The 143,470-nt window shown below is 46.1% G+C and overlaps 7 protein-coding genes and 1 long non-coding RNA gene across 13 annotated transcripts in view; 5 read left to right on the top strand and 3 right to left on the bottom strand.

Moving 5' to 3' along the window:
* Nucleotides 1–12,128, bottom strand: part of LOC134022628 (ubiquitin thioesterase ZRANB1-like) — a 15,239-nt gene extending 3,111 nt beyond the window's left edge. The window contains exons 1-8 of one of the 5 annotated variants that reach the window (XM_062464310.1): nt 11,642–12,128; nt 8,931–9,956; nt 6,054–6,241; nt 4,815–4,968; nt 3,614–3,685; nt 2,772–2,970; nt 1,882–2,002; nt 628–757 (exon numbers count right to left, since the gene is read on the bottom strand). In XM_062464310.1, the coding sequence (XP_062320294.1) occupies nt 628–757; nt 1,882–2,002; nt 2,772–2,970; nt 3,614–3,685; nt 4,815–4,968; nt 6,054–6,241; nt 8,931–9,864 (1,798 nt within the window). In that variant the 5' untranslated portion in view covers nt 9,865–9,956; nt 11,642–12,128. Of the gene's footprint in view, nt 1–627; nt 758–1,881; nt 2,003–2,771; nt 2,971–3,613; nt 3,686–4,814; nt 4,969–6,053; nt 6,242–8,930; nt 9,957–10,177; nt 10,311–10,784; nt 10,965–11,641 lie in introns of those variants that run through there. The other 4 variants (XM_062464314.1, XM_062464311.1, XM_062464313.1 and 1 more) reach the window with 4 other exon arrangements.
* A 581-nt stretch (nt 12,129–12,709) lies between these two features.
* Nucleotides 12,710–20,010, bottom strand: abraxas2 (abraxas 2, BRISC complex subunit). Of its 2 annotated transcripts, none has more exons than XM_062464325.1 (9): nt 19,864–20,010; nt 18,892–18,982; nt 18,689–18,725; nt 18,306–18,372; nt 18,020–18,210; nt 17,664–17,786; nt 16,663–16,747; nt 16,383–16,500; nt 12,710–16,097 (listed from the first exon to the last, which is right to left on the bottom strand). In XM_062464325.1, the coding sequence occupies exons 1-9, from the start codon at nt 19,933–19,935 to the stop codon at nt 15,571–15,573; spliced, it is 1,311 nt and encodes a 436-aa protein (XP_062320309.1). In that variant the 5' UTR covers nt 19,936–20,010; the 3' UTR covers nt 12,710–15,570. The 2 variants fall into 2 exon arrangements, with proteins under 2 accessions (XP_062320309.1, XP_062320310.1); XM_062464326.1 differs by having other exon boundaries at nt 17,664–17,783.
* eef1akmt2 (EEF1A lysine methyltransferase 2) lies at nt 19,847–24,043 on the top strand. Its single transcript, XM_062464334.1, has 6 exons — nt 19,847–20,150; nt 20,320–20,385; nt 20,824–20,938; nt 21,136–21,243; nt 23,042–23,258; nt 23,811–24,043. The coding sequence occupies exons 1-6, from the start codon at nt 20,104–20,106 to the stop codon at nt 23,906–23,908; spliced, it is 651 nt and encodes a 216-aa protein (XP_062320318.1). The 5' UTR covers nt 19,847–20,103; the 3' UTR covers nt 23,909–24,043.
* A 1,780-nt stretch (nt 24,044–25,823) lies between these two features.
* LOC134022627 (protein FAM53B-like) lies at nt 25,824–46,434 on the top strand. Its single transcript, XM_062464309.1, has 5 exons — nt 25,824–25,971; nt 33,749–33,986; nt 34,993–35,047; nt 36,592–37,427; nt 44,977–46,434. The coding sequence occupies exons 2-5, from the start codon at nt 33,906–33,908 to the stop codon at nt 45,334–45,336; spliced, it is 1,332 nt and encodes a 443-aa protein (XP_062320293.1). The 5' UTR covers nt 25,824–25,971; nt 33,749–33,905; the 3' UTR covers nt 45,337–46,434.
* Nucleotides 46,435–73,714: 27,280 nt separating this feature from the next.
* Nucleotides 73,715–75,776, top strand: nkx1.2la (NK1 transcription factor related 2-like,a). Its single transcript, XM_062464333.1, has 2 exons — nt 73,715–74,089; nt 75,118–75,776. Exons 1-2 carry the CDS (start codon nt 73,831–73,833, stop codon nt 75,738–75,740), a joined length of 882 nt encoding a protein of 293 aa, XP_062320317.1. The 5' UTR covers nt 73,715–73,830; the 3' UTR covers nt 75,741–75,776.
* Nucleotides 75,777–80,669: 4,893 nt separating this feature from the next.
* Nucleotides 80,670–88,544, top strand: chst15 (carbohydrate (N-acetylgalactosamine 4-sulfate 6-O) sulfotransferase 15). The gene is made up of 8 exons (XM_062464670.1): nt 80,670–80,805; nt 84,099–84,737; nt 84,881–85,220; nt 85,419–85,562; nt 86,192–86,348; nt 86,817–86,973; nt 87,188–87,335; nt 87,722–88,544. The coding sequence occupies exons 2-8, from the start codon at nt 84,183–84,185 to the stop codon at nt 87,910–87,912; spliced, it is 1,692 nt and encodes a 563-aa protein (XP_062320654.1). The 5' UTR covers nt 80,670–80,805; nt 84,099–84,182; the 3' UTR covers nt 87,913–88,544.
* Nucleotides 88,545–94,521: 5,977 nt separating this feature from the next.
* On the top strand, nt 94,522–111,214 carry LOC134022626 (uncharacterized). Its single transcript, XR_009930664.1, has 4 exons — nt 94,522–94,902; nt 104,851–104,925; nt 110,552–110,900; nt 110,984–111,214. It is a non-coding gene; the product is annotated as an uncharacterized LOC134022626 (long non-coding RNA).
* Nucleotides 103,808–109,393, bottom strand: gpr26 (G protein-coupled receptor 26). Its single transcript, XM_062464307.1, has 3 exons — nt 108,203–109,393; nt 107,450–107,563; nt 103,808–105,099 (listed from the first exon to the last, which is right to left on the bottom strand). The coding sequence occupies exons 1-3, from the start codon at nt 108,871–108,873 to the stop codon at nt 104,868–104,870; spliced, it is 1,017 nt and encodes a 338-aa protein (XP_062320291.1). The 5' UTR covers nt 108,874–109,393; the 3' UTR covers nt 103,808–104,867.
* Nucleotides 111,215–143,470: the final 32,256 nt, after the last annotated feature.

The following is a 143,470-nucleotide window of genomic DNA, read 5'->3' as shown; positions in this document are numbered from 1 at the left end:
CCGCACGCAAACATCTCTCTCACACACACAGGCAAATTAAAGCCAGACTGCTTCTATTACAGACCACAGTGGCCTGCCCTCCACCCTCATTGGATACATGCAGGCTTTATTTTCTCTCTACCCCACCCCCTACTACACCCCGTTCCTCCTTCCCTCCTCCCCCATAGCTGACGTGAGTTCCTGGAGAACAGGCCGTCCCGTTCTCCTTCACTCAGGCACGCCTCAGCCCTGGGGGGGGGGGGGGGGGGGGGGGGGGGGGGGTAGGTTTACAGGATTACCAGGTCAGCACGCCGGTTCCTCTTCAACCGCTACCGCGCTGCGGAGCCTTCTGGAACAGGGCTGGGACTACCCTCCGACCCCTCCCCTGCCTCCAAGACATCGATCCCCAGATGGGAGCTCACTGCGGGGTGTTTACACGGGGACGCTGGCCTGATGGGCTCTGAGGGGGGTCGGGGGTGTGAGAGCTATGCGCGGCATGCCGACACGCATGCGCTTCTCTCCTCACAGCAGCAAGCTGTCGCTAGACCCAGACAGCAGTCACTTCACATAGCAGCCCGGCGCTAACACTCTCATGCACACGATCCAAACAAACGTGTCGTAAAAGACGAAGAGCGAGGCGAGGCTCACCTTGGAAGCGGGTGTAGCCCAGGGTCTCTCCCCGGAAGCTTTTGTAGTACTTGACTCCGTAGACGATGATGGGCCTGCGGAGGATGTGAGCCAGCACGAAGATGTGAGTCTGCTCCAGGCTGGCTCCAGGCTGGCAACAGAGGAGCACAGAGAGAGGACGTGACCATCACGGAGACATGACAGAGGTGTCAGCTCTCACAGGGGGAGCTGTGTGTGTGTGAGGTGCACATGGTGGAGCTGTGTGTGGAACTGTGAGAGTCACAGGGTGGAGCTGTGTGAGGTGCACAGGGTGGAGCTGTGTGTGGAGCTGTGTGAGGTGCACAGGGTGGAGCTGTGTGTGGAGCTGTGTGAGGTGCACAGGGTGGAGCTGTGTGTGGAGCTGTGTGAGGTGCACAGGGTGGAGCTGTGTGTGGAGCTGTGTGAGGTGCACAGGATACTTATTTGTTGTGGTGTAAAAGAACATGAATGTGTCTTGCAGCAGAGAAATTAGCTAGTTGCACACATCTGACTGATAAGTGTCCCTCAGGAAGCTCTGCTGTACTTGCTGTCTGTGCCGGATACACGCCGGATCAGAGCAGAGGCGCTGCATAATTCATGTAGCGTTACTGCATGACTGCTGATATAGGAAAATACTACTTCCTGCTGGAGGAGACAGTGTCTTAATGAATCAAAATGTAAGTGTGTGTGTGTGTACCTGGCTGGCCAGGGACAGGATGTGTGCGTGTGCGTGTGTGTACCTGGCTGGCCAGGGACAGGATGTGTGTGTGTGTGTGTACCTGGCTGGCCAGGGACAGGATGTGTGTGTGTGTGTGTGTACCTGGCTGGCCAGGGACAGGATGTGTGCGTGTGTACCTGGCTGGCCAGGGACAGGATGTGTGTGTGTGTACCTGGCTGGCCAGGGACAGGATGTGTGCGTGTGTACCTGGCTGGCCAGGGACAGGATGTGTGCGTGTGTGTGTGTACCTGGCTGGCCAGGGACAGGATGTGTGTGTGTGTGTGTGTGTGTGTGTACCTGGCTGGCCAGGGACAGGATGTGTGCGTGTGTACCTGGCTGGCCAGGGACAGGATGTGTGTGTGTGTACCTGGCTGGCCAGGGACAGGATGTGTGCGTGTGTGTGTGTGTACCTGGCTGGCCAGGGACAGGATGTGTGCGTGTGTGTGTGTGTGTGTACCTGGCTGGCCAGGGACAGGATGTGTGCGTGTGTGTGTGTGTGTACCTGGCTGGCCAGGGACAGGATGTGTGTGTGTGTGTACCTGGCTGGCCAGGGACAGGATGAAGGCCCAGTCCTCCTGCCACTGCTCCTCCCTCAGGGAGAAGTGGAGCCCGAAGCTCTGGGAGTACCACGACTCCCACTCCTTCCAGCGGGTGTAGAACCTGGAGCACACACACACAGAGTTATTTCAGATGTTGCCTTTAAGATAAAATGGGTTGTAAATTGCCTTCAGCCACAAGACCTGCAGCGACGCGATGCGAGCGACAAGTTTTCCATTCATTTTCAATGGAGCCAGGCGAATCGCTTACGTGGTGCATTGTGGGTAGCGACACGACGCAATCGAGTTTAGATTTTCTCAACTTTATGCAAATGAGGAGCGATTTTCGCTAGCTATGGCCAATCGCAGTGTGTTTTTTGTACTTTCAAATTCAGTCTCTCGTCACATTAGTTACGTAACTTTGTTCTGGTAATTAGCTACTTACAGCAGTAGCCCGGCTGGAACTCCCTGGTTGTATCGACAGATTAGCAGAGACTTTGAGTAATATAATAAAACGTTTTTACACATGTCAACGTGTATTGTCTATTAAACAGTTTTGTATTTTGTATACAAGTTGTATTTTGATCGATGTTGCGAGTACGTAAACCCAAGTCTGCACACTTGGCCATGACAACTACAACAGTGACTTTAGAGAACTACAATTCTACATGAATCTGTTTGATACGCCCCCGCGCGTGGTGAACTGTGGGAAGGCGAGCGATGGCAAGCGATTCGCATCGCTGCAGTGTAAACGCACTGTGAGAGCTGCTAGCTGACAAGTCATTAACTATGGCTGAACTTCATTCCCAGCCTCCAGCCTCCAGCCCCCAGCCTCCAGCCCCCAGCCTCCAGCCCCAAGCCTCCAGCCCCCAGCCTCCAGCCCCCAGCCTCACCAGTGGGAGCAGTCGTGCAGGCTGTCATGGAGGGTCTTTCGGAGGACCGAGTCCTTGTCGTAGATGCCCCAGGTGGCCTGCAGGACCGAGTCCAGCAGACAGTCCCCGGCCGTGCGGTTCCACAGCGCGTACAGCCGGCTGTCCAGCCGAGTGCCCAGCTCCAGGGACCAGTTGATGATGGGAGACTCCTCCTCCAGCTCTGGGGACAGAGGAACCAGGGACACCAGGGTCACACACACCACAAGACACAGCCCTGTACCTGACCTGCACACACACAACCATGACCAGGCTCCCACGCACAGCACACACACTCGCCGAGATGCAGACTATGTGGTGTGGATAAAATAATATTGTGTGTGTGTGTGTGTGGTGGGGGGAGGAAGTAGTCCTTCCGTGAGGGATCAGAGAAATCCTAAAACTCAATTAGCCTGATTAGCACACTCACACACACACACACTCTCCCTTCCTCATACACACTAGAACAAACACTCCCTTTCTCACACACACTAGAACACACACACTCCCGTTCTCAAACACAAGTCTGCAGTTGGCCAAGAAAGCTGGTAGTAATACAACTACAGAGTCAGGCATCTTGTATAGTATATGAGGGGAAAACAACCAAAGGTCTGCCAACTGCAGTGGGATGAGCTCCACCTGCTCCACCCTGCGTTGTGTCTGCAGGGACCTGCCACCTGCTCCACCCTGCGTTGTGTCTGCAGGGACCTGCCACCTGCTCCACCCTGCGTTGTGTCTGCAGGGACCTGCCACCTGCTCCACCCTGCGTTGTGTCTGCAGGGACCTGCCACCTGCTCCACAGCCCGCTGTGACACAGCCGTGTTTACCTTTCTGGACGTCCCTGTCGAGAACTTCGTCAAACAGTTTCTCCTGAACCGGCGGGGGAAGGTCCTCGATGTCTGCAGACAGAAACACAACAACCGTGGTTCAGAAACACAACAACCGGGATTCAGAAACACAACAACCGGGATTCAGAAACACAACAACCGTGGTTCATAAACAAGTTCAAGGGACCCTTGAGGGATTGCTCGTCATGCTGCTGTGAAAAAGGTCATGTTTTTTTAATAACTACTGAGACGAAGTTCATAGCTAACGGCAGGGGAGGGGGGTCACGGTGTCTCGCCCATGATGTGAACACAGTGGAAAGAACAGTTAGTTGGTGAGATTAGGTTTAATTACAGCAGGGCTGCAGGTCTCAATCCTGTCTACTCAAACTGCATACCAACACAACCAGCTAGACAAGACTGTTCAGACATGTTCTTTGTCGAGGTTTGTTTTTTTTCTTTTGTATTTTTTATTCCTCCACACAATGACTAGAACTCCTTGGTGTTCTCGGAGCAACTGACAACAGTAGCGGCCATTCTTCTGGCTCCACAAGCGACTGCATTGACTTTGTGTTCCGGAACAGAATGGCTTCTATGCTGGCCAGGAGCCAAGGTCCGCACGGTTTCAAAATACTCCACATTCTGGACCTTAAGGATTACCAGGCCAGCAGCCCAAGACCGCGCCACAACGGTCTTGGGCTGGAATGCAGCTCAAACAGCGCTCTTTACCAAGACCTTGGCAGACACGACTACTATTCTTGCTTTGGACAAGAAGCCCAGTTGGCAAGGTGGTTTAGATGGAGTGAAATCACCCCCAAACATGGAGCCAGAGAGCGTTGAGCTGAGAGCTGGCGGGAAACAACCACACCATTATGCTGTTTCCCTCCCAACATGTCTGCCACATGCAATTTCATTGTAAAACAAACAAGGGTTCTATTCGTAAACTATGCAAGTTAACTACTCAAAAAGGTTCCCTTCTACAACTCAGGAGGAGATAGGATACAGCTGTTATGGTTTTAGGCTTAGCAAACTAGAACATCTGTACTAGACTAGACTACAATACTTGAAGGGGGTCTAGATAACTGCCAACAGTAGATTGTAAGTATCTAAAAACAGCCAGCAACCTCCTACTCCTCCTCCTCCACCCATTCCTCCTCCTCCTCCTTATGCTCCCCCTCCACCTCCCCCTCTTCCTCCCCCTCACCTGCGGGCAGGGTGAAGGTAACCAGATCAGTGAGGAAGAAGCAGGTGAAGTCTCCCTTGCGCTGGTGCAGCGATGCGGCTACTTCCCTGCGGATCTGCTCCGTGAGCTCTGGACACACCATGGCAGGGATGCACTTAGCAGCCTGCTGTGACACCTGCAAACACACACCAGCATTGTCACTTCCTGCAAACAAACACCAGCCTTCTCACTTCCTGCAAACACACACCAGCCTTCTCACTTCCTGCAAACACACACCAGCCTTCTCACTTCCTGCAAACACACACCAGCCTTCTCACTTCCTGCAAACACACACCAGCCTTCTCACTTACATTTACATTACATTTAGTCATTTAGCAGACGCTCTTATCCAGAGCGACTTACAGTAAGTACAGGGACATTTCCCCTGAAGCAAGTAGGGTGAAGTGCCTTGCCCAAGGACACAACGTCATTTGGCACGGCTGGGAATCGAACTGGCAACCTTCAGATTACTAGCCCGACTCCCTCACCGCTCAGCCATCTGACTCCACTTCCTGCACGGCCTTGTCACCCCGGCTGCATCATCGGTTACGTTTGACATCGAATCAGGGCTTTCGTGATGCTGGGAGGGTGGGTGGGGGATTGGAGATGTAGCCCTGAGGGGAAATGGCCTGTTTATTCAGAGGACAGACAGGTTACTCTCTGTCTGTTTATTCAGAGGACAGACAGGTTACTCTCTGTCTTTATCTCTCTGATCAGGGGATAAGAGAGCAGGAAGCATCCAGATAATCTGGGATCACACGGGCACAGTCGACACAAGCTCCAGACCTCCTGCACGCTCCCACTAGGTGCATGCACCCAGCCCCGTCCACCTCCAGCACTCCCCTTCCCAGAGGGCCATGCTGGTGGACGACAGTCTGGGTCAGGGAGTTTGCTAATCTGTCAGGGAGCGTAGGAGCACTCTGCAGTCACAGGAAGGCCCTGACGTACAGGGCTAGCATGCTAACCTGCTGCAGAAAGGAAACCTATAACCACAACTCTGATGTGAAACATGGTTTGTGGTTGACACGCGTCTAGGGCAACCCTGAGGGGAAATTAGAGTTTTGGGCCCGCTTCCAAACGCCTTCCCTCTCTTCTATTCCCATGACCCTTAATAACCACCAAGCACTGGCATCTTGGCAACGGTCTTCCGACCTGGAAGAGGTTATGAAAGGGGAGAGGGGTTCCCTGGATGGCCCAGCAGGACTGGGAGTGGGCCCTGACCTCTGTGAGCAGCACAGCCAGCATGTCTTGTCTCTGGAAGCGGATGGCCAGGTGCACCAGGGTGAAGCCGTCGTCAAACGCAGACGACCGGTTCAGCAGACGCACCTCGTCTGACTTGAGCTGCCGGGCGATGTCGCCTCCGGACGACTTGTACGCCTCCACCGCTGCCAGGTCTCCCTCCACCACACCTGAGAGAGGAGAGATAGTGAGATAGAAAAGAGACAGAGAGAAGAGATAATGAAACACGTAAGAAAACACTACACCAGAGTTGATCCATTACAGAATTCACCCCTACTCAGACTCACATACGTTTTCACTACATCTAGGCCAAGGTCAATGACAAGGGCACATGTAATTTACTATACTGTTGGCCGTTTGCTAGAATCAAACATCAGTCTGACTTTTGCCAAAGCTCTTCGTGTTTGGGAAAAGAAACAAGTGAAACACTGCAGGGTGATGAACGGGGTGCGGAGAGCTACGGTGGACAGCACAGCAAGAAAACTACTACGGGCTTCACAACATTCTGTTGATCTTTCTGGAATTTCCCACGCAGGCGTTACACAACATTGCGCCCTGCTGAGATACTGTTCTATTAAGGACCGCACACAACGCCCAGTAACAGCCTCTGATCCAGGCACAGGGGGGTTCAGACGCAGGGACACGGAGGAGGGAACACCAGGAGAGGGAGGACTGGACTGGACCGTGCCATGCAGAGCTGTCCACTGATTGGTGAGGAGAGGAAGGAGGGAGGAGCTACATGGCGGGATCTCCACCATTTTACACAACAGCCAATCAGAGTGGGCGTGCCTGTTACTCTCACTCTGTCCTCACGGTATCCTCCAGAAACGAACGCTCTCTAAACACCGGAAGATTTGAATATGAGTCACAGTGCTTTTTTCCCCCCCAACAGAAATCATTCCCTACATACATCTGCAGGCAATGATTAACCATTAGTTATTAAGAGGGACACCAAAGGTCAAGTTAACTGGTCCCCTGCCGTTCTCGATGGACAACATTCACCCAATGGAGAGAGGAAAAGAGCACCATTTTGTGAGGAAGCCAGGTTTTGTTTCCCCCGAGTCTCTGCTCTTTGCGAGGAAACAATTTGCTAGGCTGAGGAACTGGGTGGGGGGGGGGGGGGGGGGGTGGGCGGGCCTGTTCACAACAGCCAATGACTGATCGTCAGCAGGGGGAAGCAGGAAGCCACACCCTCCTATCGTCTGTCAGGGATGAACCTGCTGCCGGGCCACATATGGAGGCAGCAACACCAGCGCCTCGGCGAGGGAGCAGCGCTCTGGAGCAGCGCTCTGGAGCAGCGCTCTGGAGCAGCGCTCTGGAGCAGCGCTCTGGAGCAGCGCTCTGGAGCAGCGCTCTGGAGCAGCGCTCTGGAGCAGGCGCTGCGTCACAGGAGATCCCAGTGTTTTGACACATTTCCAGCTGGCGTTGCCGACTGCACAGGCTGCAGCCACACCAGCCCCAATCTGGGACAACAACACAAGCATAAGGAGGACACGACTCCAGAAACGAGAGGGCAAAACGCCAGTCGTCAAGTGAACTTGATAACCAACCTGAGATGGCCTCTAAAATATTAATTGGATCTGGAATGAGGCATGCGTTGGAGAACAGAATAACGCAGGGGAGATCAATCGTAGAGGGATGTTAGATAACACTAACACACTGTTCAATGACAAAGTCATTCCAAGGCTTGAGAGATCCCCATTGTGTTGCAAAGCCTACTCTCTCAGGTTTAACATGTGACTGAAAGGGTAGCCAGGTTCAAAAGAAGTGTTTTTGTTAGTAAACATGCACAGGAAGCGCATGTAACCTGACAACAGCTGAGCGTACATAACAGGACCTGCAGACCGCACTGTGAAGGTCAGATACTCCAGATTCAATGCAAGAACTTGTTTATTTTTGACTTGTGCGGAGCCAGTAGGTTATTTTTAGTGCTTGTGGTCCTCCATGCAGCTGGGGCAGACTGAGTCCTGCAGGCCTACTGTTCACTAGCTCAGGGTCTGTCCTGGCTGTGCTAGCCTGTGAGGGAAAACCCAACTGAAAACAAGACAGCCAAACCAACCACGACTTCACAGAGGAGGAGGAGGTCTTAACCGGTCTAAAACAAGATAAGATAATCCAAGTGTGTGTCCTTTGCATTGGAGCTGCAGGAAATAGGTCGAATCAAGTCGCGAGAGGAGGGAGGCAGAGCTAAAGGGAACCCTAGAGGGATGGAATCCTACAGGGAATCCTGAATGTCGCCCAGACTATCTCCATCCACAGAGACGGTCGCTCTAACCACAGAGAAAGCACGTTCTCTGCTGCTGACGAATCACTTGGAGAGGCACGCACACACACACTTGAGCAGGGGAGAGCCGGCTCTATCGCTCAGCCTGCTAGACCGTCTGTGACAGGGCTGGTGGGGATGCTGCTCAGCCCAGCACACCAGACTGATCTGTCAGGGGAGGAAGAGCCTGCGGGAGGAGGGGGGAGGGACCAGAGGAGGGAGTCCGTAGGAGGGAGAGTGGCGTAGGAGAAAAAGTGTTGAGAGAGAGAGGAGGTGGACAGCAGGGGAGGAAGGCAGGGAGGCAGGGGAAGAAAACAGACAGATGTATAAAGAGACCAGAAGCATGAAGCTAGGCACAAGCTCCCCACTGTTCAACCCACTCCTCCTCCTCTTCCTCCTCCTCTTCCTCCTCCTCCTCTTCCTCCTCCTCTTCCTCCTCCTCTTCCAACCCTGCTGAACTACATAACGCAGTAGGCGGCTGTACCAGCAAACTACTTGATGTATTAGGAGGATGTTTAATGTTTGTCTTGGCCACATGCAGGTGTACTACGACATCCATCTCCACAACAAGCAACCAATCAGGGGAGCATCCTCACCTGCACAGGCATTGAGAAACAGCCAGTCGGTCCTCCTCATCCTGTTCTTGATCTGCTTCAGCTTTTTAAAGTCCACCTCCAGCTCCTCCTGGCTCCCCCCCGCCCCCTGCGCCAGCTCGATCCTCTGGAAGTCCATCTTGACCTCTGCGTCCCTCCTCAACGTCGGAGGAGACCTTCTCTGGCTGCCGCTGCAGCCCACCACCCCCCCTCCGAGCCCCCCGCCTCCCACCCCCCTGCGGTTGTCCCTGTCCTGCTCGTTGAGTATGGAGGGGGGCTGGCTCTCGGGCTCCGTGGCCAGTTCGATTGGCTCCGCCAGGCCGTTGGGCGGCCTGGGGTGGTCACACACCACGCACTTTCGTGTTTTGGGCCAGTTCTCATACGTACAGGCAGCACAGGTCCAGTGCTGGGCGTGAGTGTTGAGCCGGTTGCGGTCGTTGTACTCCTCGCAGGGGTCCGTGGGCGAGGAGGGGGGGGCGGGCCGGCACCCTGTGCCTGAGGTCTGGGGTGACTCTGTGGGGCTGCGGGGTTGCAGGGGGTGGCCCTGGTGGAGGTGGTGCTGCTGCCCCGGCTGACGCTGACACGAGCATTGGGTGCAGCGGATGGCTCGGGGCCAGTTCAGGTAGGTGCACATGTGGCAAGACCACTTGCTGGGCGTCTCCGGGGCGTCTGAGATGCGGACCCGGGGACGGGCGCTGGAGTCTGGGCAGATGAGGAGGCTGGAGACCCCCTGGGGAGGACTGTCGCTCTGGCTCAGACTTGCAGGGTCCCACTGCTGGAGCCCGGCGTCCAGGCTGGGGCTGTTTTTAAAGGACTCCTCCGTGATGATGGTGCCCCCGCTGGGCCTCTGGGCACGGCACATGGTACACTTGATAGCTGAGGGCCAGTTCTCAAACGTGCAGTAGTCACAGGCCCACTTGGCACCCAGCTCAGTCATGGTCGCTCTGCTCCACCGCTGGGGGAGGCAGCTGCTCGGAGGCACTCAGGTCGACAGGCAGGCTCTGGGAGATCACACAGGCAAGCAGGATGCTGGAGGGACACACAGGTCGACACGGTCAGGTGGTGTCTCTCAAACTGCCCACACACACGCATATATATATAGGCCTACATGCAAACATTATTTATAGAACACTGACATGTACAGGAGTGAATCGTATTTTGTCATGAAAATGGGGTGACCAAGGCAGGGGAGCGTATTTTTTTCTTCTTCTAACAGTTCGCATTTTAATTCTAAAAGCAAAAAGACATACCAGGCTGAAGTGTAGGGGGGAAACGCGGCTTTCACATGATTACAACTTCAGAGGATCCACATAGCGCTCTAGCATTACACAGCTGGGCAAGGTAGGGCGAGCAGGCCAGAACAAGGCAAATTTGCAAATGCGGGTTGAACTTGATATGGTAAATTTGAGGATCTCCTCTGCTTCAGAGTGAAACCCAAAGAGCAAGGTGCTAAGCGCTGCCAGCACATCCGACTTTTATTTTTTTCATGTCTACGTACATGCATGAAGTGTAAACAGTTCCGGAGATGTCCTTCAAAAGTGCCCACACTACAAATCTGACCTGAAGTTCAAGTAGCCAGACACAAAGGTGGACCAAAACAACCATGCCTCGCACAAACTTGACGAAAGAACAAACAGTTCCTGTAAAGTTGCACGTCATTGCAGACTGCAATTAGATACGCCAACCGAAACAGTGTATGGGCGTAATTATTAACAACAACAACAAAATGCCTGAAAAATGATTTCTAAAACCAAACCTGTATGTCAGAGGATTAGCTGCAACTTCATATATGATCACAAGAAAAAGTCATGACTGCTACATTTTACATCAGCAAAACGCATAGCAGTTCTATTTTACCTGCCATCTTGATCCAGATAAAATGTCTAAACGTCTGTTTTTCAAAATGTGTTAAACAAAAGTTAAACAGTCAGTCGGTTAAGGTCTTGGACAGTCGGTCGAAAAGCCCAACTAGAAAGCTATCTTGCTATCTGACTTTCTTTGACGACCCAGGACAATGCGTATACTGTAAACAACAGCTTCCTTGCAACGTCGTTTTAATTTAGGTGGAGATTTTGGTTGTGTTGCTTGCTTTCAATCAGAAAGCTGGATAAGGGCTACGGAATACATACGTATTTCAGCACTTTCAGGTAGTGTGCTAACTCTAGTAAACTATTACCAACTACCACATGCAGGCTGAGAGCTAGTTAGTGCCGTGGTTGTCTAACTACCAACTGGGCAAAGGCGTCGCTAGCCTTGTAGGTAGCTAGGGTGCAACTAGCCTAACCTCCAAGTGTGGAAACCATAGATGTGCTGGAAACTAGTGGTGCAGGATAGTCTCTATTAATTTCCCAACCGACTACGCTAACAAATAATAAAGTTTGTCGACAGAGTAATCTTGCAAAATTCAAACATTCCCGTAATACCTGATTTGCGTGACGGCTATTAACAGCTAGCTAGCTAAACAGTTTTATCAAGCCAGGCAACATTGTCAATGAATGCTAGCTAACTACAGTACCCTCCGCCAGCTTGTACGTTTGCTACTGTTACGTTAGCAAGCTAATGCACATCAATTAAATCTAAATAACACACAAGTCTCACTACAAGAAAACTTCCCCCCCCCCCCCCCCCGTTTCAATCTGTAACGTTTGTAGTTTATGTATGTTTGAGACAATGGAAACCATTTGCAGGGTGGCCTAAGTACAAAAGTGCTGTACCTTTTCCTGTGTTTACACTCCTCTTCAAGGCGATACCACAACAAACCGAGCTTCACAGTCCTAACAAGACTCCGGCTTCCCCAGTCTAATCCCCCACCGTGTGTCCCGCGGCCAACAAGTTTATTTACCCAGAAGCCGCATATTTAGGTTTTTGCGCCCCGTTCGTTCGGAGCGTCGATATCCACATACTAAAAAAATCGACTCCCGTCCCTCTGCTGTCTGTTTGGGGCTTTAAATCATTTTAATCCCCATTTCCAACCGCCGATGAGACGGTCTTTAATGGCGACGTTGAGAAAAAAATACAGGGGCAGGAGGATTTACCACCTGGATATGCCGAACAGGCTGATTGGTCTAGCTCCTCTGTATTCCTCAAACTGACCTATAAGATTGTACTTCTTTATTTTGCGAATCTTTATAAAGTACTTTGTCAAATGTCTGTCTCAAATGTCTAAATGCTACAATATCCTAATTCATTTAATCGTCTTTATTAAATTGCAGCCACGCTATAATTATTTGTATTATATGATCGTATTTCGCTCATCTTTCTCGCTCGCTAGTAATGGGAGCTAAAATGGTGATGTCATCGTTTGAGAAATACTGCAGCATACTGTACTGATAGAAATGAATTGTTTTCATGGACACCTTCATACACTTATGGCAGTTAAGATAAGATGCCCCCTAAACTAGTGAAGTTAATAACCTGAACCGTGGTATAATAATTTGACCCTCATATTTTAAAGTAAATAGATGTGGATGTTACTGCTGCATATTATGAGAGGCTGGACTGTTTATTTGTTTACATCGCAGCCCCTCCTACCGCCAAATGACGTATTACTGCACAACCATACTAGGTTACCTCGTTTTATCGCCTTTGAAACTAATCCTTTGAGGTTGTGGGTAGTGATTTCAAGCACAGATTGCACATATCGGTATGATATCGTACTATTGTGCACGTGGAACGGTGTCCTAACATTTACAAATTTAATTTTCTCCCAGTTAGATTGGATTCCTGGGCATGCGTACAGCAAGGTGTGTGAGACACTCAAATGCATCATGTTCAGTCATAAGTATTTTGACTTCTTTATTTGTTCATTACTTAAATAACGGTTTCCCACTAAAATCAGCTATTTAAACATAAGGTTCTTGGTTTACATTGAGTACAAATTACACAGCACCACCACCAAAGAGCAGGTCTCTTTTTTATCATCCCCCAGTTTATAGGATCATAAATCGTAAATTGTCGCCCAACAAGATTGGTTATCTATCATGTCCAACCCATTAGACATATCTAGTAAACTGAGGTGGGAAGTGTGATTAGACTGTGCTTCAGGGAGGCAGGACAGGAAGGCAGGTTGCAGGTGTCGCCTGCAAGCTTTCTACTTGTGTCGAGAGGCAGATTAATATTACCAGATGAAAGTTCTCTCAAGTTACTTCATCCAATATTCACTGTATCCTCTCTTCTAAAAAACACCCCACAGGGGGACCCAGTCCACCCCTCCTTACCAGCCACATCCTCCCTAACTGAGATGCTCATAAATAAGTGCTGTTTGCAATCCCCCCACCCTCTACTGTACATTCAATATTGATTAAGTAACCCTAACACTTTATTTCAGTGCTCCAAAAGAAGAGCCTATTGATTTCACACATGACTTTGTCATTATTAACATTTTGTGATGAATAATTTGAATAACATTTTAAGTACCAGTCCTTAAATGATTATGCGACATGATGCGACCATATAAGACAATGAAAGCTTGATGATCGCAGGGCAGAAAGTGTGATGGGCTGTGGGGAAAGGAAGTCCTTAAGAGCTTCCTTCCACGCCGATAGTCAAATCCAAACAGTAAAATTATCGGACTTCCAAACGAACTGATGAGAATGAAATGCTGTAAGTCTTCTAGTTGTAGTATGCACATCTATCCACATAGATGCAACTGTCTCCTCCTGTCTGCACCCAGTCACTCTCACAAAGCCTGCGTCACGGGATCACTTCTTAAATTTCACTGGCCAGTATCTACACGAATGGTCGCACATCTCCTTCTAAGATAGCGTAGCGGCCAGGCCTACCATGCAAGAGGCTCCTTCAATAACAACTGCAAATGATGACAGGGTTTAACGTTTACAACTGTAGACGAGAGCGAGCCAAGCCGCTTGAACTCTAGAGATGTGTGGAGGTGTAGAGGGAGGGTGAGCGATCTAGGAACAACTAGAGAAGTAGATACAAGGAGCTGGTTCATATTGTAGGATGAACATAGATGGTGACTAATCCCTGTCAGCAGCCTAATTACAACCCTAGCAGTCTGTTGTGTTTTGTTTGCAGTCATGGTGGGGCACCACTGTGGCTATCTGAATGGAAGGCACTGGGTACTGAACAGAAGAGCTGTTATCACAACATTTAGGTCCTTGCACAAACATACTAATCAGCACTGAGTACATTTAGTTTGTAATAGGGTTTGACCACAAAGGAAGGCAGATGGCTCTTTGCAATGTTCCCAGCAACACACACACACACAGCCTAGACATCACAGGGCCGTGAAAAAAAACTCTACCATCACAATCTGATACCCCCCGTCTGCCTTACGATTCTTACCCTCAAGTGTGCCATTTGCGGTTTCCCCTTAAAGCATTGCATTTGCAAAGAAACGTGATGTTTATACGTGGAGGAACACACAAACACACACCTCAGGAAGAGAGAGTAGCACGTAACGCAGAACCCAGTCACCTTAAGACGCTATGACCCTGTTATCCTCTGGTAGTTATCAGTCAGTAGTCATGGAGACAACGTTTACATGCTAAGAAGTGGGTGGAAGAAGCAGACAAGTGTGCAGATGGATGTACAGTTTCTTATTTAGTGGTAGCTCTTAGTGAGGCAGCAGCAGTTCAGGAATCTTAAGCATCTGGTTAGTAAAACTCCAGTAAGGTTTGTTTGCCCTGTGAACCCTGTTACAACGCAAAACAAGCTGATTAAGCTCTGTTCGGGTGGTCAAGGTAGCACAACATGACAGCATTGGTTAAGCACAACAAAGAAATCTGCTAAAGTTGTTAAGTGCAGCAAAGCGCATACAATTTCAGTGTTATTCAAGAACAATGAGGCATTGACATCTATGTCAATGAAGTGACATTAATAATTGTTACTTTAACAAAAGAGGATTATAGTAAGCACCCATTATAGTGGCAACGTAAAATTTTCGTTTGGAATCTATATTTTTTTGTGATTTAAATAGGCAACCGCTCAAGTCATAAAAGACAAACTATTGATTGTTTAAGGAAAGGAAAACCTAACATTTGAAAGGCCAAACAGCGAGTCAGAACCTTGCAGACTGAATAAACAATTTTACACATAAATCTCTTTTCTTTGTAATAATCAAATTGCAAAACAAAACAAATGATTACCATCTCTCACTAAAATGAATAGTTTGAAGGCCGCAGAGCATTTTTCCCTTTGCTTTTCTTAAATAAATTGTTTAAAAGAAGGCAAAAATAGTGCAAGAGGTAATGGTATAACTGGATGCGCAGAGTTGGAGATGCAGTGAGTGTGCAGCATGATTCAGAGAGGTCTGTCTGCAGGGACAAGGGTGGCCCGCTAGTCAGTATAAATTCGGTGACGTCCTCCCTTGCTTGCTGAAACATTCACATCCACTAGGGCAACCCCCCTGTTCCTGGACAAAAAGGTCCCAACTCCCCCCCCCCCCCCCATCAGACAGACAGTTAGGACTGCACAGGCAGGAAACTTCCCCCTCAAGGTGGCGATCAAACTGGGACAAACAGAAATGAACCAAGCGGAACCCCACCTGCGCATGCCTTTTGTTTTCAGGGCTGGCACTTCCTTTCTTATATATATATATATATATAAAGATGTCTATCGTTGATACCCAGCTCTCCTGTTGAGTCCTGTGTGTCACCCACAGCACCATCCTGTGGCTTTGCATCTACGAGGTCTGTGAGCCGGGGGCGTCTCCGTCCAGGCTGAGGGCAGCGGGGCGACCCTGCGCCAACACTCCGGCAGGAACTGGCGCCTCGCTCACCAGGTTCTCGTACTCGCTACTGTCCTCATCCTCTTCGTCCTCATCCTCCTGCCCTGCAGCTTGTCTGTCCAGAGAGTCGGAGCTGGAACCGTCTCCGTTGCCCAGGTAAGGGGTGCTGGGGCTGGGACCAGCGCCCACGCTCAGGCCCATGCCCATGCCCAGACCCAGGGGTCCGGGGGTGGGGTGGCCAGGGGAGCCCACAGCCTGGGGCCTGGGCAGCAGCGCAGCACTGGTGGGAGAGGAAGAAGGCAGCAGCAGCGAGTTGACCTGTGAGGAGAGGTCTGTGTAGGCAGGGGGGTTGGTGGAGGTACCAGGTCTCTCTGGGGCAGAGGGGGTGTGGAAGGCTACCCGGGAGAGGAGGGGTGTGTCTGGGGGCTCCATGTTCTCCTCCGGGCCGGGACGGGCCTCTGCGTTCTGGGCCTCCTGGATTCCTAAAGGGCAAACGGGGAACATTTTAAAACTGGACTGCATTTATAAAGCGCATTTTAACAGCACCTAATGGCACACCCAAAGCATTTGCCTCTCATTCACACATTCACACACACAGTCACACACCAGCAGGGCGGGCACTGGCCTGCCCACCAGGAGCACCTTGGGGCTCAGTGTCTTGCCCAGGTACACTTCGACACATGCCACAGCCGCCCCACGAAACACAAAGAGCTGAGTTCAAAACAGATGAGGTGAGACTGAACACGGTGTTTGTTACGCTCACTTACTTCTCTCTTCCTCTGCTGTTTTTCTTTTCCTGAGAGCGATTTGTTGTTTGAGTTTGTTCACTTCCTCCTGGCATTTCTCCTTCACACGTTCACTCTGTTCAACCTCTGCACACACAGCCTAGAAACATGAGAAAATTACATTTAAAAAAAGATGTATTTTGGGGTGTGGGGAGCAGACATCTTTTCCACAAAAACAACACTACATTTTGTAGAACTATATCTATACTTCCATTATTTTACCTTATGTAAAAAACACAATGTGGAACACATAGGATCTCACCTGTACTTTATCTTGTAGTGCACTGTAGACCTGGAATATTGTTCTGATATCCTTCATCACACCGTCCTTGTCAAAGAATTCGGCTCTGCAAATCAGATAAAAGGTGTGAAGTAAGTTTCAGAGCACATGAACAAAGACAACCACAAGCTGTGACTCACTCATGCTCTTAACCTGCACCATGGCAACAGAGTGGCGGAGAGAGCTGAACTGTTGTCAAGGCAGCATATTCGGTTTCCCCAGCGGGCCTCTGACCACACAGAACTATCTGTCAGTGTCTACTGTATCAGCTGGAGTTTAAACAGAGAGCAGTGATCTCATCAGGACTTACTAGAGAGGATGAATCCCTCAGTCTGAGGACTATCCCACAGCACACAGCGCTAAGCCCCAGTGAGAGTGACACTGAATACCTTCAGATACATTCATTCACTTACTTAACTATTATAAGTCCATCTAATGGCAATTCAGTATGCATAAGCCACTTTATCTCAGTATCCGATTGCACAATGTTGACCATTCACGATGCTCATTATTCTTATTTTTATATATATTTTTTTTATATTTAAATTGTTGTATTCTTAGATTGTTTAGTTCTTAGAAATAGTTAAACTTTTGTACTTTTGCTTAATTTAAGATCTGTATATGTTTAGTGTTTTGCACCTCCCTGCCACAGTAAATTCCGTGTTTGTATAACATACATGGCGAATAAACCGAATTCTGATTCTGATACACACTTAGAAAGAGACTTACATGCACATGCATAGAGATAGGCTTCTGACCTATCACAGGGAGGGAGTGACTGTGTGGGATAATTAACAGTATTCATCGATCTCTGAGTATTTGGGGGAGCCCTAAAATGTATATTTATGAGAAATCCCCCCACACACAACATTTCACCTGAAAACTTTTTTTTTTGTATGTAAAGGAGCGGGATGATGCTAAAATTGGGGGGACATTTCCTAAAGAAAGGCTCCACCCCTCCCTCTCCTGAAAGAGCCCCTTACCCGTGCTCTTTGATGACCTTGGCATAGTTGAGTGAGGTGTTGGGCACAGAGGAGACTTTGTACTCCTGCTGGCTGGTGTTGCCCAGGTTGGGGATGCTGAGGGTCACCTTTTGGTTGTACCTGCTGGATGGGAACTCAAGGTTAGCCTAGCTTAGCATCTCATAGACTTATCACTGGAAGTGCACATTTAGCATTTACTTAGCATTGCCTGTATCCTCTCCTGGGGAAAATCAGCTTAAGATATTTGTGTTACTGCATGAGGTGCCCTCTGTGTGTGAGGCAGGGGTGTGTCCTACTCACTTTTGGAAAACAGCAGATTCTACACGTTTATTTATGAAGAAAAAACACAAATGTACCTGCTGTTGGGTCTGTACAGGACGTACTCCAGGGCGTGCGTGGAGCAGTTGGCTGTGGAGATGAAGCTGAAGAGGAGGAAGACGAGGTCAGGCATGCCGAGGAGCCGCGTCAGCTGCTTGTGGAGGATCTGTTCCCTGAACGACATCTGCTGCTGTGTGTTCTTCCTGAACCGGTACCAGCCGATGACATTCTGTCCCAGAACAGGAAGTTGTGGTTAAAAGGTTACCGGCAAAGCGTGTCGTTAAGGAATGAATACCCCGTTGTACTTTGGAAGAGAACACTTACTCTTCGTCTACCTTTGAGTATTCTATTAAGGCTTTCCTCGTTGACTTTGCCCGCGAAGTCATAAAAGCTGGAGAGAAATGCAATCAAGTATGTGTGAGAACAAAGTAACATGGCACTAGTGATTGTGATCTTAACTAGCCTGAGCTAGAGAGATTTAGACCTTATACTTAGTGGTAGGAGAGAGCCATCTACTGTTCAATGACAATACAAACACTCATTTGTTTTAGATGAAAGGCATCTGGTAACAAACCACATATCAATCTCATTTTAAGGATGGGTATGTCAATGGACGAATAATTAATGAGTATTTTTACAATATTAAGCCTGTTAGCACTGACTAATGTCTGGGCTGTGTCAAAAAAGTGAAAAGAACCAAAACCAACCTAAATAGTTGTGCACAAGGTTCATGATTATGGATTTCTGTGAAGGAAAGAGAACAAGCATTGGTATCAATATCACAGCTTTCCCTGTGGATCAACTATAGCTGCTGTGAGATAACGACACCTGTTCGTCTAGTTTGACAGAATTACAAAGACATTTAGTAAGCGAAAATCTACCACAAAAGGCTGGTTGACAGAGGTCTTACCTACGACTTGGAGCAGCTCTGCACTGCTGATCTGTGTGTCACTAATACTAACAGTCTCCTCTTGTCTGACTTCACCTAAAAGGAAGCCCTCCTGCAAAAAAAGAAAAGAAACATATTCAAATTAATTTAACTAAACAGGCTTGAGTAATATTGACATGAAACCAACACGTTAAATCAATAGCACATAATGTTTGTCGTCAGATCAAGTAACACGTTTCAGGATATAGTAAGTCTTGAACTTCTCGAAAATGTACAAGAAAGACATCGGGTCATATGACCAATGTACAAGGAAAAAGGTGCCTGCTTTGGTATGCAAATAATGCGGAAAGCCAGCCAACGTTATCAAACACTTTCAAATAAATCCGGACACAACTACTGTACTGTATACCTAACAGTTACAGTAGCTCTAGTTAGCTAATAATACACTGGCACCACCATTCGACTCACCTTTCTGAAAATAATTCACTAATTGACAAAACTATGTGCTTGTCTACCTAAACAGCTAGGTAGAAAATGCTAACTAGTTTGCTAACAGAGCCCCAGTTTGACAGGTTTTAAATCCCTGTTGAGGATAGCTTGCTAGCAGTACTGTACAGTAGTAGCACTGGCAGGCTAATCGAAAGCCGAGACACCAGCCAACTTGGTAGTTAGAACCAACTGACCTCGATGACACAGCGCCAACACTACCTACAAAACAAACAGCTCAGTATTCATACGAACTATGGGGTAGCTAGCTAGCAAATAGTTTTGTTAAAAGATCATACAACAGCGAGCTAGCTTTACCAAAATGTTAGCTATATTATCACGGAAGTCAGTTGACAGCTATTTGAGCTAACTTGGCGCTAGGCTACTGTAGCTAATAGCAACAGGAAGACAGTGGGATCACCCAACTGAATATCTCCCAAATACACCACTGTATTCACAAGTGTGCTCACTATCTGGTTACTAAGTAAACGCATTTTTGGTACTTACGTGATCTGAGTTGCTGTTAGCGCTGTGATAACACACAGAGCTAAAAGTATAACCCGAAATGGATGCCGCCATGATGGAAACATCCCCATCTACAGTCTCCCAGTACCCCCTGCGGTCGTCAACGTCAAACTACTGAGCGTCATCCACACGCTGAAGTTCCGGTAGGAACAAGATGAACAGAAACGCATTTTGAAGTGTACAACATTGACTGCATGCGGTTACTCTATATTTACCAGAAGTATGGAGTCCGAAGATTTTAAACCCTCAAAGCTGGGAACGAAGGAATAGTGAGTGTGCTAGCCAAATTCTACTTTTATAACAAGTTCTATCTGGACTACTCAAGCAGAATAGCTTGCTGGTTGTGTAGCCTACTGAAAATAATGCTGTGCTAGAAGAAAACAGATGGAAAAAAACATGTATCCAATGTGGTCATTGTCGCGTACCGTTTTATTCCAGCTGGGATGATGCATATCAAAGAGAGTTGCAGACGTTCAAAGACATTGGAGACGTGGGTGAGATATGGTAAAGATCATAAGGGATTTTATATTGAAGCCAATCAGTGACATAATAAGTGACATTTAATGTTAAGACGTTGAATACTTAATATTGAAATTTAAACACCACCGAATTTGTTGGTTTTGAATGCAGCTCTTTAAAACTGAAATCTTAATTTAATTAAATGTAAAACAAAAATTATACATATATCATCCAAAAATGTAAGGATCGGAAATTGAAATCGGAAATATTGAACAGTAAAATTGGGTTGGAACATTCAAATATATTCAAATTTCACTTTTAAAGAGATGAATTCAAAGCCAACACATTCGGTGGTGTTTGAATTTCAATATTAAGTATTCAATGCCTTTTTTAAATTCAAAACATGATATCACTGATTTGCTTCCATAATTGTACTGCACCACTCTTTGCTTGCCATGATTGACACATTTTATCTTCTGTCAGGTTTGGTGAAGAAAGCATGACCCGTGTTCTTCGGTGGATAGACAGGGAAAATATACCAGAAAATGCGGCCATACTTGATATTGGCACAGGGAATGGTATCCTTTTAGTTGAGTTGGTAGGAATAATAAATGAAACACTTCATGTAATTTTGTTGTGTAACTAGGCTAAATTTGCTATTAAAATGTACTTTAGTTATAGGATATAAACTATTACACTTGGTAACACTGAAACTGTAGTGATGGGACTTTTACTGAATGTTGCTTCTACAAGTCGCCACCAACATGATAATACATTTGTTTTGCTTTTTTCTAGGCAAAACAGGGATTCACGAATCTCACAGGAATCGATTATTCCACAGCTTCAGTAGAACTTGCCAAGAGAGTACTGCAGACTGAAGATATCAATAATGTGTCAATTAAGGTTGGTCTTTGTCACTTGTTATGGGTTTTTGGTTAGGATGTAGTTTACTAGTATTATAGTAATACAAATACTATACAGTACAACACTTACATCTACATAAGTGCACTGATCAATTATAGTAAAACTGTAAAACCTGTAACGTGGTGATTTGAAAGCTAGGCCTGCCAATGTCGTTTTTGAATCGGGGCAGTCTGAGACTGTAGAGGAAGATAACAGGTGGTGGCACTATTGGGCTGTGCAATGTTGAATGGTCTTCCAAAGAATTACATTTAAAAGACCATGTTTTACGCATGCTTCATAAAAACTTTAGTCACGTCCACCAAATATTTATTCTGAAGTTATGATTGGAATCATGTATGGTATGACACAATACAAACTTTTTTCATTATAACGTTACGTAACTTAACATTGCGTAAAATAGTGTACTGTAACGCTGAACGAATAAATGTAGGCTACATGTGCACAGCTTTAATCAAAACATTTCCACAGTAGTTATATGCATCCACATCAACGCTACCCTGCTCCATCCCAGTGTATATGCTAGTGCTTTCAATTGCTTGGAACCCAAGACCACAGACAAACACTGCCATTCATGGTGAGGTCTACATGAAGTCCCTCAGACAAACTAGCTTTCAGCTAACAAGCAGGTATCGTGTGTAGCTCGGGGCTCTAGCCAGGAGAGGAAACTCCATGTATAGCCGGCAAGGTAGAGGGAAAGCACAGGGGTGTTAAAGGGAATGGAAGTCTGCCTGCCATGTGGATATGACCACCTTATGCCCAAGCGAGCTGACAGGATTTAACACATCTGCTGAAAAGTAGAATATTATTCTATTTCTGTGGATGAATTCAAGGCTTTTCTCCCCCGTGCGCACGAATATTCACACATCCATCAGCACATGTAAACATGCTACCTGTAAAACGTCTTCATAGAGGTGCGTGCTGTTCTCTGGCAGGGTGCTTGCTGTTGAAGTAAATATTGACCCGAGTGTAGATTCAGGGATGTGTGTGTGTGTGTGTGTGTATCAGATGTTAAACTGGCATCATGGTTCATACCACCAGAGTGGCAGGACACAAGAAAACTGTGTTTAAAGAAGGGAGAGAGAGACAGAGAGAGAGAGACACACAGAGAGAGAGAGACACACAGAGAGAGAGACACACACACAGAGAGAGAGAGAGAGAGAGAGAGAGAGAGAGAGAGAGAGGCTTTTGGTGTGAGAGAGGAGCCTTGGCCACATTCGAATGGTTTCCTACTAACATTCAGTCTGAGGATTCATCTCTGTTCAGAGGGAGCCAATCCCACACTTTGTCATCATTTCAGCAAACTGTTTTCCACTTTCTGACAGCTCACCCTCGAACTGGAGAATGTGACACAGAGTTCAGTGTTATTGCATGGGAAAACTCAATCAAAATCCTGGATCATTACACCATATGCATATACTGTACATTTTCAGCAGTTTTCTTAGCTGATCCCTCATGTCACTCCCCACGACGATCTTACGTTTCTTTGGTGGCTGTTTGTTTTGCTCTTCTAGTCAGAAGTGGATATAGGAGAGTTTTGAATCGCTGCTCCACCAGCCTCCTTACAGATCAGTCTGACTCTAGGTGTGACCCTCGTTCTGTTTGTGATGTGGAATTGAAACCTTAGTTTGACCTTGCTGTAGATCACGTGATCAGCTGTGAGTGAGAGTGTGGGCATCCTTCATTAGTCGAAGAACAGATGACTAAGTGGGAGGGAAACCCTAAACCCCCAAGATGAACACTAATAAACTCTTTAATTGTCTGCTCTGTCGATATCCAGGAGGTGGATTTCTTAAGCTGCTCAGGGGAGCTGAGTGGTTTCGACCTGTGCATCGATAAAGGCACCTTTGATGCTGTCAGTCTGAACCCACAGAACACAGAGGAGGGCAAAGCGGGCTACCTCCAGGCCCTGAGAGGAGCCCTGAAGAACCAGGGGCTTTTCTCCATCACTTCCTGTAACTGGACAAAGGTGCAGCTTCTACAAATGTTCAGTGAAGGTAAAGGAAGTTCATATTTACATTTAGTCATTTAGCAGACGCACTTAATCAGAGCGACTTACAGTAAGTACAGGGACATTCCCCCGAGGCAAGTAGGGTGAAGTGTCTTGCCCAAGGACACAACGTCATTTGGCACAGCCGGGAATCAAACCGGCGACCTTCTGATTACTAGCCCGATTCTCTAACCGCTCAGCCAACTTTGTATTCTTTCAGTCAAACATAATGGGATGAATGGTGTCAGCCAGGGTTCTCGAAACAGTATTTTTATAGTAAAAAAACATTTAGTCTAGAAGACATTGTACTGAGATATGACCAGTTGTGCAGAGAGATAACTAAACACTTGGGCTTTGCACTCTGTGTGTAGAATTTGTGTTTTTGTCTTTCATTCTCATTGGCTTGTTCTGCCACTTTCTGTATTCAACTTTCTTATATTTCGTGTGCCTTTTCAATAAAGGTGAGAATTCTAGTGTTTACTTCTGTTTCGTTGGAGCACTATTACGACGTATTACAGGGAGAGCTTGTTTTAACCTCTTCCCTTTCTGTCTTTTGTAGGGTTTGAGTTTGTTCAGGAACTACCCACACCTAGCTACCAGTTTGGTGGTAGAACAGGCAACAGTGTGACAGCGCTCATCTTCAAACGACTACACTGACGCAAACCTACAGATACTTTTGTATTATATGAATTTTCCATTGTTTCTACGGTAGAGTCATGATTGTTTTTGAAATATTCTGAGGACTGTCAAAATAATAGTAATAATTATTTTAAAATTTTCCAGAATTTTCCATTGACTGTGTTTTTATTATGAGATCCTTGAATTCCTCATTATGCTAATAAATTTCGCTGGACTTGCCAACACACAACTTAAAGGGTTTTAAAGAACGAGAAGTAGCCTGCCATTTCCTGTCTCGGCATTCTACCATTTATGTCAAAATCTGCCTTTAATTGGAATCTGGGCCAGTGGCCCAATGGGAGCAGTCCCTGCAGAGGCAGTCATGCTGTTGAGTAAACACATGCAATGTGTTAGGAGAATTACTGCCTGGAAATTTACAAGGCGCTAGATATCCTGCCTGGACGCACAGCAGAGGCAGAGCCTCCATGAAAACAAGAGGTTTCTCCACTTCATTACCCTCCTCAGTTATAATGTAGACTCTCACAACTTCCAGTCTTAGACCTCATGCTTGAAACATCAACTGCTTAATTTAAATCACTTTTAATTAAATTATTTCAATTCAAAGGCTTTATATAAGATGACTAAGAATCTTTTTGCATCAAAATGTTGATCTCACTTCCTTTATTGCCTGAATCAGAATGGATTTACAACAAACCTGAAAGATAGGCAACCAATTTTTTTTGCTTTGTCTTGATATAATCACATTGTTCTGCATCACACACACAGTACAGCTTTGGGCTGAATGTATCGAAGGCCCTTGCTTCCTTGGAAGGATCACTCCCTTCCTTTCCACAGGTGCTGTTGCTTAGAGACACCGCCACAAATATGGAGGCTTGGGAGGCACCACAATCCTGTCAGCCTAAGTCATGTCAGGAGTTGTTCAGTCAACTTTTCCGTTAAAAATTATTTTCAGTGTCAGGATCCAAAACACAAAACCATACTGTGAAATACTGAAAACATTGAGCAGTGATGTACAACATGACACAAATATGGCAACATAGTTTTCGGTGAGTCGCTGATTACATTACTCTTATAGCTTACTAGTTTTCCAGGTCCACGGAGGAATGTGGAAGTGGGGAAGATTCTTTCAAGCCATATTGCTGCCCACTGACAAGATCCCAGGCAACCTTCCACAGGCCACTCATTCAAAGTACTGTAGTCTTATAGAAACTGCCAGTAATGTACACGTCTCCATCTCTCATTTATCTGTTCTTCGTTCAACAATTCTCTATGGTTTCCCTGTCTACTCCAGTTAAAAGGATAATTCGACCGCACGAATGTAATCTGATCTGCAGTGGGCTGTGATTATCAGTGCTGTCCAATGTCTTTGGGAAAGTCATGGTCCACTAGGACATAGTAATGATGCCACTGTAAACAGAATTAACCCGACAGGAAGAGGAATATTCATGAGTACATTATTTTAAATGAACAAAAATATTCCAAAGGCATGCATTTTAATTACTCAATAATACCCGGACGTTTAGTATATTATAAGTTATTCAAACTAAGGTCTGAAGAGATGTGAGACGTTAGGAATATAAAATGTGTAGGGAATTTACACAACCGTACATTTAGCTTTTACTACATCATCCACTGAGGTTGAAAGCTTCTGCAATGTTGGTGTGAACGCTGTTAAGTTGTTTTATTTAGGAAAATGACATGGGCGATACCACTTTGAGAATTGGGGAGTTAAGTGAGTTTTCGATACTTAAGGAGTAACTATATTCCAAGTAAATCATTTTAGATACCGAACTTAACCATGGTAAGAATGGTAAAGTACTGTATGATTGTAAGTTTGTCTTAGTTCCAGAGGGGAAAATAAAAACATTTTTGGACGCACCACCCCCATGAGTGAGTAACCTATGGTTTGGCTGAACGCGGATAATGTTACAATGTTGAAGCTGAATTGCACAGGGAGCGGTAGTTTAGAGCATTGCCCAGAGTTACACTTTCAGAGTCGCATGTGTGGACGTGGTCTGTATTTGTCATCCTTTGTTGGTGAAGTTGAAGATGACTTAACTTCAGAAGACTCTGCTGGCCAGGTAACACTCTTATCAATATAAGTTTGTCAATGTCGATGTTTAAGCGACACTTATATAGCCTAGATAAGGGACACTTATATAGTCCTTATCTTGGGCAGCTTTGATGGAAATTGAACAAACGAAGCTGAACTGAAGGGTCTTTATATTGCTGATTTGTAATTGATATTGATACTCACCCAGTACCCTGTAAAAGCTTTAAAGGAATAGGCTCATGCGTTTTTAAACTGAAGATACGCTAAGTTTATAACTCCATGTGGATTGCTACAAGTTGCTTGGCACGCTCACATCATCTACATCAGATCACTACAATGTTCTGTTGGGCAGTGCTGTTACGCAAACCTTCCATTCAAGATTGCACATTAGCTTACTCTACAATAGCAGCTAATGATATTTAGTACAGCCTTAAGGAATATTTAGTTGAACTGAGATATGATTTGCTTTGTCTGCCGCGGTGTGTTTGGCCACTGGGACAAGTCTACAACGCCTCTGCTCTCTTAACCCTGTTCGTTGCGTGCAGCTGACACGCAATCCGTCCCTCCACTTTGAGTTCGTTGCCTCTTATCTTTTACCCTTTTCTCAAAGTGAGTTCAGTTTGTACTGAACAAGGAAAATATGAATTGAGCTTTTGCATGTCCTGGTCATGTTTACTAACGTGTGGCTGACTGTTCCATGTACCGGTATTAGTGTTTGAGGCCGGTGTGGTTTTATTATCTAACTACACGGTTATGAACTCTGAGCTGCATCCCACACACACACACACACACACTCACACGCATCCCACACACTAGTCGTCGATCTTATCTGCAATTTTTAACCTTTCATCTTTATGAGCCCCATCTGTTATTATAATATTTCGCCGTAGTTCTGCTGTGAAAGCTCTTCAGTTTCAGGATGTCTCGATATGAGTCACTTAGTTTGTGTTTCTGCAAACCATAGACTTTTGAGAATAGTTTCTTAGCTATGAAGAGCATGGTCTTGCTCTCATTTAGTTAGAGCAGCCAACATTGTTTGTGCTCTCTAAGCAACATAAGCAGTGAGTGAGATTAACCCAATTGGAAAGCTGGCAGGAGAAAGGTGTATTGTTAGAATATTTTGGAGCAAGGTTTAAGGTGGTGGGTAATGTGTTTTGATAGAGATTTAGGAGTTTATACACACACACACACACACACTAAGCATGATGATTGTACAGTCTGACGAGTAGTTTGGCACAAATGTTTTCATGACTTTCACTTTCATTCGAACTTTGTTATTAACATATTGATATATTTATAAAACTTTCCCTCTGGGCACGGTGTAGAGGAGATGGTTTATCTTTTCATAACATTATAAAGAGAATACCAGGAAAAACTGGTTTTGTACCAGAATATCTTAACTGAAATGCTCTGGAAGTTGTTAGTGTAATTTTCATATCCAATCTTTCCTAAGACTGTTGTAGGTCATTCACTGAGTCAGAGACAGACATTTAGGTTTGTGAATTAGTAGTTTGCTTCCGTTATAGTTGCAGGTTACAAGACAGTTATTAACTTCCTTGGAGACTTGGAATATCAGTTCAGCAAGCAACAAGGAGAAAGTTAAGCTAAGATTTGATCTCTACCCCAAGTATCTAATTACAGGCACTTAGCTTTAGCCTACAGTATGTTGTAGAGGGTGAGGCCTATTGGACATGTTTTTGAATAGTTCATATAGATTAAAATTATCTAAACTCATGCTCATAAACTCTGTCGGATGACTCTGAGCAAAGGATTTGGTAGGCATCTGATTTCCAAAATGAGCACATAATAAAATGTTGTCTTTTATACGTTTTAATTATCTTAATTATATTTTGACTTCTTGCACATGGATAACTTTCATTCATGTTCTTGAGGCATTGTAAAACATGTTACTGTGCAAGTACATACATTTTTTTCCTGTTCATGAAAGTAGAATGTCATGTTAGAATCAGCAGTCAAGTTATACTGGATTTCCTCAGATAGATAGAACAGACGATATGATGACAAGAGGGACTTGTTTTGGACATGGCATCGCAGTAATTTATGGAGGCCATTAAAGGGAGTTAGTTTTTAAAGGGGGATCACTCTATGCTGCTGTGTGTGCTTAAGACGTCCACATTTGCAAGGCTTTTGTGTGCGAGGCAAAAGGCCCTATTAGAGCTTCATTCTCTGAGCGGGCAGCTGGGTGCCTATGTGTGAGGCTGTGGCCCATTCTCTTTCTGTCTAAACTCTCTCTCTTTCTGTCTAAACTCTCTCTCTCTCTCTCTCTCTCTCTCTCTCTCTCTCTCTCTCTCTCTCTCTCTCTCTCTCTCTCTCTCTCTCTCTCTCTCTCTCTCTCTCTCTCTCTCTCTCTCTCTCTCTCTCTCTCTCTCTCTCTCTCTCTCTCTCTCTCTCTCTCTCTCTCTCTCTCTCTCTCTCTCTCTCTCTCTCTCTCTCTCTCTCTCTCTCTCTTTCTCTTTCTCTCTCTGGTGCCCAAGGAGTTATGCAAAGCTTCCAGAAAAAAGAGGATTGTTAGCCATGCCTGTCTGTGCCTATGTGCTGCTCACAACTCATTTTAACGACGGATCATTTCTTGTGTGACCTCTAGTCATAACTGCTCCGCTTCCGCCTCCACTGCCCTGAGCGTCTGAAGCCCGGCAGCAGAAACAAACAGTGCGGATGTTTGTTCCCCAACGTTTGAGTGTTTCTGTGTGTATTCCACCCTCGTTATGATGATGCGTTTGTAAGACGTCTTTCTTGACACCCACAAACCCAAGACCTACTAGTGAGGAGGAGAAGAAGAAGAAGAACAAGAAAGGCATTCTCACAGATGCCAGAGCAACCCTTCTCAACCCCAACCCCTGGCCTGATCTGGACACGAGATGAAAAGCATTCTGGGAAGGGCTGCCATTTTTAGTTAGACCATTTTTTTTCAGAGCACTATGTTGGATTCCTTATGTTTTTAGCAAACATTCAGGTCATGTTGTGGGTTAAAGTCCTACTTATTTGTCTTTACATGAAAATGTATACGTTTTCCATTGATGCTTATTGTTTCCAGAATTCAACATTAGCTGAAAAATATAAATAAAAATATAAATCTTCCAATAATATACCTGTTCAGGTGACTGAAAGGTTATTATATTATCCTTTTGACTGAATCCACAGCCGTGGTTGCAAAGATTTGCCAACATATTTGGTTACAAAAAAAACTTTTTTTAAAAGATGTAAATTAATAAACAGTCAAAGTTACTTATCAAAGGTTGGAACATCCCCATGGTGGAGCGAAGGTGTATGATTGACTTGTACAGTTTGAGTGTGTGTTTCTGGGGACTGCAGGGAACAGCTTGTATGAGAGAGGGTGTTGGTGCAGTGATGTCTGAGGGGAAGAACGTTGCCCTCATGCCGTGTCAGCTGCGTTCTCCTGGGAGGGCGTCTCAGACACTGGGGGTTATCTATTTAAAGGAAAGCACCTGCATTGATTTGTTAGGCAAAAACAAACCACCTTCCATCTCTTTCCATAGTCATGGATATGCATGTTTTCGTGTTGAATGCATGAGTGCGGATTTTGTTGTGTGTGTTGAGGTGGTCCGAAATGACCTCATGTCTTTAGTCTTATCGTCGTACACTGTCATAAGACTCCTGTTATGAATGACAAAGGAAGTCATTCTCCTTAATTTCTCAATTGCTTTCAGCCCCTGATTCCTTCTCCATAACCACACTGCATATCTCCTCATCTGAATCATACAGGGTTTACTTAGCCTTAGTGTTCATTGTCTAGTGTCTGATCCCTCCAAAAGCAACGTTTTCGCTAATATGTGTCTTGGTTTTGTGTGGCATGTCTGCTAAACATGCATAATATCCATAGTATATTTACATTTAGTCATTTAGCAGACGCTCTTATCCAGAGCGACTTACAGTAAGTACAGGGACATTCCCCTGAGGCAAGTAGGGTGAAGTGCCTTGCCCAAGGACACAACGTCATTTGACACGGCCGGGAATCGAACTGGAAACCTTCAGATTACTAGCCCGATTCCCTAACCGCTCAGCCACCTGACCCCCCGTAATGCTCATCTCATTGCTCAACAGGTGCAAACAGGCAGCTTCTAGGTGGGTTTCTGGGTTTCTCATGTCATCAGTAGATGCCTTAATCTCACGCAATTCCCAAGTGTTATTCCCAGACCACGCTTCCTATTGACAGTTTAGCGCTACACAAACAATTATCATTGTTTGTCTGGAAAGCTGAATCTCACCTCTCGTCATCAGAAACCGAGACTCATAATAGCTGTCATCATCATCCCCTCTCACATGACACAAGTACATTGTGTTTCTCTCTCGCTTTCCCTCGTCATCCCACCACCTCCCCCTCACCAACTCAGACGAAAGGTGTCACGCAACTTCCTCGCAGTGCTATACTTGAGACGTTGGGTGTTGGATTTGTAGTGGCCGTCTCTATAACATCACCCACTCCCAGGCTGCAGGACGGGTCCCCTCCACAGGGCTGTGCTTGGGGGAGAACCATCACAGACAGCCCTGGAGGCTCTCGTGTTACCTAGCCCTGATGGATTAGGGCCTGGCTAGTGTGTATGGAGCAGGCCAAGCTTCTCCTGAGACATGGGAGACACCACAGCCGGAAGGGAGGGGTGGGGGAGGTAGGGAGGGGGTGGGGAGGGAGGGAGGTGGGGGTGGGAAGAAGGGGGGGGGGGGAAGGGGTATAATTAGTGTGGTACCTGATGTGGAGAAATAAGTCTCTTGAAATGCAAGGGTCGTTTCAGGGGGCGTGGGGCCCTATACGCTGCCTTCTCAACTCAAACTCTCTTAACACCTGGTTCTGGTCCAGATGGATCATGAGACTGTGCATGGAGAAGATTAGGACTGGAATGACAGAGAACTGATTGCAAACCTGGGGGGGAGTGAGTAAAGCTGCTGTAGGAGGGCCTTTCCATGTATCAGCGCTGGGTTGATCATTCATGTGTTCAACGTTACCTCTCCAACTTGAGTTTCTATAACCCAGAGATAAGGAAGTGATGAGGTGTCTAGACTTTGTGTAGACCTTTACTATGTCCAGGTCATAGGTTGTGCTTTCCACATCAACAGCTGTTGTGCATGTGTGACAGCCACCAGGTTGCCATGACCACCCTTTTAGAACATGAACGAAGTTGACAAAAGATTGTGCTAAAAAGCTGTTAGATGACAGACCAGAAGCAGGAACTGTATTGCGATTGACTAATATTAAATATTTATGGAGACTAGGAAGCTTCAAGTAACCAACAGGTTTTTCCACATGTTCATAAAGCACCATCAACTCATCTTTAGCTACTGCTAAAGGAAAAATGCGGATGTGAAATTGCTGGGATTTTTCCTTCATGTCATCACTTCCTCCTGGTTCTGGAGAGGGACTGGGTATGTTTGGTATACAGAGACTGCATATTAACTGTCGCCTCACAGTGACTTATGAAGTGCAGCTGACTTTTGACCGCAGGAAAAGAGATGCACAGAAACAGTGAAGGGGGGAAGTGTGTGTGTGTGCGTACGTGTTTCTTATCATGTGGGGGACTTGTTTTAGACGCAGTAATGGGTCTCTGTTCTACTGAGTTTCTATTTTCACATTGTTCTCTAGAAGGGGATGTGTCTTTCGAAATAATCAGTCTTCCTTTTGCCACAGGTCTACAGTAGGTTATGTTAAAGCCACTCTTGGAGTGACGAGTAAGACCCATATAGCCTGACAGTTTTTGGGGAAATTCACAGTCTCGGTTGTTACAGAAACCAAACTGAAAATCTTCAAACGAGGCCAAAACTAAACCACACAGACGAAGGACCTCTGTTTGATGGAATATTCAATGAAACCTGTTTCTTTGTTTGTGGTTCTCTTCTGCAGATCTTATTGCATGTTATTGTGTTATTGAACAAAGCGACCAGCCAGTGGGTGCTGGGGTGATGGCCAGAGGCAGTCTTGGTATGTCTTGACCTCTCCAGTCCAATTTTACGATCTTGTCCTCAGATCACGAGAAAGGCCTGGCTGACTATTAACCGTGGAATGCCCCCACAAGACTACTGAGACTTGCACCATAGTGGAAGAAAATGACTCAATCTTTCTGTCCACACAGTAATGGAAACATGTCCCTGGTCATTAGGATGGATGAACGAACACTCTTTCAGTCCATCTGCAGTCCCTTCAACCCAAAGGTCTGACCAATAATAGTCAGCTGTGAAGTGCCTCTTTCGGGGTTGCTGTAAAACATGCATGTTTATGTCTTCTTAATCTAGAGCTGGCTATTCATTCCCCCTCTTCATCTATCAAGCCCCATGCCATACAAGACTGTACACTGTCAAAGGCTTCATGCTGATTAGAAACCAATAAATACATTTATTTGGCTAATTTGTTTGCTTACATTAGTATAACCTGGGAGCAAAACCACTGCATCCAATCAAAAGCCACCTATCCAGGCTAGGACAACAGACCTCCGCCTCTCACTTCCTGTATGCCGTAAGCAATCACGATGGACAGCACCCTACCACAGGAACTCATGGACCTCTTAGGCGTCCAACTGTTTGCCTGTGCAGATTTCATCCTGGGCATGGAGCCATGTCATCAGCTCTGGCCTTTCAAGTGCTCTTCCCTGGAGTCACCCTGCACTGAGGTTTAGCCAGGCCCTGGTTGGTTAGCATTACTGGGAGAGTAAGGCCCCTATGGACACGGATCACATTTAGCTTCCCGTCCTCCAGGGGATTTATAAATCAAATTATTATTGCCGTTTAAGTATGTTTCTTTTTCCTCTAACCCAAGCCAGTGGGACGCAGCGCAGTGTCATTTTCTCAGACTGGAAACACGACGGAACAAGGGAGGGATTACAGGGATGGAGTTCAGGATGTGCAGCAGAAGCACGTCGATAGCCTTTTGGTCCGTACAACTCTGTGGTCATATTCCTCATAGTTTAGCCCCCCCACCCCAACTCCTACACACACACACTCCCACACACACACACACACACTCCTACACACTATAACTTGTGTTGTTTTACCCGTACCTCCTTGTCACATTTAATCAGTAATATAATCTGGGAGTCTGATAAAGAGGAGTGTTCACCCTCCCCTGCCTCCTGCCTCAATCGGCCCTCGAGCACACGGAGGCCCAGTCCTGCTCCACTGGCTTGTAGGCATAAATGGAGATAATGGGAGTCATATGCTGGCTGTTGGTTAGGACTGGCCCACATGAAACATTAGGAGGCTCCATGGAGACACGAGACCACTGACGAGGGGGCATGTTTTTGAAGAGAGCAGAGTGAGAGGAACAGAATCTTCTGTGTTTTTATTAGCCTGCTCTGGTTTAGTGGACGTCATAATCTGTCTGTCACAGCCCTAACGAGAAGTATGTTTGGATGTGTCTTATTATGCGTTTTAGGAAGCAGATATTGTATTTGGAGCTTTTGTTTGTAGTCACTGCAGAGGCCATAGTCATTTTCCTGTTTTATCTGCTAATTGGGCCAAGTCGTTCTCATGGTAAGGGTTGGGTTAAAAACATATGTGCACCAGTAGACTTATCTGGGGTTTTTTTCTGGTATGCTGCAAAGGCAGACACGTAAACCAACACATAAATACTTACGAGCACGCACATGTGCACACACAAATGCACCTACACAAACACACGCCATACTTGTCAGCTTACTGTGGCACTAGTACACTTTTCCACTATAAGCTTTTCCACTGTCAAAGCTAACACCACTCTCAACACGATACAGGTGTCAACCATAGGTGTCAACGCCTGCATTCTGCAGGCTCAGTCACTCTAAACCCTCTTTGGTCCTGCGCAGGGATTGGCTGAAGAGTTCGAGACCTTCCCAGACCGCCTCAGGGTCCGCTGCAGATGGGAGGCGGGACTTCCGGAGACCTTTCAGCCCCTCGGCTGACCTTCCTTATGGCAGCACTTCCTCTGCACTGGAAACCACTGGAGCGGAGCTGCGCGTTACCATGGTGATCATCTTCTCAAAAACACTGGAGACGAAGAAGGGGATCGATGATGTGAGATCCGAGGACTCTGAACCGCTTATGGTGAGAGAACCTTCACTTTAGCGACTTTAGCTAGGTAGCTAGCTAGCTGACCGTGGGAAAGTACAGCTCCCTATACTTATTTGTTTGTTTTTGCTATAAACATTTGTATGCTTTATTAGACAGTTTGTAAGTGAAGTGTGACAGGAAAGACAGGGATGGAGAGAGAGGGGAAGACATGCAGGCCGGATTTGAACTCAGGCCGTATTTTAATTCTGTCCGTTGCGGTAAAGCCTCAGCTTGACGCGAACACGTTAGCGATGAGTTGAGTTCGTATCCAAGTGAAGGCAGTTACTTCGCTTTTAGCATGCATCTGCCGTCAAACCATGAAGACATATTCATGGTATGAGGGTGACGGGAATATATATTTAGGCAGATTTTGTGTTAAAGTTTCAGGAGTTAGCCAGATGCTCATTTGAGGTAAGCAGAGGGATGTAGAAATCCATATAGTTGCCTGGCTTGGCAGACATTGGAGCATAATTAGCCCAGGGTCCAGTCTTGGAAACTCCACAATACTACCTATTGTAGTTTTTGGCACCAAACTGGTGATCGAGGATTTACTTTATTTGGGTGGTTGACTGACCCCTGATCCTCCTACCTGCTATACAATTTTCCCTGTGCCGTTAATGGCATAAAAGGGCTGAGTTTCGAATCGGGCAGTCAGGCGAAAATGTTCCTCACTGAAATTGTGCCAACTGAAGCAGTTTAAGATTTTATAGCTCCTAGTGTGTACGTTGTTGCGTTACATTTTGTTATGGCAATGAACTTGGGATGACTTGCTGTAAAACTTAATGAGTTTGCCCCCCTGTTTTTTTCTTGCTTTCTCTGAAAACAGCAGAGAGATGCCAGGCGTCAGAGTTCAAGGGATTAGAACACTAGATGTGTGTGTGTGTGTGTGAGAACACCAAGCTCTTTGTGAGTCAGGCCAGAGTTATGTATTGACGCGTATCTGAGATACAGGCCCTCACGCTCTCTCTCTCTGCCTCTGTCTCTGTCTGTTCCTCCTCAGCACCAGGTCCACAACATGAGTCGAGGGACCACTCTCATCTCATGTGGGGCTGTGGGTGAGTACCTCAGCCCTCCTCCGCCCTCCTCCGCCCTCCTCCACCCTCCTCCGCCCTCCTCAGCCCTCCTCAGCCCTCCTCCGCCCTCCTCCGCCCTCCTCCACCCTCCTCAGCCCTCCTCAGCCCTCCTCCGCCCTCTTCCGCCCTCCTCCACCCTCCTCCACCGTCCTCAGCCCTCCTCCACCCTTCCCCGCCCTCCTCAGCCCTCCTCCAGGGGCTCCAGATCCCAGTGATGGGAGATCAGACCCCCTCCCTCTCTAACTAGTATTATTTACAGAGGTTATTCCAAACTACTCTGTTCTCTGGCATGGCCCCTACAGACCATAATAGTTGTGTTGCCCAGCGTATCTCCTCCATAACTGTCTTTGTTTACCTCATTCTGTCTGTCTGTCTCTCTCTCTCTCTCTCTCTCTCTCTCTCACTTCCCTCCCTCCACGCAGCACTCGTTCCTCTCTCATGCACAACGTGCACCTGCCTCGTTCTGGCGCCTGTGCGCTGCCCTGCATGGCGCCGCCCTGGGCGCAGTTTGTGACAGGGTGTTGTGTTGCCAAGGGTGTTGTGTAAGACAGGATTTAGTCAAATGTTTTTAGTCAGCTATTGTGGAATTACATAGCGATGCCTTTCACAAGATTAACAACTTTGTAGTTACCAGTAATTACAAGGCAGTTCGAAAACGGTAATATGGTGACAGCTACTCTGTGTTGTTATTTTTGCACACTTCTTGACACTTGTGAAGTAATAAACTTTCGAGGGAAAAGTGTTTCCAAGGATCTGAATGTCCAGAGCGAGTCTAGTACTTCAAATTAGTAAAACCTGAAGGTTGAATCATATTTTGTTTATGTTGACACCACCAGTGGATACCCTGCCCTAATTCCTCCAACCAACATGTCTGACAGACTGAGGAACACATTCTTCCTCAATGGACTTCAGCAGCGTAGCTTCACGGTGCGCTTGTCAGAGGAGAGGAGAGGTGGGGCTGTGGTGTGAATGGACTGGCATCCCTCCAGGCTGTGTCTGGCTCTTACACACAGTAGAGTTCTGGACCCTTAAAAAGCTGTGTTTGATATGGAGCTGTCATCATCGTTGGTCAAACCATACTTCCCTGGAACCACTTGTGGTCCTGGGCTTCTCATAGCTCACCACGTCCAAGCTTCTGTGACGTGTGTGTGTGTGCGCGCGCCTCGCAAACGGCTAGCGAAGTGTCGATCACTAGTCGTGCTGCACGTTGAACCAATATCGTTAAAGGTATCGTTTCCCTCGTGCGTGAAATCATCATGCGACCCCTCTAGAACAGTCCGTGCACGAGACGGCAGATCTGAGCCCGTCATTCTACATCATCCATCCTCCCAGGCAGCAGGGGGCGCTGGGGCCGCTGTCTTACGCTCCCGAGTCTGACGCTCCCGAGTCTGACGCTCCCGAGTCTGACGCTCTCGAGTCTCACGCTCTTGAGTCTCACGCTCCCGAGTCTCACGCTCCCGAGTCTCATGCTCCCGAGTTTGACGCTCCCGAGTCTGACGCTCTGGTCTGCCTCTCCTGTGTTTCAGAGGCAGACGTGTGGCTGGACCTGGGCCGAGGCTGTGCCATCCAGCGGGGGGCACCGTGCCAGGCCAGCGCCAGCCTGGACAGCCTGTGGGACGCTCTGCCCGGGTACCAGAGGAGGAGCTGGGCTCGGGAGGGCCCGGGCACCGCCTCCGCCATCACCAGCCTGATCCACGAGCTCAACCTGGGCGACGCCAAGCTGGGCGCCCCGCCCTCCCTCCCCTACGCCAGCGCCACGGCGCCCCCCAGCAAGCGCCATTGCCGCTCCCTCTCCCTCTCCGACGAGTTCGGACGGTGCCGGTCGTCGTGGCGACCGCAGGGGTCGCGGGTGTGGATGGCGGTGGAGAAGAGGCGGTGCTACAGCGGGGGCAGCGTTCAGAGATACCCCGGAGGAGGGGGAGGGGTCGCGGGGATCTCCGGCGGCCATTTTCCTGCCATGCAGCGCAGCTCCAGTTTCAGCCTGCCTTCTCACTCCAGTAGCCCCACAGACAGGCCCCTGGAGCTGCCTTGTTTCAGCCCACACCTGCCCCCCCTGTTCACCGCCCTGCCCCGCTCCCCCTCTCACCCCCACCAGCAGCTCTCCCTACGCCCTCTGTCGCAGTCCCACGAGCAGATCAGCCTGCTGGAGCCCCGGGCCGGGGACGCCCCCGGGGCCAGCTCCCCGGACTCAACCCCAGAGATGGTGAGGCGAGGTGGGCAGAGGCCGGCAGGGGCAGGGGGTCTCTCCAGGAGCAGGTCACAGCCCTGTGTCCTCAACGAGAAGAAGATTGGGATGAAGCGCAGGAGAGCAGAGGACCCTCAGGAACCAAGACCCTCCCTGGACCTGGCCAAGATGACGCAGGTTAGTAGAGGAGATGACACACACACACACACGCATACACACACACATGCATACACACACTCACACACAGGAGAAAAGATCGCATTTTGAGAACTCCAATCTGACTCCAGCAATTTCAAAGAGCTTAGGCTTGATTTTCCTGTGATTAAAGAAATAATCTGCCATGAGTTTGTCCTAGAACAGCCTGATTCCTTGGAGCCTACCCTAGCATATCGGGTTAACCCAGGGCCAAAACAAAATCACCCAGACAATTAGCTCTCTGTTCTTCCATGAGCAGAGTTCAACAGCTCTTCTAACTCAACCTCCCTCCTACAGTTTGATCTGGCACCAGGTTAAATCAAGAAGAATTAGGTTTTCTGGGCTGCTGGTTAGGAGTACACGACTAAGTGGGGTTTTTTTGCGGCTCTGCGCGCGTGTGTGTGTGCGAGCGTGCGAGAGCATTCCTGCTGCTCGGTCACGGTGCACACCGTCACCCTCTCACAGCCTCGCCTCCGGTTATCATTTCATTGACTCTGTTGGGTAAACAGCTGATCCAAAGGTTGAACCCTCATCGGTGGTTCCTCTCCCCACCCTTCCTCTCTGACGGCCGGCCGGCCAGCAGGGCAGGGGTCACTAACCACGGGACGCTGAGGTGAACTCTTTCCCGGAGGGAGCAGGTTAGGACCTGTATGCGGTCCAGGGAGGGTTGAAGTATTCGGAAGACTCTATTAGTCATATTATATTAAGATCTTGTTTAGGCTGACATGTATAGCTGTGAGGTCTAGATAGAGGGTCTACAGGACTGAGAGGGGGCAGCTGGATGTTCAGCTCTGTGTGGAGACTTACTGGAGAGCTATTGAGTGAACAACCAGAGAGATTCTGGCCACTCTTAGGAGAGGCCCTCAAGCTTTTATCCTCTCTCCCTCCCTCGATCTCCCTCTTGCTCTCTCCCTCGATCTCCCTCTTGCTCTCTCTCCCCCTCTCTCTCTCCCTTTCTCCTTTTCTCCACCCCCACAGAGTTGTGTTGCTGGTCAGGTCCTCAAGGTCTTGCCAGGGCTGGATCAACAAGTGTTGTGGTAATGAGGCCTAGCTTGTTTCCTCTGCCCCTGCCAGATGCTAAGAGAGAGGGGGAAACTGAACACATGTTCATTATACTCCCACACACACAGACACACACACACATTGCTTACCTGAACTATAGAGTCAGGAATGCAGCACACCTCCATAGCTCACAGGCTGGTTCTTTGAAACGGAGACCAGCCAGGTTTGAATAGAGAGGGAGCAGGCTTTGTTTTCCTGTCTTCTCTTTACAACCGTTTTTTTCCTCCCCCAGCTTTGTTTGTGTTTAAGGTTGGCATTGCTCCATTGCCTTTGGCAGTAAGTGTTGTGTGTGTGTGTGTGCGAGGCGGCTTGGGTCAGACCAGGGGTAGCCGTCTCTCCATCACACACACACACACACTAACCACCTGTCTGCATTTGCCCCACACACCTGCATACAGCCTTGACACGGAAGCTGCCACACGCACTTAGTCACATGCACGCGCACGCACACGCACACACGCACACAGCACTTTCTCACAGAGCTGCATTGCACAGCACACGTCACCTATGCTTAATGAAACTTGCGTATAGACTTTGAGTGGCTTCATCTGTGCTGTTGGTCTCTAGGAGGCCCAGAGCAGGATATGGTGACGAGTACCAAGCCCCGAGGTGTAGTCACACTTACACAGCTGCATTCTGGGTATTGCGGTCCTGCAGAGCAATGTGTGGGCTCGAGGAGAGATACGGCTGCTGTTCCACCCCCTGACATGTGTGTCTGGAAGGCCTCTGCCAGGAGGGATTAGGAACTTGGACAATCTCAAAATAGAAAATATCCAATTCCTACCCACCTCCGTCTCATTTTGGTCGAGACAATCAAGAACACTCGGGTCATTAAAAGCTTAATTGCCTGAGAATGTGGTTCCCTCATTATTTCTGCGGCTGTCTCATGTGGAGCAGGCAACCAGAAGGATCATTCTAGAATTCCAGGTGCCACTGGCAGGAACATGTGTCTTGTTCTGAAGAAAGCAGATTGAATACTTCTCCACTAGCCAGTGGGAACAGTGGGCCTCGCCCACAGATGATGAATGCAGAGATAGATGTGACTCGTACTCACGCAGGTTCACACCCCGGCATGTCTGGGCATGAATGGTCAGGCACACTGCTCACCAACAGGTTCTTCATGTACTTCATCACGCAGAAACATTCCTTTTGCCCGGGGAAGAGTCTGGAAGTGGCAAAGTTATGTGTAATTGGGGCATGTTGTTGAACATGCTAGTGATGTGGGTTGGGTTTTACCCTTTAGGAGTCATTCCAGAGCTGGGCAGGACTGGAGCTCATCACAGGAGTTTCAGTCTGGGCTGGTGCTTATGTAGCAATGAAGACTGGGAGTTCCGTGAATGTATGTTATGCTAATAGACTACAGGAACAGCCACAGTTGAGGATTTTGGTGTGTGTACGTGTGCACTCAGGATCCCACATAGAAGTCCAATGTGCCGTGTGATTTATCTGACCATTCTTCCCTATTCCCTTCCTGCCTGGACTTGGACATCTTTTACATAACGACATGTTTGTCTGATAAGTTTGTTTATGTTTGCATGTTTGTTTGACGAGGCTAGCTCTGGGCAGGAAGTGGTGTGTTGGACCTCTGTGGCTTGCTGTGTCACACGAGCGGCCGTAGTCCAGTATGTGAACTGCTATCCTCTTCCCTGGAAGTGTTCCTCTCCAGGTCGCTGACCTTATCCGGCCAGGGAAACGTTTTTGACTTGATTTGAGTAGCGGGCAAAAAAACTAAGTGGGGGACCATTCAGCCTCAGTAATGACTGTGTGTGTGTATGTGCATGTGTGAGTCGGAGAGAAATTGCAGGGTATAAGAGGGGTTATTTATTCCTCCCTGTGTCTCCCTACTCCGCTGCGTCGAGGGCTGGCAGACACACAGATTCTGCTCTGGTGTATTAATATCTTCTTCCTGGCTGCTTCAGCCTCGTAAAGTTGTGGGGGGGAAGTGTGTGTTGGGGGGGGGGGACTATCCACCTCTTTCCCTCCTCTCTCCCCCTCCTGTCCTCTTCTTTCCACCTGTCTTGTCCTCCTCTCCCCTCTTGTCCTCCTCTCCCCTCCTTTCCTCCTCTCCCCCCTGTCCTCCTCTCGTCCTCCTGTCCTCCTCTCCCCCCTGTCCTCCTCTCATCCTCCTCTCCCCCCTGTCCTCCTGTCCTCTCCCCCCTGTCCTCCTCTCCCCCCCTGTCCTCCTCTCCCCCCTGTCCTCCTCTCCCCTCTCGTCCTCCTCTCCCATCCTGTCCTCCTCTCGTCCTCCTCTCCTCCTCTCCCCCCTTGTCCTCCTCTGCCCTCTCCCCCGTCCTCCTCTCCCCTCCTGTCCTCCTCCCCCCCTGTCCTCCTCTCCCCTCTCGTCCTCCTCTCCTCCTCTCCCCCCCTGTCCTCCTCTCGTCCTCCTCCCCTCCTCCCCCCCTGTCCTCCTCTCCCCCTCCTCTCCCCCCCTCTCCTCCTCTCCCACCCTGTCCTCCTCTCCCCTCTCGTCCTGTTATCCATTTCTCTCCTGCGTTCCACTCTGAAGATGGCTGATGAGCATAGCTGAGCTGCTGGCTGAGCGTGCTTGTGGGACCACCTAGGTGGGTGGAGGGAGAGAGCGAGGGGGGGGGAGAGGGAGGGGGAGGGAGGGAGGTAGGTAGGGGGAGGGGCAGGGATGGGGGCAGGGAGGGACTGTGGGAGAGAGGGGTGAGTAAAATAAAAGTTAAGCCTCTAGTTATGCTGTGACTGTCTCCCTGCACAACACCACATAAGCATAGACACTGTGTACACTAATTGATGGATGGATAGATTGATGTATGTAATCTTGAAATATACTGTATACTATATACTGTATACTACACTGTGTAATAGTCTCCATGTTCCCTGTACTGCTGCACAGTGAATGTTCAAATAGCAAAACAAGTTTTGCATAGACGACAGGAAGACACACATTCAGTCACGCTCACACACACACACACACTGAAGAGAAGCTGTTGTTTTGTGGTCTCCCTACCAGGAATGGGTTAACATCTACTTCCTCTCTTTTCCCTTCCCTCTCTCACACGTACAGTAAACTGCTTCCAGCCAGCCTCTTTGTTATTTGACCATACTTCGACATGGAGCTAGTAAAAGGAAACACAGACTTCTGGCAGACTGGCTGCCTTGTTCTGTTCACCCCAGTACTGACTGTGTCACCTCTTCAGTCCTCGAGGGTTGTGTACTCAAACTAAAAGCCAATCTACAAGAGTGTTATTTTTTCACCTCAACCCTGATCTTAACCTCCCGAGGATTTAATAGGAAGCATATTGTAAACTAGCCTCTCCCTTTCCCCAATCTCTTCATCCACCATCCCCCCCTTCTCTCTCATCTCCTCTGGGGTGATAATTGGGTTGGGGGGGAGGGGGGGTCACTGCCTGCAGATGGGGGGGTGGTGGAGAGAGGCCTTGGGCCTCTCTCCACCAGTTCGACAAGCTACCACTTTTCCATAGAACATCACGCACTTTTAGCTGTCTAAGGTTTTTAACTTTGAACCAACATTGGTCCACCGTGCAACAATGACCCTTTATTTCAGTATATCACTAATTTTAATTCCTCACTACTCCTATGTGTCTCCACAAGTATCTCTGCAATATGATCATCAGCCCATATTTGCCAAAGAGCCTTCACTTCATCATTCCTCCACGTTTTCCCTAAACTAATTTCGCTGCTAATGAGTGGCACGGCTGTCTCCGCCAAGTGTAAATTCCTTTTTCAACCCACAATGCACTACATTTTGGTTTGCTTCCTGGAATAGGTCAATATTAAGTCTGATTACGTTCAGACCTAAAGCGAACTGAACCATGGTTCACTTGGAACTGGACCGAGTCCCGTCTTTTTAGGGGGACCATGGTTCGGTTGTTTGGTCTGCACCAGAGTTCGAATGCGTGTCCTCACCTTTCCAAACGAACCAGCCTTTCAGAGAAAACGAACCATGGTCCGATTGAAACGGACCAAACATGTCAGGTGTGAAAGCACCCTTACATCTGCTGCCGGGAGCAGGGTGGCTCGACCCCCTCACTGCCCCCTCATGGCCCCCTCACTGCCCCCTCATGGCCCCCTCACTGCCCCCTCACTGCCCCCTCATGGCCCCCTCACTGCCCCCTCACGGCCCCCTCACGGCCCCCTCATGGCCCCCTCACGGCCCCCTCACGGCCCCCTCACTGCCCCCTCATGGCCCCCTCACTGCCCCCTCATGGCCCCCTCACTGCCCCCTCATGGCCCCCTCACTGCCCCCTCATGGCCCCCTCACTGCCCCCTCACTGCCCCCTCACGGCCCCCTCACTGCCACCACGGCCCCTTCACTGCCACCACGGCCCCTTCACTGCCACCACGGCCCCCTCACTGCCACCGAGGCCCCCTCACTTCCACCACGACCCCTTCACTGCCCCCTCATTGCCACCACGGCCCCCTCACTGCCACGAGGCCCCCTCACGGCCCCCTCACTTCCACCACGGCCCCCTCACTTCCACCACGGCCCCTTCACTGCCACCACGGCCCCCTCACTGCCACCGAGGCCCCCTCACTGCCCCCTCATGGCCCCCTCACTTCCACCATGGCCCCCTCACTTACACCACTGCCCCTTCACTGCCACCACGGCCCCCTCACTGCCACCACGGCCCCCTCACTTCCACCACGGCCCCCTCACTGCCACCACGGCCCCCTCACTGCCACCACGGCCCCCTCACTGCCACCACGGCCCCCTCACTGCCACCACGGCCCCCTCACTGCCCCCTCATGGCCCCCTCACTTCCACCATGGCCCCCTCACTTACACCACGGCCCCTTCACTGCCACCACGGCCCCCTCACTGCCACCACGGCCCCCTCACTGCCACCACGGCCCCCTCACTTCCACCACGACCCCCTCACTGCCCCCTCATTGCCCCCATGGCCCTCTCACTGCCCCCTCACTGCCACCACGGCCCCCTCACTGCCACCACGGCCCCCTCACTTCCACCACGGCCCCCTCACTTCCACCACGGCCCCCTCACGGCCCCCTCACTGCCACCGTGGTCCCTGGTCAGTCATGTCTTAGTTCTTCAGGGAAGGAAGACCACGAAGACGTTTACTGAAATGAAGCAGCTCAGGATGGAAACACACATCCTGGAAACACACAAGCTGAAAAACACACAAGCTGGAAACACACAAGCTGAAAAACACAAAAGCTGGAAACACACATCCTGGAAACACACACGCTGAAAACACACACGCTGGAAACACACACATTGAGCATTAGCATGAGTAGCAGTCTGACAAGGATACACTGGAGTATGTTTTTTATTTTTATTTTATTGTAAGAGCAACCAGCTCCTTAAACATGTTTTTATTAGAGTTGAAACTGGATGCTGGACCTGCTGAAAGTGTTATAGGAGGACATGTGTTAGAGAGCTTAAGGTTGTTGGTTAACAACCAAGCACATTTACACCCTGTTCTCTCTCTCTCCCCCTCTCTCTCTTTCTCCCACACTCTCTCTGCCTCTCTTTCTCTCTCTCTCTCTATGTTATTGAGAGTCAGACAGTGGTTGCCAAGCGGTCCTCTGTAGCGTGGGTTGTCAGTTGGTGGTAGGCACAGCACAGCAGCTCCCTGGTCAACCCTTTTGTTGACCCTTTAGGGTTAGGCTAACCCTAACCCAACCCTTTTTTTGTTAGGGTTAGTTTTAGGCTTGTTTTTTGTCACTGTGGGGAGTTCAGACCCGGGTCAACTGGGAGCTGCCTCAAGTCATCTTCCTTCTCCTCAGGGCTTGTGACGTCTGCCTGCTGTGTGATTACTCCCACACACCTTCTCTCTCCCTGTCGCTCTCTCTTTCTGTCTCTCCTCTCTCTCCTTTCTCTCTCTGTCTATGTCACAGTCTCTCTCTCTGTCACTCTCTCTCTGTATGTCTCTCTCTCTCTCGCTCTTTCTCACCTACACAGTCCTATAATGTAGAAGGTAGTGTGACTGTTGTCTGTATGGCAGTACTTTCACAGTTTGATTACAGGTCCTCTGATTTAGAAACAGAATCAAAGTGAGGAGTCAGTGTGCCCAGCTAAACTCTCAGTGCACGACGCACGTGCAGAAATATGAATTAGAATCAACATGACCAGTGATCCTGGGAGGGGGGGGGGTCATTCTAACTTCTTTCTGGTGTGAGAGAACAGACAGGAGGAATTGGGAAGGTAAATGGGTACATCCTGTAGTTTCCAACTAATCTTATGATTGGTGTGTCCTTTCGCGTTTTTCTAATCATCCAGTTCAGGTTGTGAGCAACCTTTTACGTAGGAATTTGCGTGTGTGTTTGTGGGCAAGGGCGAGATTAACTTAGCCTCCAGAGAAACATGAGTCACATTCCCACATGCTGTTCTGCAGTTTCCCTCAACAAGCCTTGCACGTCATTTTATGGCTTTATTAAGTCTATTAGATTTAGATATTAGGAATATAAACATGATGGAAGTCATGCTGACCGGCATTCTTTTTCTTCTTCTTTTCAAACAGAAACTCCCAACGTTCCACAGTCTGAGCTGCCCTTGGATCTCCCCCGGGTCTGGCAGCTGCCAATCAAGCCTTTCCCCGCCCTCCTCTTGGAGCTTCAGCCAATCAGACGCCGACTTCGCCTCTGTGTCCGACCTGGGCGGGGAAACAGAACAGGAAGCCTGTGGGGAGGAGGACTCCTCGTACGAGGAGCTAGATAGCGACTCCCTGTGCAGTGGAGACTCCCGGCCTAGTTCTCCAGGGGGGGTCGGGGGGAGGCCAGGGGGGGACAGGAGCCCCCTCTGGAGGGGGGACTGTGGGACAGGGAAAGACATTTACCAGCTGGGAGGAGAGCTGGACATCGACCAGATTGAGAAGAACTGAACTGAATTGAACCCCACAGTTTTTTGGAGGCGTTTCGCATCGCGGGAAATATTCTAGAACTTTATGAAGGGCGGAATATTCTAGAACTTTATGAAATATACGAGCGAGGAGAAGGACACTTGACTTGAATACGACTATGAAAAAAACGCGTGCATCAGAAGAGAGAGAGAGAGAGAGGAAGGAACACTTTAATATTTCTGAATGAAATCGGTGTGGAATTTCGAATTATGTTGGATAGACATACCTGAGACTGTGTGTGTGTGTGTGTGTGTGTGCGCGCGTGCCAGCATGGGAGGGCATTGAAGGACAAGCCATGGAGATGCGGTGGTCCTCTTGAGAGATCCTGAAGGAGTGATTCACCCTCTCTTGATACACTGTTGCCTTTTTTCAAAGTGCTTAAGTGCGTGTCTGACAGCGCCGCGATGCCACACAAGTACAACCTCACTCAGGAGTGGAGGGGGTGAGGACTCGTCTTAATCAAACCTCCATAACCTTCTCCACACACCATCGTCTCCGTGGACGGGAGGAAAGGAACTTAAGGTTTTAGTACTGTAACTGTAGCCTTAGTAGCAGGACCCTCATCCAGCTCCTGGTAGTCTTTACCGGACAGGGAGAACGTTGGACAGACAGACAGAGACAGACAGACAGACAGAGACAGACAGAGACAGACAGACAGACAGACAGACAGACAGACAGAGCAGAACGAGAGGATCGCATATCATTCAGTTGTCCTCAAAATTCCTTTATTTCTTCTCCTGCTCTCAGTAGACACAAAGTAGAACCATCCAAGTGTTTCATTCATACAGTCAGCCACCCTGAATGTAAATAAGCTTTAACAGGGGTCAGAAAGTAACACACCATCTTGTATCCATGGGATTCTTGTTTCACCTCAGTCTGGCTCGAAGCAACAACTCTCTGAACTCCTTAATAGTTTTTAATAAGCAAAGTATATATTTGGATAAACACTGAATTACAAGTTTTCAGTTCTAATATCAATGTATATTTTTCTAAGTGTTCGTTTTTTTATGATCTGTTTGTGAAGGATCAGAAATGGGGCCTTTTCGTAACAGAATAGACAAATAAATATGCAAAACTACATCCTGTGGTCTTTTGATTGGAACAATTAAATGTGAACTCTGTTTGAAAATGCTAAACCTCTAACTAGTGTTTATACCGTCATGGGAATAGGTGGGTCGTTTCCTGGTACCATTGAGTGCTTTGCAATAGCACTCACCCACACACTTCCATCCATAAACCACTGCATCGCTCACAAACTCTGATTCATCCGACCCTCATTGTGTTGCTAATATAGATGTGCTTCTGATGTTCTGTAACTGTTTGTTTATCGAGTCATTTAATCTCCATCGGGTTTGTGCTTCGACCCCATCAGCTGTTTATGCCTCCTGATGGCTTCGGCCTCTAAAGTAAACATCCGTGCGTCCTGAGATGTCGTCACATCGCCCTGAGACACCAAACAGGAAGTCTAGACACAGAATATCCTGCTGGGTCTGCAGCCTGCGGCTATGGTGACCTCGCCTCGAGGGGAGTGGGGGGGGGGGGGGAGAGGAAGTGACATCAGGATGAAGAACTCTTCTTCTGAGTTGGAAGACACATCAACAGGGAAGGGCGGGGCTGTTGGCCTGGCCTGGGGATATCCTGCCATGTGTCCTGTTTCTGTACAAGTTTTTGGAAGCAGCAGACTCCTAATGGCACCGTCGTAGTTCAGCTATCAAGTCGTACAACTGGATGATGTTGTTTTTGTATGTTGACGTGGGCCCTGGGGTGTTCCTGCGGTCAGATGGAGGGATTGTGCGGTCGTTTGGTTTATAAATGTTGGGGCAAGGGTGGTGGCTCGCCAGGGCATGTATCTCATGGTAGTGGTCCGGGTTTGAACCCGACCTGGGCCAGTCCGTGCATGTGTTCCCCTCCCTCTCTCTCTCTCTCTCTCTCTCTCTCTCTCTCTCTCTCTCGCTCTCGCTCTCGCTCTCGCTCTCGCTCTCTCGCTCTCCCTCCACTGCCCCTTCATATCTACCTCATATCTTCACTGTCCAATAAAGCATGGACAAAATAAATCTATACAAAATGTAGGGGCTGGATGACTTAATTTTTGTGTTGTTGTTGAACTATTTAATTTCATACACATCTGTGTATGAAATGTCCCATCTGGACAAGCAGCAGCAGAGTGGAAGGACTGGATCAGCTCAGGGTGGAGCTCAGTTCAGGGACGGATGAAAGAGTAAACGAGAAATGAAGGAAAGGGAAGCTGGGCAGCCCTGACTGCTGAAAACAAAAAACCAGTTCACAGAAGCACTTCTCTCCCACACAATAGACTGGAAACACAACATCACGTCGCATATCAACATGTCGCACTGACCCAAAGGTCAGCTGATTACACCCACACACGCACTCTCTCTCTCTCTCTCTCTCCTGACTCTATAAATAGCGGGGTATTGTAGCTGAGGTTGTAGATGTGGAGAGAGGAGGGACCAGGCTACCTAATCTTCACGGCATCTCAGACTGAAGGCCCCTCGATTGCGTGTGAGAAAAAACACAAGCTGTTTTCAGTGAAAGCACAGGCTGAAACACCGTGGACTTCACAGGAGTCCTGCTCGTAGCACCTTGATGATCACTGGCTCGTTTCTCTTAGGAGTGAGTTATTTTTCCAAAACGGAAGCTAGCTAGTTTTAGTTAGCTTCCGTTACCTAGCAACCTAGCATAATACTCGTAGCAATGCTACTACCTGCTAGTATTACTTGTTAGCCTCCTAATTGTAAATTTTGAAGCCATACTATAGCGTTTGTCATATAGTTTTTGTCTATCGGAAAATAGTCGGTTGGAATGTTCAGAATCACATATGTGTGACGCTACTCCTTAACGGGTTAAAATACGACTCATGTCAAGGACAGCTTTTGTATTCATTTCCAGATATCATAAAAGTGTGTTATAAAGAATCAGAGTTGAAACGAGACTGGGCTCTATGATCTATGACCCTTTAGTGTAGGCTGTCCCTCTAACTGAGCGAGACAAACCTACCTTGGAAAATACTGTGACTTCACAAAGGTCTCCAGTTCACTGAATCTTCTGAATCATACTGGCTGATTTCACAGACTGGTCACAGACATCTTGTGTGTGTGTGTGTGCGTGTATGTGTGTGTGTGTGTGCTCAGAGCCTCGTACAGGTGACCAGGTGTTCAGTGTCACATGCTGCTGATCGACTACCACTCCACTCAAAGGTCGATGGGATCTACTGTGCTGTCGCCATGGTTACTTCCAACTCCAAACTTCCCCGGGTCTCTCAGACTGGCTCCGTTTCCCCTGCTAGGCAGCACCAGAGGACTAAAACACTGTTTGCTGTTGGCTCTTGCTGCTATTTATAGATTGTACAAAGCCCATGCCTATATGTCAGACTTGAAATATAGTCCCTTTCTAACCCTATATAGATCACAGGACCAGCTAATCGTCTTCAGTCTCGGGCGAGGAGAGACGTTCTTCACGCAGGAGAAGAACGTCTCACACACACACATCTCTGTGCAGAGATGTGTGTGTGTGAGAGAGAGTGTGCAGAGATGTGTGTGTGCGTGAGAGTGTCCAGAGTTGTGTGTGTGAGAGTGTCCAGAGATGTGTGTGTGTGTGAGAGAGAGTGTGCAGAGATGTGTGTGTGTGAGAGAGAGTGTGCAGAGATGTGTGTGTGAGAGAGAGTGTGCAGAGATGTGTGTGTGTGTGAGAGAGAGTGTGCAGAGATGTGTGTGTGTGAGAGAGAGTGTGCAGAGATGTGTGGTTTACCCTGGAAGGCTGGGTGCTGAGAGAGAGAGGAAACACATGTGCTGTGTCTTTTACCCATAAATCCCACTCTTTTGTGAGTGGATGGGGGGGGGGGCTGGAGGCAGTCTCACTGTTGACTCTCCGCTAGTGATGACTGAACTCTGAACAATGGAGGACTGAAATAGATATGTTCTGGCAACCCTGTTCCACCTCTGTATATCACGCGTGTCACATGTAGGTTAAGCAGCGCTGTCTGAATGGTCCTGCTGTCCCCAGAACACCACCTGTATCTGTCTACCACCACCTGTATCTGTCTACCACCACCTGTGCTGTCTACCACCACCTGTGCTGTCTAACACCACCTGTATCTGTCTACCACCACCTGTATCTGTCTACCACCACCTGTGCTGTCTAACACCACCTGTATCTGTCTACCACCACCTGTATCTGTCTAACACCACCTGTATCTGTCTACCACCACCTGTATCTGTCTAACACCACCTGTATCTGTCTACCACCACCTGTATCTGTCTACCACCACCTGTGCTGTCTAACACCACCTGTATCTGTCTACCACCACCTGTATCCGTCTACCACCACCTGTGCTGTCTAACACCACCTGTATCTGTCTAACACCACCTGTGCTGTCTAACACCACCTGTATCTGTCTACCACCACCTGTATCTGTCTAACACCACCTGTGCTGTCTACCACCACCTGTATCTGTCTACCACCACCTGTATCTGTCTACCACCACCTGTATCTGTCTAACACCACCTGTATCCGTCTACCACCACCTGTGCTGTCTACCACCACCTGTATCTGTCTACCACCACCTGTATCTGTCTAACACCACCTGTATCCGTCTAACACCACCTGTGCTGTCTACCACCACCTGTATCTGTCTACCACCACCTGTATCTGTCTAACACCACCTGTATCCGTCTAACACCACCTGTGCTGTCTAACACCACCTGTATCTGTCTACTACCACCTGTATCTGTCTACCACCACCTGTGCTGTCTAACACCACCTGTATCTGTCTACCACCACCTGTATCTGTCTAACACCACCTGTATCTGTCTACCACCACCTGTATCTGTCTACCACCACCTGTGCTGTCTAACACCACCTGTATCTGTCTACCACCACCTGTATCTGTCTACCACCACCTGTATCTGTCTACCACCACCTGTGCTGTCTAACACCACCTGTATCTGTCTACCACCACCTGTATCTGTCTAACACCACCTGTGCTGTCTACCACCACCTGTATCTGTCTACCACCACCTGTATCTGTCTACCACCACCTGTATCTGTCTACCACCACCTGTATCTGTCTAACACCACCTGTGCTGTCTAACACCACCTGTATCTGTCTAACACCACCTGTGCTGTCTAACACCACCTGTATCTGTCTACCACCACCTGTGCTGTCTACCACCACCTGTATCTGTCTACCACCACCTGTGCTGTCTACCACCACCTGTGCTGTCTAACACCACCTGTATCTGTCTAACACCACCTGTGCTGTCTGCATGTCGACTAAATCCATACGTACAGATAAGATAAAACTGATATTTTATGTTTTGTATTGCATGACATGACAACCGGGCAACTGGAGATATAAATAGAAATCCATAGTTCTGTACATATGAACCTATGAACTGTCGAGCAGATAGACAACTTTACTTTTCTTACTTAAAAATCAGATACATGTGTAAAATCGATGCCAGATTAGAACGAGAGTCCGAAGATGCAGATGAGATGGGTGGGTACATTTTAAAGAAAGAACACACTTTCCTACTAGTTCACATGCATGAGCAGCACTATCCAGTTTGTATTCAGAACACATCCATGACAACAGCAGGACAATACTGTCTCTACAAACAGACTTACGCAATCATTTCAGAGAATATGCTGCTTGTCTGTTGTATCCATATGACCACACTATGGTGGCGTAAACAGCATGATCCCTGGCAAAGTAAAGTACACACAATCTGCAGTATATCACAGGGTTGGGTGGGGCGAACTAAGACTCACATTCAGCGCATGGGCAGCACCTGTGACATAAGACTTGTGAGGCCTCGACTTGGCCTGCCTGTTCAGGATACCACTGTTTGTTTGGCGTGCTAGAGAGAGAGAGAGAGAGAGAGAGCAGGGTTAAAAAGGGACGCCTGTAACTGCAATCAATACGGAGCGATGAGTGAAAGAGAGGGGGGGAGAGAGGGATTGCTAGAGCAAGAGAAAGAGAGAAAGGGAGAGAGAGCAAGAGAGAGAGAGAGGAAGTGCGAGAGCGAGAGAGAGAGAGCTAAAGAAAAAAAGAGAGATCGAGAGAGAGAGAGAGAGAGAGCGTATGCGAGAGAGATAAACAGAGAGGGAGAAAAAGCCTCCATCAGGAACAACTGCAAACTGGTGAAAACAGCCATCTGCCAGGTGACCTTGACCCCTCACCTTGGGGTTAGGTTGGAGCCCGGTTGCCTGGCAGGGTGATGGAGGTCTGGTGAACATGGAAAGCACCTGGAGCCCTGACAGCCAATTTGCACAAGTTACCAGCGGCTATTCTGATGCGAACACAGTGAATGAGTATCATAAACACATCAGGTGTGGGTGTAGCTCAGTGACAGAGCCTTTGACTGCAAGCCAAAAGGTTGCAGGTTCAAACCACCCCGCCCCTCCCACCTCTCCCATATACCATGTGTTGCCTCAAGGTAAACGTCTGCTAAATAAATACATTATTTTGATCAGAGGTAGGGAATACTTAACTGAACTAAACCAGAGCTGCGGTCACTTGATGGCCAGAGAAGTACACACAGTCCTCAGCACTGTGTCAAACTGGTGAGTTAAGCAACAGAGCAGAGTGTCAAGTTGAGGTCAAGGCAACTGTCTCTGCTGTACGTCTCTTAATCGGTGTCTTTCCAATCTCTGTCCACTTTCAGTGTCTCTGTGTCCACTCAAACTCCTGATCGGAGTCTGACCAGACTGCAAATTATACAATGATAATCGGGGAGGTCAACTTCTTCTCCAGAGAGTAAAGTAATATTTACGATTAAAGGTAAGAACGATATAAAAATGTATCGACCCCCCCCCCCCGACCTGTTGTTTTTACCTCTTTTGGGGGGGTTCAAGTCTTAATTAGGGGGGTCAAACCCCCCAAGCCCCCCCGTAATTCGAACCCTGAGTGTGAGAGTGCTTGTGTGTCTGTAACACAGTGACAGTTTGCACATACATCCTGATAGCCCAGCCCATACATCTCCCCGCGGTTCAAAGAATACCGTCAGCCATAACATGAACATTTTTCATACGTGTTTATACGCAGTGTCATGTCAAGCATGTCATGTCAAGTATGTCGTGTCGCTGTGTGCACTCAGTCAAGCATACACAGCATACACAGCCGTGCATAGCGATGGCAGATGAATCAGGGCTATTACGTGTGTGTCAGCACCAGGAGGAGACAGGCAGAATGCCCCAGCCAATAGGAAGCCTAGATAAACAGACAGGACGCCACAGCCAATAGGAAGCCTAGATAGACAGACAGGCAGGACGCCCTAGCCAATAGGAAGCCTAGATAGACAGGCTGGCAGGATACCTCAGCCAATAGGAAGCCTATATAAACAGACAGGACGCCACAGCCAATAGGAAGCCTAGATAGACAGACAAGCAGGACGCCCCACCCAATAGGAAGCCTAGATAGACAAGCTGGCAGGATACCTCAGCCAATAGCCCATGGAAGAATGGATTTACCAGCTGATCTACAGTAGGCCTCTTCACATGCATTTTTTCTTTCATTCTTTCTTTACTCCTTTTTCAGGGGGAAACTTGTATCACCCTGCAGACAAAAGAGTTTGACTCCAGCCTGCTGAGATGCATGAATGACGAGTGGTGAAATGGAAATGAACAGTGTTTGGAAATGTTTTCATTTTTCCAAAGTCAAACACAGGACATGATAGCCAGTCAGAGAAGATTCACCCCGTTGTTCCGACGGAGACTTTTCAATCTGTAAACATTCCAGCGGTGGTTTCAGGTTTGTGTTAGAGAAAGGAACTGATATGGTAGGGCTGCTTCTACTAACAGGAAGTTCAATGTTTACGAGACCTTGGTGTAGGCCTGTGTTCTGCCCATTATACCAGACCAGACTACCAATACCCCTTTCGCACCAGCGCTGGGTGTCAGACTGACCTGTGTTTACTGCCTGCTGTGTCCAGAACAGCAGTGGATGTTTACCAGACTGGAACAGTCCACAGGCCCTGATAAAAACTCTAATAAATCCCATTCACAAACACATACACACACACAGCAGATAATACTGCACAGACTTCTTAAAACATCAACGTGCCAGAGTGAATGGATTCTTCTAGACACGGTTTCATCCCAGGCACTTCTGAGATACGTGTGTCAGAATTCATAGGGTGTAAACGTTGGACATCTGTAGATATCCGATGCCAGATGCCTGTGCCATCACAGAGATGTGAGCCTGTTTAAAATACCTCTGTCACTCGTCCAGAACGAGAGACAGGCCACTACCTGGCGAGGAGAAGACACTGTTGGACGTGTATGTAGAAGCACAGAAGGAGAAAGATACAAAGAGGAGCCAAAAGTGAGGATAAGAATGATGACAATGTGCGGTCATGTCCGCCATGTTGTGTCTACAGCGTTTCTACGCTTCAGAACTCTGCTGTTCTGCACGAGCTCAGACGCCGTGTTCCGGCCAGTCCATGTTTGTTGAGTCAACGGACGCACTTCACGCTTGTCTGCCATTCGGTCATCCCCTCCTCTAACTCTCTCTCTCCTTCCCTCCCTCCCTCCTTCCCTCCCTCTCTCCCTCTCTCCTTTGATATACACGCTCAATCAGCCAACAGGGGCTGGTCAGGGGAGCATGGCAGGGGGGTCTTCATCACCAGGATCATGTCTGACCTCCACCGTGAGAACGCGTGGCAGCATCTCCTTTCCAAGGTCAGGGAGTCAGTTTGGCTCTGAGGGGAGGAAGTCCAACTGTCTCTGCCGCTCCCAGATTTATCAGTTTCCCTTTGTAATTTACCGCCCTATCTGTCTCTCCTCCCATGCACTGGAATCTGCAGGGTGCTGTCAACAAGATTTACTGAGGCGAACACACTCTCGCACACACACACACACACACATGTTTGTTTCTAGAAAAGGGTGAATTGGCAAACGCAGATGGCAAATCAGGGGAACACATTACAGTACAAGATAAACTTCAAAGACGCAAACAACGACAATCTTACTAGATCGTCCGAAAACACATTCAAAACGACCCAGACATTTCCTTTAATGTGCCTCTATCACATGCAGAGGTTATGTTGGTTTCCCAGTCTGGGATACATGGGTTTATTTCGGCAGCAACCAGCTCAGTGAATCCTTGTTCAGGGGGCTTGGGAAAGTCCCATGTCAGCTTTACCCTCCAACAGACTGTTAGAGGTGGCCTCCTGGGACCCCTGCTACAGACAGACGTTGTTTGGGAAACCCCAGTCGGCGGAAAATGGGTCTCTGAGAAGAAAGAGAAGGAAAGAAAAGAAAGGAGAAAGAGGAGGACAACATTTACATTTTACATTTACATTTATTCATTTAGCAGACGCTTTTATCCAAAGCGACTTCCAAGAGAGAGCTTTACAAAGTGCATAGGTCACTGATCATAACAACAAGATAGACAAAAAACATCGCAAGTAGCCAAAACATGAAGCACACATTGTGAACAACCAAAGTAAGTGCCAAAGGGAAGAACCATAAGAGCATGTAGTTACAATTAAACAACATGAACCGCTATAAGTGCAAGTGTAACTGTGGAAAAAGCAAGCAACAATAATAAAAACAATATATCACAGCGAGTGACAACAGATGCGGTTCCTGGCCGCATCCCGAGGCTTTTCTCACCCCCCGTGAATGTAAACAAATAAAAGCCGAAGAGGGCAAAACAGAGATAAGAAACAAAACAAGTAGGAGAGGAGAACAGACGGGGTCAGCAGCGTGTCTTGTTCAGCAGGCGTGAGACAGAAGCTACCCTCCGCGTCCTGGGTGTGCGTGCCAAAACGCACAGATGAAAACACACTCCGCTGTTGTAGGAAACATCCTAGACTGGCACACACTGGTGTGTTTTGAGTGTAGACACTGTAGGGGGGTGAGATGGCTGAGCGGTTAGGGAGTCGGGCTATTAATCAGAAGGTTGTTGGTTTGATTCCCGGCTGTGCAAAACGACGTTGTGTCCTTGGGCAAGGCACTTCACCCTACTTGCCTTGGGGGGGATGTCCCTGTACTTACTGTAAGTCGCTCTGGATAAGAGCGTCTGATAAATGACTAAATGTAAGTGTAGACACTGATGTTAGGGTTGGGCTAAAAGCTAGAGTTAGGACACAGATAAAGCTAGGGTTGAGGCTCCTTTATAGGGTTGTAGTTAGAGGTAAGGGTTGGGACTGGAGTTGTGGTTGTCAACCTGACAATTTGTTAGGAAACATGGTTTGAAATATACATCCATGTACTGTAGCTGCAATCATACCAGCTTGACAGGTCATGACAGTTTATAACACCCAGCCATAGCTCCGTAATAACTTACATTTCCAGAGCAGGACAAATCGGCTCCATCTGAACTGGGCTGTGTTCTCAAACTCAGCAGAGAGAGAGAGAGAGGCAGGACGTGGGGCGTGATTGATCTGGTGTCTGGAGAGTACGAGAAAGGAGCTCAATGAGTTAAAGATGTGGTTTCTGTTTTCAACATCAGTCAGAGTCCCTCCACCTCTCTCTCTCTCTCTCTCTCTCTCTCTCTCTCTCTCTCTCAACTTCTCTCTCTTTTTTTCTCTCTCTCACTTCTCTCCGTCTCTCACCTACCCTCACTCCTCTCCCTGTTTCTCATGAGGGTGCTATTAATAAAAACAAGGAAGTTCTCTCTATTTAGAGAAGATTGTGATTGTACGACAGCCACACCTAGACAAACATCGTTTTGTAAACCCCTCAGAGGGACCTCGGTTCATTTCTCCACCAGATCCACTTCACACGTTAAACTTGTGGTAATGGAGGTTATCCTGACCAGCTCAGGTTTCTCTCTTGTGTACTCTTCAGTTTCCAGACTCCACTCCCTAGTCTGTAATATCCTGTCCTGTAGTAACACATAATATACTATACTGTATCTCCCAGAAGTCTAAGCCTACTGAAACGGTTTTAGACTTATGTGCTCAAGGGTTCGTGGCTCCCTGTTTGAATAGAAAAAAATACTGGCTCTCATGGGGGGCCCCAACTAGCCTTCCCAGTAGCAGGGGAACCATCCCTCTAAATGAATTTCCTCACTTTCTTTTCCTGCTTCTCCTTCCATTTGATCTCCCCTTGAAGCATTTTATGGGAGCTGTGAGAGTTTTTCTTCAGCTGCCTAAACCACTGTCAAAACACGGGTTGTCTCTCTCTCTCTGATCGGTGGTGACTGTTGACATGAATTGTAAGACAAATAAACACACAATTAGACAAACAGAAGTGTGGAACAAAATGTGCCGTGTGACAACACAGCCCACTTCACAGTCTGAAAGTCAACATGTGTGATTAACCTACGGAAATATAAATATCTTTAATAGGGGAATTACTCTAAATATTTACCTCAGGTTTCACGTTTTTTTAGGTGATACAGGATTTCAGATTCAGGATGTAAGACAAAACTCTGGCACGTTACAGCTCTTGGAAATGGGCCAGTCATTGAGTCGATTGTTTTGGCAGGTGAACAGTAAAACAGCAGGCTGCTAGTCTGGGTCTGTCTACCAGCTATTAGGCCTACAGGCTTTGTTCGATGAGTTTGCAAAACAAACAGCCGCCCCAAGTTATTAGGTGAGACAGCATGCCACTATTACTACTCTGACTCTCTCTCCATCTCTGTCTCTCTCTCTGTCTCTCTCTCCATATCTCTGATCCTTGGTAGAGAACATGCCTTATTTTGCCTCTGTCAGCAAAAAAACACCAGCCTGTTTTCCAAGGTGGCTGTTCTGAGGCGTATGTGGTGTGTTTGTTTGGATTCACCTGAACGGCCCCCTGCATGGGGGCCCCAGAACGCTGAGTGTGTGTGTGTGTCACAAAACAAACAGAGAAAAAGAAAGATGGAGGAGCCGGATATTGAGACAAGAGAAACCAACTGTGGCTTTTTTTCTGACGCAAGTTTCTCTTCCCTTGGTTTGTCCAGCTGCTCCTCTCAGATCAAGGAGAGAGAGAGAGAGAGAGAGAGAGAGAGAGAGGATCAGAGTGTCTCTGTACAGCCCCCTTCTCGTGGGATGGTGCAGTTCAGTTGGAGAAAGTTGAGAGTTGAGAAGTTGACGACTGATCACATCGGGCCGTCAGTGTGGTGAACGTGGAGAGGCTCATGGGTGTCGAGTTACAGCTGACCATCTGTGAACCAGGGAGACTCCCTCATCCTCTCTCCAAAACTCACCCCTGGAGCACGGCCGACTAACACTGTAGTCTACACTAAGGAGCCTGTTCTGATTAGGGTTAGGTTAGGGTTAGGGTTAGGGTTAGGGTTAGGTGTAGGGTTAGGGTTAGGTTTGAGGTCTGAATATCCCCCGAGCCCAGTAGTTCAGTACTTCGACCCACTTAGGCTCAGGACTGAGGCACTCGCTATGCCAATGCTGAGTCATCCACCACATCCGAACAGGGGCTAGGCCCCACCAGGAACCCCGAAGGGAACCCAGGCCGGGTTACCCCTGATGAGCTCGACACAGGGTGAGTGAGGAGCACTCAGAGTGATAGTAACATATAAATATACAATAAGAAACAATGCATAATCTATAAGTATAGGTCGAGCACATGGATAGCCGTCTCCGAATCCACTAGACATGTTCTGGTAGCAGGGTCAATGCGGAAGCGTGCTCAGAGTCCGAAAAGCCCCTCGGCACGGATTCAAAGGTACCGCAGCCGATAGTTGTGATGAGAAAACCAGAGTGTGGGGGGTTCTAATATGTAAAAACCGAAGGTCTATTCTAGTTCCTCGATTAGCAGGGAGGGTCTTTGATGACAGGCGCAAAGTCAACAGGTGGCAAAAACAATGAGTCTCCTCTTCTCTCTTCTATAACTTGTGTTGGTTATTGTTAGTCCACTGGATTCTCATCAGAGTCCCGACCCAGAGAGGGTCGTGGTAAACATCATCAGAGTATTAAAAGATTGTGAGTATTCTTCGTAATAGTTAGGGTTAGGGTTAGGGTTAGGGTCAGGGTTAGGGTTAGGGCTAGGGTCAGGTTTATCATTCGAAAAGGATATAATAATGATACATAACAGGCGCAAATTCGCAATGGCAGCGACCACGTGTTCACATGCAATGTTTGTGGACCGACCGACAGAGCTAGCTATACATCTGCTAGTAGCACTTAAAAATACACGTGTGTGTGTGTATAAGTGTGTAAATGACCTTCCCAGCCCCAGTGCTAGGGGTGCTGATGTGATCGTGGACCCTGGTGAGAGACAACCCAATGCTGGGTGTCTGACCATCCCCCCTTCCTGTCTGGTGTCCAGGGTCAGGGGTCTTCCAGAACAGCACAGGGTGATGACAGCTGCCCATGAGGAGCTATTAACCAGTGCACTGCTGTTACACTTAAGAGACTGTTAACCTTTAAGAAACACACACACGCAGACACACTCTTGTACACAGACACACCTGTGGCTGTTTGGGACACAAGGCTTGCCTTTCAAGAACCTGGAGAGAGGAAAAAGGCCCTTTTTTGGGCACAACAAACTTTTTCCCGCACAAAGCTTTTGAAACACACTGTCCTGCAGCATATATTGAGCCGCAGGTCAGCTGTTCAATACCTCGGTGACATCGTGTTTGCACAGAGGGAGCAGCAAATACAAAGGAAGCTGCCACCTCTGGTCTTAACCCTCCATTATTTGCCAGCCAGACGGAGACATCAGAGTAAACAGACCACGCCTCGAGAGCTTGTCTTGATGCTGTTCATCTGCTGCCAGTACAGTACAGGGATGGGCCAGGCAGACAGGACAAGGGCCTGCATGGTAAATACTGGTGCTTCTCAGTCGCCTCAACTGATGGAACAAGGGGTTGAAGAGAGATGTCTGTGTACTGCTTGAGCAAACATGCCGTTTCGGGTTGCTGAAATAAACTTTAAACGACTTACCAATTAAACACATGCACACACGGAACACACACACCCACAGACTCCCTGGTTGCTCCCAACACCAACACCCCTCCAGGACACCTCCTACTAGGACCCCAACGACCTTTCCCCCCCTGGTCACACTCCCCCCCCCCACCCCCACTGGATCTGCACGTCACCATGGGAGCCACACTAAGCCTGTTTAGCCACACAGGCCTCCGGTGGGTTATTTCTGGTGCTGCGGCACTCGAGAAGGACAAGGGACGGGCAACAAAGGCAGGAATGCGGTTCCTGTTGTGGTGCTGGGAGGTCAGGGAAAAGCCGGGCGATGGAGGGGTGATTGGCCTGCCTGTTTGGTGGCCCCTGGGTGACTGAGTCACAGGCTTAAGTGATGGTTCTTTAGGTGTGAATGTGTGTGTGTGTGTGTGTGAAGGTGTGAGAGGTTAGATGGTGATATCCAACATGAATGAAACCTCAGGTAGTTGGGACAGGACACCTGGGAGAGCTCTCCAACAGAACGGCCCTGGATGACGTCTTCTGATAGGGTGTTCCAGACGGAATATTCAGATGAGGAAAAGTAACACTAAATAGATAGGGCTGTTCAAGTTGGCTTTTTCCATTGCCGTTCTGAAGCTTCACTTCCAGGGATTGTCCCCCGAGCAAAGACCAGCCTTCCTTGACGTGAATGAGTTGAAGGACAGTGACCTGGCTGGAACGAGAAAGTCCTCAGAGAAGGGGGCGGGGCGATGGTCTGGCATAGGTCTACATGCACAAGAGTAGCTCAGTGGTTAGAGCATTTGAACATCATTTGTAGATCAAGTGGTCACAGGTTCAAATCCCCTCCTGTACATCGCTTTGAATTAAAGAGTATCACATTATTGTTACTTCCTTCCCAGGATATAGAAACAGAAATGAACACTTGTATCACTTAAAAACTTTGGCTGTGTACGGGGGTGTTATAGGTGTGTGTGTGTGGGTGAGAGAGTTTATGTGTGTGTGTGTGAGAGTGTATGTGTGTGTCTGGATTTGAATACAGTGTTTATAATTTGGGCTCTGCCTTTGGCAATCTATCATAGAGAACTCCCAGAGCTGTTGGAACAGGATCTTGTTCTCATATCTGTGGCTGTGTGTTTGTGTCTGCTGGTACACTGTGTGTGACTGTGTGTATGTGTCTGCTGGTACACTGTGTGTGACTGTGTGTATGTGTCTGCTGGTACACTGTGTGTGACTGTGTGTTTGTGTCTGCTGGTACACTGTGTGTGACTGTGTGTATGTGTCTTCTGGTAGACATTGTCAGGTACACTGTGTGTGACTGTGTGTTTGTGTCTGCTGGTACACTGTGTGTGACTGTGTGTTTGTGTCTGCTGGTACACTGTGTGTGACTGTGTGTATGTGTCTTCTGGTAGACATTGTCAGGTACACTGTGTGTGACTGTGTGTTTGTGTCTGCTGGTACACTGTGTGTGACTGTGTGTATGTGTCTGCTGGTACACTGTGTGTGACTGTGTGTTTGTGTTTGTGTCTGCTGTTGTGTCCTCCAGGTACACTGTGTCTGCAGCTCTGTGTGTGTGTGTGTGTGTGTGTGTGTGATGTTACGCCACATACCTTTCAGAAATGTCTGCATATCTTGAAGAACATACTGTCATGTCATAATACACCATTGATGCTATTCAGTTGGTGGTTAGGGACGGTTTATTGACTCGGGAAGAGAACTGAGGCCAAGGTTGCACATCGAACAATGGTGCCAGACAGCTTTACAAACTGTGCTTTTTAGTTTGCTCTGAGAGAAAAATCTGCTGCTGTTTACCCAGTGAGAGAATCAATGTATCTACCATGGAACTCTTATTGTGAAGCTTTAATGTCTTCTGCGAACCCACACGAACATTCATCAGTCCATGTCTGTCTGCAAACTGCAATCAGCGTCCAAACAGGAAGTATTGGGCCTTTTACCCATAGGTATATATAAAGGGTAGATGTCTCGTCCGCGTTGCTGGAAAACGGAGTCGAACGTCCGCACATGGCGGCCATCTTGCTACAGTCAACTCGTTCACCCATAACATTGTGATGGTGCTACATGTACTTTTTAAATGACCATAACTTGCTCAATTTTCAACCGATTTTGAAACGGTTTGGTTTGTTATCAACGTCAGAGATGTGGTTATGCCACTGCATACTTCTATTCTATTATTTTTTTTATAACATAATTATTCATAAGTATGCAGTGGCATAACCACATCTCTGACGTTGATAACAAACCAAACCGTTTCAAAATCGGTTGAAAATTGAGCAAGTTATGGTCATTTAAAAAGTACATGTAGCACCAACACAATGTTATGGGTGAGCGAGTTGACTGTAGCAAGATGGCCGCCATGTGCGGATGTTCTAGACTCCGCCGTAAGACATCTTGTCTTTATATATATCTATGCTTTTACCCCCGACATGGGTCAGAGAAGAGCTGATCTCCACACCGATTCCCATGTGGCTTTACCTTCTCCTCCCCTTCTCTTTCCTATTCCTCCTCTTTCCCAGACTCTCATCATGTTGCACATGATGTTTAGTTCATACAAATACCATAGAGATTGACAGTTCAATCAAGTCGCTGTTCTTTATAGTGGCAAAACCGAAAACATAACATTGCCTCACCGGTTGTAAAAAGTGTGGTGAGCAAATGCTGTTGAGGTGTAATTTTCAGACCTGTAAAATCCAATCAATCACTAATTAAAATGTTATTAACTTGGCTCAGAATGCGGATAAGTGATTTCAGAACAAAACACAGGTCACAATGTGTCATCTCTCACAGTGCAGGTCTGGTTTACTGGAATCATTTGGATCTCCTGCTGTAATCAATTCTCGGTTCCTCTACACACACAACATTGAGTTGTCTGTAAATAACTGTGACTGATAATAGTGCAGATGACACAGAAGAACGTTTTAAATCCCCTTTTATTGAGCAGTCTGTCTCTGACCCTGTCTCTGAGTGAGTTCTCTAGGCTGTGGTCTTACTGGGTGCATATTAAAATGCCTTCAGCAACAATAAAAAAAGACCTTGGCCACTGACTGCCTCCTCTTAAAATACATCTTCAACCAATCATTATGTAATAATCATATGGGATGTTTCATACCGACACTAGTGAAGGAATCTTCCTCACAGGGAGTTGTCTGATTTATGTATTATGATTTATTGCCCAGTAAAGTTACATGATGATGACATAATTGCACCAATCACTCTACAGAGTGCAGAGGCCGCTCCCTAACTCATTACAGTGAGAACAATCTTTCACTATGCTTATTATCCAAGTCTCTACTGAAGTTCATCAAGGAGAGTTTGACCCCAGTGACTCGAGACTGGCAACCAAAGTGCCTGTTATCCCAGAGAGCTCATAAAGGAACTGTGACTGGTCCCATTCTTGATGAGCGCTGTCACTGGTCACTTGACAATGATTAGCAAATCGTGAAAAAAACAAACAAACCTGGGAGTGTTGGGGAAGTCCACGATGAAGAGAACACATTCAGTTCCCTGCCAGACCATGTGACACATTCAGGCAGCCCAGGCTGTCGGCCCGCGGCGCCCTCCCAATCCCTGGGTCTGGGTGGTGACAACAGTGTGATTCACGGTCACACAGGAAGTGTGGTCAGCACCAGTGGTTTGTTTCCCTTCCACCTCAGGCATCATTAGTGCTCAGGACTTGATCCCGTATTTTATTTTAAAAAACTGGCGTGTTTCAGAAAGGTAATTACCCATGAGCCCTCAGGAGGTTCACAGTCTGGCTACATTATTTAGGAAATGCTACACCAATTAGCCCCACCTAGACAGAGCTACAAAAGAAAGACTTGTCAATTGGACTTTTTCATTGACAGCTTTGGCTGCTGTGTGTCTGTCTGTCTGTCTGTCTCTCTCTCTCTCTCTCTCTCTCTCTCTCTCTCTCTCTCTCTCTCTCTCTCTCTCTCTCTCTCTCTCTCTCTCTCAATCTGTGTGCTTGTGTACAGTGTACCTGCACATTTCCGTGTGTGTGTTGAGGAGTGACTAAGCGCCGAGAGACACACAAACCCCTAAATCTCCTATAGAAACATCACACAACTCAATTCCAACCATAACCCTCAACTCAAACAGTGCTGTGCCTGTCCTGAACCACAACAGGAAATCTCTGACATACACAGACAAAAAGTAATGAGAGTTGTGATGAGTTTCCAACACAATAGAAGCCCCCCCCCCCTCCCCCTCCTCGCTCCCCAGCAGCTGCTTGGAACTAACTCTTACTCAAATATTCCCCTCTCTGAACACAAGCAGAGCCGGAGGAGGAGGTGTAGATTAGCTTGTAGATTAGTCTGGAGCGTCAGAACAGCAGCTGGTTGGTGGGGACACAAAGTTCGGAGGCTCTGTGTGTTGAAATCGGTGTTGAGAGTGTGTCTGTCACCTGGAAAGGTCCTGGCAGTTAGCTTGACCTTCCCTAAACTGTGTAACGCCTCCTCAAATGGACCGTGGATACCTGAGAATGGTTAACAGAACAGCAGGTTAAAAGGTGAGAAAGACAGTGTAAAAAGGTAGAGGCAAGAAAACAAGGGAGAGAGAGAGAGAATTGGAGATTTTTTATTTAGCAACTTCAGTGATTTATCTTGCATTCTTTAGAGTAATTTAGCAAGACTTAAGTCTCTTTTTGAAAGGCCTTTTGGCCACCCTCGTTATAACCTTTATTAAGCAGTAGTCCTGCTGTGTTTTCATAACCAGTAATTATTTCACAACGTTGCACAATGTTTGGCTCACAGGAGCACACTGTGCTGGGAAAGACATCCAAACTAGCACCATCACAGCACACGGACGCACACAAACACTCATATGATCACGCAAGCTACCACTTGTATTTGCCATTCTGATTGAGTGTGTAGCACTGCATGGAAAGGATTGGTGTGCTGAGAAAAAACACGAAGGTTGTGGTATTAGTTTGGATGTGCCGTAAATAGACGTGGTTATGGTGCTTCCTAACCACACGATGGCGCCATTTCTTGTTTCTTCTGTGAAGCCTAAGCGGTTAGGGGGAAAAAACTAACACAAACTGATTAACGTTTTCTGAGATGGGTTTATTCACTTCTCATCTGTAATTTGAGCACGTGGCACGTGCTCTAGGTATTACAAAGTGTGTTATGATTATTTACCATTGACGCTCCCCCTAAATAGGGATGGAACCATTTAAACTAAATCACATACATATTTATGGAAGATATGTCACTATTTGATTATTTCAAAGCAAGTCAGTGGTCGATCCTAAATACACCCTATATGAATCATATAATATTTTAAAGAGAAAACAGTGGAGTAGTGTATTTAGTCTAGCAGCCGTTTACAGGTAGCCTACCGCTGTTTGTTGTCAGCCACACAGGTAGATGGCGATGTAATCAAGAGTCATGTGCTCTGTTGACTGAGTTTAAAAGACAAATGGACCTCAACTGGTTTGTCCACTGATCTTATCACTCAACAATGGGTCTTGTCTGATCATCACAGTTATCAGCAGACAGTCAGCAATATCAGAGAGTTCATACCGAAGTATGTATTTCAATGTGCGCGTCTGTTTGTTGATTACTGTAATAAGAAAAAACGAATGAAAACAAGAGTGAAAATGCAGGAAAACAAATCTATGTTCTCTAAAATAATCTGAGTTAATGACTCGTAAATTATAATGACGCAAAAAGTGTTTTGTGTGCAACGAATAGAGAGAGGGTGAGACAAGAAGAAAGGTGGAACACCGAGAGCGCTGAACCGTCAAACGGCACTCCGAAGATGATTTCTTCGTCCTCCGTACCTCCATCATCCTGGGCCGAGGATTGGATTCGGTGTGTATTTATGGATGAAGTCGTAAACGTGAAGACTTTGGTAATGGGATCTGTCGATAAACTCCTCCTCACTGCGATGGATGGGAGTTTACTGAGGAGATGAGTGGCCAGGCTCTTAAACAACTGGAATCTAATTTTCTCAATACGCGGCTCTAACTCAGCGAGCTAAAGGTCTCATAAGTCACCAACCCGTGGAAAACAAGCTGAACCTGGCCAGGATAGACAGATTCATCAAGGCTGTATTTATTGTAATGACATTGTGCCAGGCGTACATTAATGATAAGCCTATAACATCTTGTTCCCCAATGGTAAAATGACTCCTGTGCTTGTCAGTGTCGTGATTGGTGGATTGACAACTTTGCCATTGGGAGACAGATCCCAGAGAGGGAGAGATTTAGAGAGGTGACTTGACGACCCTGTTCACCTTGGTGCAGGGTGTCTTTGAATGGTCAGAGTTAGGGAAGTGTTAATACAGGTGGAGGCTGAAGACTGCATCACTGACTCTCAACTCAGATCACACAAACACACACCAAAAATATATTTTCAAAAAAAAAAGTTGAAAGGTTGACAAAATAGTTTCTTATAAAAGGTTAAACAAAAAAGGTTTCGAAAAGTTGAAACGTTTTTTTAGGCGCTTCAAAAAAAAGTTTCTAATGGTTGAAAAAATATTTTCACAAATGCAATAAAAATAGTTGCATCATTGATGAGTACTTTATTATGACTATTTTACTCGGATCTGCTTTAATCTACTCTGTTTAGGCTTCTCTGTTCTCCATGGAAGCATATCAGTGACATCATGTTTTTAATTGAAAATTCAGGCTGCTCAATTCGAATGGTGAAATTCAGATCCCAAAAATTTGAGCCGAAAAGATTAGATCCGAAAAAAATCAGATTGCAACATCCGGGATTAATTTTGAATTACCGTTCGAATTCAAGCAACCTGAACGGTGGAGTTTAAATTCCAATATTGAGTATTCAATGCCTTTGAAAAATTCAAAACATTGTCAGTAATTTGCTTCCATAAGGGACACTCCACAGGGCACCTGGAGACCCCAGTCCTGCAGGGTTAGGGGAGGCATATGGAGCCAGCCAGCCCATCCCCCCCAGGGATCAGAGATGAGGGGGGTGGGGGAGATTTACAAGCAGTGAAGGGCAATAATGGCTAAAGGAGGAGTAATTACACCCCAATCATTTCCAGGGGGTTTTGAGGGAGTCATGGACCAGGAAGCAGAGGAGGCAGAAAGTGAAGGTTAGGGTGGAGGTTGGAGGGTGGAGGAGGTTAGAGGGTGGAGGTTAGAGGGTGGAGGTGGTTAGAGGGTGGAGGTGGTTAGAGGGTGGAGGTTAGAGGGTGGAGGAGGTTAGAGGGTGGAGGTTAGAGGGTGGAGGTGGTTAGAGGGTGGAGGTTAGAGGGTGGAGGAGGTTAGAGGGTGGAGGTTAGAGGGTGGAGGTTAGAGGGTGGAGGTGGTTAGAGGGTGGAGGTTAGAGGGTGGAGGAGGTTAGAGGGTGGAGGTGGTTAGAGGGTGGAGGAGGTTAGAGGGTGGAGGTTAGAGGGTGGAGGAGGTTAGAGGGTGGAGGTGGTTAGAGGGTGGAGGTGGTTAGAGGGTGGAGGAGGTTAGAGGGTGGAGGTTAGAGGGTGGAGGAGGTTAGAGGGTGGAGGTGGTTAGAGGGTGGAGGTGGTTAGAGGGTGGAGGAGGTTAGAGGGTGGAGGTTAGAGGGTGGAGGTGGTTAGAGGGTGGAGGAGGTTAGAGGGTGGAGGTTAGAGGGTGGAGGTTAGAGGGTGGAGGAGGTTAGAGGGTGGAGGTTAGAGGGTGGAGGTTAGAGGGTGGAGGAGGTTAGAGGGTGGAGGTGGTTAGAGGGTGGAGGTTAGAGGGTGGAGGTGGTTAGAGGGTGGAGGTTAGAGGGTGGAGGAGGTTAGAGGGTGGAGGTGGTTAGAGGGTGGAGGAGGTTAGAGGGTGGAGGTTAGAGGGTGGAGGAGGTTAGAGGGTGGAGGTTAGAGGGTGGAGGTTAGAGGGTGGAGGAGGTTAGAGGGTGGAGGTGGTTAGAGGGTGGAGGTGGTTAGAGGGTGGAGGTTAGAGGGTGGAGGAGGTTAGAGGTTAGAGGGTGGAGGTTAGAGGGTGGAGGTGGTTAGAGGGTGGAGGTGGTTAGAGGGTGGAGGTTAGAGGGTGGACCCGGAAGTCTGGTCTCCCCTTACTGGGAGGATGGGGGTGAAGGGCGTTTCCCTCTCAGGACTGTGAATGTTTAGGATAAACAACTGCTTCATGAATGTGTGGCTGTGATGTTATTCATTGACAAAACATGCAGGCACTCAAGAATTTCCACAACAACGTTCACAGGGTTCCAGGCGTGTTTGGATGAAGTGGATGAAGAGCGCCCCCTTGTTCATCCGTGAGGGATGATTCCCCTGTCTGTGTTTCATCCTCAGCTGAATGTCTCATGTAGAGTGGAAGGCCTCAGTAATCCACTGCACCGCTGAGGTCACAGGCTAGCTCGGAGGCTAAATGTTCTCTCAGTTGGTTGCTAGCAAAGTTCCAGGAGCAACCTTCTGCAGTCTTTTGAGAGACACACACACCAACACATGCACACAAACACACACCTTTTTTGATGAAAAAGAACAATTAGGGGAGAAATGAGGGCGAATCATCAGGGGAAATGGCTGATGAAGACTGTATTGATTAGATCAGCTTCACTGATCCAGCGCTCAGTGTAGCAATTACAGCAGTGCTAGCAGTGGGGGCTGGCCAGCACAGGATCCCACTGTGGGCCAGAGAGAAGAACAAGCTGATACAGAACATTCACCAAACGGTACACACTCCTTCAGATCTGACGTAGCGTTTACCTTAATGTTGCATGAAATACGACACACTGCAAGATAAATATTTGATACTGTTTATTTGTGCTACTTGTTCTCAATGAGAGAGAGAGAGAGAGAGAGAGAGAGAGAGAGAGAGAGAGAGAGGGAGGGAGGGAGGGAGAGGGAAAGAGAGAAAAACTGAGAAGTAGAGAAAAGAAAAAGAGGGAAAGAGAGGAAGAGAAGAAAGAGAGGAAGAGAAGAGAGAGAGAGGGAAAGAGAGAGGTAGAGAGAAGAGAGAGAGAAAGAAGATGGAAATAAAGACAGAGAGGGAGATGAGTAAGGGAAAGGTAGAGTGAGTGGGAAAGAGAAACATGAAAGAGAAGAGAGAAAAAGAGAGAGAGACACCCACTGAGGCACACAACAGAGAGAATTAAGCATTCAGTGGCTGTGTTCCCTCCAAAGGCCCACACAAACACACACGCACCACCTTAAGAACAACAATGACTCATTCAAACCCCTTCTGAATGAAGCAATAAACCTTCCCAGGCATCGCATGCGTGTGTACTTACCAGTGGGACATGGCTGGTCGTCTCAATGCGTCTGTCTGCACAGCCACCCTGACATGGTATTTGTATTTAAATTAGACTTCTGTCCCGCCTGACAACAAAGAGAGAACAGGGATATCGATACTGTTTGTCTGTGTCTTCTGTAAGGCATGCGGGTCGTATAAATGAGCTTCCTGCTTCAGGGCGAAGGCCCTTCATGTTGTGTTAGAGGCACGTGCCTCGGTAAGGCAGCCGCCAAGTGTAAAGGTCAAATACATTGACCTTTAGAGAACACCTGGGTCAGGGGAAGAGAACTCATTAGAACTTTGACCCCCGGCCCAAATGACTGATGACATAGATGACACTTGGTGAGTAAACTGTGGGAGCACATCTCCGCGGCAACAAATCTGGGCCAACAGTCAATCACAGGAGTCTACTGAGAAGACCAGTGTGTGGCTGCAATCCCAGCAAGACCAGACATGGAACTGGCTCCATGATACAGCAACCAGGACCGAGAATAACAAGTCCACACCATCTCTCAAAACACACTGTACACCAAAACACACCTTCTACCGAAACACATCTTACATCAAAACACACAGAGAAACACCCTGTGTACACTGTACATCTTAGTTATTCAGTAGTTGCTTTACGTGACGTGACCAGCTTTGAGTACACAGTCTGGAGCTGAATGTTGTAGCTGACTGGGTAGAGTGCGCTGTGGTCTGTTGTTGGCAAGGACACAGAAACCAGGCAGAGATAATGGTCAATGCTGAAATATAAAGGGACAAACACAATCTGTATCCACACTAGATGGAGATGAATAACACATCATTCACCTCTTTGCTTCACTCACCGCTCTCCCTCCACCCCCCCCCCCCCCCCCCGCCACCCCCCCCCCGCCCACCCCCGCCCCCCGCACCAAAACGAGGATTAATCCCATCCACACTATTTATATTTCCTAATTGTAATTAGTATGAATTATCAATTATGGTTAGTGCCTAATTGCCCTTCATAAAGACAGCTCCCCAGGTTTAAACGGGTCCATTTAAATAATGTAACTAATAGCTCTTGCTTTTACGCGGCGGATGCGTCTTCATAGCGGGGCGCGCCGGTGTGATGGTTGCTCGTAATTTAACGGGGCAATCGTGTGAAGGAGTGCAGGTGGCACCGCGGGGATAATTACTGTTAATGAATTATGATGTGACCTTCTCAGAACAATGGCTAATCAATGCTAGCGTTGAATGACAGTACGCCAGGCACAGATGCCTCAGAGTGCAATTACAGGCCTCCGTCAGGAGAAACCAGGGTGGAGGCTTTCCTGGAGTGCGACTGTGGAGGCCTGTTGGGGAACACACGGCTTCGACGCAACCCTGGAACCCTTCCGACGGTTGTAGCTTGGACTGGTGGGCGCGCTGACCTGATCTGAGAGGAGTTGAGAGCTGGGGGTTATCACACACCTAAGCTGGGGGGTTTCTATCGATCGTCGGAGGAGCTGGATGTCCTCTGGGCCGCTCTGAGGGGCGGGAGAAGCCCGGGAACGGTATGCATGCGTCTGCTTTCTGAGACGGACGGGAGGCTAATACTAATGGGGGTCTTCTGCCCCGCTTCACGACTGCTCCTCAGGGCGAATGTAAACACAGATGGGGACTGAATGACGCCGGCCCTTTTCCTACATCTCTCTTGGAGAATGTTTGGAAACGACTTGTTACTTATTAAGATGTCTCAGCGTCTCCCTGAGGGCTGAAGATCCACCCTGCTGGATGTGTGCTTCCATCTTCTCCACCCTGCTGTATTTGTGGTTCCATCTTCTCCACCCTGCTGTATGTGTGGTTCCATCTTCTCCACCCTGCTGGATGTGTGCTTCCATCTTCTCCACCCTGCTGGATGTGTGGTTCCATCTTCTCCACCCTGCTGGATGTGTGCTTCCATCTTCTCCACCCTGCTGTATGTGTGCTTCCATCTTCTCCACCCTGCTGTATGTGTGGTTCCATCTTCTCCACCCTGCTGTATGTGTGGTTCCATCTTCTCCACCCTGCTGGATGTGTGCTTCCATCTTCTCCACCCTGCTGGATGTGTGGTTCTATCTTCTCCACCCCTGCTGGATATGTGGTTCCATCTTCTCCACCCTGCTGGATGTGTGGTTCCATCTTCTCCACCCCTGCTGGATATGTGGTTCCATCTTCTCCACCCTGCTGGATGTGTGGTTCCATCTTCTCCACCCTGCTGGATGTGGTTCCATCTTCTCCACCCTGCTGGATGTGTGGTTCCATCTTCTCCACCCCTGCTGGATGTGTGGTTCCATCTTCTCCACCCTGCTGGATGTGTGGTTCCATCTTCTCCACCCTGCTGGATGTGGTTCCATCTTCTCCACCCTGCTGGATGTGTGCTTCCATCTTCTCCACCCTGCTGGATGTGTGGTTCTATCTTCTCCACCCCTGCTGGATATGTGGTTCCATCTTCTCCACCCTGCTGGATGTGGTTCCATCTTCTCCACACTGCTGGATGTGTGGTTCCATCTTCTCCACCCTGCTGGATGTGCTTCCATCTTCTCCACCCTGCTGGATGTGTGGTTCCATCTTCTCCACCTCGCTGGATGTGTGGTTCCATCTTCTCCACCCTGCTGGATGTGTGCTTCCATCTTCTCCACCCTTCTCCCCTCGGTGCCCCTAACGATGGGTGCTACTTTCAGTTTTGGTGACCTGCACTGTGTGTGTGTGTGTGTGCGTGTGTGCCCGAGACTACAAGGTCAGTGGCGGTGCCCAGTAATTGTCCTAACGGCCTGCCTGCCTGCCCGCCCGCGTACCTGTTGGGTTCTGGGTAATGAGAGTTTTCATTACCGCGGTGACGGGTGAGTGCCTCTGGCAGATGCTGACACCCAGCAGATGTGTGAAGTTGGGGGTGATTTGTAAAAAGGGTTGACTGGATGGTGAAGGGGTTGGGAGAGAGGCATGGGAGGTGGGGGGGTGGGGGTAAATGAGACTGAGGGACGCTGTCAGTCACGATGCCGTACCCGACACGGTGAGGTCGAGCTCAGTTCAAAGCGATGCGGTTGGAGCCCTCCAGACCGAGCGGGCACACACAGGTAGAGGGGACAGCCGTCCCCTGCGGTGTCACACCTGGGAACGTTGATCATGTTCATCCTCGGCGTGATCTCCAACTTTAGGATGCTTCGAGAAAGACAGGACACTGGGTGTCTCGTGAGAGAACATCTTAGTTGAACGTCTTACGTCAGGAAGCATGGAAAGTTCCCCTGCACTGACTCACTACCTGCGCCTGCTATACAGTAACCAAATACCCGTCTGACAACAGAAGTGCTCTTGGTTTCCGTATCTAACCAATCCGTTGTTTGACCTCCTGTGTAGAGAGGCAGGACTGCCTCAGACAGACATGGAGCACTCTGAATGGAAGCCCACCTCACAATGAGACTTCAGCCATTAGACAAATTATCCGACATTTAGCAGACATGGGGGCAGCCTCCCTGGAGATGGAATTACTTTATTATCTCTGGGGCCCCAGGAGGGGGTCCTGGAGGGAAGTGTGCCCCCTGCCCCCCCCCCCCCCCCCCCCCCCAGGAGCTCTGGCCATGCACCCCTCCTCTGATCTCTGGTTCTGCCGTCCAAGGACCCAGAGAGGCCTGCTCCCCCTGTTCTCTGATGTCTACCTGGGGTCTCTTTGTCTACGGGGCAGCCTATTGTCCTCCAGACGAGGCTAAAGCAGATGTCCGGCCACAGGGCTCTTTCGCAGGAAGTGGTAAACCCTCCACCGTGCAGCGTTTCATTCATATGGAGGCTGCAGAGTAACTGCCATGAGAGTGCCTTACACATGCTAATGTAGACAAACAAGGTCCCCAGCAGGGTAGGCTTCTACAAATGTTTGACCACGCAGCCACACTGGATCACGCCAGGCCACCGGACTGGGACAGACAGCAATGAAACAGCCTTGAAGAGGCTAAATCGCCCTCAGTTGTAAAGTAACTTAGAAGTGGGGAGGAAATGGAGGATGTGGAAGGATTTGGGAGACTGTTTTAATAGAAACTGCAAGTGGCAGCTCGGATCTAAGACGGATTCGAGAGACCGCAGATAGAGTGCGGCTAGTTTGTTTTGTTTTTAGATCAACACTTGTATTATTGTTTTTGTTGATTTTATGTAAAGCACTTTGAGCTGCAATTCTTGTATGAAAAGTGCTATATAAATAAAGTCTTACTTACATTTAATCATTTAGCAGACATTCTTATCCAGAGCGACTTACAGTAAGTACAGGGACATTCCCCCGAGACAAGTAGGGTGAAGTGCCTTGCCCAAGGACACAACGTCATTTGGCACGGCCAGGAATTGAACTGGCAACCTTCAGATTACTAGCCCGATTCCCTAACCGCTCAGCCACCTGACTCGCTACTTACTTACTTACTTACCAAAAGTGTGTAAACTTGATACTAGCACCCCTCTCTTCAGGAGCCACTGTGAAGGAGGGTTATTTGCCTTCTGTCTCCCTCACATCCCCAATGGAAGACCTTGGGACACACACACACATAATGCATGTGCACACATGTACACATACACACTCATACATATTTTTAAGAAAGATTTTCCATATAACTGATTGTGTATGTAAACAACTGAGGAGATATCCTCTAGTGTATTTTTAATAAAAAAATACCTTATTTCCAAATAAAAAGATTGGAAGTTGAATTTTTATTCTGTGCATTTTTTTATACAGTAGGCACGGAGTAAATCAATCAAGCTAAAGAAATTGAAAGGAAACGTGATTAGCTTCTTTCAGCCTGACAGTCTGTAACTTACAGCTGGTCACTTTTATCAGTGTTGGACACCTGCTGGAAATATTGATCCGGCACTGCTTTCACCGGCTCAACTCTGCTTAACCATCATGGTTTTAAACAATCCTATGTCGTCTCACATTGACTTCTAATCCCATAGACTGAAGAATTGATCGACTGATTCGAACATAAATTTACGTGTGAGAAAATAACAGCCTAAAACATGTCCGTGTTCGTATCACAAAGTGGTGTAACTAGCTCATGACAGAATGCGTTTTAACAAACTGAAAAGGACGAGTACAAATTCTTAATAATCTATTTATTATGGATATTAACTACTTAGTTAATATGATGAGATTCTTGTTTGTTTATTTTTTCGAGATGAGAGCAACATTTGTCGCTTATCTTAACAAGTCGGATTAATTTAATATTAGTGACCGTCATCAACGCTTACGCCCAATTAGGAGGTCGTGTTAAACGCTTAAATTGTACTTTTGTCACGTGGTCACGAAAAACCGCGTCCCTTCGAATGGAGCGGAACGGACAGACGCTTTAAAGACCGCTCTCTTTACTCATCGACCGTCACTAGGAAAACAGAGAATCCGAGGTGGAACAGTATACGAGCAGACGTTTATTGCACCGGCGGTTCATTGAAAGCATAAAAGCAGTAGGAAAGTATGTCAAGTGCCTTCTAAATGCGTAAAGGCGCATGCGAGTGATCTCCATCGTCTTCCATTCCCGCTTTGGAGGTATTTCAGCTAGGATGCTGGATTCCAAGGAGTCTGGAGTGAGAATGTCCGCACATAGGATTTCGTTTTCCATCATTGATATATTGGATCCACAAAAATTCAATAGCAAAAGGATAGGCGCTGCCAAAGAGAAGTTTTGGTCACCAAATGCAGAAGACGCAAGTTTGAAAGCGGACGGTGGCTCAGGTGGAGAACTGACGGTGGAGCGCGTGAAAACAGGTATGGAGGATAGGATTATGCTAAAATATAAATTATGAATGAAACTTTCTTCTGTTATTTTTATGTAAGAGGGGATGTTTTTCGTCTACTTGGAATGCTAATTTATCATTAACGTGTTTGGCTATCCATTTGATATTTAATTTATGCACACTCTAGAGCATAGGAATTTACTAATAGCATCCGTAACTAATATGTAGATTTGAGGTTAACCAAAAAAAGACACTTTAGGCTACAGTATTTGCATCGCATTGAACCTAGTCAGCCTAAACATTCCAAAACTGCAATGACCAACAGAGAGATCAGATTTATGTCATCTCTATATGACCTTCCTGTACTTTCCAAGGCTGCGTTTCCTTTTAAGAAGCCACAAAAGGCTTGCTCTCACAGCCAGCGAGTGTGATTGGCATTGGGACAGGCAGGCCAGATAATTGTTTAAATCGTCCCATTGAGGATGCCTCCGCGCGCTTTGATCGATATCCCATTACTGCATCCTGCATATCTCCCTCCAGCACCTTGCAGGTACAAACTTCAAACACCTTCCATGTCTGATCCTAAATATCGTTCGATTAAAACCTCCCTTTAAATAGATGACATTTATCGATCCTGAGACAAATATGAAACTCCATTAGCACGTCACGGGGAGATAGTGGAGCTGGATTTAGACGGGATTTCTTTCCGCTACATGACATTTGAGACGATTTGTGATTTATAAATCATTTAGGATTAGAGACCAAGCCATCCCAGTGCCCCTGCGCTCTTGCTTCGTTCCACCCCTAAGGCCTGGTGATTTTAATCAACAGGAGTTTACAGTTGTTCTTCAACTTGTACATTGGCCTATATTTCCATAGGACCTGTGAGGCAAGCACCTGTAAATTCTTCGTTTTGTCAAAACGTGAATGGAGCTGTCCTTTCAGCACCACACTCAGCCTAACCTGAGAGTACACAAAATATCAATAGTTTTGCATGTATCCTAGCTTAAAGTCTTTCAGCTGCATTCCTTTAACTACAATGTTGATTCTTTATGTTAGCAGAGGAAGAAACGCAGACGGACTCAGCAACGGATGCCACGCGCCAGGCTGCCAACGACTGTACACTTTCAGAAGGTCCCACGAATGACCCAGCGCCTTGTCTTACAGAAGATCTGGACGATGAGGAAAGCGGTGGCACCGGAGCCGTTAACCCAGTATCACCTGACCCTTCTCACAAGCGGCGGCGCTCTGACCACGGCAGCGCCAAGCCTCGGCGAGCCAGGACAGCGTTCACTTATGAACAACTGGTAGCTCTGGAGAACAAATTCCGCGCCACGCGATATCTGTCCGTGTGCGAAAGACTCAACCTGGCGCTCTCCCTCAGTCTAACCGAAACCCAGGTTAAGATTTGGTTCCAGAACCGAAGAACCAAGTGGAAAAAGCAGAACCCAGGCGCAGACAGCACTATGCAGCCCGTCTCAAACTCTATAATCAGTGTCAGCCCAAGTCCAGTAACCTGTGGGTCGAATCCTGCCAGTTACCAGACTTTTCCATCCTTCAGTTCTGGTAATATAATTTTCCATTCGACGGGTGCAGTTCCCCTATCGTCCACAGGAGGGCTTCTGCATCCCTTTATGCACAACGGATATCTACAACCACCCTACTTCACTCCACATTTATAAAAGAAGTATGTTATTATGTAGTGACACACAGCAACAACTCGTTGTAACTGTGTTACATCCTATAAATAAGGATTCCAAAATACTTAAATAATAAATGTCGGACATACTGAGTAGACTGAATGATCAGATGGCGCTTCAAAATCCCTCCGCGTTCAGTTATACCCTTATAAAGTGATATTTCATCCTCTGTTGAGCATCGGTTGAAACCGATGTACATAATGTAAAGAAAAAACGAATACCATATTATAACGTCTTCCACCGCTCAGTGGTGTAGGCTAAGAAGAAATACCGGTTTGAATTGTTTCAATATGGCGTTGTTTAAACCATTTTTGATTGTGTCTGGATAAAAAGTGCAAGGGCACCTATCTATCACCTTCCTCATCTCTTTCCATGTCTGTTTGACAGTCTTGAACTGTTAAGGTCTGATTTCCCAGCTAACTCACCATATAAATTAAACATTAAACAATATACATCATGGTGATGTTGTTGATCCTTGTTGTATCCAGGTAGGTACAAGGTGTTTGTGCAGCTTTACTGACTTGAGATTAAGAAATCTGAAATGAAAATACGAACGAGATACATTTAATCGTAAATCCTTTTTTTGTGTGTGTAAAGACTGCTCTTCTGTTTGACTCGGCTTTAAAAAGCACAGTTAACACAATCCACTGACATGTCCTGGGCGTTAGATACAGCACAGACTACTCTCACTAACAGCATGCCTGCATGACAGAACAGCAGGGCAGATGACACCATTACATAGTTTAACATCTAAGAGCTACATCTGCAACTCTCCTACTTCAAATAATCATTATCAAAAACTATATTCAGACTACATGATTCATACTTTGTAAAGTAAAGGTTTTCATACACAAACTACTTATTCGACACTGTAACAAGACTTGCTTCCTTGTCTGCCATACACACTGCAACCACTAGATGTCCCTTCCGCATTTTTATGTTTGTCATAACCTGACAAATGTACACGACAAGACGTTGGACTGCTAAAAGGTCACCGAAGGATTTGAACAGAAAATTAACAGGAAATGTCATTCCTCCGTGGGCAAAGTAAGAGACAGGGCCTGTCTTCATGCCTGTAGATGTGACCGTGTACGTGTGTGTGAGTGTGTGTGTGTGTGTATATGTGTTTACACAGACACGATGAACACCATCACCTCGTACTCTGCAACTGCTGCTGCGACCTGTGACCAGTGATCCATCACCAGAGGACGACCAGGACCCCTCCTCCTTTATTCTGATTTCACATTCCCGTCATTCTCTTCACTGCCAAGCTCCACAGCAGCCTGGTTCAGCCCTGGTCCTCCTCACCCCCTGCCCTATCCACAGCAGCCTGGTTCAGCCCTGGTCCTTGGGCAAGGCACTTCACCCTACTTGCCTCGGGGGAATGTCCCTGTACTTACTGTAAATCGCTCTGGATAAGAGCATCTGCTAAATGACTAAACGTAAATGTAGTCGAACGCCCACAACCCCTGACACAATTCTGTTGGTTTGTACCCTCGTTTCACTCTGGCACATCCTAACACCTATAGGCTCAGAACTTTCCAGTTCAAACCTCTGATCAATATTAGATGAAACCCATCTTATTACCCAGAGATTCACTGGCTTTCACCCACAGGCATTTCGATGACATTGTGCATTTCATTATTTTTTTTTACAAGGTTTTGAATCTGTTTGGGGGGTCGTTTGGTGCCGGGAGAGAGGAGTCCTGTTTAAGATTCATGTGTGAGAAGCTTCACTGAGGGAAGGTCAGATACTGATAGTACCTACATGTCCTGAGGTGGAAGGAAGAGGAAAATGCTTTACTTATCTATTCCCCAGTAACAATGTGACATAAATACTTTATGACTGAGGGTGGCGGGTCCAGTCTATGCCTGTCTGATTCTCTGCTATGAGGTCCACAGTGACTGGTACCATCTCCGCTGGGGTCAAAGGTCAGTAGACGGGAAAGTGAGATTTCAGTCGCCGATACTTCACTGGTCTGAGAGATTTGTGTACATTGTTGGACAATGCTGTGGTGGTAAAGCATATCTGCATCTCATCCTGAACTGAGGCATGCCTCTCAGACTGATTTTTGAGTATGGAAGGTTTTCTGGTTGTTATGGTTACTTAGCCTTTTGGTTGCTTTAATGAACGATCAAATATAGACCAGCGGGTTTCTTCATTAGCATAGGTCAGTAATCACAACAAAATCAACAAGAAGAAGCATCTGGAATACATCTCTCACACTTGAGGGAACCATGCACAAAACTACAAGGTGGGCAAGAACCATGTGAACAATTCAGCTCCTAATATCCTCAACTTTTTAAATAAAAGAGTCGGTTGAAAAATATTTACATCCTGTTGGATGTAAATAAATGGACCAGCTAGTCTAGATTTTTGTCCCCCCCCCCCTACACACACGACCCAGGTCATCACACTGTATGTAGGTATTTCCTTCACCAAATCTGCATTGTACTGCAAAGGACTGGAAACAGGAAATAAGTGGGGTATTTTAGGGCCAAAATATCACTAGACACACCCTTTCAAATGGTTGCTAAAAAACAGGAGTGCATGCCAGAGAATCACTGTGTATTGTTTATGAGGTGACATTTGAGACATATGACCAGTCAAGAAACGTCCTTATAAATCAACAAAAGGCACTACTTTACATAACACTTCAACTGAGAACAATACAGACATGCCCTTCATCTGTACTGCCTCAGAATTGGAATGTTGTTCCGAGATTGTTTACAACACCAAGTTAAGGCTTTATCTTAAACTCAAGATAATATTAGACAGGAATCTGTGTAATGCAGCTAGACAATGGAAAGTCTCCTTAGTTAAATCACGAATTTGCCTGCCTCTCGTGTTTTACTGCTTTTGAGACAAGAACGTTCCAAGCGTGTCGCAATTCAAACAGTTTCCTGTCTGTGTCCTGTCAAGTTTCAGCTGCCCAGCACAGATGCCATGAACTCCACTAATTGGCCACCTCTTACGATGCTATCAACACATTCCCCAAACTCATCACAACTAGAGATGTTTAATTTTGTTATAATGATTACAGTTTCCCATAGCTGCTCTGTGTCTGACTTGACCGCTAAATAGCGCAGATAACGTCTTAGAGGATGAAAGATGTGCGTAAGAAATCTTTCGTCTGTATGTCTGTTTCCAGTCACTTTGAGGGGTGTGTTCTGAAACAGTGTCTTTACAATACAGGGCTCTCAAGTCTCACACATTCGCCGTGAGACTCACGCATTTCAACCATTTCTCACGCAGCATCTTGTATTACATTTTGTAACTGTAGTTTGTGTTATGGTAAGTGATAATATGACTATGAACATAATGAACTAGAGAAAACACTTTTAGAAAAAACAAAATGTAATGAATTCCAAAAATTTGGGAAGATTTATATATTTAAGTCAAATGTAAGTGGGTATCTGACTTTTGGGGAAATATCTGGATGGTTTACCAGGCCAGTTTCAGCTCTGTCTCATTTAGGTAGGCTTACAAAGGCCTACAAAGTCTGGAAATGGCATGTCTGGGACCATTATCTTTGTTTACCTTAGATTTACTTTCCATCTATTTTTAGAGATTCATGGTTTGGACATTGACTCAGTCTCATAATCGTTTGCTGAGGGTTTTAGCAGTGAATGGAAATAGATTATATGACAAATCTGCTCCACTGTGTCAAAGATCTGTGCTGTTCATGCAGTCGCCCCCACATAGTTTGATCGGTCATTAGCAACTGGTTGGCTGGTCATTGGTTAATGACAATTAATCAGGGTTGGTTAAGGTCCTTATGGCAATATACTGTTCTGGTTTCAATATAGTCGACAATTTCCTGAAAGTGTCGATTGATTCGTTTCCTGTAAGAGGGACCAGAGAGAAAATAAAACGGATTCTGCTGTTTCTGACTGCAAATGAGTCAACACCCATGACTCAAACCTCAGCACTGCTGTGTTGAGATGGGTTGCCTATATTGCTCAATATTTCTAAGTAACTAATATGTATTTAAAAATAAATCTTGAGGAGGAAAACGGTTAGGCTCAAATAAATGAACAACTGCAATAATCAATAGTTCAAATGACCCACAAAATCTGTCAACCTTTACCACTACGACAGATTCAGTAAAACCGCTAGTAAATATTGATCTGATCTGATTAAATAATGAAAACTATGACAATTTTGGGATTCAAGAGAGAGAAACCCATTCGCATTCACATCATGAGTCGCATGCGAGATGTGTATAAATCGCTATCGCCGAAGCAAGGAATTATCAGCAATTAGACACAGCCTCTCATAAATATGGATGTTCTCTGAGGGGGTTACGATTTATTCAAATGAGTCTTTATCTCACTTCGCAGCGGTGAAGACGTCCCGGGGCGAGCTCTTTCACTTGTCAGGAATAAACTCTCACCTTTTAATGTCGAACATGCTGGAAATTGGAAGATGATCATTACGCAACTCTTCAACACATTTTATAGGCTAATGTTTTCTTTTCGAGAAACATTTGTCAAGACGAATCGTCAGGCAGCGCTAACTGAATCGATGATTAACGGAGCAAAGGATGGGAGAACTTTCCAGACTTCCTCTAAAATACCGAAACCACTTTATAACAGCATAACTCAGCAAATAATGATACGCGATATAACATATCTCATCAGAGGCGAAATTGACTTTTGTCATAATTGCTTTTAGGGACTTACTTTCACATAGTCCTACACAAACACACGCCTTTGCTCTCTCTCTTTCTCTCTGTCTTTCGCAGTTTTTTGTCAACCTCTTTATTTCTATCCTCCAATTTTCCTCCTCCTCCTCTATTTTGTCCCTCGTTTTTTTTTTTACTCTCACTTTTCCATACCGGAGCCCAGCAGCTACAGTCAGTAGCAACGCGAGGCAAATCACAATGTATCAGTTCCCCGTCGTGCTTTGCAATATGGGCTTATAGGTTACAGTATTATGCTATACATGTTCTGTTATATTTTTTTGTTTTTTCCAGTTTGATACCGGTAGGATATTTTTAAGGAGACATAACTTAAGAGGCATAACGATTCATCTCAACTTCAATGTAAGTATTTTCTCATCACTATTATTGTTATTATTTGACGTGATAAAATGTTATATATGTTGTGCATCTTATTGTGTTGTCGTTATAAGAGTATCTTAGCATATATAAGAAAACTATAAATGAAAAATTATTTTGGATGACACGTTTCTGCCCTTTGAACATACAGAAACCATTCACTCAACGTTACATCTATTCACTAAACCTAGATTCATCTGACTGTAGCCTACATCACTGGGTCGATGTTGATTACAAAATTGCACCTTTGAGTTTACATCATGGATAAGTGGTTTGTGGGTTTGCCAGGAACGGCTCTGTTTTTCCTCCAGACACAGTTCTTTAGTGGACAGCTGCAAAAGTTAAAATCTCAGTTAGACCTTTAGGGTTGAGGGAACTCTTGCTTAAGTTTCCTTAGTCTCAGTGACCAAATGACAGAAATAGATTATTTGTAAATATTTGAATAATCACTGCCACCACTATCCTTTATGTTTATTATAATGATTTTGCCATCTGATCTTGTCCAAACCCTTCAGTTATCCTACCTGATTGACTGTCTGAATCTCTTTTATTGACTGAATGACTTTACTTTTATGCCTGAAGTTTCCATACACATGAACATTTATAAAACGTTGCCTCATAGCTTGCTCTCTGTCTACACAAACCCTTGCTAGGGTATTCCACACTGTAAACACTCCATAATTCTTTTGTGTGACGAATTCCATTGACTTGCACGGTGTTGCTAAACCCATAGTGTGCGTTTGCCAACTCCTTGCACACGCACACAAAGGCACACACACACACACCTTGTGTACCCCTGCTCTCTCCCTGCTCTCTGACAGGGGCTGTGACAGGTAGACAGATGACCTTTGGATAAACCCTGTCTCAGTAGACTCAGCTGGCTTTTTCTAAAAGCCTTGGTGTCGGAACAAGGAGTGCGGGGCAGGTGTGTGTTTGTGTTTTTGTCTGCACAAAGATGGGTGAGTGTTTGTTACTTGAGGTTGGAGGCTGCTGCTTTAACCCTTCCACTCTCCTCACACCCAAGTCCTGTTTCACAGTTCTTCAGCTCTTCCCTTCCAAGTCTGATGCTGGGCGCACAGGCTGGGTCTTAGTTCTTAAGATAAGCAAAATAGCTGTAGTTTTTCATAACCTGCGACTGTATCTCTATTTGGCTCTGCGTTCAAAATGCACAACGTCACACGGAAGACAGTTTAGAAGACTTTGGAACGGCTGCATTCTCATCCAAAGTTGTCTGAGAGTGGTGCCTTCTTGTTTTTGTAAGAGCTCTCCATTTTTGCTGCACCAGATCGGAGGAGGAGGAAAGTGACAGGAAGATAAGAGAGGACATAGGACGTCACGGGCGGGGGAGGGGGGGGGGGGGTCAGTTGATTTATTTGTTACTTAGTTGTGATCTCCAGTAGAGACTTTACAAAGCTGTAAATAACTCTGACGTCGTAAGACGAACTACGACTTCAGTAATATCCCTGTGTGGCTTCTTGTGGCCCTCTGTCATGACTTCCTCATCCAGTCGTGAAGACCACCCAACTTGTCTTCAGATACCTCTTTGTGTCTTGTCTCTCTCTCCCTTCTCTCTATAAAACGACACCTCTCACACAGTAGGAGACACCCGTCGATGTCTCTCTGGGTGTTATGAAGTCGCAGAGCTTTGAAAGCCGTGAAACAGCACCACCTCAGCAGTCACACGCTCCGCTCGGCTTGACAGCACATCTGTGTTCCAGACATCCCAGCGGTGGACTGCTCTGACCTGGACTTATAAAGACCTCCCACTGTCCAACATGATCACTTTTAGGAGACGTATCTCCACAGGGGTCGATGTCCATCTCAGTGATGATTCAGCCATTTATTGGGGTTTCTGTGATTTAACGACCCAGCACAAGCCACCTCTCAATGCCCAGGTCAGCCATTAAAAACAATGCACTTGTCTGAAGGCATGTGGAAAACCTTGTGTGCTGCACCTAGACACACACTCCATCAACAGAAAATAAGGCACGTGCATGCTGTTCGCATATTGCGTGTATTCTCCTGCCTTTTATTTTGAGTTCTGGGTTCCTTATCCATCATCAGAACGAGTTGGCCAATGTGTCCTGTACTCCCTCTTGTTCTGGGAATGTGGCCTGGAGTCTTGCCATCAGCCACGGCTGAAATGAACCAGGATGCTGTAGGCGAGTTGGTAAACATGAGAACGGGAGGAAAGGACCTCCCCAACTGTCACCCTCTCCGGACAGCCCCTCGAGCTAAGAAATGAGGAAACATGTACAAGGAGATCAAATAAATTGGAAGAAAAAGGGCGTAGGGAAAATTGAGAGCTGAGATTTTGGAAGGAGAAGGTGTCAGAAGTCTGTTGTTTGTCTGTGTTTAAGAAGATAAAATTCCTGAAGATTCAGGATCTTTCATATGTTGAACAATAAAGTCATTTCGTATCTGCTCTCCTGTGTACATTTATTCCCTCTGAGTCATGTTGTCCTCTGAATGCCTTTGTGAGTAGGTTTATTCCTGTAAGAATGTTCTCCTTTGAAGGAACGTTTTTTTTAACTAACTTTCCGAGTTTAGTGGATCAAAGCGTAAGAATGAGATCCCCTCTGATTTCATATTTAGACTTTCAAAAGACTTTCTAGGATTCCTATAGGCGATGTTGAAACACTCACGCCAACCCACTCAGCCTCCCACTCAAGCGCACACACACACACACACACACACACACACACACACACACACACACACACACACACACACACACACACACACAGCCACACACACAGATGTGTTAAACTGTTTTGTTTTTAACACTTAACGGTTGAGCCTCTAACGCACAATGTTTTTAAAACATAATAGGGTTGGTGTGGCCCCAAATGCATGAGTCCCATTTGTGACCCTCACAACAGTATCTGGTTAGGAACAACACAGTCAAATGAGATAATGGCTAATTTTATTTTTCCAAGGACCAAGGTTTACAGTCATTTTAAGGCTGAGCTGGAGCTGGGAAAATAAAACAGTACAGGGTAATTGATGAAGTGTTTCCTAAATCAGTTTTCTTGGTCGGTTATTCTTCAGTCTATGATCACAGAAGGGTATATCCACTTGCAATTGTACTTATGTTTGCCCACCACAGGTAGTTTGATGTTATAAATAGTAGTCATTTACATAAAAGTATTTACCAACCAAAACAGTCAACAATACCAAAAACTCTACCACGTGAAATATGTGACACATGAAAAAGCTTTGCAACCTGCTATGCTTTGTTTAAAAAAAGTCTAAAATGTTGTATTTTTCTTTAACAGGTATAAACTGCTGAGTTTCATAACCTGGTGTGATACTGACTTCCCTGAATAAGCTACATGTCAACAGTCCTCATGGATGTATAAATGTATGTTGAATGCCTCTTCAAGTCAAGCCTCGTTAGTACTTCCCTCTGCCCCTTCCCTTCATCACATCCTCCCTGCAAAATGTCTCACACAGACTACAAATACAGAGCCCTTCCTCAAACAGACTACAAATATGGCGCAGCCGCACAGGAAGTAGAGAATCACAGGAAGAGGTCAGCAATGCCATGCGAGGGAGACGGCCCCATCAGTCTGTTCACAGCTCCAGAGGTCAAGCAGGTTGTTATGCGGTCACTGGCCTTCGTGAGGAGCATCACAAAGATCAAGCTCCTCAGTTTTCTGTTGGGATTAACCCTTACGTTCCTGGTTATGACCTCGTACATCCTGACCTGGGACAGGAAGGGACGCCAAGTGACCCCGTCACCGGTCCACCTCACACCCACCACGGTCCACTTCAGCAACCTTCCCTCCAGCAGGACCCCCCCTCTGGGAGAGGTGGACCTGGAGGTCATGATGGAGACTGTGGGCCTCAAGTTACGAATCAGCAGTCCCAGGAGGGTTCCTGCTCTGAAGGACGTTCTTCACTCTGATCTTCACGTTCGTATGAGAGAACATCTGGGCTGGGATCATTTAATTAATGTGTTTTGATGAATTATATAGGTACAGATGTGTTTAGCTTTTGAATTAGAGAGATGTCTGGTCGATCGTCTTCATGTATTCGTCTGTTTCGTTCTCCACAGTTGTTCTCGGTCATTCCCCGACAGTTCTTACCCAACGTCAAGAGTCCGTGTTGGTACGAAGAGCACGTTGGAAACACCAGCGCAGACGTGTACGGTAAAAACCTTTACGCGCTGCACTCGGTGAACTTCCGAACCGTCTGCGACTATCTGAGGAGAGATTTCCGTGAGCACCTGTATCACAACAACAGCAAACTGTACAGGCTACGCTGCCTGCCGTACTTCTATATTATCGGCCAGCCCAAAAGTGGAACCACGGATCTTTACCACAGACTCATGCTTCATCCTGAGGTCCGGTTCTCCACCATGAAAGAACCACACTGGTGGACCAGGAAGAGGTTTGGTGAGTTGCAATAGTAGAGTACACTCGAAAAAAAGCCACTTCAAATAAAAGTTAAAAAAAATTATAATAAAAAAAAGTGCTTATAAATAAATCTGAACAAATGAAAATCCTCTAATATTTCTGGTGTCAGTTGGGTGTTACCTTGACTGAGTGACCGAGGACAGGAGAGTGAGAGTGCTCTGCCCTGTGGTACCCCAGGTATCATCCGTCTCAAAGACGAGGCCAGAGATCGTTTCCCTGTGGAGGACTACATAGACCTCTTTGATCTGGCAGCTTACCACATCCAGGATGGCTTTCTGGGAAATGCATCAGATGGCCACAGCAATCAGCAGATTGTCACAGGTTTGTATGTATTTGTGTGTGTGCTTGTGTGTGTGTGTGTTGTTGGTTGGTATTGCCTTGAAAATATGCTGTCAAATGTCAGTATTCTGCCCCTACTCAGGACCCTGTAGCTATAGTGGAGATGTGATCTTTCTCCTTTCCTGTGTTTTCAATCGACTTACATCCACCCATGGATTTCAATCAATCAATCAATGAACTTGTATTGTCGCGTACACCAAATTGCTTCAGTGCAGCGAAATTCTTGAGACTTGGCCAGCAACATCTACGCAGTAGACAGTAAATACAAATAACAAAGTAACATTGTAACATATACCAAAAATAACATTTAACACTATAACACTATAACATATAACACTCACAAGTAACAACAACACAAGAAGAGCTAGCAGCAGTTTAAAATGTGAAGAAATGAGGAATATTAAAATAAAATATTTAATTTTCATCAGCTCACCCCTCAACAAGCAAATCATGGTTCTCGTTGTATAAAGCAGTAGCTTCACAACCAATGCCACTAATGCCACTAAAGCCACTCTCTTATGGATAATATCACCTTTACATGCTTATTTCCTACTCTGCACACTGGCTCTTGTATTTACATGTTGTGATTGCTGGGTGGATTTGATTGACAGGTGAAGCCAGTGCGTCCACCATGTGGGACAGTCTAGCTGGGAGCTGTTCCCACGGTGACGGAGGAGGCTGGGAGCCACACTTCCTGGTTCAGGACTTCATCCATGCCGCCCAACCGGACGCTAAACTCATAATCATGCTGAGAGACCCGGTAGAAAGGTACTGACCAACTCACACAACTGTCAGGATATCTGATCAGATCAGATAATCATTTCAATATCCCCGAGGGGAAGGTCAGAATGGTAGGTGTGGTGTTAAATAAAGTGTGGTTTATACTGACAGGACGGGTGATTTATTAGTCCTTTCACTCACCCATCCATTCACTCATTCATTCACCCATTCCTTCACTCATTCATCCACCCATCCATTCACCCATCCATTCACTCATTCATTCATTCATTCATTCATTCTCTTATTCTTCTGCTCATGTGTAGGCAGGTATGTTGAGGCTAGTAAACACAAACCCAAACCCTGTCAGAGCTGCACTTCTGATACTTGATCTTCTGATCTTCCGTGTCTCTACGTCGCTTAAAACAGAAGCGTCTGCCAGATGAATAAAATATAAATGTACAGACGTGTTCATCCACTCGCCCTGTGAACCGTGTGCTGTGCTGTCTCCCCTGTTAGGTTGTACTCAGACTACCTGTACTTCCACTTAGTGAACAAGTCAGCGGAGCGCTTCCACCACAAAGTGTGTGAGTCTCTGCAGATGTTCCAGTCCTGCCTGGCTGAGAGCTCCATACGCTCCTGCATCTACAACACCCATCTGTTCTACCACATGCCTGTGAGTAGCGACCACCTTCATTCCTGCCGGCTACCAGGCACAGGGCGCATATGAGGCCGTGTTCTGAATGCTCGCTGACGAGGAAGACTTTGTAGTTGTGTGTCTGGCGCCCTCCTCTGGTTGGAATATATAAGAAGGAAATACTGTAGTGAGCACGACTGTTTGCCTCAGTCGAGGCAGAATCATCCTGATGCCTGTGTTTTGGTGCCCTCAGGTGCGACTCAGTCTTGGACTCTACATCATCTACCTGCTGGACTGGCTGACAGTTTTCCACAAGGATCAGATTTTAATTCTGCGTCTGGAGGATTATGCTGCCAATCTCAGAACATCCATGCACAGGGTCTTCGACTTCCTGAGTCTAAGTACGTCCCTGAATGAAAGCTGACTACCTACACACCAGCCATCAGTTTTCATCTTATCATATTATGGATCTTCACCACCACAAAACTGTCATAATGGTGTGATGGATGTACTATGTGTTCATGACTTGATTAACAGTAATGTCCCCAGGGGCATATGTTGGTTTTTCAAATGTGGGTGGTACATCTTATTTTAATAACTGAAAATGCAACCGTTAAATAATTTCCTTGATAAGAAGTGTGTGGGCGTGTGCATGGTGGGGGGGGGGGGATTTGCGGTTCTCAAAAGTTTACACCAACGTATAATGAAATCTAACTCCCTGAACATCATGTGTGGATTGTCGTCTTTTTTCCTCGTCTGTTGACATCGACCCTGCTGTCTTCTCCAGGCCCTTTATCAGAGCACAGAGAGCTGCTGCTAGCTAAGAAGCCCATGTCCAACACACGCAGGGCGCAGGATCGGAGCCTGGGCCCCATGCTGGCCCTCACCAGATCCATACTGCAGCGCTTCTACCAGCCCTTCAACCAGCACCTGGCTCAGCTCCTGGACAACCAGGCCTTCCTGTGGTCCGACACGTGAGGAGCCAAGGCCAAGCTTCCAGTCGCCCAGGCCTTCCTGTGGACCGACACGTGAGGAGCCAAGGCCAAGCTTCCAGTCGCCCAAGTCTTCCTGGGCGACTGGAATCCTGTGATCCTTCCTGATCCCAGTGAAGTCAGGTCAAAATCCCACACAACAAAGCCTCCCTTTGGGCAACAAGTTCCTACTGCTGGACACCCGGTCTTCTTGACATCTGGGGAGCACCATGGATTAAATTATTTTATATATATTAAGGAAAAAATTAAGTCAGGTTTTATCAGAGATAATATATTGTAGGTGCATTACGTGATGCCCAGCTGTGTCCACCAGGGGGAAGCACCTTCTCACGGAGCAGATCTACCACAAGAGACTCCCACACAAGCCAATACAAGTTTTCACTCAGCAGTTATGTGTGTTTCTGTTCTTCATTGGTATGCTGCACAAAACCTACTCTCATGTCTGCCTCAGTGATAAACACACTCGTGTAAAGGCACAGTTCTTGGGTCGATTGGTGTTCAGTCACGACTAAATTGCTCTTTGCTGGTGTAGACACAATCTGAATAACATTAGGGTACCTTGGAGCCTGCCCGAACAGGGATGTGATTCTCATTAAATAAAGGAGGATTGTTACCTTCTGCTGTCATTTATTTTTGGTCCACTTACGTCTACTGATGGATTTGCCGTTGCCTGTTTCATTACCAATGCAAAATCTTACAATTGATAATAATATAACATGCTTACTTCCGACTCCACACACTAGCTCTTGTATTTACATGTCGTGACTGATGAGTGGATTTGATTGACAGGTGAAGACAGGTGAAGTCCACCATGTTGCACAATCTAGCTGGGAGCTGTTCCCACGGCGACGGAGCAGGCACACTTCCTGGTTCAGGACTTCATCCTCTCCAAAGCAGCAGTTGTTGTTGTATACGGTGTATGTATACGGTGTATGTATACGGTGTATGTATACAGTGTATGTATACGGTGTATGTGTATAGAATAGAGAAGCACTATTGTTTGCTTTCATGCCTGTAAAGCTGCCCAATCTTCTCATGCTGTCCTTATAGCACCAAACACTGTGGCTGCACAGTCCACCACTACCCACAACCTACTACTGTATGTCTGTCCAGCCATCATGCCCTCTGCTGTAGATTCTCTCCGCCGACGCTGACTTGCTGAAGCTACTCAGACAGGTCAGGAGCAAGTCTTCTGGGTTAGACAGTCTTAATCCTCTCCTCTTTTTAATGAGCAGCTCAGGGCAGAAAAGGACAAACTAGACACGTTTTTACCAAACAATAAGTGATACGGTAACTGACTCCTAAAGCCTGGACATGACTCATTCCCAGCAGCAGTTCCACCAGGAAGGTGCTTGGTGACATCATCACCGCAAGGGAAGCCGTCTCTGTGTGTGCTCGTCACATCAGAGAAAAATACAAATCTTTATCGACAACCGTGAGTTTATTCCAGTACACAGGCATTATGAAAATGGCATCGACTCCATCACAGAAGATGCAAGTTAGCACCTTGTTCACCTCTGCCTGGATCGCCCTATTACACTCACATGTGTGACTCATATGACTCATCCACTCATGCCAACAAGTCTTTGGTCAAGTTTATATTTCTTTCATTCTGTCTCTCTTGATCTACTACTCAACATGAGTTTCACCTGGGAAACGATGATAAACCTTCCCACAAAATCTAAATTCAAGGCTAACTATATATTATTGGTTGATTGGCATTCCTTACTTCTGATTATACAGTATATAATATAAACGAAATATCAATAAACTACAGTTTATGAGGTCAGTGGCGTACAGTGTCTCTAATTGGTTGTTTGTGTTCTTATATTGTTTCTTGGCATCTTCCTCCAGGTGACGGTAGAGAGTAAACAGCCATAATGAGGGGAGGATACTGAGACACAGGAGGTCGTTCTTTGAAGCTCCCCATTAGAAAAAAAACGAAAACATTTCAAGGCAGAACTCCCATTTTTAACTGCCAGAATAACTCAGTGTCTACAAAAACTTCCTTTGAGACGATCATTTTATTCCGTTCAAGAGAAACACCTGAATCGTGAGCCTTCTAAAACTCTACTCTGCCTTCAGAAACAACAAGACTTTTTAGTTGTTGTCATAACTGAACTGTCGCTGCACAGTTATAAACCTTGTCATTATCCTAACATGATACATCACAGCAATCTGATTAAATATCTGATGTTAAGGCTGTCTTGCCGGCAAGATTATACAACGCAATTGCAATCAAAAACCACGAATACTAATGAAGGTTTCTGTGGAGACCCCATTCCCTCTGATGAGGAAGTGAAATGCAATGCTAAAATAATTAAGTGACGGTACTTCCTTGTGACAAAGGGAACCGGTGCTTAGACTTGTCTGATGAGGTGGGCTATGTATGGATCTCTTCCTCCAAACAACTGACCTTTGGGGCCACAGGTCTTAGTGTTGAAGTGCTGCTGTGTGAAGGGGGGGGGGGAGGTTGGAGGGAAGGGGGGAGAGGTGACGGAGCGAGGTTGATTGCCCTCCTCGTTGTGTGGACAGTAATCCTGTGGAGGATTTTGACAGGCGGAGGAGGCAGATATGGTGTCTTTGTGACATTCTCTCATTTTGTCAAGGACTTTGTTAGGAGGAGTTAAGTGACAACAATGTGTGTGTGTGTCTGATTGTGTGTGTGCTGTATCGTAACGGACTCACTGCATTCGCAAGCCTCTGATAAGGAAAACAAGCCCTTTAAATGTTCGGAAGAGAAGTGTACTACCTGGATTTGACATGACACTTGGAATGAGTGCTTGTCAAAGCAAAGCTTTTAACAAGATCTCAGCTGAGAGTAGCTATATGAGATTTCACCATCCCAGCAACATCAGTAGAGAAGCACTGCCCTTGAGGAGAGGGACACACGTTCGCAAGCCTGTGGTAACGCTGATCTAAATATGAAAGAAGGCAATAGAAGATTCATTTTCATTTTAGACACAATGATTACTGAATCATGACTATGATGAATAACAATCAGCGGAGATGAAGGTCCCTCGAGCCTCTTGTTGAGAATGAGACGGAGAAGAGACAGGGATTGGTTGATTCACCGGCTGGAACCTTACTTGGATACCACTGCTGCACGGTATCAATACACCACGCAGAGAAATAGAGATAATGCGGGATATAAGAAGTGCTGTGCTTCAAAAGGTTATTGTGCATGGCTTATACGTGGTTTATCAGCTTCCCTTTTTATCAAAAAGTTTTTTTTACAAGTGGGCTCATTAATCCAAGTTCTCCACAACAATTCACTTTCTCCATTCGACTGTGTCTCAGAAAGAAGTAATATTTTAATTGCTTGTTGCCAAGGTGAACACTCTCACAGAACATTATTTAAATGAGTCTTCTCTAATACTGGGGGCCCAAAATATAACTCAATAAATAGTTGCCATTCTTTTCCTGTCTGAAGTCACCATTGAACACCACAACTGCATTAGCATAGTATTTACATGTGCATGGAAGATTATACAGTACTTATTGTACATCTACATTATAGAAATGATGTATACTAAAAATGACTGACAAACTTTGACATTTAGATTTTCTTTCTGAGTTCATACTACAGGAATCATCTGTTTTAATGGCATATCCATTATTTAAGAAAGCCCTCTTAAAAAGACTGGAAGTACCTGGAAGATCAGACCTGCTATTCTGCTTCAGTGGGATTTACGTGGAAATGTTCAATTTACGAGAGAACATTCAGAGCTTTTAGTCCTGGATGTCACAGGCACACTTTAATTAAAGGACCACTTTATCCTCTCTCTATTTTGTCATGATTCAAGTAAAGGCTTTCAAAATAAGATGGGAAATTTTTTGGTAATTCAGTGGTCAGTGCAAAGTGGTGAATGGAAAGAAGGGTCTGCCAATGAATCGCTTCCCGCTGTCCTTCCTCTGAGAGCACAATGCATCACATAGAATGAAGAGAGCAGGGAAAACTATGCAACTGATGATAATTATACGCTATGCTATAGTAGGTGACATCCACAAGTAAATAGTTTACATTACATTTACTCATTTAGCAGACGCTTTTATCCAAAGCGACTTCCAAGAGAGAGCTTTACGAAAGTGCATAGGTCACTGATCATAACAACGAGATAGCCCCAAAACATTGCTGTGATCTAGTTGATCTGTCTCAACCACAAGTCAAAAGTTTTTTTTTTTTAAAGGTTTTAGACGTATGTTCTGACATCATCAGTCCCAGAAACAAATCATAGTTCATTTGGCAGTGATTCAGACGGTAGTCAGCTTGATTAATTCAATGACAAGCTTCATCAGCACTGATTAGTGAGAGACAATCCGACAGAATTATGACTCATTCTGGTGACGGCCACTGGATGCTGCCAGAACATATGGCCACCCCCACACATCGCATTTCAGAGATTCATTAAATTCCCTCAATTGTCACAATTCCTCAAATTCTGTAGTACATCTAGTGGCCTGTATAGGTAAGCAGTTGACTGGTGCCGATTCTGATAACACAGGTCCTATATTAAGAGGACAGCCAGGTGTAGGAGTTGCTCCTATAACAAGCATGATTTCCCCTGACCACCCGTGGACTGAAGCAGCAATCCCCTCATCAGAAGATAATACATCTCTCATTCTCCTCCCAGAGACTAACACAGAGGGTGATAAATCTCTTTGTTCCACTGGTCTAAAGCAGAGACTATCTGTCATGGTTGAACTGTGCTATGACTTCAATTTCAACAAGATGGGAAAACATCCGGCTGGCTCATTTCACTGGGCAATGGGTTTCCTCTCTAACAGAATGGGGGAGTTCAGCTACCCACTACACTGTAGCTATCATCTTACACTGCCAATGCATGTTTCAGGGATATCGTAATTCCACAGCCAGGATAAGATCAGGCAATCTTAAGCTTTTGAAACGGCTCAAGATCCAGATTTACACCAAAAGATGACACATTCGATAGCATTGTCAGACATTCCCTTACAAGCAGACAAGCAAACTGATCAGACCGTGTGATTCACTTTTAATAATGGATTTAAATGATTCACTGTATTCACGTCTTCTGAAAAAGGCTTTGGGGAAAGTCTCATGAATTTTAATCGATGCACATTTATAGCACTCACTGATAAGACTGTTCTGATATTAGGGGACATTCTGCTATCCAGACTCTGTACAACCAGCCTGCAAAGAACCAAATCCTTTTTGACTTACGAAACTTTCAAGGTTATGTTGCCATAGAGACTGCCCTGGACAACTCGTGTGTTCAGTTCAGTAACGAAGACCATCTAGGAGACCTGCTAGATAAGTCGAAGCCCGTTTTTTTTTTCCAGTCCTATAATTAATCAAATTCACATGAGACTTGATTAAACGTGATGATATGCAGTGACCTGTGAACACTTTAGTCATAATTCACAACATTTTCAATGCAGCTTTCAGACATCAACCAACCAACTGCCACATATCACACCTTTTATTTACTTAGCCTACTTTGAATATTAGACTATATTATTTACCAAACCAACCAATAACGGTTTAGACTAGTCAGAAGGAAACCGTGTTCATCATACCCAGAATAACTGTTTCCCGGGAACGATGGGAACAAAAAAAGTAAATGGACATTTTGAAATTCGCTCATCGTTTCCATTAGCAGAGAAGGAACCCAGCAAAAGAGAGTAGTAATGGGTCATACTCTGGTTGAACACACCTTGGAGACTAGCCTGTTCTATTGCAAACAGCATGTGCCTATACTAGCCTACTAAGCTGTGACATAAACATTCAACAGAACGGAGATGCACTGGTGATTAAGGTTAATTGGCTTCGCGAGGGGGTGTAAAACAATACTGGGATTCTGGCTCGCACGGTGACATTAAAAAGGTCGTTCTAGTAGACTGACAGAGATTAATGATGCACCTGTCTCTCTCGTTTGCTATAAACTTCAGACCAGAATTACAGTAGCCTATTACTAGTTGTAGCCTACATTTTGAGCCATATTGTTCATGTTTAATCTTAGATTTTTGCTGTTTAATTTTAATGTTTAGAAAATCTCATGGTATTTGGTGTAGGCCTAGCCCTACTCCTGTCTACCATCAGTTATGTAGGCTAGATTTAGCAAACACTATATATAGATAAACTTAATGTGCAGAAACGTGAGTTAAGGTGTGCATTCATGTCCAATTAATCTGTTGCAATTTTAATCTATTTGTCCAACTACAATCCATTAGTTACATACTCGGTTTGTCTAAAAATCAATCGCCTCTAACCAATTGATCCAACACAGTGGAGGTCAACGTCTAAAATCAAGATTACGCGAAGGAGTCATCACATCAACGCCAGTCAATACCTGCCTGCGTCTCAGTCTCAGACTGGTTCCACTAACTGTATTAGTTAGGTGTGCTTGTTCTCGACCAGGCACCCTATTGTTGCACGGATTCTGAGGAATTGACGTTTTTGTGGCGAAAAGTGCAGCTATCGGTAGCTAACTTGCTAGACACAGTCACGTGGCTAACGTCACAAACCTGGGTGCGTTTAGACGACCTAGTAAAACCAAAGAACTTATATTGTTCTTCTATACTCTTTGGTACAACTAGGTACATCAGTTCAGTAGTGTGTTAACTTCCGGGAGATAGCTAGCGTAGCTAACTAAATCTGCAAAAGACAAATGCAGAAACGACACAGACACAGGACAGGGTAATAACATTTTATGTAGCAAGCTATGATATAATAAACCATAAGCTATGATTCCAGGCTGTGATATAAACACCCTGGCCTGTATTTGTCAGTTTTACCAAAAAGTATTGCTAATACTGTAGCTGTCGGTAAAAAGGAAGTTAGCTACCCTTCGTTCTGGTTAGCTTCTATAGAGCTACTACCCATCCTACACAGCAGTAGGTCTGGTAAACTGTAGTCCGGTGTCAGGTCTGAAGCCAGGAGCAAAATGGAGAACTACTGAGTAAGGAGCTCGGCATCTCGACTACAACCGGCATCCAGGTGATCAAAATTATTCATTATGCCAGCTAAAAGTGCGCTATTGAGTATTGTAGCTGCTATCCTGGCCGTGTTAGGCTTGCTAGTTAGCTCAAGTTATCCGAAGAAAAGCCCGGTGTTACGGAGAATTCAGTTCCCGCCTTCTGAAGATACTGCCAGAAAGTGACAACGTTTTTTTTAATCCGCTTGTTTCAGTGTTTTTTTTCCCCTCTAGTTATTTAACAGTTTTCCAAGTCGTTTTATCATAAATAATTTTAACACATAAATGATAGATTTTTGTCCGTGGGCGTTAGAACATATAGGGAAGAGTGATTGAAGCAGGGGAAGTGAAGACACGTGCAGTCCAGTTCTATCGTTGGGTCTTCATGATTTATACTCTCTGGACGGCAATCTTCAAACACCCTCCCCCCACGCTCTTGCAAAGTCTAAAGTTTAGAAAGGACAGGAAACCATGGCAACCCGGGTCGGTGCTGTTTTCCTGGGAAGTTAGTAGGGAGTCGGGGATTGTGTCTGCAAAACGTTGTGCTAAATCTCCGGGGTGTGTGCGTGCGTGGGGATGTATGTGTGCGTGCGTGTGTGTTTGTGTGTGATTGTGTCTACAGTGCATGGCACGGTGGTGATTGACCAGTGGGCTTAAATATGAAGCAGTCCAGTTGAACTTCATTATGACAGCTTTTACTTAGCAATTACAGCAATCCGCTAGCCGTTTTGTGATTTGTTGACTCAAGTTAGGATGACAAGGTTTAATCTGCTGTCCCAGTGATTTATCCTCCCCTTTAAAAGTCAGATTGAAGGAGAAACCCGATCCCGAGGCCACGTGAAGTGCGTGTCTCTATTAACGCTCCAGAATTATCAATATTTTCAGTCATTTAGAAAATCCTTTGTAGCAAACACAGCCACATTTACTACTTACGTATTATGAAGGCGGACATTCTTTCTACATGGTGACTCAAATAAATACTCTAGGGCCTATAGGATTTTACTTGGATCTCATACTAATTGTAACCTTCCTGAGACATGGGACAACAACAATGAAACATAGGCTAATTTATAATTTTCTGATGTGATTCACTGTTTACATGAAGGTAATTGAAGTAGGCTTTAAATTAGCAAACGCTTTCTAGACCAAGGGTTAGAGTTACTGTTATGTTTTACAATAAATTCCGTAGAGGATTAGACAACTGCGCTAGTTAACTGGAGGAGTGAAGTCTGTGCCAAAATGACGTTGTGTCCTTGGGCAAGGCACTTCACCCTACTTGCCTCGGGGAGAATGTCCCTGTACTTACTTGTAAGTCGCTCTGGATAAGAGTATCTGCTAAAAGAATAATTGTAAATATAACTTCTGTAGTTAGGAATGTGTGTTCACAATCTACCCGGTGAATTTGAGTAGAAAAGCATACAGCGCTATTATAAAATTGAGAATTGGCATTGCTTTTCAAGTAAATATTTTTATTATCGTTACAATAAATACCAACACTGTCAAATTCTCTAAATTATCCTATGACTTCACTGTAAAATCAGATCTGATTGGCTTATTTCCTCTCCATTTAATGTCTCCCCTAATTAGTGGCGGAGACATGATCGCAGAACCAGAGAAAATACTAGATCAGTCTCTGTAATACACAGCAGGATATGTCAGGTTCCTCTGTCAGGCTTAATGTCAAGGTGCCCCCCCCCCACACACACACACAAATAAGTACCCATTCTCTGTTTCCCAAATCCAGACTGCATTCATCCTTTTCTATCCTTTATTATATCCCCTGGTGAGACAGAGATCTCTCCCTAACTCCACACTTCCTAAGATGCTCAATTAGTAGAGTAGATACTGCTCAGCGATTGGTCCGGAGTACCTGTTGATATCGTTCCCATTATATCGGGAAATACTGTAAATGTCACGTCTTCGAATGCGCTCCATCTGTCCGTTGTTGGTTGGTTGTTGAAGTAAAAGTATTGGCCATACTGGAGCTTTTAGCAAAGCAGTCAAAACACAGTGGTGCACTGTAGGGGTGGGAATCTTTTGGTACCTCACGATTCGAATCGATTCTTGGGGTCACGAATCGATTAAAAATCGATTCACGATTTTTAGCGATTTGTAATCTTTTTTTTTTTTTTACATTTGTGAATCGCTACACTGAATTGCGATTCAAATGTAAATTGATTTTTTTCCCCACCCCTAGTGCACTGTACCATTTTAAATAAACCGTATAGCTCTGGTCAGGGACTGATCACCAATAGGGAAAGCAGGGCTTTGCCTCTTGGTCACTGACAACCAAGAGGGCCTGGAGAGAGACCTTGTTAAATATCACTTGACTTTGCTCCCCCCCTCCCCTCAAACAAAAGGCTTCCGACATAAAAATGCTTTGCCTTCTTAGTCTCCGTAGACGGGCTCTGGTTGTAGTGTAGTTTTTTATGTAAGTTTAATATAGAACTCTGCAAGTAATGCGAGCGTGCTTTGCGCGCTCACAATTTTTCTTAGAAGGTAACCCTGGTGTTTCACGTCACAACACTGTGAAATGCGGGCAATTCCCTTAGCTAAAGTCTGCAAAAATGCGAACTAACGAAAAGGGTGCATAAAGGGCTCAAAATGTCTGAGAAAGAGCCGATACGGAAAGCAGGGCTTTGCCTCCTGGTCAGCGACAACCAAGAGGGCCTGGAGAGAGACCTTGTTAAATATCACTTGACCTTGCTTCCGACCCCCCCCCCCCCCCCCCAAAACAAAAGGCTTCCGACATTAAAATGGCCTTTCTTATCCATCTGAGAGAGTGGTTTAGACGCAGCCAGACCACGGCTGTTCGAGAAGGTGCCTTTCACATTGTGTGTCCTGAGGAAATTAGCTGATGGATTTTTCTAAGCTGGGTGGTTTTAAGTTAGCAAAAACAATGACTCAGTGGATTAACTCTGAGCACCGATTCGGTTTCCCTAATGAATTCCCAATCCCTTCTATTGAATGTGGATTCGTCTTTGTGGCTCTTAACGGCTCCCTCTGCTCTACTTCAGCATTGATGGTGATCGTCAAGTGCATGATGGCGCATATTATGGTCTGTTCTATTCAACTCAACCTCTTCTGATCCCATACCCTTTAAACTCAACACACCTCAACGGTAACCTGATGATGTTGTGCCCCATCCTGTCCTCTGTACACGCGGTACCGTAGCTGCAATCCGCGCTGAGGTAATACCAGCCTTAATACTTCCATCACATCCTTCTGACCTTTGTCAGTCTTTCGTCTCATTCGGAGGAGGATGAGAGGAGGCTGCTCTGAGTCTGTCTGGTCATGCCTCACTTTAAGCACCGATACATTCTGATGGGACTTTTAGTGGTGTTTCATTGCCAGGTGGGTCGTGGTGACAGACCAGTGTTTAATTCACACACCCGTTTGTCCAGTGACAGACAGGTCATGGGATTGGTTGAAAAGGTTTTTTGAGGCATTTCGGGTTGACACAAAGGTGAAGTCAATGAATCGTTTTAGTATGTCCATGGTAGACAAAATGGTATTGCATGATTGGAGGGGTGCCATTTTAGCTCTCCTGTCAGTCATCACTTAATGAACACCCTGGAATAATCTGGAAAGCAAAAGGATAAGAAACATTTTTTTTAAAAATTAATTATAATACACAAGGCAAACATAAAAATTAGCTTGGTTTAGTTGTCAAATATTTATTTTAGCAATTGATCTATTCCTTCAACATTCCAGCATATCTGTCTCCTAAATCCAATATGTGGATCAACAGACTTAGTTTTCATGAAAGCACGTCACTGTATGTTCCGCCAATACTATTTCTGATAAAACGACATAAAAACCAAAACCCTCTTTTGAAGAAATAGTTTTTGAAAGTGTTCGTGACTGAATGGCACACCCGTGAATTTTACTTTCACTCCGGTTCATGGATTTCATTGGGATGACTGTGTGTGTGCAGTCAAATCCATGTCAGTACAAGGCTGGTCCCCTTGTGTACCAGCCGATGTGTAAACATGGCCAGCATGCTAACTAGCATCAAGCTTGAAGGTCAAGGAATACGATTCAGTGTTTCCCACAGAATTAGGTTATATTTGTGGTGGTAGGCAGGGGCGGAGCCGGGCGTTGTAAACATTTGGGGCTTAGCCCAAACCTAGGTTCTAGTATCGTTTTTTATTTGAGTGTAATAGAGACCTCTATAAGTAATGCGAGCGCTCACTAACCTTTGTAGAAGGTAACCCTGGTGTTTCACGTCAGAACACTGAATTCCCTTAGCTAAAGTCTGCAAAAATGCGGACGAACAAAAAGGTTGCATAAAGGGCTTAAAATGTGCCTTACCAATAGGACTGCATAGTATAAAGTACAAACAGAAAATGGTAAATAGGCAGTCAAATTCTGGTCCTCAGTTTTCGGTTAATTTTGTGCTTAACAATGAATAATTATGTGTATTTGTTATTACAATATTGACCAATGGGCTACTGTTCTTCTGGACAGCTTTGTTTGATAAACTGCAGATGACAGCCAGTCTGTAATGAAACCTGCTCTGATGCTTATTACTTGCTAGCTTAGCTGTATTTTCTCAATTTTCTCACAGAACAGGCTATGTATTCAGCCAGTCACTAGAGGCGACAAAAAAGGAAATAACTGTTTTTGCACTTGTAAACAATTGTAGCCAGCCTGTTTTACTTGAATAACATATGGAGAAGTAATCCAGTTGCACCTTTTCATTTGTCACCAAACAACCACAACACAATTTAATTAAGCGTCCAAGTCTTCGCATTACTGTCCCTTTAATGAATGAACAGATGGTTGAAAACTGACTCAATTATAGTGAGGACTCGACTAGCATCAATCACATCCTCACCACCAGTACCAGCATACCCAGCACAAGACCAGTTAGTAAACCAATGACGCTTACACTGTCATGTAGAATACCCAAGTGATTAAAAATAGACTAGTGTTCTTGTAATCTACATGACAAACAGTTTGATGCACACTCTGTAGATTCTCAATGACAGCTTGTTGGCAGCACCTTGACATGTCTGCCTTGTCAGAACTGTAGTTGGAGAGAAAGAATGAGCAGCTTTCTCTGGTCTATTTCGGTAGAGGGATGCGTATCAGAATTTCCTCCCCCAGACTTCAGTTTTCACTACTGCGTAGGTTGCCCGTCGTGTGTGTGCATGTGGTGTGTGTGTGTGCATATGTGTGTGAGTGTGTGTGTGACTCACCCATGTTAGCCATTTCTCAATAGTCTGCCTTCTTCCTGAGGTGAGTGTCACTATTGTTGAACTGTGAGCATCATATTACCCTGAGCAGTGCGTTGCTGTGTGATATGGAGTTAACAGTCATTTGTGTCAGGAATAAGCCCTCTAAATACAAGACTGCGGCTTGTATTTTGTTGAGTTACATTAAAAAAAATTTTTTTTTGTATATTTGCATTACTTTTATCACTTGGATTATTGTTTTTATTGACTTGATGTAAAGCACATTAAGCTGCAATTCTTGTATGAAATGTGCTATATAAATAAATATTATTATAAATAAAGTCTTATTATTACAGTAGCCCACAACACAAGCCTCAAACCTGCTGCTAAGTTGGCAACATGCTAACTAAAGTTCCCCTTTTACTATATCCAATAGGCCATACACACATATATGTTACAGAAGACAGAAAACCAAGAACTAAATCATACTAGGACACACAAACTAAAACATATTATCCTTAGATGACCGATCCTCCGAGATAAAACAATTCCACTAACAGGTGAATCTTAGTTGGACACGTTGCTCTGTTCTCTTTAAAGGGCAGGTGGAATTCAGTTCTCACAGCCTTTTATTAGTTTGAAGTACGAAGATGATGATGAGCAGGGCAGGTATTGTCCCTGTGAAAGGGCAGGGCAGTGTTGGTCAGAGAGCTGACAAGATGACTCAGAAAGGACTGCCTCACAGTCATCTTCCATTGTCGAGAAGAACCAAGGAATTCTGGGAAGGAAGTCTTTGTCCATAATGGCTGAAAATAACTTCTGCACTGATAAATATATTACAGTATTTCATTGCATGAGTTGTGTCATGCATAGTGTCAATGGCTGGTGTTAAATGAACCGAACTGGCAGTTGCCGATTTTGTGATACTTCATAGAGAAGCAGCTGGTTTTACTGGCTGGTACAGTGGTTGTCTCATGCATGTAATATTCACATACTGGAAAGAACGTTTATAAGTCAGTTGGTGGAATCACTCTACGGATGTGAATTGTTGTTATCCATATCATACAGGATTGCCCCCCAACAAAAGTAAGATATTACAACTGCCCAGTACCACTGTTTTTCTTACCGATCTGGTTGCAGCTGCATGCTGGATCCAGCCTGGTAAAGTATCAAGTAACAAACACATTAGCACTATTTCTGGGGTTTTCCTACTGTGTGCGGTGTGTACAATATAGGTCAGTTTACTCTGGGACATGAGGGAGACCATGACATGGCATTTCGATGTAACCTTTTCTATGAGTAACACATCCTGATGCCGAGGGCTAGTTGTGTTCTACTGACGACATCATAGAGGGCTAGTTGTGTTCTACTGACGACATCATAGAGGGCTAGTTGTGTTCTACTGACGACATCATAGAAGGCTAGTTGTGTTCTACTGACGACATCATAGAAGGCTAGTTGTGTTCTACTGACGACATCATAGAGGGCTAGTTGTGTTCTAACTACGACATCATGGAGGACTAGTTGTGTTCTACCGACGACATCATAGAGGGCTAGTTGTGTTCTACCGACGACATCATAGAGGGCTAGTTGTGTTCTACTGAAGACATAATAGAGCATAGACATATATACATGTATATATGTCTATGTCATAGAGGGCTAGTTGTGTTCTACTGATGACATCATAGAGACGCATATGTCACAACAAGAAGGCTAGGGAGGACTGAAGCGACCCCAATTTTAAATGTGTAATGTCAGCCACATAAAGTCCAAACTAATCATTATCTGTTAAATAAATAGATCTGTTCTAATTCAGATTTGCAATACTATATAACTTAAATTAATATATATATCTTACATATTTCAGTGTTTTGAAGACATGAACATAAATTAACACGGTTTATGAAACATTCATGGTGCATTAGTTTATGATGAAATAATTATCAGATTTAAAGTTGCAGAGCACACAGGAAATGTGATATAATGTCACTGTTCAGATTTCCAAAGCTGTTCACGTTTAAAATTCAAGATTCAAGGTAAAACACAGGATATTTCCTGCAGTAATGAGGACGTCAAAGTTTCTTACGCTACGTTTGCATTCATCTGAACATTTTAACTGTTGACGTTAATGCATCATGATTCCGTTTGTGGGGATATGTTAAGCGCCTGGCTGCCGTTTTTGACATAAATGACTGTGAAAGGCTCTGCTGCGCTGTGTTTCGCAGCTTGCACCATGAAGCTGGGCTGTTTGTGCCAGAAGGTTCCCTGCGTCTGCAAGTACATTGCAGGGCCTTGATCATACACAGCCTATTTCATCCGCAAGCTGAACTAAAAGAAGAGAAAATATGTAGCATCTAAGTTTAGGTGTGTGCGTGCGGTCGTTCAAGATGCTTTTTTTTTTTTTTTGCGAATAGGGCCGAGTAGGCGATTTGAGAAAGAGATCACATGAGTTACTGGGGTTGGTTTCCTGTGTTATTTTTGGAATATCGTTCTGAATTCCATGTCCCTGTCCGTGTGCATGAGCCTCTCACCTCACGCAGCCCCTCGCGGGGGATGCGAAGCGGGGCGGGGGCGGGCGGCGTTTCATCATCCCGTCTGGGGTATCTGGGACTCCCTTCTAATTGGGGAGATCCATTCAGCCCCCCGAGGAGGGGGGGGGAGCTGTGTGAAGTCAGCTACACTTCTCTCTTCTCCCCCATTCCTCCCCCCACTCGCTCCTTCGTCTTCTCCCCTTCCGTACGTGCTGGTGCTTAATCACAGGAGCGGTATGCAGGGTATTCGCTGGTGCTGCCGGTCTGCATCATCCAGACTCCCGGCCACCCACCTGATGAGTCGGCCTTGATGAGGATGATGAAGATGAAGCAGGTTCGCACATCTGCTTCTCTCCTCCGCTGGGGAATTCATCTCAACGAGACTTTGACTCTGCTTTCTCTCTGTAGTCCTTCATTAATGCAGTTCCCAGACAGCAGCCCCGTGTAGATGCTCACTGTTTGCATGTCTGAATAACCAGTAGATTTGTTCCTAATACCCAATACTTTTGCATTGGGTTCTTTTTTGATAAGGAACGCAGATGATCGACTCATAGGCTATCTCACAATATGATTTGTCATTACGATCAGTGCTTTTCACATGCCATTTTCCCTACCATTGCACCCACACAAAGGCAGAATGTGGGAGAAGAATGCAGAACCCGTTGACCCACATCACAGATACTGTCTAAAACTTCTTGCGAGGCGATCATTACCAGTCTGCCTCAATGAAAGACGAACAGTGGATGTCGAACTCTGTTACAGTAAGAGATGCATACACCCGTGGGGTTTCATCTTTCTAACTTTTCTTTTCTCACAACCTTGCAATTATAAAGGTCCCTAACTATCAACCCGCTCCTATTGTGAAATGAAAGTGTTTGAGAGAAGCGCAGTGCTGTCATCGTTTCAGTTGGGCAGTGGTGGGTGGAACACTTTTTAAACAATTCCTTGAACTAATTAACTCTCTTCTATTGTGTCTTACCACCAAACTGGGAGTAATACCAGTGTAGGCTTTGACAGATGGTGCCCTTTGTTTCGCAGTTAGGGCACATACTGAATATTTAAAAATCGCAAGAGGTTTTCATAGCGATAGCTTTAATTATAACCATTAGGTCGGAATCTGTTACCGTAGGTGTACTTGTAAATGTATAGGCAGTTTTCCAGTTTTTCACACTACAAGAAATGCCAACATTTATTTTTGTTCTTTTAAATGCCCCGCATTTATTTCAGTAAGATCACAAACATAATTTGCAAAAACTGAACATGTCCTATTTTAACAAAATAAATATACTTTGTTGTTAAATAAGGCTTCATACTCTAACAGATGGTACTATACAAGGAAATACTGGCCCCTGACTGCCCATTCAACCAACATCAGCTACATCTCCTCATGTGGATTTAACTTCTGTAATAATATCACAGACACTATCAATACCAACTGAAAATAAGTGAAAATACTATCACATAAACAGCTTATGTCACTGAAAAACCAAATTACCCTCTTATGCATAATACATGTAATGGTACAGTACCATAATTATATATTTTTTTAAAACAACAACAATATAATACTTCCAATACTAAGACAAGTGTCTATGGATCAATCTAGAAAGCACATCTATGATACCACTGCTGCCTTTTCAGTTGGGTGTTTTGAGGAGAACTGTCAGTTCATCTAAAAGGCACTCAATTTTCAGAATGTCTGCCTTGTTGCTGCTGTACAGTACATGAAAATAGCTGAGCCACTGGGTGCTAGCTATTCTCACCCATCTCACACTGGTAACTAACAGACACACTATCTTCAGTCATCAATTTACTATATTAACTTTTTCCAACTAGATTTAGCAGTTTTTCTTCAATGATCCATGAGGTATATCTCAATGCTATTTTAACCATATTTGTATATTCAATATATTTTGTCTCTGCAGCGAGACATTATTAAAATCTCCCTTCATGAATCATCTGACTACAAGTACAAAAACATCTGCTACAACTTTGACATGGATCCACCAAGAACCTGTACTTACCTGCAAACATTTCAGACAAAAACAGTTAATCTTAAATCACTACCTCACTGGTTCAACAACATGTCACTAACAGGGCGACTGCCATGTCGCGGTAACAAAACACACAGCAGGCGTGGGCTTTCAACACGGACATTAAGCAGCCTCGGGCTGTCAGGTGAAGTCACCGTTACCAGGTAGGGTCTTGAAGGACACGATCGAAGATTGACTCAGTGTGTCGCAATGTCTCCCGTCTCCAGGGTGCCAGAGACAGCTCTCATTGGACGGGTTTGGGGACATCGCCCCGCCCCTTCTCCACCTTGCGGGCCGAGGAGGTAAGTGGGCTCCTCTTCAGAATCCGATTGGCCAGTTCGCTGCAGGTCTTCCTGTATTGGTGACGCAGGAGAGAGTAGACAAACGGGTCGCAAGCTGCCTTGCAATAGGCCAGACACTTGGAGGCCACGCCCCAATGAGGGTTGATGGGTCCAGGTGTGAAGAGCTCCACAATCCTTGTGCGGCAGAAACACAGTAAGAGACATTAGGAGACTGAGCAGAAGAATGGACACAATGATCTGAGATGAGCTACTGGTTCTCAACCCTGGTCCTCAGGGAACCCCTGTCCTGCATGTTTTAGATGTTTCTTGGCTCCAACACACCTGATTCAAATGCATGGCCGTTACCAGGCTTCTACAGAGGTAGATAACGACCCATTTATTTGAATTGGAGCAGGGAAACATCTAAAACATGCAGGACAGAGGTTCCCTGAGGACCAGGGTTGAGAACCATTGAGCTAGGGTGAAATATATAATGAAACAAACCCATTGTGTCCCAAGGTAACTGTTTAATAAGTTTTGAAATGTCAACATTTCGCTTTGCTGAAATGTCATGGCCCTGATTCAGCGTGACTGTCTGGGGATGAGGATGAAAGGATGCCAACTTTGATTTTACTACTGCATCCAGTTCTTTGGACATGATTATTGATAAATATCACGAGTTACATAACCACAACATCAGTATTGGTATAGCAGTCATCAGAGCAGAGAGAACCAGTAAGAACAATGCCACCATTGGAATTCAATCTCAACGTCAAATGATACTGCCAACACTACCACATCTTCCTGAAGAGCTTTCAGTCACTCCCTCTCTCTCTCTCTCTCTCTCTCCCTCTCTCTCTCTCTCCCTCTCTCTCTCTCTCTCTCTCTCTCTCTCCCTCTCTCTCACACTCTTTTTATCTCGAACGCGCGTGTGCTATTTTAAGCAGCACAGCTGAGGTCAAACTGTTGGAGCATCTTACTGGCTTCTGAGTCAATGATGCAGCCTCACCTCCCACATCCCTCCCAGCCTCACCTCCCACATCCCCTCCCAGCCTCACATCCCCTCCCAGCCTCACCTCCCACATCCCCTCCCAGCCTCACCTCCCACATCCCTCCCAGCCTCACCTCCCACATCCCTCCCAGCCTCACCTCCCACATCCCTCCCAGCCTCACCTCCCACATCCCCTCCCAGCCTCACCTCCCACATCCCCTCCCAGCCTCACATCCCCTCCCAGCCTCACCTCCCACATCCCCTCCCAGCCTCACCTCCCACATCCCTCCCAGCCTCACCTCCCACATCCCTCCCAGCCTCACCTCCCACATCCCCTCCCAGCCTCACATCCCCTCCCAGCCTCACCTCCCACATCCCCTCCCAGCCTCACCTCCCACATCCCCTCCCAGCCTCACATCCCCTCCCAGCCTCACCTCCCACATCCCCTCCCAGCCTCACCTCCCACATCCCTCCCAGCCTCACCTCCCACATCCCTCCCAGCCTCACCTCCCACATCCCCTCCCAGCCTCACATCCCCTCCCAGCCTCACCTCCCACATCCCTCCCAGCCTCACCTCCCACATCCCCTCCCAGCCTCACATCCCCTCCCAGCCTCACCTCCCACATCCCCTCCCAGCCTCACCTCCCACATCCCCTCCCAGCCTCACCTCCCACATCCCCTCCCAGCCTCACATCCCCTCCCAGCCTCACCTCCCACATCCCTCCCAGTCTCACCTCCCACATCCCCTCCCAGCCTCACATCCCCTCCCAGCCTCACCTCCCACATCCCTCCCAGCCTCACCTCCCACATCCCTCCCAGCCTCACCTCCCACATCCCCTCCCAGCCTCACATCCCCTCCCAGCCTCACCTCCCACATCCCCTCCCAGCCTCACCACCCCTCCCAGCCTCACCTCCCACATCCCCTCCCAGCCTCACTTCCCACATCCCCTCCCAGCCTCACCTCCCACATCCCCTCCCAGCCTCACCTCCCACATCCCCTCCCAGCCTCACCTCCCCTCAGCCTCACCTCCCACATCCCCTCCCAGCCTCACCTCCCCTCAGCCTCACTTCCCAGCCTCACCTCCCACCTCCCCTTTGTCTCCCCTCCCACCTCCCCTCTCAGCCTCACTTCCCCTCCCAGCCTCACCTCCCCTCCCAGCCTCACCTCCCCTCTGTCTCCCCTCCCACCTCCCCTCCCAGCCTCACCACCCCTCCCAGCCTCACCTCCCACCTCCCCTCCCAGCCTCACCTCCCACCTCCCCTCCCAGCCTCACCTCCCCTCCCAGCCTCACCTCCCCTCTGTCTCCCCTCCCACCTCCCCTCTCAGCCTCACCTCCCCTCTCAGATCATTCAGATTAACTACATCATGTGGCACACTGGAGATGTGGTACATTGCCGACTCAATTTCAAGAGATATGGTGATCCCACGATCCCACTAGAGAACAGAAGGTCCACCCAAGGTAAGAGGAAGTATACAAATAAATAAAAAAATCTTTAAAACAGCCTTGGAGCAAGGGGTGAGTTCAACAGGAGGGCCTCCCGTTCGTATCTCACCTAGTGATGACGTAGGGGGCGAAGCACACCACGAAGGTGCCGATGAAAGTGCTGATCTTCTTGGTGGCCCTCTGCCTCCTCCTCCTCTGCTCGTCCAGACAGCGCTGGCGCACGCTGGGGGAGAACCAGGGTTTCATTATCACCCCAAGGACCAGAGTCAGGGACACGGGCACAATCACTAATGTCACTCAAGTGGAATGGAGGGTGATGGAGGGAGATGGAGTTGACAGCTTGCTCCAGCGGACACTAGCAGCATGGGTCAATAGAAGCCAATCAATTGAAAAAAAATACACTATTTAGACAGATCTCAGCTATGTAAAATTGAGCCAATGTTTTAATGATTGGTCTGTGGTGGATTTTATATCTTAATATGTATTGCTTTGCATAGACCATGAAATCTGGATGTTCAATCACAGCAGATTTATTGGGAATGGGAGATAATTAGGGGTCATCATGCTGTATATCAGTGATATTTCTGGGCAGCATAATTAGAATTTCATCTCATGAATATAAATATAGTGCTATTCATCAAGGTAATTGCAGCAATACCTTGGTGTCATTGAGAGAGTTTTACAGCTGAAATCGGGTAAACTGGTCCAAAAATAGCCTAGGGTTTCTGAAAGTAATCTACATTGTATTTACAGGGTTTAATTGTATTGGTTTTTGTTATTACTTGATTAATATTCTGTATTTGTCATCCTCCGGTTCTGAAACCACAGCTCTGAGGTGAGTACTCAACGTGTAAGGTCTTACCTTGGGTGAATGTCCACAAACAGCACTAACGTCTGCATAGTGATCTCATCTATGCGCTTACAGTGAAACCTTGCCACTTTCAGCACTTTCAGGTATGTGACACATAGCACGATTAGGGTCAGGAGAAAAGTGAGCGAGTGTAAAACCACCGTAAAGATGATAAACTGCGTCCGGGCGCCACTAGCCCTGTTATTGCAGAGCGTGCACGATGCGTAAAGGTGGTTGTATCCGACCCAGGACAGGCACGTGGCCACAGCAGAAAAGCAGAGCGAATGTATCCACGTGTACCCCAGGGCTATCACTGCGTCCCGGTGCCTTATCCTAGAATGGTAGCTTAGCGGGAAAACCACGGCCACCCATCTATCTATACTCAAAGCTGCCATACTCAGCATCGAGTTCGTGGTGAGGAACGTGTCAACGAAGCCCACTACTTGACAGAATCCCCGTGCACCAGGATGTCCCTTGTTGATTAGCCCGATCAAAGTAAGTGGCATGTTGAACACAGTTAGCAACAAGTTGCAAAACGTCAGGTTAAGGATGAAAAGCCCCGGAACCTGTTTCCTAATCTCCGGACTGTACAGAAAGCCGATTAACACCGCGATGTTTGACAGCAAAGACACTACGATGATGGCCACTACAAACGCGGAGATGGCTATATCCACTATGTGCATGGTGCGTGCGTCCCGCTCAAAAATCCGGAATAATAATTATATTCCCCGTCCTGACACGAATTGGCATTATGCAGCAGTATGCGAGGTCCAACACAACATCCAGGACAATGTTGGGCTACTCGAGTAACCGATGGTCTCTGTCATTTGTCATGGAACTCCGGCGGTATTTTAACAGACAATACTACAGACCAGCCTATGATAATAACACCGAAGATGCCAATCCGATTTGATGTGCCTCCCGTAGTGTTTTCAAGTATTCCTTTTGCCACTGCTCACGAACGGATATCGTGCGCAATTGCACAGTGAATTGATGGGCAGCTGTGCAAACTCGCGGCACATGTCTTATAGTCTCTCCGAAGGGGTTTAATCGCATAAGCACACGTATCACCCAGTTTTCACACTTCGACCGACATTTGCATCCCAAATGAAGACAAAAATAGATTTCTCCAAAATAGAAACAGACGTTGGTGGATTTACATGCACGCAGCTGGAGACTACAGTGATTTTACCGACGCGGTGATGATTTTACAAGCTTCTATTCACCTAATGAATAGTGTACAGCTCTCTCTAAGGAAACACTGCAAACACTTCTCTCTAAGGAAGTCCCGCGTTACTACGTCATACAGAATCAATCAAAGGATGTGTGGTAGGCTATTGTACGTTTGGAACTACTATTCTTTGCCTCCACAGATTATTTTAATACGAGACAAAAAGTAACCTTGCAGTATCCTAGAAACTAATTGTACCCCCCTCCCCCCTTATGCAAAACTGTTGACCGTTAATATGAAGTCATATTATTGCTTGTCTTTGGAAGAAAACAACACACAAGCGCATCATTTTAGAGTTCATGTCACTTGAATTGTCCCGATGTACCATAACACTGGCTCATGGAAACACACACACACACATGCGGCGGAGGCTTATGTTGTCACTAGTTCCACATTTTGATTCTCATCGCAGTTGGTGGCCATCTGTGAGATTGTAACGTTTTCTACTCGGTCCGATGTGAGAGGAGCTGCTCTGCACGACAGGTGATGGAGGGGGGGGGGCAGATGGTGGAGACGGAGAGGAAGGCAATGACACTTTCCTATTCATGGTGACAGAGGTGGAACATCTTCCTCAAGAAGCTGTCGATGGGAGTTGACTGTCTTGGTTTGTTTGACTCTGTAGACTTAATATGATTGTTTTGTGACTGTGGGCCGACAGATGGTTTTAACAGATCCTCTGTGTGTATGTGCGTGTATGTGCGTACGTATAGTGTGTGTGTGTGTGTGTGTGCTGACCTCATGTTCACGGTTCCTATGCTGTAGTAGCTGCTCCACGCAGGGCCTAGGGGAATGACGGTAGGTGTAAAATGAGAAAGAACATGCATAATGTTTTGGAACTGTGATCTTTATAGATGACTGAGCCACTATGTGACATTAATTGGGTTGGTTTGCGATTCTATGGTTCCTTCCATGTTTAATTTAATCCTGGGGTTGAGCTCACCAAGACCCCTTTCGTCTCATTACCACTGTTGGTTACACAACGCATGCAGAACCTGCTGTTAGAAAGTTCAATTAACATGCTCTGTGAGAAAGGACGAAAAAAAAAACTGATACTTTGAATTACTCATCAGATGAGTTTCTCGGCCCCAAATTAAAATCATTTATATCATCTGTTGTAATTAATTGAAAAGGATTTCTCCACTGCCGGAGACAAGGAAAATCACAGTGTCTTCATGACACAAGCGGTGGGAAGCCTGGAGGGATGGTGGCGAATGACAATAGTGAGGTACTTCACAGGATGGCTGAAGTGTCTGAGGCAATGATGAGGTCACCCACTCTTCTAGATCTGTGCACAAATATTCATCATCACCACGGCTCCAGCTATGACAAGATTGATCGTCGGATCTCACGAATGCTGAAATGCCTTACGAAGCTTGAAGACAGCTATCTATATCCGCCACCCTTTGTTTACACTCGTTAAGCTTCATGCGTGTTCGAGCTGCACCTGCATACAGGTGGAACTCGAGGAAGCCGTAGACAGTAAGTGCATAGTTTAGGTGATACTGGAGCCTCATGACACATGCAGCATTTAATTGGACCTCTTTGTGCACTTCCTGCACCAGATTACAGGCCAGAGAGGTCTGCGTGGCTGACTGTGACACAGGCAGGCCTGCCAGCCATAATCACCACTCCCAATCTGCTTTGATGTCTCTTCTCTGGTAATGAGCATGACATTACAGTATCTACGGGCATGGCAGTAAGACACAGGCTGCTTTTGAAGATATAATGAGAAGTGTTAATGAGAGAACAGAGTGGTGGATGGCAGCAAGCGAGGTTGTGAAGCTGTGTGATGCGTGTGTGTCAGGGCGAGCGGGGAGAAGGTGTCTGCAGTGTTCATCAATAATACTACTAACATAGATGCTCATGCTCAAGTCATGATCCTATCTTCTGAAAGCCTGTTTCTCTCTGTAAAACCTCTCGATTTTACAGTTGTCTTTTCCGTTTGTGTGTGTGTGTGTGTGTGTACTGGTGAAGGGTGAGTCATGTTGATAGCAGGATGAACACGCCTGGCCAGCCATATAGCCCCAACTGCACAATTTCAGATGCTGTCCTTTCACATTAGTCTTGGTTCGATTGTGCTTGGACAAGCTTCTCTATTCTGCATGCAAATCGCCCCATACACCATACATGTCCTCTCTCACGCGCGCGCGCTTTCTCTCAGACTCTCTTTATCTCTCAATATGTTGACGGCTTTCCCAAATAGTATATTTTGTCTTACTATACAAGTTGGCCAAAAGACAATTCAAAATAAATCCACGTTATACTGTATATACATGTGTATATATGTGCACATATATACATGTATGTATGTGTGTGTGTATATATATATATTAGGCATGTATCTTTAAGTCCTGGGAGTAGAGGGCTGTTGCTGCAGTGAGCTAGCCCTCGTCTCCAGGGGTGGCTGCAGGAGAACAGGACTCAAGCAGCCCCCTAGTGCTGCTGCTCCATATTCACATCTGCTGTCTTCCTGGATGGTGTGTGCATGCGTGTGTGTGAGTGGGTGGGGGGTTGTGTGTGTGTGTGTGTGTAGTTTGGGGGGGGGCGGAGGGGGTGAGTAGGCGGAGGGAGTTGTGTGTGTTTATCTGTGTGTGTTTATCTCTGTGTTTGTGTGTGAGCGTGTCTACAGTATCACATTTAAGATCTAAACGGCAATCCACAGACCCAGCTGCAGGAGGTGCAGTGAATCACAATGTAAACAAAACCACCTGACTTCCTCAGAAGGAGCAGACGGCCTCCTGGAACGCCTTCACACACAGGCGTGAAGGGACCCACACCAGGCGTCTCAGACAGCCCTGATGAACAATCTAGGTTTCCATCAACATGTCCAACAACTGGCAGGATGATGGATTTGGAGGTGAGGCCGTGGTTGTTTCATTTTTATCTTCTTCTCGTCCTCGTTTCTCCTCTGACCTCCTTTTCAAATAGACAGATCTTAAATGTAGGGTGGTTCCCTGCCCTAACCCGAACCACCCCAAACGTTTTCGAGAGACGTCAGAACAGGTCAGAAAAGTTGTTTTCACCCAGACTGCCCAAGCCAGTGATTTAGAATGGGGGGCCAGACTCGCAGTTGTTGTTCAACAATGCGCCAGTTTTCAAAAGACAAGGCAGTGCGTGGACCATGTCTGACCGGATCTCTGGCTGACTCACCCCTGCCTCGCCTCTGGCTGACTCACCACTGCCTCGCCTGACTCTTCCAGAGATGGTTGACGGCGGAAGGAACGGCCCAATCACGATGTGAGGATGAGCACAGCTCCTCGTCTTGCCTGCTCAGAGATGTGTGTTGTCAGACTCATGCCCACTCTGTCTGAGGAAGTGGGTGGTAGACTGACATCCAGAGTCGACCGAACACACCAGTATCCGCTCCGACGCTGCTGGGAGCCTGTACTCTATGAAATCGGTTCACTGTAAGATTATTTTAGACTTGCGTTCTGCAACTGTACAGATCTAGAGGAAATCGTTTCATTTCATTCACTTCTTATGAATCTTGTGGGCTGTTGAAAACGGTGTGGCAGAAATGAACGAATCATATATGGAAGCAAATCAGTGACAATGTTTAGAATTTAAAAAGTTATTGGATATTAACACCACCGAATTTGTTGGTTTTGAATTCACCAGTTTAAAATGTAAATATGAATTTATTTCAATGTAAAGAAGAAAATCCGATCCAAAGATTCAAGGTTCGGAAATTCATGTGCTCAAATTCGAACAGTAAAATTCAGATAAAAAACAAACAGATATTCAAGCTTTTGAATTTCAAATAGAACAAACTCGGACTGAAAAAACCCCCATCCGGGATACCAAGGATAGGTAAGTATATCGAGCCTGAATGCAATCAAACCATTTGACTTCTCTGAGAAGGGTCCAACTGCAGACCTGTCTCAGGCAGTCATGCATGCAGATCAGTCATACAATCACAGCCTGGGGTCTGAGGAGAGAGGTCCAGTCTGAGGCAAGCAATACCTTGGTATCCCGGATGTTGCAATCAGAATTATTTTTAATTTGAGCAAGCTGAATATCCGAAACTTGAATTATTGGATCAGATTTTTTTTTGAACCAGCGACCTTCTGATTACAAGCCCGACTCCCTCACCGCTCAGCCACCTGACTCCCTATTTAAGTGTTGATGTGATCTTCCCATACTTTTGCTCTCCTGTGCTTCAGAGGAAGACTTTCCAATTGCAGTGCCGTCATAAGTGGTGCAGCATCGCCCTCTAGTGACAGAAAACACTCAAATAGGAGCATCTGGGAATTACTGTAAGTAACTGGTGGAGAGAGATTAACATAATGCTGTAGTTAAAACTCAGACTTGACAAATATCCCTGTCCGTATCCCAGATGGACACACCCCTCTACAGGTGTGTAAGGGCGTCAAGCCGTATCCCAGATGGACACACCCCTCTACAGGTGTGTAATGGACACACCCCTCTACAGGTGTGTAAGGGTGTCAAGCCTGTCAGGTGAGGGCAAATCACAAAAAAGATGGAGGGAAGACATTTACTGCAACACCACCATTTATTTACAACGGCTGGTACTAACCCTCTTTGACCAGTAGAGGGCACTCTCTGCTTTGCTAATAGCAACATCCTGCTACTTTCTGGCTTATATTTTTACCCATCAACATCCACCAGTGTCCTTCATTGAAATAGCATAACCAGTCCTTCGAAACGAACTAGGGCACCGCCCCCAGGCCTGTTATCAAATGAGTGTTGGCAGGTCTGTAAAACACTGTTAGGTAAACCGTCTCATAAGCTCATCAACAACTCCAAAAGTATTGTTCTGAGATAAGCCCTGTAGCTGTTTAAAGCCACCGACAGTTCAGCAAAACTTCCTGACCCATATCTCTGGGGGTGGTCGACACTCATTACTCTGCAAAAACAAAAGTATTCTTTGCAGTGTTACAATTCAAGGTGAGGCAGGCAGAGACAGTAGTGAAAGGTTTAGCATAGCTAGAAGCCCCTGCCTCTCTCTTTGTTCCCGGTGAACCATAGCATCTCTCTCCCTGACATTCACTCAGAGACATATCTCTCTGCAGCATTTAGGGTCACAACAGTGATATCCATGGCTCGCTCTCCTTCACAAACGGCCTGTTTAGCGCTCTGCCTCCGGCGGTAAATAGATAGCTAGGCTTTTATACCCTGTGACTGGATGTATTAGCAGGTAATGTCCTTAAAAAGGATTAAGGGATGGGGGAGAAGGGAGAAGGGAGGAAAGGAGAGGGAGTGAAGGGACCGGAGGGATATGCAGCAGTAAATAGGCAGGTGATAGCAGTGAGGAGGGGAGGGGAGCGTATAAGGCCTGCCTCAGGCTACCAACTGGGATTAGCAGCTACCATGGAGTCTGTGGTATCTTGTGGGCTGTGGTATCTTGTGGGTATCTTGTTCCAGTCGTGTGTGTGTGTGTGTACAATTTATAATGAAAGCAGAAGGAAGGAAATGGAGAATTGTGGGGTATAAAAGTCTTGTAATCTTTAAATAAATGTCAGTCTTTTAGTTCAATGTGACATTTTACAGTAATTCACAGTTGAAAAACTGATGTTTTAGGGCAAAAGAGTAGATTGACTGGACATATGTGAATGGTAAACATACATTACTTTGCATAAACTAAAATAACCTTTGCGGTCACAAGTCAAGGTGGTACCTCTTAATTAGACAGACGGACAGGACAGACAAACAGGACAGACAGAATTTCTCAGTGGACAGTGAATACATTCCTCACTAACTGCATTTGGTTAAGAAACAATGGTTTTGTCTGTCTTGCATGTTGGACCATTTAACAAAGAATTTACTTGGGGGGTGTAAAATGCTGCTGGCAGGACAAACATATTATCCTGTTTACAGTACACATCCATTAGAGGGCTTTTCTCTTCAACATGCATTCCTGATGCGTCTGTGTGAGCCTGTGTGTGTGTGTGTGTGTGTGTAAGTGTGTTATTGTGTGTGTTTCTGCTGCTTTATATTTGTTTCCATAAGGGCCCTTTAGGTGAAAAGATGTATTTGACACTGTGTGTCATGGTCCTCCTATCGTCCTGTTACCTGTCAGGTAACTCGGGTCCAGACTCGAGGCTTTCTCCCCACTAAGCTGTTTTAGGGATTGGATCAGAAAAGCATAGATGCCTCTGAGTTTGAATGGGTCACTGCAGTTGGAAAGGAGTCAAGTGGAGGGTAAGCACCTGTGATGCCTGACCTTTACCGAGGGAGAGGAGGTGGATGGAATAGGTCCCTTTCAAAGTTGTAATTTCAGCAAAATGTTGGAAAACGTTTCTTGGTGAAGGAAATCATTCAACCAAGCTAATGTGACCTGCCTTAATAACAGGAGCATTAATGTAAATTAAGACATGGTTATTTTTTCCCCCTCTATGGAACTACGCTAAAATAACAGGGTTATCCTGAGTCTTTGAAGTTCCGTCGAATTTCTATCAGGTGTGATGTTACACTTTCAGAAGAAGATAGAGATTAGCAGGCTGCAGTGGGACATCCTCGTATTCAGGAACTGTAGGTGCAGGAGCTATGAAAGAGGTTTTGTAAGGTACTTCACGCTCCATGGCCAATTGACTTCTTTTCCCATTAATCAAATGCACTGTTTACCTAATCTTTCATAGCATTTCAAAACCATTAAAACTAAGGAGATTAGCCTAGTGTTTCTGAAGGTATACTTTTACCTCAAGTAATGGTGTCTCTGTTACTACCCCCCCCCCCACCTCACTCTCTCTTACTTTCTCTCCTTCGATCTCTCATTCTCTCTCTTCCTGAATCTCTCTCTCCTCTACTAACTCAGTCTCTCCCTCCTTTCTCCATTTTCTTCTCCAGAGGATTAGTTTCTGCATGAACTGAACTCTTAAAAGCGCAACCACATCTCGCCACCAGACAGTCCTCCCCTCCACCTGGAATAAATACAGTATTATTGTCCGATTAAGGCAGATTAAGAAAATGGAAAAGGAGTAGATCTGAAATTGGGTTTAATGCAGCTCTTATCGGAATTCTTGACTGCTTGAAGAGTGGACACTTTTGTGTGTTTGGGCAGGAAGTGGGTGTGGGGCGAGGGGCTTGGTGTCTGGGGTAGTTCAGTGATATCTTACTGTAGGGCTAAATGAGGAAATGGTGAATTGAGTTGCACTTAAAACCTCCCTTTGTAAAACAAGAGTGCTTGCAAAGTGTACTCGCAGGCCAGAACAGTTGGACTGGATTTGCAGTTGGGGCTATCGGTTTCAGGTAGCACACACTGAGACCTGGGCTGTTCTGATCAGGCAGAGAAAAGCAACTAAAAAAACAGTTACTGGTGTTCAGTATCTCCACAAACAAATAGGCTACACTTCGTTGATCTGGACTGTTATTGTACTATCTACAATATGAATTTGGGTACTGTTTTTTTGGACAGATACACTTGAATATGAAGTTTAACAGACCCATTGTCTATACCACATATAGTGAATCTAAGTGAATGACTGACTGGCTGTGTTCTGTGCAAGTCTGTACTTTACCTCACATAGTACACACACACACACCGCACACACACACACACACACACCGCACACACACACACACACACACACACACACACACATGTTGATGGAGTGGCTCCCCATGACTTGGGGTTAATCTGTGTTCGGTTGTCCCATCCGGTTGATTCAGTTCTCCCCCGGGCCACGCTGAGATGGGAAATGAACCGGTGGGAGGCTCTTTTCAACAGGCGCTTATTGACCTGGGAAGGTAGTCCTTTACTTCTAGTGGAGTTGATGGGTACGGGGAGATCCTAAGAGCGCACTGTCAGAGCAAAGTTTAAACAGGAAGGCTGTTGTAACTGAAACTATGTTCCCGAAGACACGTTTGTGTGCCCTGTCCAATTTCTATTGGAAGGTTTCTTCAAACATAATCTGGCCGCGATGCTCTCGGACCATTTGATGGTGAGATAACGAAGGAACCATAATACCTGAACGGCTCATCAAAGCCCTGTCATTACAGCGGGAGGTAGCGCGAGAACAGAGCGGCTTAAAACAAATAATAACTTCTTTTTTTTTCCGGGTCGTTTTTGACTTGCCAAGGAGTTGACTGTACGTGGAGATGAAAGGGCCCAGGGTTTAATTGGAAATGATAACCTGCTGACTGAGGGGGTCTGTCCGCACAGCGGCCCTGGCTGTCCCACTGCCAGTACTGCAACAATATCCACAGGGAGATTGGCAGATAGACAGTGCTGTCAGCAGCCCCAAGCCCCCTCTCAGCCCCACACAGGACTGCCACTTGTGTGAGGCTGTGGGCTATGGAAGCTGGGCAGTGGGAGGGGGGCACACACATGCGTACACACACACACACACGCAGGCAGGCCAAGGGCCAGGGTAAGACAAGGCTACAATAGGACCTCAGTCGGCCCGTGGTAGAGATTTCCTGCTTCTCAAGACTGTGCTTCTGGAAATGGAGGTTGATATCAACGTTTGTGTTTTTGTGTATTGGTGTGTGGGTGTGGGTGTGTGGGTGTGTGTGTGAGAGAGGGAGTGAGTTTGTGTGATGAAAAGGGGCCCCATGAATCCAGTGCTCTCAGGGCATCACAGCAGTTCAACATGATCCTGGACATCAAAGCCACTTAAATATTTTTCATTCTTGGGGCCGCAATAAGCAGAACGATGTGACAGACACACAAAAGGCCCTCAGTTTCCTCTTGGCCCCTGCCGTGGTGTTGACATGAGTAGAAATTAAGTTATCACCCCTTTTTAAAGTCCAGACGGCTGTCAGACATGCTCCAATGACAGGGAGGGTAGGACAGAGAGTTCTGGAAGGCCTTGTAGCACAGGGACCTCTGAATACAGTACTTCATTTGACAGTTTCTCATTTGAGACATAGTTTACAAACAGAGGCATCTTCTTGTGTCATAGCTCAACATTTGGCCAGTTGTTGCATAGGAAGGATGTTTTTTTATAGCCTGTTATCATGTAGTCTGTAGACTTTGACAGGTATGACCGGGACCATTCCTGAGACAGAGACTGTAACCCTCGTACTGTAACTGTAAAGTCTACTTCCATAACCTGTTGGGTGGCACACACACACACATAAACACACACACACACACACACATTTGACATGACCCCATCAAGGGTGTGCCCCGTTCTAAGTCGTTCCCCCAGAAACTGAAACTCAAGAGGATCCTGTTTTAAGGGGGAGTCTCTCACCATCACCATCAGAAAGCCACCATTTAATTACGACACACAGGAAATTACCTTGAGAATGGGCCCGGTCTTGATAAGAGCTCAGAGCCCGCGGGATGACAGCCGTAGAAACCTGAGACAACCTATCACAGAGAGAAGGGCCCCCAAGTCTGGGCGCCTCGCAATCTGATTGGCCTGTCATCTCCAGGTCATAATTAATATATTTATCAAATTAATTACTGAAAAGAAAATCTCAACGTCATCATTGGAGGCTTTGGCCGGAGGGGTGGGTTTGCCCTACCCCCCTCCCCCCACCACACCACCCCGGGGGAACACTGGCCAGATTCATAGGCAGGCAGGATTGGCTTGGGGCTAATAAGGGTGCTGTCAGTTTAATGGCTTTGGGGGTGGAGCGAGGCAGGAGGGGTGGGGGGGCGATTGGGCCAACTCTATGGGAAGCCATGACAGACAAATTGCCTCTTCGATGCTGAATGCAACAGAAGTTAGAGGAAGAAAAGAAATACGTTACTGTTTGGTGACAAGCACAACCACAGGCCTGTGACTGAAGTTTTAGGTTGTCACTGAACCGCTGCAATCAACAGTCGCAGTACGGTGTGCACCTTTGAAGGGCCGTCGACCTGGAAAGAACAAATCATTCTGCTTCTGAATCTCTTATTAAAAAAATCTTCTTTCATACCTCGTACAAATGTAATATTCAGAGTTTGTTTACATCTGTTTACATGGATTTCAGAATTTCTCTGAAGACACTGTGCCTGTTCTCCATTTGCAGCTGTTGTCATTCTGACCTCCAGGAGATAGGGGGCAATGTTCTGCTGCACTGCACTGCAGGCCTGATCACACACTCCAACCCTGCATCTAAAATGTCACACTGCGACATCAGACCGATATTTAGCATGTCCTGTCACACAGTATGTCTGATACAAAATGCCACGTTAAAATACAGAATTACACATGGCTAATATCTTTCTACAGTGTGCACGCCATTCTGCTTTTTCTACACCAGCCCAGTCAGCAGTGGGAGAAGCATCATCCACAGAGTGCCATCCCAGTCAGTTAATCTTTTAAGGATACATGTGGTTGGATGTCAGTTGTGGTTATTGTGACAAACAGTGAGAAATAATTTAGCTTCACAGACTACATGCAAATTCAGTTGCATTACAACTGCACATCAACCGCCTGAATTTCCTTCTAGAACGTGTGTGTGACTCAGAGGGCCCACTTCTGATCCATCACGACGTAGCAACAGTGAGTGACGAGAAGGCGTTTTCCGTGTGAGAAAGATTTACATTTACATTTAGTCATTTAGCAGACGCTCTTATCCAGAGCGACTTACAGTAAGTACAGGGACATTCCCCCCGAAGCAAGTAGGATGAAGTTCTTTGCCCAAGGACACAACGTCATTTGGCACGGCTGGGAATCGAACTGGCAACCTTCAGATTACTAGCCTGACTCCCTCACCCCATCTGACTCCCCTGAAAGATAACATCAGAGGCAAGAGAGCGATCGTTGTCTGTCTCATGAATGTTGCAACAGCCCACGAAAAACTTAAGCTTGTGTTCAGCTGTTGCATGCGGGTGTTTCGTGTGTCATCAGAAAGTCGTCTTTAATGCATTGCCCAGTTGAGTAACCCCACCCCAACACACACACACACACACACACACACCCCTGCCGCCCTACCAGACCCTCTTCAGAGCAGGTGGAAGCTCTGTGAAGGTAGCTTTATCAGGCATTCCTCAGCTAAGGAACAGGAAGGGGCTGGGGTGGGGTAGGGTAGGGGGCGGGGGGCGGGTGCTGGATTGTAAAGGTAACACAATCGGCCGCTAAAGTAGTCACAGGAGTATCGGTTTCTTTAAGCTGCGCTGAGCGGCGGGAGATTAAGACGTGGATTACCGAACATTTACTTCATGTCACACAGAGAGGGCCATGTGGAGGGGAGACGGCGTCTTTCCCAACCGTCCAAACCCTCTCGACATCTGGGGATGATCTGGACGCACAGCAGCTTCCAGGGTAATGCATATTTCATCAAGGCACCTGCGACGGGATTCATGTCCTTCTCGCTAACAACGAGCGGTCCGTGTGCCTTGACATTGGCTGTGCTGACCCTATCTTTCCCCTATCGCTGAGCGTTTCTCACAAGATTGGAATCTGAGCCGAAGAGCTGGAATTCACCTCTAACTTGTACACTTGACCTTTGACCTTGGGAATGAGCCTGTGGAGGGCAGACAACTCAAACTCTGACCCCGAGCATTTCTGCTTGACCAATCCAAAGTTGAACTGCAGGACAAGGCAGAGAGAACAGATTGGGAGAGCTACTAACAAGAAACGGAGAGAGAGGGAGACAGAGAGCGAGACACACAGAGAGAGAGAGAGAGGGAGAATGACAGAGAGAGAGAGAGAGAGAGAGAGAGAGAGAGAGAGAGAGAGAGAGAAAATCCAGAGACAGGGAGCCCTTTACTTTCTCTAATCCCCACATCCTTGCCTAACTGACAGACAACTGATTGATGACGATTGATTGATTGACACTCAAACAATCGCTTCAGTCATAACGTTCACTCTAATTCTCAATTCAACCCAAGACGACCTTTCAAAGCAGGATTGTTTTGGTGCTTGTGTGCATGTATGGGAAACCTAATCTACTTCGTTTGCCAGTCCTACGTTCAGTGTTTCACATAATTCCCAGCATGTAACCATACGACGCTCGTCAGCGTTGAATCAAGAAAGAACTCCCGGAGCGTTGCAGCCAGACTCATCATGTCGTATGTCTGTGACCCCCCCAGTCCCCCAGGGGCCCCATAGGGGCCCGCTCTCCTGTCCCTGCAACCCCCCTTGCTCCCTCATCCTGTGTGGGGAGCACAGGTGCACCCTGGGACACGGTTACATGGATCCTCGCAGCCTCTCTGTGTATTGTCTCCCCTCCAGCTCCATGTTCCATAGGGGCAACAGGATGTGTTTCCTCTCGTCAAAAAGGGCCTTTGAGATCAACCTTGTGAAACACAGCCCCCCCCTTCCCTCCTCCCTCCTTGCAGGCCTTGCTGCAAAGAAATACACAGCTTTTCTCCAAACCGGGGAGCGGAGGTGGGGTGGGTGAGGGGGGGGGGGTGAGGGAGGGGAGAGATCGCTCCTACAGTCTCTCTTTCAGGGCCCTGGTGTAGAGAGAATCTGGGCCCATCCGTCCCAAAGCGTTTCACCCCCCTGAGCAAGCACAAGACGTCCATTCATGTCCCTCGCTCCACACCCCCGCCCCCCCCCCCCGTCTCCCCTCCTCTTCCCCTCACCCTTCGACTGCAGCTGAAGCAATTCAGCGCAGGCCAGAAGCAGGGGACCTTTAATCTAACAGAATGTAGCAGGCACCTGAACTACTTAACCGCTGTGCTTGTTCTTGGGGGTGGGCAGAGAGGCTAAGGTAACCGACGTGTAACAAAAAGACCGAACTTTATCCCTGGCCGGGATGAGTACATTTCCTTTCTGTTGTTCCCAACAAAGGCCAACAGGCACAAATGGTCTGCTATCTGTGTCACCGGGAAGTGGAGAGCAATTTGTTTCTATTAAACAGGACTGTCCCACCCCCCCATCTTCTAACCCCCCCCCGCCCAACCCCCCTTCACCTCCTTCTCCCCCTACTCCTCCTCCTCATGATTCTGTTGGATTTCATCCCACCAAATAACCTGTGCCAGTGATCGGCTTTAACATGAGATTCCCTTGATCACTTCTTCCAGTCACTCACTTTCTCCACAAAGAAAAACATCTCTGATCTATTCTTCTGGTAATTGTAAAACTTCACGTAACTTCACAAACACACACTGTCACTGTACAGACTTCACTCACTGGTCACTGCAACACACAGTAGTCCAGGTCCACTACCCTAACCTCCACACAAACGCAACCAGCACACACACATGTTTTTTTTTTCTATTCTAGTTAGGACTGATGGTTCTCTCCTATTCTAAATAGTGTTATAAAAAAAAATGTTGGGGCCCAAGAAAATATCAGATATTCTGGTCCCCACAAGGGTAGGAAACAAGACCTCTCCCCCCAACACACACACCACCACCACCAAACTCCAACTTCTATCACCCCATATCCCCCACTGTTGTCCCTACAACCCTAGTACCACCGTTCTGCTGGCCCACATCGGCAGTTAGTGATTTATCCCGCTGCCTGGCAGGGATACGGCACCAGACCCCCTCTAACTCACCCTCGCCCCGGCTGCTGTACAGGCCCTTTCACACAGTCTGACAGATACAAGAAGGCAGCTTTCACAGGAGGCTGTTTCTCTTCTTTATTTAAGCCCCCTGCTCAGCCCATCCATCGCAGCAGTGTTTCAGATATGATGGTCACAGAGTGGGGCTGTATATCAGTTGGTTTAGCAGTCAGAAACTAATCATGTCAGAAGGCTTGGACTGTTATTTTTACCACAGCTATAAATGTATGTGCTGCTTGTGAAACCTTGCGACTTGGTGTGTTTGACTGTTTAAGATGAATATGCCATACTTTTCAGTTTTCAGTATTTTTATTTTGTCAGCTATATTCTTATTTCCTTTTTCTTATTTCCAGAACAGCATGTAATAAGATTGAATGACTGATTTACAGCAGGGTTATGGTACACCGTGATAAGCAGTGCAGCTTGGGAAGCTTATCTAGCTTACCGGTGAGCCAAATGAGGAAGTCATGTTAAAGAATTTTAAACATAACTTTTGCATAAGTCATGTTAAAGAACTTTTACAATAACCTTTGCATAATTTAGTACTACAATTAATTTTTTTATATCCTTCTCCTCCTCTCCTCTCATGCAGTTCATTAGGAACTGGACACATATGGTTCAATTCATCTAGCTAATGAGCACCTCTAAAAGGTTGAGAGAAGCCTCCCTCTCTCTCCATCTCTATCCCCCCCCCCCCCCCCCCCCCTCCGTGTCCCCCACCTATCCTGGCCTCTCTTTGTATCGACGCCATGGGACCCCATCTGGGTCCTGTAGGCGGTGTGAAATACACAGTAATTATTAGTAATCATCACACACCATCAGAAACTGATCTTGGAGCTGTAATTACATGATAAATGTCTGCCTAACACATGCCCTCTCTTTAGCAGCCCCCTGGGGACTGAGGATAATAGACAGCTAACAGGGCTACACAGAGTAGGCCTTTTAGAGCTGGCCACAGTCCATTGTGTATGCGCCAATATGGTTCGCCCCCCGTTTGGCAACAGCGTAAACCCCAATCAATGCCCTGCTAACCCTGCTAACCCCGCTCCCCCCACCTCCTTCCCACCCATCCACCACTATATCTATATATATATCTGTCTATATATAGATATATATATAGATATATATATATCTATATATATATATATATATATATATATATATATATAGATATATAGATATCTATATATATAGATATATAGATATATAGATATATATATATCGACAGATATATAGATATATTAAGTGGACAGCCACGTCAATCATTTGTGCTGCGATACAAATAGTATCAAACTTAAAGAAAGATAATTTGTCATTACGTTTGTGTGATGGTGATTTGGGGAACTGCGTCCTCTTCTGACCTTCAAATTAAATGTCTGTGTGTGTGTGTCTATGTAGCATCCTTCTACACACAGAACACATTTAAGACATTAAACAAATATACTGTTAGTAAGACATTTAATAATTTTTGCCAAAAAATTGCATGCAGTTGTTGATTATTAAATCATCCTTGTTTTTGGGGGTCGGATTTAGAAAACATGGAAACACACAGTGTATAGGCCTTCTTTAGGGCTTCTGTAAAATAACTGCTCCTTTATTGATTGACTGTTTTAATGCAAATAAGGACTAGGTGAACAAATAAGGACTTCAAAACACTCTTAGATTCTTTTTCTGGGAACTGAATGACAAAGGTGACAAGACATATTTTTATTTAAACAACCTCAGGTCTGTCCTGTGACCATCAGATACACATGCAAAAGACCGTTTTAAATTTTATTCTAAAATTAACCTACAAATGTAAAAAGTAAGGTTTATTTGCCTGAGATTTGCCTACCTGCTTTTAAACAATGGCAGTCTTTAGGACGTCCATTGCAGAGGCACAGACACATATTGGCCGTTAAACAAATTTGAATTAGACTGTGGTGTGGCCTTGTGAAAGTATTAAAGTTGATGATAAAAAAAAAAGTATCTTATCAGCTGTTTATTCTTACAATATCCCTCTTAATCAGCCATACAGGTAACTGGTGGATGACAGTTTGGTCTGTTGTTTCCTCCCAGGACAAGAGGACCGTTTAAAAAAACAACTGTCACAGGCACCAGATCATAATAAAAACTGCCACCTGGGTTTTGTTTTAAAAACAACAGCATGCACTTCATTTACAGTTACTTGTTCAATGTTGTTTGTTGTAACTTATCTTTAAAGCTTCAGAGAGTAATAACAGTACACTAGACAGCCTCTAGGTGGCAACCATTGCCCTTTCACACTGTTGGACAGTAAAAAGAACAAGGCTGTGTTGTAGTGATGGGCATTCCTGCTCTTTTTCGTGAGCCGGCTCGTATGGCTCAGCTCACCAAAAAGAGCCGGCTCTTTTGGCTCCCGAACGGCTCTTTAAAAAATACATGTTTTAACTATGAATTTGACTATGATGGGTGTGAAAACAATTTGAATTAAATTATGAAATGAAATCGTACTCGACCGTAACCACATATCTTTAAAAATGCATTGATTTGTCATGGCTCTCCTCTGAGTTTTGACTGGCCCTCACTCATGCAGGATTGACAGGAACAGAATGTGAGGATGATCGTGTGCGCCTTTAAGCCTACAAGTATTTTTTTGTTGTTCTTTGAATTAGTCAATTATTTTAAATACAATTAAAATTCATTATTTCATAATCATTTTGTTTTTATAGGCTGTATTAATCTATTAAAAATAGTGTCGGCTCTTCAGATATGCGAGCCAGCTCCCGACGTTCACCTTCAAGAGCCGGCTCTTAGAGACGGATCGTTCGCGAACGACCCATCACTACTGTGTTGTTTTGGGGTGTTAAGGGCTGCACAGCAAGACAATGATGGATTTTGTGATTGTTTTTTGCATTAACATGAACCCCATTAACAGATCTGAGCAGCTGGTTCACCTGATTTGAAGGCAAGAGCATTCGCACTGCATCGAATAATCCGTAAACTCAGACATAGCATAGCATGACAACACACAACACACCGATTTGGGATCAAAGGGCTATCAAAACAAAACCAGGAAACACAAAGGCTCAAAAGCAGAGGGATTTCAGAGTGAACCCCTCACAATAACAGATATGTCAACCATCTCCTAATTGATACCATCCAGGCAGTCTGTCAAATCATTAAGTAAGTTGCTAATAACCCTGATCTTAGACAGGGAGGCAGGGGTGAGAATTCTCCTGAGTGGCTATGTCTGGGGGACGGTGTGCATGTGTCTCGTCTCTCATTAGCAGAACTAGCAGCCCAGTAGGAATGCAGAGGCATTGTTCAGCTGAGGCCGTGTCACTTGCTCAGCCCGCGTGTGTCCCCCGAGCTAGCCTCTTAGACGAGACATTCCTATATGCTCACCTGAGCAACAAAGGGAGAGGGCGAGAGAGAGGGGGAGAGGGGGAAAGAGAAATGGAGAGAGGGAGGGGGGGGGCAGAGAGGCAGAAAGAGAGAGAGAGATGGGTTCTGGTTTTGCAGCAATAAGTGAGAAGGCAAAGCAAAGATTCTTCCATGTTGTATTTCTGACTGACAATATTCTGAGCTGTACAAATATATTTCTGACTTATCGGTACAACACTTCAAATCTAAATTTACTGAAAGCAGAGTAGTAGCTAGAGTTGCATCCAGTGACTGTTTCAATAATATCAAAGATAATTGATCAATCAAACATCAACACCATGTGCAGTTTTACCAAAACAAGCCACTGTGGAGAGAGATACTGAGCGTTTGAATTGGTCAGATAATGAAATTTATCTTGATGCAGTAGCACCCAGAAAAGGCTTTTCCCCTGAACCATAATTTGCCAATAGCACTGGCTGTGGCCAGGGTGATTAGGGCTCTTCATTAGCACTAGCACCAGGAGCTACTGTACACTAGCAAGAGGGTCCTTTCAATAATTGCAACTATTATAACATGGTGTGTCAGTGGCAGGAGAGGTCATCTAGGCCCTGTTGCTAAACGCTGAAAGTGATTGACCAATTAAACTTTAGCAACTCAATTATCTCCATGCATCTCTGACAAATTATGACCATGGTAAACACTGTTGTCCTTGAGAGAGAGAGAAAGAGAGACATAGAGAGCATGGCAAAGAGCAGGAGAGATGGATAAAGAGAGGAAGAGAGAGCGAGAGAAAGAGAGAGAGAATATAAGAGAGTTGCATGATTAACCAGATGGCAGAAAAACAGAAACTCTCCAGATGGCACACAGATTGTGCAGCAGATATAATGTGACAACAACTGAGTAAAAGGTCATATAGGTCTCAGATCTGAAGATTATGAATAAGATGTGGCCATAGATGCGGTATAGATATAAATTGACAAAATATGGTCATAGAAATTGAGGGAAAAGGAAGAAATGACCAGCCGTAATCCACTGATAAAACCTTCTACAGAAGAACACATTTATGATTTTTGAGACATATATATGTACGTATGTCCAAACCAATTCAGAAATATAAACAGTAACAATCAAAAGAAAATACATAAGACCACATGGCCGAAACACATCGCTGTCTTCAGGAAGTCTGTGCATTCTAGACTAGTAAAACACACACAATGCAACTCCTCATTAAGTGGAATTAAAACTGCGAAGGTTTATAATTATCAAATAAATCCTTTTCCACATAAATGGATTTGTGTGCGTGCCATAATTCTCTCGCACTCAGCGGAGCTCTGGCGTTGAATGAGGCTTTTGTGTTCCCCCAGTGGGTAGGCCTTTGTGAAATTACACCCCGGCATAATGATGCTAATCATAAATTAGCATTTCAAGATAGGCGATTTTGTGTGTGTATGTGTGTGCATATGTGTGTGAATTTTTGCGTGTACACAATAGCTACTAATCCTCTTGATTTTATAGTATACTCCGATCCAGTTGGCTTGGAGGAAGCGTCTAATAGGATTGTCAACATCACTTCCTGTTTGCCTCAGCTGTTTACTCTGTCTGAAAGACTAGAGGGTGAGGACAGGATCTGACCTCGTGTGTGACCTTTTCATTCTCTGAGAAAGCTTCTTTTTTTGTCTCTTTGTATCTGCATCTCCCTACAGCTCTGTATTTCTATATCTCTCTAATCTATATCTATTTGCACCTCTATATCTGTATGTCTCTTTCTGAAACTGTCTCTTTCTGTATCACTTCATCTCTTACTGTTTCTGTATTTATCCATATCTCTGCATCCCTGTATCGCATTATTTCTGTCCTCTCTCTATTTCTCACTCTGGACCTCTATATTTCAGTCCTCTCACATACACACAAACACACACCCCTGCAAACGCACAAATCCTGTCACGAGCCGATGATATTGTATTCAAGTCTCAATTCATGGCTGTAAAGTAGCAGGTGTGTGTTTCATATCGGTCCAATGGAAGCACGACTGCATGGCAGGCTTCTTACTGTAGGGGCTTGACCCCTAATCAAAAGAGACAAAAGCACCAATCAAGGGACAGGGCCACTCTATGCCCACTTATCATAGGACTGGAACCTTGCCCAATTAAAACCTGCTTGTTTGATGTCTCAATTAACACCGGACTGCCTGGTTGTTCATCTCAATATGCTTTCTCTTCATTTCACTCTTAATTTGCTCCACATGAGTCATGGACGCATGTTTTTGAAACACTTACCACTTCTGTTTTCACAGTAGATGAAGACTTAGTGTGGAATTGGTTAGCGGTTGGTTTTTAGTTTGTAAACCACAAGAGATCATCGCTGCTCTCTTGATGTATGACATGGTTGGAAAAGATGGATTGAACATTTTGTGGAGGAGCGAGGCATTGTGAATACTGCACATACATGGTGCGTTCTGATTCTCACAGACCTACAAGCTATTATATAGAAGTCTTTTTATTGTTATTGTATTCTAATAGTTTTTGTTACTCTGCCATTTATTTACATCCATAGATGATCCAGTACAACACTTACCTTTCAAAAATGGTATTGCTTCTTGCTTCGGTTCAGGAAATTGACTGTATATTTTTTTATAGATCACACATGTAAATTATAGCTGATCTGGTTTGAAGTCCAACCAAAGGTGATGATAACCATCAGACCTGTTGTAGATAATCATCAGTACATTTCAATACTATTTCCCTAGCTGCATGCTGTCAGTACGGAAACATGTTTACTGTCACTGAATTTCCAGGTAAATTATTAACGCTCTTATTTTCCCGTGTAACGAATCACTCAGTATCTTTGCATCATTCTCACCCCTGCTAAACAAATGGAGTTTATGTATGCAAAGCCTCTGGGTTCATTGTGAAATAGATCACACCAGGAAAACAGGCACTTTCCTCAACGCAGACTGCCCTAATGGTCTCTAATCTGATTCTTGAATGGCGCTTTTCGGACGGCTGAAAGCGTCGCCTGTTCAGGTGGGGAACAAACTGCGGACTGTTCCTGAGGGTCGTCTTCCCCTTTTGGATGTGGCATTAACATGACCAGTTAGGGACGCTGGCTGGCACGACCACATTTGAGTGCTGATGTTTAGACAAGACAAGTCCAACAAACGAAAACTTCCATTGAGTCACCTAAGGGTGTGAGGGCCTCATTTACATGTGGTGAAATGAAGAACCAGGGATGAAAAAAAAAAAAATCATGGAAATAATTGACTCAATGTATGGTTCATTCGCAGAGTGGAGCCCAAAATCATTACTCCACAGAGAGCCTTGTTAACTGGACGGCAACTTTGGAGGTTGAAAGTCAAAATCCAGACCTGTGACTCAGCCTGTCCACTAGGTGGTGCCCCTCCTCTTTATGTCCTAACGGGACCTCCACTGTGCCCTCTGCTATACCACACGAATGAAGAAATGTAATATTGATTTGGATGATAAAGACTGCTGGTGTCTATTTGGCTACAGTCAAATCAAGCATATGGTTAGACAAACAGTAAAACATTGGTAAATACTGCGATAAGGCCACACTCAAACACACACACACACACACACAAACACACACACACACACACACACACACTGTAGTCTCATACCTCAGTAGGTGTTCCACTCTCCCTCACACTAACTCATAATAATGTGTTCTGAAGAGAGAGAAACTGATGATAGTTGATTAAAAGTGATTCAGGTGATGAAGCCTAGCGTGCTAGTGCTGAGGGCCTTTTGTCTCAGAGACGGGAGGGCAGCAGCTGGAAGTGTAATTACACGGGTTGATTTATACGTGATTAAGGCCTCTGTATAAGTCACTCCTTTTGAAAAGAGCAGTTAAGCTACTTATACTTTTCACCAAACAGCGGCAATTCCGTATAAAATGAATGTATGTTGCTCCACCGAGACCATATGGTATATTTCTTGCCTATTAATAATTCAGACTGAATGAGCACAAATTAGTTGGCTCGGTTACTGCACGTTTGTCCCGCATTAATTTTGCCGACGTTTTGTAAATGGAGCTATTACGTTAAAAACAAAACCTTGTGAGTGACCGCGGTTTGCCATACTTAGAAAAAGAGACGGCTTCATTCGTACACCTGTCATTTAGTAACGGCACACCATTAGGGCTCTGGAGAGAAAAGACGTCATGCCTCTATAGTATGTTCTTTCTCCTCTGAAAAAGCAATTGGCAATTGGGTCTCCTTTAAAACAGCCCTTCATCATTTGAAAAGATGGGAGTTAGCTTTCCGTACCTCAATTGTATCCATCCAACACTAATACTACCATGACCGGTCTATCTTTCACTAAGGCAATGGAAGGTTTACTGTATATTGCAATCTATTTGTTTTCTTTATTTTTATATTTATATATGTTCCATATATACTATATTGTGATTATTTTGTGTACATTTCACCTTTAATTGTATATTTTGGATGTATTGTCAACCATCCTATATGAATAGCCTAAAGGAGATTTAATAGAAATCAAATGAAGTCTTCCTTCACCCATTAGCACAGGCTATACTAGATTAGTGAACAGGTGTTCCATTGGAGATTTTGAAGAATACACCTAACAACCCTTGACACCTTAGATACACACACACAAGCACATGCACACACACACACACATACACACACACACACACACATACGCAGACACACGGAGCACCTGAATGGGGCGGTGCACATTGTTGCTTTAACCTTCTGCACCAGTCATCCCTCTCCAGACGTCCAAGCCTTGGCAGCTAGCTCTATTGGCTTTTTGTCATGGAGCCCTGTCTTGTGTACTTCGGAGAGGTACTGGGGGGTGGGTGAGGAGAACAAAAAGGTGAGAGAATAATCCCTCCTTTCACGTCCTCCCTTCCTCAAGTGGAGGGGTGTGGTAGTGGGAGGAGATCCAGGAGAAAGGGGCTTCACTGAGGGGCTGTGAGGTCCAGAAGATCATTAGGATCTGGAGAGGGGGCACACGACCAAGGGTCCCAGACCTCCATCTCTACCTGACCACTGGGCTCTCTAGTCCCCTCCACGGAGACTCCCGAGTGGGGGGGCTGGGAGTAAATGACCTAACCTCAACAAAACCTCCATCTCCTCCTCCAGATGCTTGCAGTTGAAGTGATCCGCCTGATGGAGAGAAGAATAGGGTCCATGCTATAGGCTTCCTATCGAGTCTCCGGGACAATGTGAAGAGCTAATAGCCGAGGGAAGACAGATCAGGTGCAGAGTTCCCCTGCCCCCTCGTCTCTGCTCCTCCACGCTACCCCTGTCGCCCGCTCTCCCGTCCTCACCATCGGACGGCACGCTTTGAGGCTCGGCGGGCAAGGCAGGGCTGATCTGCACTGCTGCCACGGTTGCTGCATTTTGATATATTTACAGTGATATACTTAAGACAAACCAACAAACCGACAAACCTTGTGAGGTCCAAATCATCTTACATTACTAAGAGACTTCTCAGATTAGGGCATGTAGTAGGGCCTACTCATTGTACAGGGTCCAGAGTCACCAGACCAGCACTGTTTAGTGAGACTCTACTTTTAACTTTTCCACATGGAGATGTGGATTTTTTGCCATCAGAGTATCAGATTATGAGAACAACCTACAGTTTAGACTTTAGTGTTCAGGAAGAGCATAGCAATGATACAGAGCAGGTCACGCCTCCCATAGGGTTCATCCTCGTAAATAAACGGTGGCTGACGAGTAAGATTCGTATTAGCTGATACGTTTATAAACTGTGGTTTGGCTCTTTCTCTCTCTCTGCTTTTCCCTCCGTCGCTTGAATGTCACCACTCAGCAGGAGGATTTAACGTTGCTTTTAACCCTCACCGCCACGTAATTACCTTGACATTTACCCTGCATTCAATCAACTTCAGAACTGCAGATTTATCGCAATTATAATTTTTTTTTGTATTACAGCAGCCAGCAGTCATTATGCATATAAAGCAGAGTAGCTACCTAGTTAGGCTACTTAGTTACATAGATAACACGACCGCTTCAGTGACAGATCCACGGTATAGTCACCTATCGCGAGATGGAATACGTCATGGAAGGAAAAGAATGTTCTGCCGAAGTTGAAGTATCAGAAGAGTTAGGACCAGAACCCGACCGACCGCTCTCTCTATCTCCCTCCTTTATTGCTCAGGTTATTATCACAACTGCAGTGGAATTGGTGAGACAGGAAGACAGGAGTGGCAACGATCCATCGGGGCCTCGTCCATCACCTCCGACCACAACCCCCGAATTGAAATTACATCTGCATTTGAATTAGTAACATTATTCGCCAATTTGGCTCAGAGTGAACATTGTTCCATTGGAGATGGAATTAAATTAGAAAATGAGTGAGTCTTTAATTTCCAGATTATAAATCAGGGAATATAATTCACCTCCTCGTACCTCGAGGGCAATCACATTATCCTAAGCGACATTTTATCCCCAGTCCCAGCAAGTGATCTTCTCATGACGCAGTCACACAAATCACACACCCCTTCCTCGTAGGAAATACATCTCTCGCTCAGAACTAGACATAAAATATTAGTGTCGTCTCCTACTTGAGAGCTTATTTTACATGAAATTTGATAGTCCAATTGAACTCATAAACACTGTACCGAATGACTTTGTTCAAGTGGTCTGCTGTCCTCTGAATTCTCCAGCACATGGTAGTTATGTTAAATCCTGCCGGTTGAGGTAGAATGCAAATTAAATGGAATTATCTCTCAGACTTTCTCTGGTTGTTCAGTCTAGTTTCAGGGGGAAACATATGTAACTGGTCAATCACTTTTGGAGAGCCCACTAATGTAAATCCAGAGGTCAAAACTTTTCAGGAACAGAAACTGTTAGGAATGTAAAACCTAAGTGCGTGTTGGAAGGGTCAAATTTTCTAAATGTAACTCAGCAGCGTTTTATAGCATGCTCTTTATATTCTCAAGATCCATCATTTCTGATAAAGATGAAACGTGATAACAATAAACAACCTGGTTACATATCACTTGGCATTAACCGTTGGGTGATGGTGGAGTATAAATCGACTCCTTTTATAACCCTGAGTGCCACTGGCTTGCCTCTGAGCCAGTTCATCTGCTCAGACCTTATTAAAAATGAATACACTCCCTTAAACTCCAGCCCTGCCCATTCTCCATTAGCAGTACAGATATGGGGGCGATAAACATTATTTGTGATCGGATATGAATTGTGCAAGAATTGGGCCCAATATTGGAAGCCCATGGAACAGCGATTGGGCCTGAATTCCCCAGTGTAGTAGTGTGTCCTATCACTTCTCCTTGATTCAATCTCTATTTATTTTAGCCATTGTGGTGGTTTTTCATTGAGATGGGCCTTAACGCTATCAGAAGCATCGGGAACCAACCAATTTGGAGTTCTGTTATTTGGTCTCATTTGTTGGGGTGATTCCAAGATGATTGGACGAGACCGAGGATGGAAAATATCCCATTCAGGGTAGCCTTATCTTCCTTTTAATTATGAGTCTTCATTGTTCAACAAAAAACCCATCTCTTTTTGGAATATGTTCCTTTGTATATGCGCGTGTGGTATGTATGCATGCTTTTGTGTGTGTGTGTGTGCGTGTGTGTGTGATGCCTTAGCCGCTGTCATCTCCATGATATAGCGGCATATTTTCATGGAAACGATGCTTTGGTGGTTCTCCATAAAGAACGTTGAAGCGGGACTGGCCCATAGAGATCCACCTCCAGCACTGCAGAGGATCCCAGATCCACCTCCAGCACTGCGGAGGCAGTATCCCAGATCCTCCTCCAGCACTGCAGAGGCAGGATCCCAGACACACACGTTTAATATTCCACAGAGGGATTGATTTTATGATGCGTCGTTAACGTCATCATCAATACTGGCCTTTGGACCTAAAGGCTGGCTTAAACGGAAATGATTACCGTTCTAATAGTCAGGCCAGACGGGCATACATTGTGGAGAATGTTGTTGATATCTGCTGTTGTGCGAACGAGTGGTTTTGTGTGCATGTGTACAGTGTGTGTGTGTGTGTGTGTGTGTGGAAGGGGGGAGGGGAGCAGGGGGGTGCTCTATTACACATCACGCAAATCTTTTATTTTTATCTTATCATACTATCTCAAGTTTCTTTATCATGCCTTCCAGTGAGATCTGGACGTTCAGAGAGCGTCATACCGAGGACGGTTTGAGCTGAGGGAACGCTTCTGTTTGAAAACAGGTCTCTCTCCAGGATCCTGACGCTAGTGTTCCAGACAGGGTGGAGAGGGCCAGCCTCGGACACACTGGGCCACAGGGCATGTGGAGGTGATGATGACACACTGGGCCACAGGGCATGTGGAGGTGATGATGACACACTGGGCCACAGGGCATGTGGAGGTGATGATGACACACTGGGCCACAGGGCATGTGGAGGTGATGATGACACACTGGGCCACAGGGCATGTGGAGGTGATGATGACACACTGGGCCACAGGGCATGTGGAGGTGATGATGACACACTGGGCCACAGGGCATGTGGAGGTGATGATGACACACTGGGCCACAGGGCATGTGGAGGTGATGATGACACACTGGGCCACAGGGCATGTGGAGGTGATGATGACACACTGGGCCACAGGGCATGTGGAGGTGATGATGACACACTGGGCCACAGGGCATGTGGAGGTGACAGGCTTCTGCTCATGCAGGTATTAATATTAATACTTATAAAATCCATCTGTCTGGCATGGCAACATCAGCTTGGAAGTCACACACGCGCACACACACACACACACACACACACAGGTAAAAGCCTATTACAACCATTCCCGTGCTTAGTTTGCGGACAGACCCTTTCCCAAGGTCAGTTTGAAACATTTGCCAACAGGAAACCTTCGTGTTCACAGAGCGCCGTTTGATCACACAGTTTAGGGGGAAAAAACACACATTATGTAAATGAATCATCACCGCAATGGAACACACAACTATGGACGCTATGTTAATGGCCAAGGTAGCAGCCAATACTAATGGTTTGCTCTGTGCCTCTGTGAATGTGTTATTTTAGCATTAGCCAAACCATCCAGGCCTATTTGTTTAAACTCCCCCAACGCAGAAGCACAGACGGAAGTGGAAACAGGTGATCAGGCCGTACTTTACATCTGTACAGGTTCCAGTAAATTTAAAAAAAGCGGTTTGTTAAATATTCTACTGCAGAGAGAAACACAGAGGCTGTCGGTTCACTACGCCGACAACCCCTTTTATCTGGAAGGTAAGGTCACCGTAGGGAAGGTGACAGATGTCGCTAGTGTCTCGCTGTTCGCTGTGTGCAGAAGTCAGCGATGAGGTAACAAGCATTTGCATATTTATACATCAGTACCATGGTGGTGGCATCAGCACTTTGAAACATTTTGAATTAATGATGCACAACAAAGACTTTATCCCACCAAACGGACTGTGTTATTTGAACTCAATATTGTAAGTATGACACCTGTTCTCTGTTTGTGTAGAGGCCATGACGTTCAAACACAAGGACAAGGAGGAAATAACAAAGATAGGAAAGTCGAAATGACAGTTATTGAGCTGCATCGAAGTCATCAAAATGAATGGGCAGGATGTTGACAAAATGAATTCAAACCCAGATTTTAATATGAACTTTAATAATATACAATACCTCATGCATTAAATAGAACTGGAGCCCTGTTGCTTGAAAACCAGCTCTTTTCATTCCTGAGAAAATCTTCTAAAAAGGACAAAAACTATTTAGCTATTAAAGGCAAGAATCTGTGTGTGTACGCTTGTGTCTGTCAGTCTGTCAGTGGCTCGATTATCTTGAGACCTGGGTGTTAAGATTGGTAGGTGTATTGTTCAGGGTCCGAGGATGTGCGCTGTTGATTGTAAAGGATTAGCGATTCGCGAGAAATACATATAAACATGCTCGCCACCATGATGGAACCATGGATCAGTCCAGTATGGCATCTCTCCACCCAGCAGGAAGCTCTCTGAGACCCACCCCATTAGCCAGATCAAAAAAGTAGTTTGTTCAAACAGGCACTGCACTTGTTAACTTCAGTTCCTGCTGTGACTTTGAAATGGCATCAACCATCAGAGGTATAACAAACCACTTCTCTTACTTCAAGACAAAAATAAATCCACTTCAGTTTCGAAAGCCCATAGCATCGAAGCTGAAAAGACCCACCTATTAAAGGACGAGGCTAAAAGGTTGTTTGTTCTCCTTCCAGGCCAAGCAGCAGGCTTTTGCTTCTGAGGTGAGGCATACAAGGAGGGCGTCGTGAGTTTGACCTGCATCTGGACTGACATGAATCGAAGTGTCTCTTCTCTGAGTCAGTACTGGGAACAGAGAGAGGCAGGGAGGAGGCCAAGGTCCCATTATCCTGCCTCACAGCCTATTAGATAGTACAATACAGTCATATTAAGCTGAAAACCCTCCTCAGTGCACTTTTTATCGCAGCAAATTAAACGGTGACCCCCTGCGGTTTCTCCCTGAAAGATACTTGACACTGTCGCTCCCCCTAAACAAAGGCACACACTGAGACCTGTGATTACTCTGGAAGATGGCTCGCAGGGAAAGAGGGAGACGGAGAGAAAGAGAAACCCTGAGTTCTCAATTGCACGTTGCTGTGAAAGGAATCGCCATTGCTAGCACCAAGTAGCATGACGGCCCATGGTATGTTGGTGGAACAAAGGTCAGAGATCATAAACAAATGAGGAGGCTAGTGATCATTAGCACTAGCTAAGGCATTGACACACTGCTGTTTGGAGGGACAGTGGATGTGGCTAGCTGCAGGGAGTTGGCTAAAGCCCAAAGTGCAGAAGCAAGCCCCCTGCCCCTCCGGAGGGTGAAACAACACCAGAGTAATAAGTCACCCTCAGTCCGACATGCCCAGCTATACAAGGCTGGTGACAAATAGCCCCAGACATGATTGAAATCTGACAAAATAACACTGTGTTTTATAATAACCTCCCCCAGCAGAAAACTGGGGCCTGTAAACTAAACAGTGCTTCATCACCTCCTGCCTAGCTCCACAGTTCCCCATTAAGGGCCAGATCATTGCGTTATGCCCCCCCCCCGTCCCTAGCTGACCGCTGGACTGACAGCATGGGCCTGGCGCCATGACAGTGACAAATATTTGCAATGACAAGGCCACAAATCACACGGCGACAAGTTTTAAAACTCAATATTCACTCAACGTGCATCTGCTATATTCTCGTTAAAAGTGTAATATGGTAGTCTCTCCCCTCCACGTCCTTCTATTATTACAGTATTGACAGCGACTATAATAAAGTTGTGCTGCTTTGATGCCAGGGAGGGAGGGAGAGAGAGAGAGGCAGGGAGAGAGAGAGAGAGAGAGAGAGAGAGAGAGAGAGAGAGAGAGAGAGAGAGAGAGAGAGAGAGAGAGAGAGATAGAGGGAGAGAGGGAGAGACGGAGAGATGAAGAGAGAGGGAGCGTGGTGTTGAAGGCAGGGAATAATAGTGATGGTTGAGTGGTCACATGATGGAGTAGAAAAATACTCATTTCACAACAATTTTCAATCCAACACATACAACTTCGAATGTAATGATGTACCTGTGTGTTTGTGTGGAGAAAAAAAACTGTCAACATTAAGTTACTGACAGTACACCAAGCCCATAACGTATACTCAATAACATATGGACACATTGTTTATATTGGTTGTAAGAAAAGTGTGTTTAATATTTCATGTATCATTATAATCCATAGCTATTGACCAAACCATGAAAGAGTTAATGGCAGGCAGTTGGATAGTCTCATGTTCTGTGTACCTGCCTAACCCATAATGACAGTCTAATCTGCCTGTCTGTGTAAAGCACAGTCTAGCACATAGGTACCAAAATGTACCTGATACGCCCCACTAAATGTGCTTAAGGCCCCATTGTTAACATAAGACCAAGTATGTAATATAGCATGGACAATTAAGTGCACAATTTTTGTATAAATGCAAAATCCCTCATTGTGAATTATTTAATTCCCCCTCTACAGTTCATTTAATAGAGCTCTTTTGGCGGCGGTTTGAGTCACAGAAAACTAATTTCATTCTGCTCTTTGATTTAATTAGATTTTATGATATATGGTTTTGCTAATTCGGTGGTTCACCATGCGTTGTCTGAGGCCTGTCCCTGGCTCTGGCAGAGAGCTGTCAGAAGCCCATTTTTAACGGTATTGAAAAATTCAAGCTTTATTATTGCCCCCTCACTCATGTTCTCCCATCGGGGGGGGGGGGGGGGGGGGGGGGGGGGAGTAATGAGCTTTTCCCCTCTCTCTCTATCTCTCCTTCTCTTCTCTGAAAACAACCAGGGAGCGACATAAGAGAGAGAACTGAAAGAGAAAGAGAGGAAAAAGGGGAAAATGAAGGGAGGTGAAGAAACTGAAAAGGTCAGAAATGAAATGAACAAATAAGACACACTGAGTGAGGGTGTAACCAGGTAAGAATGAAGTACGGAGAAAACTGAGAAAAGTATTAGAGAGAAGTGGAATGAGAATAGTGTGTGTGTGTTTACGGCAACTTATATTTTATTTTATTGTATATTTAATTATATTCTAATCCCACTTAGTACTGCTAGTTTATGTACCCTTAGTATAGATAGTCCACATATTTAAATTTTAGGTATATGTTTATTGTTTGCACCTTCCTGCCAAAGCAAATTCCTTGTCTGTGCAAACTGTCATGGCGAATAAATCCCATTCTGATTCTGATTCTGTGTGTGTGTGTGTGTGAGAGAGAGAGAAAGAGAGAGAGGCAGAGAGAGGCAGAGAGAGAAAGAGAGAAACGAGAAGAGAGAGAGAAACGAAAAGAGAGAGGATGAAGATCTTGCTTACAGCGCTCCAGGCTCAACGCTCCAGCATTAGCTCTCTGATTCATGAGTTAAGTTTCCAACTGCCTGTGGCTATTAGCTTTCAGTTCCTTTGGCTGTCATTTAGACTCCAAAGAGTCTTTTGGTTAATGCACTGTGTTAATGAGAGTGCAGCGCGCGCTAATATATTTGACTGTATGAAAGGTCACAACAGGAAGCTAAACAGATTGGGGGGAATGTGGCGCGACGGCAGTGCTGTCAAGGTGCCAGCCTGGTTTTCAGGGAGGGGAGAGAGGGGGGCTGGAGGGGGAGGGAGGGAGGGAGGGAGAGGGGGGGGTGGGGGTTAACCCAGCAGCCAGCCAGCCACAATCCCCACAACGCCAGGCAGCCCCTTACCCAGAAACCCCCTCTGCGCAGCGTAATGGACCCAGGAACTGATGGGCCGCCGCTCACCCCAACAGTTACACCCCATCCATCAGCAGCCTTAAGCAGAGAGAGAGAGGGGGAGAGAGAGAGAGATGGAGAGGTAGGGTGCGGGGTAATGCAAGGGGGCAGACACCTAGAGGAGGCACGTGTTTCATCACCCATATAATCACCAGTCTGATTGCCACACAAGCAATGGAGGTGCACCTTACGGCTTCCTTGCACAATTTATGGCCCTTCCGACTACAAGATTCCCACCAACCCGTTAAATACCCAAGGAGCGCCCGGCTGTTATGGGAAGAACAAGGGGGAAAGCCTATCAAATACTGTGGAACAAGGTGCCATTAAACTTTACAGATCTGAGGTAATTTCATAAGAGGATTTTATTCAATCTGACTTTGTTTCATCCTCAGTAACTCCCACAATGATTTTGTTTACATTCCCAGAACTGAACACATGATGTCGTTTGTGGATGTGAACCTCAGCTGAATTCAGCTTGTGAAATGTTATCGTAATCAAACGCAGGGCTGTCAAACATCTTGATGTGCGTGCATAAACAAGCCAACCTTGGTTCTTCCCCTCTCTGTGTTTCTGTTCGCAGAGCGGGCCCAGGCCGCCACAGGACTCCCAGGTGGGGCGTTGTCAACTCTCAGAGAAGCAGGGCTGTGTCTGAGTTTTGGCCCCAAACTCGATAATCTTACGGTAATCCATTCAAAACTAATCAAACATTTACAGAGGTGCCTTGGCACCGAGAAAGGTCCATCTATCAGCACCCTCCATCACCAACACATCCACCAGCCACCTCGTCTCTCTCTCTTCCTCCCTCCCTCCGTCATTATGCTCCCGGCATCTCAATCTACCTATGCAAATGAGAGTGTGTGTGTGTGTGTGTGTGTGTGTGGGGGGGGGGGGGGCAGGGCTGACACACAGACCTGTGTACAGAAATCATAAACAAATATTCATCCATTATGTGTGGCGGGCACAGTGGTGGGAGCTGTGAAGGGTTGCCGGTGAGCTGAACTCCTGACACCCTCTTTCTGACAATCCATTTATCACCGAACAGGGAGTGACAACATTGTCAGGGTGAATTAGCGGCGTATGTCAAGCTTTTGTTATAAATCCCGCCCTACTGTAACCTCATTTTCCCTGCGCTGTGTATGTACACCACTGATGATATATCAACAGCACGGACCGATAAATAATGTAGAAGGGTGATTCCGCCGTGGAACAGAGTCCTGGGATATGGGTTCAGGCCCTTAGTTGGGGTTTTTTTGGGGTGAAAAGTGAATCCCCATCCCAGTAATCCTCCCTTAGTGCCTGTAAGGCCTGAACCTATTCCCCCATTACTGCAACCATTTGTTTATTGTGTGGTAATTACATGCTGTGCGCCTAAAGGCCTGTTATGATGGGGGCATTTTTATCAGAATGTCATAACTGCACAATAGTCAAATAGGCGAATTTATGTCACAGGATATTAGAACCTATGAACACCTGGTTTGTGGATAGTTTTAAACATGTTATATTGTAGGTAGATGTGTTCGTGATTGTGTTCATTATTGGTCGCAAAGGTGTCGTAAAATCCTGAATGTTAGTAAGGGTAAATTCAATGCATTTTATTTAGCTGTTTCATGCATGTTTTTTCCGCAAGGTTAAAAAGCACAATCTGTTCTGATATAAAAAGTCTCTTTCTCCAGCTCTATAGAATCCATCTACAGATCCCAGCGCACGAACAGCAATCCCTATTACCGCTGGATAAAGTGTACCCTTTTTTATTTGAAATGAAAATGTCAGTAATTTCTTCGAGATTGATGACTTCTTACATGCGGGCCCAATAAATGAAAAATAGATGAGACTCAGATCTCTCTTTTAATATTTAAGGCAATATTAAAGTCCTCTTACATCTCATGGAAATAGTTTTATTTAAAAGGAATAAGACCATTGGGCATTGTTTACTGAACACCTCATGCATATTTAATAAACTTCGGCAATTCTAGGAGAAATTCAAAAGGCCTTGAAATCGTTACTGTTTTGCAGTAAGTATAAAAGGACTTAAGGAGCCTGCTGTTTGGCGTGGCTGAGTCCCCTGTTGTTTAAAAACGAATGCTCTGATTAGGAGGGTGGGGGCAGAGATGGTGCCAGCGCTACAATAGATGGCAGAGATTTTTATTTCTTTCATCGGATCGTAATGTGTTCTCTGCTCGGTGAGGAAATGGATGTTAAATGTGGCTGTGCAGATGGATGGGATGAATTGCCATTTTAAAACAAAGGCCCATGGGGTAGAAGGAGAGGGAGAGGGAGACGGAGGGAGAGGGAGGGAGGGAGAGGGGAAGTTAGGAAGTAGGACGTGAGGAGGAAGTGAACGGTGTTGTTTTGGAGATTTAGACAAGACAAGCCAGAAGGGGGGGAAACTCCTGGGCAGAAACTGAAAGTGATACCTGGGTATTTTCCGGACATATTGTCTCGGCTAAAAAGCTCTCTTGATGTAATGAGACGAGGAGCTTACATGAACGACACACAAAGAACCCAATCGACCAACGGGGCTTCACACCAGCCAACAAAGCCTGACCCATCCTGACTTTGTGTGTGATGTGCATTCATATGGATGGAAGGAAATAACTCAGAATAAAGCTTTAGCCTCCAGTAAAATCCCTGACCCCAAAAACTTTCAATAGCCCAAGTGTGAGAACTTGGAAGATACAAAGCAAGAATCGCTTATGATGTGGTTATTATGATATGTATCCTAAAGCTGTCTGAAGTAAGAGGCCTGTGAAGTGTTTGATTTAGGATTTGCCTTTGTTATTCACCGATGTACATTTAGAGGATAACACACACACACTGGCTCGCTCATTACTTGAAGTCTGGCAGGGCCACAGTCCGCAGCTCAGAATGGAGGATGTCATCGCGTTGTAGTGGCAGTAAACGGAATCATTCAAACCGAAAAGCAAGACACTCCAGCTCCCATTCAGACAAATCGAATCAAGTCCCATGTGGCGTTAGTGTATTATCTGTTTCCTTGGATACAGGGCACAGAACAGCAGACCCTAAATGTGGAGCAGAATGAGGCCTTTTTAATGACACACTTTAACAACAGGGAACTTTTCCTAATGTACAGTAACTGCAGAACACGGCTAGCATCGTCAAAGGACCTGGTTCCGTTCAGTAGTCATCCTCCAAATCATCTAGATAGATCTAAATGAGACAAGAATGAGTGCCGTGGTAACATGATCTATAAAGAGATAGCGAGTACATTACTCAACTCTCAGAGCATCTGCTCTGCTTTTGGATTGCTGTAATTATGAGTGCCGGAAACACAACAAGTGGCCTAAACACAGCTGTTAGCCTGCCGCTGTACCCGCACAACAGACAGGATTAAATAACAGGGAGTCAGGTGGCTGAGCGCTGAGGGAGTCGGGCTAGTAATCTGAAGGTTGCCAGTTCGATTCCCGGCCGTGCAAAATGACGTTGTGTCCTTGGGCAAGGCACTTCACCCTACTTGCCTCGGGGGGATGTCCCTGTACTTACTGTAAGTCGCGTCTGCTAAATGACTAAATGTAATGTAAATTGTTTCCAAACTGATGCTAAATTTTGCAGAGGTTGGTATTAAATGGAAGGTAGCAATCAGAGATCTTAGTCAATGACGCAGTTCCTGAAATCAAAGTATGGATGTCTACATAGATCAAAAAAGTTGATGGTGAATTTCCATGTGTGTCCAGGATGCTCCTCAAACTGGATGAGGTGAGAAGGTTTATTATTGGACAGATTTTACAGTATCCAGCAGTACTACATTTATACGTACGAAATAAATATTTGTGTACCATAAAGAGCAGTATACCATATTTACGACAGTCATTCATTCAGGATGCATGGTAAGACATGAATACATATACAGAAGTATATTTACTACAAAGCTATTGTACACACTGTACATCCAGTTCTACATAGGAGACACATTTAATGTGAAACCCGATCTGGCAGCTGGCTACACCACACAGCTCTGCGCTAACACTTCCAGGAAACAGCTCCTATCCGGGTGCTCTCATGCTCCTATATCCTCGCCTACGCCGCGGAGGAAACAGAATGCATCCTGGGACCGCGGAGGGACGGTGGGGAAGGTCA

This window comes from Osmerus eperlanus, chromosome 6 (genome assembly GCF_963692335.1).
Source record: "Osmerus eperlanus chromosome 6, fOsmEpe2.1, whole genome shotgun sequence".
NCBI lineage: Eukaryota > Metazoa > Chordata > Actinopteri > Osmeriformes > Osmeridae > Osmerus > Osmerus eperlanus.
The sequence above is the reverse complement of the archived record's forward strand: the minus strand, read 5'-3'. Positions and strand labels throughout refer to the sequence as shown.

Coding starts and splice junctions, on each gene's coding strand:
- abraxas2 (XM_062464325.1), bottom strand. CDS start 19,935: ATGGCGGCATCCATTTCGGGTTATACTTTTAGCTCTGTGTGTTATCAC. Junction 18,211..18,305: donor TACTCAAAGGTAGACGAAGA/GTAAGTGTTCTC, acceptor GTTCTGGGACAG/AATGTCATCGGCTGGTACCG. Junction 16,098..16,382: donor AACAGCAGAGGAAGAGAGAA/GTAAGTGAGCGT, acceptor TTTGCCCTTTAG/GAATCCAGGAGGCCCAGAAC.
- eef1akmt2 (XM_062464334.1), top strand. CDS start 20,104: ATGGAGTCCGAAGATTTTAAACCCTCAAAGCTGGGAACGAAGGAATA. Junction 20,939..21,135: donor GTATCCTTTTAGTTGAGTTG/GTAGGAATAATA, acceptor GCTTTTTTCTAG/GCAAAACAGGGATTCACGAA. Junction 23,259..23,810: donor TCTACAAATGTTCAGTGAAG/GTAAAGGAAGTT, acceptor TGTCTTTTGTAG/GGTTTGAGTTTGTTCAGGAA.
- nkx1.2la (XM_062464333.1), top strand. CDS start 73,831: ATGCGAGTGATCTCCATCGTCTTCCATTCCCGCTTTGGAGGTATTTCA. Junction 74,090..75,117: donor GGTGGAGCGCGTGAAAACAG/GTATGGAGGATA, acceptor TCTTTATGTTAG/CAGAGGAAGAAACGCAGACG.
- LOC134022627 (XM_062464309.1), top strand. CDS start 33,906: ATGGTGATCATCTTCTCAAAAACACTGGAGACGAAGAAGGGGATCGAT. Junction 35,048..36,591: donor CATCTCATGTGGGGCTGTGG/GTGAGTACCTCA, acceptor CCTGTGTTTCAG/AGGCAGACGTGTGGCTGGAC. Junction 37,428..44,976: donor ACCTGGCCAAGATGACGCAG/GTTAGTAGAGGA, acceptor CTTTTCAAACAG/AAACTCCCAACGTTCCACAG.
- chst15 (XM_062464670.1), top strand. CDS start 84,183: ATGTATGTTGAATGCCTCTTCAAGTCAAGCCTCGTTAGTACTTCCCTC. Junction 85,563..86,191: donor CAATCAGCAGATTGTCACAG/GTTTGTATGTAT, acceptor TTTGATTGACAG/GTGAAGCCAGTGCGTCCACC. Junction 86,349..86,816: donor CTGAGAGACCCGGTAGAAAG/GTACTGACCAAC, acceptor CTCCCCTGTTAG/GTTGTACTCAGACTACCTGT.
- gpr26 (XM_062464307.1), bottom strand. CDS start 108,873: ATGCACATAGTGGATATAGCCATCTCCGCGTTTGTAGTGGCCATCATC. Junction 107,564..108,202: donor TTTGTGGACATTCACCCAAG/GTAAGACCTTAC, acceptor GTTCTCCCCCAG/CGTGCGCCAGCGCTGTCTGG. Junction 105,100..107,449: donor GCCCCCTACGTCATCACTAG/GTGAGATACGAA, acceptor CTGCCGCACAAG/GATTGTGGAGCTCTTCACAC.